Raw genomic sequence first — 115,319 nt, 5'->3', positions numbered from 1 at the left:
AGATTGTTATCGCATCGTTCTGCTATCATTAATAATAATTGATGCAGAAGTCGAGTTTTTAAATCGGTTAATCAGTCTTGAGTAAACCGAGTATCGTAATCGTTCAAGCGAGAGAGTGAACATTGAGGTTGCTGCTTTTGAGATAATACAAGGGACGTTGTGATTTCTGTCGTTTCATATGGTCTTGAAGAGGCCCTTAAACTAAATCGCGAGAGGATTGTGCAAACACTCGAGTCACAGTTGGCAGAATATTCAGTAGGATAACACGCACAAGTAGCTGAAGGGCATTAGAGGAGAAGCTAGACGCAACTAACTTTGAAACTACGGGACAAACGTTTCAAACTTAGCAGAGTCTTCGATTACGTCGTTTGATGTTCTCGTAATTGTATTTGCGAGCTGCCGAGATACATTAAATAGTATTTCATTATATTTTGCAGTCTCTTTTTAATTTTATATAAATGCGCGCTAGGAAAATGGTAACATTGCTACCATCTGACGGTGAATGAAGAAAGTAATGAAACAAGTACAGTAATTTAAAATTAAGGTAAATGTCTACAATTATGGCCCCAACGAGAAATCAATTGGAAAGAGGTAAATTCTATGTATTTTTGCCCCTTGAATCCAAAACTGTCGATAAAATTTGGGGGTCGCTTGTATTTTATAAGATACATAGGTTAGGTTAGTGACGCGCTTTAAAAGTATTGTCTACCACACAAAGTCATTAACTTTTGAGAATAATGATTTTATTTCAATATTTCCCACAATATCTTAGTAAATACAAGCGACCATACAAGACAAAAATACATAGAATTTACTTCTTTTCAATTGATTACTCATTGGCGCCCTAATTGTAGACATTTACCAAAATTAAGGAGAATACACAATATTTATAGCTTTACTATAATATAATATTTTTTCTTACCGCTGTTGACACAGCACCGTCTCTAGTATACAGTCGTCAACTGAATCGTTGAAAGAACTGGAAACAATTGTGCTTCAGCCCTGCGTCGAGCACGTGGATTTGTAAACATTTACTAGTTTGTTTCGTTGGACGGATTATAGAGGCATCTAGAACCGGTTACCGACGACTTATCCCTAGACGCGAGGGCAACACAACAGGTGGCGCATTAGTTGCTTCCCATACCGCGTCGAGGAAGGAACGTCCGAAGTTTCGGTCGAAATTTTGTGCTTTTAACTTCAATTTTTCGTGATATTGATTGCTATAAACATTTATATTGTTTCATTAGACTGTTCTCTTATAAACAATCGCGTATCCGGCTCGTTCTAACGCAATTAAACTTAATAAATCGAAACCTAATTTGAAACGTACTGCGTCGCGAGTGTGCTCGTCCTATCCAACATGGCGGAAGGTGTGTTGAAAACGTGGAATTCTGTGTTATTCGCTCGCGATACACGTTCCATTGATTTAACAAAATGGTGTGACATCGTTTGCTGGAGAACCATTTCCAGTTATCGCCTGCAGGAACCTGGATATTCCACAGTAAGTAACTTTCCATTCTAAAAACTTTATCTTCGACCGATGTTTCAAACAGCGAGCGGCACCGGTAATAAAATAGAAATATACCCGTTTATTTCCGACGTTTATTTCCACACGATATGAGTACGGTGATAAAGGATCGAGAAATATGTATTCTCGAAAAAAGGAAACGAATGGTTACGGTTACACAACGGTTATCGAACATTCTAGGATAGTCTTTCTCGTAAATAAATTGTTTTCGTCGTTGCGTAGTTGCGTCGTAAAATACGAAAGAGTAGTTGCAGCCATTTCGGCAGCAAAGAAGTGAAGTAAGGAAAGCGAGTAATAGAGAGGATAGGTTTGTTTTGCTAGGATAACGATGCCCGGAGGATTTCACGACTACTTGCTAAGTTGTTATCGGTGGATCTCGTAATACCCGGGTAGAGAGTAACGAGAGAAGGATGCGCTTTTCTACCATTAGCATCTGAGAAAAGCGCGCGATAATCAGCATATTCATGAATAACAGACTCGGGGCTGGGTTAGTCAGTTGGACAGGAAATATTTCAAAGTAAAATGAGTCGAGGCACGGCGCTGCTACCGGGAAGCCTCCATAAATATCAGATCCGCAGATTTCATTAAAGTTCGGCTGGCAACACGTTTTCGAGCGGCGTGCTGCTGGTTTTTCAGACGAACCGACTTTTACGCCCGTGGAGAGTACTCTTTCTCCTTAATCCGGCAATCCTTAGGCGCGCGGTTGAAGGGAAAGTTGAAAAGAGCCAGCGGTGTCACGCTTTTGGCGACGGTGTCGGCTGCAAGTGCTGCCCCGCGTATCCGCGGATTCAATTTCAGATTAAAGAAGCCGTAGCCGAGCGTATCCAGGCATTCATCGACGGTTCGCAGTCGCGCTGATTACTTTACACGCGTATCGCGATCGTAGCTTCCCCGCTGACGCGAAGTACGCTCGCGCGACGCGGATAATTATTCCCGGATTATTGCGTTTAACGCTTTCGTTACCGTGTCATCCGTGTACCCGATGACGCGTTAATTTACACGGGAACTGCTGTTAATTACTAGTCCAGCTTTGCGAGAATAATCTGCGTCCACAGGAACAAGTATGCCAACGTTTCGTTATGCTAATGTCAGAGGAAACTTTGATGCTGACTCGTCTCTACAGTTTGCTGATCGTTTAAATAGAGAAAAGAAAAATTAATAAAATGGTACTTGAATTTCCTTCATGTTTCGTTTGCCAGATAATAGCTTACCGAGCGCCAAAGGATACACAGAAATAAAGTAATAATAAAACAATTGCCACGCGAAAGTTTTTGGATTATACATGACAATCAAAGTGCTAAACGAGTGACGTTATACCGCTAGCGAAAACAACGCCTCAGGCTGTACCGGATTCATTCGATTTTATTTTCAACGCAAATTTTTGCCCTCCGATATATCCACTCCTGTTTTATCTATAAAATTCACCCCCTTCCACCCCGGGCAACTGCTTCTTTTATGAAACGCATCCCGTTAAATTAAAACCGTTTTATCCAGGAATAGATGATTGACTGTAATCCACATTTTCTATGTTCGGCGAAAGGGACACGTTTCAACCGGGGAATATTCCGAGCAAGCAAATCCCGTTGCTCGTAACGAGGATTATTTATTTTTCGTGACGCGTGCGTTCTAAAATTCCGGGCGCAACGTCATGGAAATAATAACGAGTTCGTTTTGAACACGATTCGATTGGAATGGTAACGTTTCGATCACCGAAATCACCGGGACCGGACGTCTCGATTATATACGCATCGATCATGCGTTTCATTACCCCGCCTGTCGTTGTTATCACTGACACGTGATCGTATGCCCATTCACGAACGTCTGTTTGTCTTTTCCTGTAACGATCGCTCGTTGATCGACGTTATCGATGTTTGCCCTACGCGAATCGGTAATTTTCTCGTTAAGATACCGCCCCGTCGGATTTATCGAGTTTAATTAAAATCGGCGAAGAATTTTTAGCGTTAAAGGAAAAATCATCGATTTCACGCGTGTTGTACAGGAAGAAGTTGATGAGGAAGTTTATACTGGCTTTCGAGAGGAATCTGCTGACAAGAGGTCGTTGTCAAAAATTTACAGGGGGATTTCTCGCGAGGCCAGCAAATCCTGTACGTCTCCAAGATTTTGATGAATGGATTTTCGGGCTGACTAACACGTTTTTACGCCGGGCAAGCCCGCAAAAATCCTCGAAGCTCCGATCAATTTCACGGTCATGAAGGATGCCGTGCACTATTACCCGTTTTATAAGGGTATCCCTCTTATCCTCGCGTTCCAGGGAGCTACTTGGGAAAGAATTATTGGAAATCCGCTGATTTCCAACGCGAAATTCAAACGAATGCAATTAATATTCTAAAAGGCGTTATCGAAGTTTTACTCCATTTCACCTGAAATTTTTTGCAAAAGAATGAAAATTATTCGAAGGATACGCGATGAAAGGTTTCAAGTATCGTGTCAGAATATTAATCGATTCGATTCATCCAGCGATACTTGTTTCTCTGCTCGCGACAGTGGAGTAAGATGCCGCTCAGTAGTATAGGTCGGCGAATAGTCAGACGCGGCTGAAGAACAGTATGGCTCTGTTACTCGTAACAAGTTAAGCTACTCGTAAATATTCTCTGCAACAAGGAGTATTTTGGAATAGCGAGGATGCCGATGGCGTTCGTGCCGCTTTATAGCTGGAAATTCGAGAGGAATGTGGAGCAATCGCGTGCCGAGTAGCTAGTAAGTAGGTATTCGGTATCTTGGATACAGGAAATAGCAAAGCGATGAAAAGTACTAAAGTAGTCGACAACCTTCAAAGAATAATAGGCTCGATAAACAAAGCCTCGTAGACTTTCATTATTGTATTACACGGGTAAAGGAATATCATAACATTTGGTATCCACAAATTTTCTGAAATTATACAAGGTGTTGCCAAAAAAGTCGACAGTTTGATAGAAAGAGTTGCCAGAAGTACAAGAGGGATTAATACAACAGAGTGCAATGATTATTGATCGAAAAGAGGGGTGTGAAAATTAATTAGAGAAACTAATTCGCAGCAGTTGATAATAAGATTGAAAATTTTCCAATTTGATTAAATTCAGTTTTGTCGATATTGACTGGCAATTATGAATTCTAATATTAGTATTCTAATATTAAGCGTAATTGATCGGGTAGGAAGAGAAGTAAAGTAGAAAACCCTTTGGTATTCGATTTATTCGCGGCGATCAGCTTGAATTTATCGGTTCGTTCTTGCCGAGCAATTCATAACTTTAAGCCGGTCACTTTGTCTAAGCTGTTGAGGTTTGATCGAAAGCGTCCAGCCATTTATCAGAGATCAATGTATAATCGATATCGATATCGAACCTGGTTTCTCTGCTGCGATGCAAACATTTGCATTGCTAGATATTTCAAAACGACAACAGTTAATGGTGTAGTTGTTGGAGCCGCGAGCTCTAACCCCTTTGACGTACCTGTAAATTTCACTGCACTTCGTAGCCCCGGCTCTCTTCGCTGAATTGTCGCTACGTAAACGTTTCTCCAGGCTCGAATCCATGAATATGCAACCAACTCGAAACAACGAAGCTGTTCATTCTTGAATGCGAGACCAGTTTACCCAACAACGTGTCTGCTACAGGTGTCTTCGTATACCTACCCCACTCTACCTCCGTTTCTGGTTGCGTGCCGGATCCACGATCACCGCAAATGATCCGGTAGTCATTCGCGTATAGAAAATTATTATAGATAATGCAGAAAATGTTGGGACTCCCCTGGTGCAATAGTCGTTCTACCTTGTAACGTCTACCGAAAGCTTGGCGTGTAAGTAGAGCAGGGTTGTAAACTGTGGTTAAGGATTTCTGCGTCGTTTCGCTTTAATCTATTACAGGCTTGTTTATACTCAAAATTTTCCGAGTAATCCGTGTATTATAATCGCAATTTATCGCGCACGGATACATTCATTTGGTATTACGCGTTAAGTCGCTTCGTGTCGTTATAATTCAATCTGTAACTGGCAAATAATTTATCCGAAAATCATTGATGAACGTGTTTTATTAGATTTCGATGTTACGCTATTTAATAGAGGAGATTAAAGTTCGTTGCATCGCCTCTTTAACGACGGCGCCTGTTCTTAATTATTTTTCCGATACTCGTGGAAAATGAACGTCCGCGGCTTTCCTAATTAACATTGAGAAATGTATGACGTTATTCCGCGTTTCCTGTAACATCGCCGGATATTGTACGATAGTAAAGACCGATCCATCTCGCAGATAGAAAACGTAAAAGCACCGACTGTTTCTGATGTTTATTAAAACACACGAACGTATCGGTCTCAGGGCGAAGGACAAAGGATCCTTTGAAAATTTCATTCGACGATGAATTTAATAATGCAAATGATACTCGGTTGACTTGTAACTTCATTTTTCATGTACGCGTCACTTAACCCCTAATCTACGTAACCCACTGGGCATCAATTTCAATTACACTCCGATCTTGCGTTTTTTTAGACGAAGCGTGTAATTAGGAAACTGCCAGTGGCCTAATTTCCTTCGCAGCTCGACTCTCTTTAAAAGTACAGATTTTCGCGGTATCATTTTTAGAAGAATCGACGAACAAATTGTTAAATAGACTATCGTCATTTATTTTCAAAAAAAAAAATACCTAGCGAAAAAGATATCGTTTCAAAGAAGACGAAGCAACAAAGAAATGAATTACCTTTCGCCATTACGCTGACTTCGATAAGCTCGTTAAACGTCTTCCTGCTTTGTCCCCGCGAAATATAATCCGTATTCTTTTGTCCGGAAGAATAAAACGAGCGACAAGATGCGGAGTATCGTCGCGATGAGAAACTCTACAAAAGTCTAAAACAATTCACGAGGACTTTGGTTAATCTGGAAACGTCGAAACGAGCAGTATTATCGCGGCACAGTTATTCATATCGCAAATGAAATGATTTTAACGATACAATGCGACACTGGCCTCGGGCGAGATATTTGAAAGATTAATCGCAGAGCATTTTCATTATTGCCGGACCGATAATATTGAAACTTTAATACCACTCCTATCGAACCGAAAGCTCGTGTCAGATCGAACGACGAATTCCCCCAGGTCAGGTGCCTGTTTCTGTCGTGCAGTCCCCGGATATCCGCCCCTGCCACCTGTAAGCTTCGCCATGCTAAATTTAATCGCGATACTAGAAAAGTAACGATCGTAATATTACTCTCTCTAATCGTAGCTCACCTTTATTAAACTCGCCGCGTTAATTAACGCGTTCCTGATAGTTGCATAAGACGCAGATTTTCCTGCCAAAAATGTGCAACCGGATGTCTGGTTCGGCTCACAGCCAGGCGGGACCAATAAACCATCCCCTTCCGTGAAATAAAATCCTCCTCGCTCAGAACTTGTTATCCTCGCGTATTCTTCGTTTTACCTCGTTATTTCGGAACGTATGTAGCGCACGACACGCGTTGATCGACTCGGCTGGCAGCAACATTTTCGTAGCGTATCCACCGGTGGAAAGAAGCGAAAAAAATATATTGTTTCTCATTATACTCGAAGTCGCAGAGATTCCCGCGAGTTTGGTGGTTCGTGGCCAACGGAAAATTGAAAACTATAAATTTCCCTCCCCTCCTCTCGAGCACAGATTCCACTATTCCGCGAAGAGTATGCTTTGAAACGCGCCGCTGATGAACAATGCGAGCGGTAACAAGGTTGAAGAGCGTCGTTATCATCGAGCACGAGCGAATCGTCAACAGCGTCGATAACAGTGGTAATTAAAAGAGATAGCGAGTTTCAATTAAAAACGGTATTCAGGCCAGACCGAAACTTAATAACATTATCAAACTGACTGATCCGGCGAATTTCAAAGTTCCGTGTCATAAAAGAGTAGAATGGGACGGAGGGTTGAAAAATGAGGCCGAAAAGGAAGCGGAAGGTAAAGAAGAAGAAACGGTCGTTCGGCGATGAGGAGCGGAACGAAGGGAACGGGACGGTACGAAACGGAACGGAAGGGAATAAGGAAAAAGGATAAAGGATAAAGTAGAAAGCGAGCAGAAGAGGAGGGTCGGGTATTAAGGGTTGGTGGCGAGAGCAGCGTATGCGCATGGGGATGAACGGAGAGGGCAGGCCGTCGGTGTCCCCCTCCAACGGTGGTTCCCCCGATCTCTCTCGAACGCGCGAGCTTCGGGATTCGAGGTAGTGTGGAAACTCGAGCAGACAGCCAGTCGTTCGCCGTTCGTTCAACAACGTGGCTCGATAAGTGTTGTCTCGGCGATCCAGATAAACCGCGAGCACCAGGACGAAGGACGATGAGGAGCAGCAAGGCGACGGCGATGCCGCCCCTGCTCGTTCGATCTTCGGGAAAGTGGTCGAACGTGGTCGGTCAGGAAGTCCGATAGAATACCCGATTCGCCTCCGGTACGAATGTTATTCATCGCCGTGGAATCCACAGGTATCCTAGCGGCGTCCTCCTTCAATCGTGTTCCGTCGACCAGCTCTTCTACACCCGTTCGTTCGTCCAGTGAATTCTACCCATAGAACTGTCGATTTATTCCGTAACGCGTGTGAATTGTTTCAAGTGCGTTCGTTTGATTTCACGATTCATCGAGAGCGAAGATCGATAGGAGGAATCGAGAAAGGCACGGCGATGGATTAAGGGAGGCGTAAATTGCGCCTGGCTGGTAATACCAGAGAAGGACTAGACGCGAATCGGGAAAAGAATGTCCGGTGTAATTGCTTTCGATTGTGCGCGATCGAATGGAAAGCACGCTGGGCTTTCACGAATTCTGCCCGACCAAAGAATTCCCGGCGTTCGACGTTAGAATAGTTAAATTTCTTGCTGGGACGAATTCAGCATCGATTGGCCGGATCGAGGATCGACCGGTCTAGTTTCAAACAACGCCAGCTGATGCCCAATTAAAACGATCATCCTGGCGTGGTTTAAAGCAATCGACGTGATCGTTTAACGTAGTAAAGCAGGAAGGATAAAGTCTGTTCGGGAAAGTCGGATGAAAGGAACTTTGCGTGGAACGAGGTTCGCGGGAAACGTAATAAATCGAGACGGCACAATGTCAACGCTTTCGAACCCATCCACTGGTATGATGCGAGGTTTTTGATCTGGTTGCTGAAAAATATTGAATCGATGTTCCGTTGGTGGGTGAATGGCGGGGCTTAGGACGACTTCCGTGTATCCTATGGTCGGGTTGCGCTGCTCCGGATCATCCCTCTGATACACACGCGGAACAGACAGAGAGAAAACGGTCGGGGAGGGGTGAGGATAGGCACTCGATAGACTCCGGCACTCGACACGTCTTGCGCAGAATATGAGGAAGACACGAGGAGAACTTGACGACGAACGCGTGACACCATGAGGAAATTCTCTCGTGAATCGAGTTACAGTTGGATCCCTTCTTGTTAAACTCGACGATACGCGTCGTTATATAGTCTTGTGCGAGGACTAGAGGAGTGTTTGTGTAACCGGTCGGATCGAAGTAACACCAACGCGACGAATAATCATGGATAAAGTTTATTCTACAGGCAAAGGTGTCACGAGCTTGCTCGATGGTGAGTAACGATCGAACGATTCATTCAAAGCATTCCGCTTTGCCGCGATTTTGCATGGAACGTTCTCTTGACCGAGAAATGCTCCGGCGTGTCAAGGGTCTAGCCATATGCGATTTGAATTGCTAAGTGGACCTTATCCACCATTAATTAAAAAGTGATTTGACAGAAAAGCGAGGGGAGAAAATTTACTTCGGCCTAATAAAGGCTGGTTAAAGGGGATATAAACAGGGGAAGATATCGAAGGTGCATATGGAATACGAAATTTCTTTTTATTCGATTCGATGTATCAGCAGGAAAATTTTATGAATAATTATTATTATCGAATAATATGTTACAGATTTTCGGATTATCGATGGTACCGTTTCGATAGTAAGCTTTCAAAAATCTATGAGAACAAGTGAAATTTATTTAACGAGAGGCTTTAGCAGACTTCCCGCTATCATAATTTTCAACCCGTCAACGCCGTTCGGTTTCGATTAGAGAGATAAAGTCGGATAGCGTGTGTAAAGTAGCAGATATTCGTAATCTCGCGAGTCAGGAACGTTTTGAATTAACGCTTGTTCCGGAATCTCGGCAAGAACAGGATAAGCCGCAAGAGTAATGACCGTCGAATCTCGTGCTGTCGACCTTATTACGGCTCGTTCTACTGTCGGACGTAAATGCGTGCGCTTACTACTTAAAGCGATAAAGGTATAGTTGCATCCTAATAATCGCTTCGAAATATTTCAAGAACCGTAATACCCGAGAGATGAAAGCTTTAATCGCGTTGTTATCTTCGAATTAAATTACAAACATTGAAAGAGAACTTTGACCAGCAAAGGGTAGTTTTCATTACAAAAATTTAACAAGCAAGATTTTACTTAAATAGCAAAATTTCTTATCTTGTAAAGGGAAATTTTCTTTCGCTAAATTCGAGATGGTATCCGTTACCTGTTGCACCCCTTGTCATTGCACCTTCTCCACCGATACTCTAAAGAATAAATCCACGGGAAGCTTTTTAAAGAATCCACCTCCTCCAGATAAATGCTTTCCAACTGCACCACCCGTTCTGTTTCTCGCCTAAATAATTGCGACACTCTAAATTCATTGAAAAACAGAAGGAACGTCTTCGTTCGAGCGGAATTCCTTGCCAATTGCGCACAATTAATTAAAAGCATTACGAGCCTAATTAATCTAAGTCGAGCTTGCCACGACACAGGGCCATCTTTTTCCCCTCCTTGATGCATCGTACTTTGCTTTTCTCCGTGTTGCAAGTAAGCTGAAAGAACGATCAATCTTAGTGACTGCGATTCCATTTCTTGCTCGCCAGAAACCACCGCCGCACAGAATGAATTGCATATTGTGTTTCCATCGGGAGACGCGAAAACCCTGTCTGCTTTCCGTCACCGGTTGCATTATCCATCTACGATTCTATGTGCGTTGGCAATTTCGCGAAAGGTACGTCGAAAAGGGTGTCCCAGACGCCTAGATCTTTGCTGCAGACCCGAAGAATGGATCTCGATGCATTCACCGCTCGTGCCAAGGAACGACTGAATTCTTTGGAATCCATCGGTGTTAAACATTCGCCGTTTTCTCCTCGAAACGAGGAAGAAATTCCAGCGGCACGTAATCCTCCATATTCGCGCAAATCTCTCCTCTCGAATTATTTATCTCGGTAAATTTTTCGGGTGGAAGCAATTTGATTTTCCTGCTTAAACACTTGTAAAAATCCCGATCAAACGGCACCGTGTAAATTTTCGTTCCGCGTGAAAGTTTAACGCAGCACGCGTGTAAAATAAATTGGATGCTTCGCAGAGGCGGACGTGATCGATGGAAAATTTACACTGCATTAACCGAGGTATTCATGTCGAAAAAAAAATCGTAGGCCAGGTTCGTGTCCTTCTGATTAGCATACAGGCGAAGGACACCGTAAAGAAAGACGGAAAAAGACGAAATGGAAGGAGAGTAGGGAGAGTAGGTGAAATGCCAGAGCTTTCATCGGGAACGAAATTTCAACACTGCACACTTCACTCAGAATTATATCGTTACTTTGCATATTTACATATTCAGCAACGACACCAGAAGGAAATGCATCTCATTTCGTTGCGATTAATCGCGTTCCTCGTTTGAAAATTGCTACTCTCTAAGCCTGTACGTTTTTATCAAACAATGTAGAACCATTTTTCGTAAATCGTGAATTTTTACCGCGGAGCTTGTTGATTGGAAAGTCGCGTGATATGGAGATAGAAAAGTGACGTTTTGAAATATCTCGTCGAAGGCCGATATAAAATTTCGCATGGCAGAGTTTGGTTTAACCGATGTCCATTCTTTCGCTGACGTTTAGCACCGACGCTTTTTCCGCAATAAAAACTGTCATTGAAAAAGTAGAAGCGGATGGTAAACGATACGTATCGTATTAAAGGCGGAGGAGCTATTTAAGCGCAAAGGAAACAGAAAAAGACAAGGGGTAGAATCGCGAAACAAGCTGTTTCATTTCCTGCATCAGGCTTTTATGCTTCTGTTCTGTCGTTGTTCGCAGATATTGCACTAGCTATATTTCATCCCTGAAAGTTCGCCGATTATTTTGTATCAACTTTTAGTTTTTCCTCCTTGAAACAATTCGACGAAATTGAACGCTGACGCGACAGTTTGAAAGACGCGAGACTGACGGATAGGCTGTCGATACGATTGAATCGGTTCGGAGAGAGTATGTAGAACAGGAAAATGGAGGGTCCCAGGAGATAAGTAGATGATTTCTGTCCTTAAGAGGGTCCTAAAGTCCCTCGGTATACTCGGTTCAAGCGTTTCGAGATTTTTCTTCCCTCTTTCTCACCGTGTGTACGCCGGAAGGGCCGGGAGAAACACTATAATGTCTGTTCATCTGTCAATTCACCCCTGCTGCGTGCGTGGCTGGCTGGCTGGCTGGCTGTCTCCCTTCGATTCTTTTTATTTCGCGCGAGGAAAAGCGCTTGCTACTTTAGCGATAAGTAAAGGAAAACCAGCCGGTTCGAGAAGCGGGCGTGAGTTTTCTTTTAATTCCGAGATTGCGCGACGACATTCGTTTCGAACGGATGAACGCGGTCCGTGATTCATGGATATTCCGTTCTCGCTTTAAGAAGCTCGAACGATAGGCTTCCTCCGGCTGGGTCGTATAATTCAATTCGAACAATAGAAACGAGGCAATACAATCTTCTCTTTGTTGCTGCGCGATAACGGGCCGCTTACAGGGTAAGCGTGTGCGCGCGGCTTCAGCAGTTTCCGCGATTATAGACTTTTGGTTTCGCTAAGCTCGCCTTCCAACTTTCAACGACCGGAAATCCTGGAAACGGGAAAAACTCGTACCGACCGTTGTCGCGCGAACGAAGCTCCTTTAATATTTAATTTCAAAAATCTCAACTATTTAGGTTGCGTTTTAATTAAACTTTTTTTAAAGATCCCGTCGCGTCGGGAAAATTAAGATACAAGCCGATGGCTCGTTGGCAAGCGGATCGAATCACGCGACACGCGAACGTTTCCATTCCAACAGAGGGTAGCGATAACACTGACTAACGCCTTTTTTCCCCCTTTTCGTTGCAGAGATTCACGACGAGGGATTTCAATGATACGCGTCTGAGACTGGGGTGGTCGCGGTGATCGGCGTGAGGGAAAGCGGTCGGTCGGTCGCGTGGAGGATCTTATCGGTTGTCGCGCGCGATACGGTGCGTCGCGCAGAAGGAACAGCCGGAACGAAAGGCTCGGACCCGCGGGCTTAGATAACGGCCACGAGGATGCCAGACAAAGTCGAGGGAACGGGAGCACAGCCAAGACGTTTCAAGATCTCGTGATCGGTATCAGAACAGCGGGGACCACGAAATGGCCAGCAAGACGAACGAGTCTTTCGTTAGGTCCATCCTGAGGAACCTGTCGTTGGACCAGACGCAACGTCCAACCGATATGTTCACGGTGAACGGGACGAAAGACGCCGGGATCGTGCGCGACGAGGAGATCGCGCTGAACGATGTCCTCTCGAAAAGCGACAAAGACGATTCGAGCAGCGGCATCGAGTTAGGTTGGTACAATGACTCGACGACGATCGCTTCGACGCTATCCGGTTTCCTATTCGGTGTCCCATCGTCGTCGTCGTCGTCCTCGTCCCTGTTTTCCTCGTCGGTCAGTTCGGAAAATTACACCGGCATATCGGACCTGTTCGTCTTCGAAGACCTGAACGATTACATCAATCGGCTGAATTACAGCGCTTTCGCTAATTTGACGGCCTATTACGACGGAGGGGCTAATTCGAGCGTGAACGGGAGCGTGAATTGCACGTCGTCGATAGTCGCGGGCGGGGGAGTAGCGCGAGTCAACGATTGCGCAGCGGCCGACGTGGACGAGAAGACAAACGCGAACAGCTGGTGGGCACTGATCCTGGTGATCGTGCCCTGCTTGACGCTCTTCGGTAACGTGCTCGTCATCCTCGCCGTGGTTCGAGAGAGGGCTCTGCAGACCGTCACAAACTACTTCATCGTCAGCTTAGCTGTCGCCGATCTGCTGGTCGCTGTGCTCGTCATGCCGTTTGCCGTCTACGTTTTGGTGAGTGCCATTTTCATTTTTGTGTTTTATGCATGAGTAACAGATTTTTTTGGAATTGTATATTTTATAAAAGAGAATACCATGTTCGCTTCTTAAACGGGTGCGAACGAAGTATGTCTGTTTTTATTTTCTGCCCGTAAACAACGAGCTCGTCGCTCGGACTTTGAGAGGCGAAGTTCGCGACAGTTTTTGCAATTTTCGGAGGTTTCGCTATGTTAACCACGAAACCGCGAGGCTCTGTTAAACGATACGTTTCGTCGTTAATTACGAGCTCTTTGTCTCGACGGAACGTATAGCCGAGTCGGTTATTATCTCGGTGCGGTTAATGAAATCTGGTTCGAGGTTAAAACTTCTTCGGTATTCGCAAACGAACTTTTCCTGGTAATTAAAGGCTAGTATTACTTCCAGACTAGCGCAGTTCGAGCTCTGCTTTTGTTACGGTTCATTCGGCGCTCGAGTACGTCATATTTACGATCTCGCGAATTCGCGTTCAACTTTCGTTAGATTCCTTATAGTTCAACCAGTAGAGATAATCATTCCCTTTCTGTCGAAAAATAACTAAACAATCCCTAATTTAGCGCTCGAGGAACTATCAATTGTTCGGAGAACTAGTTATCGAACAAACGACTGTTTTGTACGGATCCGGGCGTTTCCGTAGTTCGGATACGTAAGCGAATCAAACGAAAATAGGATTAGTTAATTAAAGCAATTTGAGTAATTCTTGGGGCGACGGGGCCGAATCTCGCCGATAACGGATGACCTACTTCCGCTCGGAATGCTCTTGCTGGCTTAATGCACGGATGTCAAACCGATACGTGTAACGGAAGTATTCTTTGACGCGTGTTACGTTTATTTAACAATCGTTCTATTTGCGTTCGAAGGCAAACTTCAAACTGGCTGCAATATTTCCTAGCGGATTTATTTTATTTCGTCGCGCAATCATTTCGTCGCCGGTATATATTTCACACGTTGGATTCTCAGGGCATCTGGTAATCGTAATTTTTCACCCGAAACGCGTACCAATGTTATTCGATGAAACTTTACGTTTCCGTTGAAATATTTTTTGTCGGCTTCGAACGATAGGTAAAAATTTTAATAACGACGGTATCGATGATAAAATAAAACACTTTTGGAGCATATCCGTCAAAGAGTTAGTCTTGCGGGATAAAAGAAGATAATAATTCTATGATTGCGACACGATGAAGGTGGATCGTGAGAGAAGAGCAGGAGGAAATTTCGGATTGAAGGATCGTAAAAATGTCGTAAACGTTGAGTCTCAGGTTGCCGAGTTATTCGTATTCCATGCGTCTAGCACATTTTTCTCGAAACTTTTATTTAGCTCGCTCGAAACGACGCGACGGCTTGACGAAAATTTCGCCGACCGTTCGATTTATTCGCACGACCGATTTATCCTCGGAACGGCTCGCATATCTAACCCGACTCTTGGCGTTGACAACTTGCCCGAACTCTCTGCTTCGTTATTAGTAATCGAATCGGTGCGAGAGTCTGCGCGTTCCTCGATTATGCAGCCGCATACGCGGATTACCTTAATTATTGATTCACTTGAATCCTTTAATTATCGAGCCATTCGGGTAATCCGAAGGGCCGATACTCGAGGCAGGAAAATCTTCTGGATCTTTGTTTCGCTTTCTTTCGTGATCCACGATCGTCACGCGATCATCGCGTGAAAGGGATGTTCAACGTCACGAGCTTACGTCGCCGTGGTCATTATTTCCGCGCACGTGTTGTTTCCCTTCGTCTCTGTTCTAATACTAATTATCCTTTCGTTTGAACAACGGCCGGGTGTAATTTATAAGCAGGGAATACAGTTTATTCCATGCGACTGATACGGAGGGTAATAACCGTTAAAGATACCTACACACCGCTTAGAACGTGCACGAAGGTCTCTAAAATTGGTTACGTTATATTAAAAGCGAATTACCCGGTGAAAATTATTTCCACGAGTTCCTAAAGCGCGCCCATGCTATTCGTAAATAAATGCTTTCGTTAGAAGGGAAATTTTCCAGCGATTCGATAAAACGCGTTGGCTACGTTATTTAAGCAGGTATGCATGCAGCTCGCTCGAACGGATTTCGATTTTCTACACAAAAATTTCCGATCGTTTATCGATGCCGGCGGCGTACCTTTAATTACAACACGGATAATTCCCTCTTGGTTCCCGCGTTTTTACCGTTTCTTTCGCGGTTCTTTTCAGCCGATACAATGGCTACCGTCAGCCTCCAGCCGGCCTCCATCGAGATAATAAAACCGAGACGTCCTAGGCTGGATATTAACGCGATGCAGCGTACTAAAATCCCTCGTTGACCGCTTAAACGATCGTTCGCGAGTTTCGCATTAAACGGTTTAGCGACGCGCGTGTGTGCCTGTAATGCGTCGGAACGATAATGTCGCGATGCGAGTGTCACAGCACGGTCGAAGCACTTTACCCCCTTGCCAACCCGCTTTCTCCGCTTTCACCGCTTCTTCCCTTCCACCAGAATTTAACGTTCTCGAAATTCTTCATTCAGAAAATAGCTCAATTTCGAACGGGTTAACCGGCGCGCCACAATCTTCCTTTTAAAGGTTAATAATATTTAGTTAAGCTTTCTTTTTACGGAAAGTTCGTGGAAAGTGCACCCATGGGTGCAGCTCGTCAAGGTTTTCTACTGGCGAGCTAACGCTGATTGGTAATTCGTTTTTATCGGCCCTCTGCTAGTTCTAAGCTTCTACTGTTACATGCTTCGTGAGTTTGTTAAAACATTTAAAATTCTTATTTCAATGTTATACGGGCTATTTTTGGACTCTTTAATGGTCACCTGTTCCGATAAGATTTAAATTTCTCGTGAAACGTTCTCTTCTCTCTGGGAGGATCTTTTGAACAGAAACGAACGAAATTAATTAAGTAAAGAATGTTGAGAATGAAATATACTTTTTCTCGCTATTCTCTCCATTGTCGACTATTTTCCGTATTGTCACCGTTCAATCGATGTCCTTTCCTGTTAGTTGTAGTTTATGCTCCAGTAATTTCTCGTCCAATTTTCTCGATTATTACGTGTTCCATCTTGATTTCTTTATCAAAGAGCGACGGACGTTTCTTTTTAACGCGATGCAAAAAAACGATCTAGGTGTCTTTGCATTTATTTTACTTTGTTAGACGGTATCGACACGCCTTGATCGGTGCATTCTTCAAGCTGCACCCTCCAAGTCTTCCTTACTTCCGCTAGTATATCTACCCCGGGGCCGGTGTCGTCGTAAATCTTCCCTCGAATTTATGCACGCCGCTGTTCGTTTGTCATTAGCGATACATTCGTGACAATGCGGCTAGTCGCGGAAACGACACGTCCGTTTGAAGCGCGACCCTGATTTTAATTGAAATCTAAATCAAGCGATTCGATTTACGAGGGGTATTTCGGTATTTTATCGAGTGATAAAATAGAAAAAGAGTTTCGTGATCGCGTTTGTTGGTTCGTGAACGAGGTAGACACTTCGGGAAATCGGTTCCCCAGCAATTCCCTCTTGCTATGCCTGTAATTTCCTTTCTTCGACCACCTCTTCGTCTTTCTTCGACCCTTGGCCATCGTTTACCTTAACTGCGGGACCGATCGAAACGTCGCGTGCCCCATCGAACACGTCCAAAACAAAATTCGCCAGGGTATTATTGGAATTTTCGTATAGCCGCGCCCGCGATCCGAGGTAGCGGAGAGAAAATTGCGAAAGGATTGCTGTTGTGCCAGAGGCTAGGTGGAGAAGGGGTGAAAAGGCCGTAGGAGGGTTCCGTCGAGAGGGTGCTGGCGTGACCGCGGGCAATTTCAACCCGTTTTCCTCCGGTTGCCTTCGTAATACCTCGAATCGAAGGTAGCCTCACCACTCAGCCGTTTTACGAAGTGGAATAACACGGTAGATCGCCAGCCGGGACAAGGTCTATGTTAATAACACAGATCACTTCATCGCATGCATGCTTATTACTTGGCCAGCTAGATTCGATTCGTGTTGTGCACATAGGTTAAAGCGTCGCTCGTGCCGATAGCATGAATATTAATGCCGGCCACCGAAGGAACCGGCTTCACTTTTCTTCTGGGAATAGAACGTAGTCGCACGTGAAAACAACGAAACACCCTGACCTTGTCAGCCTGCATAAGCACGAGAATTATCTGTTCTTCATAGGCTTTCGCGAGCTTCCCTCCGCGTTATTTCAACGTTTGAATTTTAAAATATTCCAACTTTGCCTTAATTATTACTCTACACGTAGCTGGTAAATGTTCGAGGAACACGCAGTCTTCCGTTTCGAATCAAAGCTGAATCTAAATTCAGAAAAAGGAACGGGTAGTTTATTCAATTTCGATACTCGACCGAAGATCCAGACGTTAAAACGACCAGATATCCTCGGATTCTTTGCGTTTTCTCGACGAGACCCGAGCGAATTTAAAGTCGAACGTGTCGGCGATAAATCACGGGGTCGTATATAAACGGCCGGTTGAACTAAACCCTCTACGTCGAGCGCAATGTGCGCGCGTCGCGACGCGAGGCGTCGAGCCTTTCACAGGCACCAGCTCGCCACTCCTTTCACAGCGGCATTTTCGAGCCGCGAAATACGCCGACGTCTTTGTTACCCCTTTGCCTTCGCGATATTCTACCTTACCGCCATAATTTCGAACCACTCCTGGCCCATTCATAATTTCCACCTACCTTTATTCCAACCCTTCGTTCCGGTTTTCACTGCTAGCGCCGTTCGTGCGAAAATAAGAAACGCGGCCCGAGTAACAATGATATAACGTGTTCCATCTTCGGTTAGATACACACACATAGTTTGTTCGAGCGTCAAGCGGTCGATCCCTCGGGCAGCGGGAAACAAAAGGAGGTTAAATACTGATTTATAAGGCCGACGCGGAAAGGATGCGAAATCCTAAGTGGAGAATCGAGAATTATGGAATACGGGGTTAATTTGTCCTTTTTGTAATTGAAGACGCTTTGACCGTGGCTCTTCAGCTTGAAACCCTCGAGTTCTTATATCGGAGAAGTGGAAATAAACTTTCATTAGCAGTGATTCGTTCACGAGATTGTCCGAGATTTCAAGTTTAAGTCCTTCGAACTCTAGTAAGCGACAAAAGTTCGCGTTCGAAAGGATACAAACATATTTCGAGTAACTGTTCATTTTTTAATAGGAGGAATAAAAATACAGGGAATACTTATCTTGGAAGATTGGTAAAGTATTGCATACAAATGTAATAGGAGCCGATGGAATTATCATCAAAATAGCCCGCTGCGCCCCGGGCAAAGTGAATTCGCATATAAATATTCCAGTGGTTCTCTTACATTTGCATTCTTATGGATCACTCCAGATTCAAATGAGTTTATCGTCCACGTCGCGACGTACACATTAGCTTTTCTGCCTTTTCTTGATCGCCAAGCTCTCTCTGGTTAATCGTAAATTTTCCGTCGAACGGAACGTCGAAGCGATAAGGCAGGATTTCGATGGGAATTCGGGTGCCGGATGAAACATGGACAAGTTTTTCGACGGAAAGCGTGGTAGGTGATTAGCGAAAAAGTTTCCTAGCGAGAGGGGGTTTGTAAATTTAGCATATTGGAATTCACTTTTCACTCTAGGAAACCGCTGAAAGCTATATATAAAGTTAACGGATCGAGCTCGGCTAGCTTTTCGATGGGTCATTTTTCATCTGCACTTTAGGTGCCAGACGATAGCTTCTCCGATCGTTCTTTTGAACGACGCGACGGAAGGAAGAAGTGGTACGACGCGAAGGAAATCCAGCGGAGTCGAGCGCATCCGTCAACGCTGCGAATACCCCGCGAATATTCGTACAATCGGGAAGCGAAAATTGCTGGTCGAAAAACAAGCGCGTTCTAATTTCCGAGCCACCTTTGAACGATCGCTTTATTATTCGTGGGAAAATATTTCGCAGAGAGATACAATTATCCCGTAAATCTTTATTGAAAATTCTGTCACGATTGATACGTTTCCGGGAACGTTTAAATTAACTCGTCAAACGTATTGAGAGGTTGAGCCATTATTCAAAGATATCTGATACAATCGAAAGTTCTTCGTTACACGGAGTGGGAGCATGATAAATTTCCGTCCGGCCAATCGGAATTTCAACGAACATTCGCAAGTATCTGTCTTCCTGATTGACCACATTTCCAGAGGCTTTCAAAGCAAACGGGACTGTTCGAGAATGTTAAATAAATGATGTCGTATTTTTCTTGAATCAAAGTATAAAGCATGAATCCACCATTATTTCACGTCACCATAATTCGCCCCGATTGTGCCATGAAAATCGTACCCGTTTTAACGTGACCCAGAAAGTTTTGATCGAGCCGAAAGTGTCATAAATTATCGGTGCAATGTGTGTGCGCATGGCTTTTTAATTAATCGCTTTATTATCTTCCTGCCAGTCGTCGATTAATGTCGCGAAACTGGTCCGGTGTTATCGACGGATAAATATTGTTAAAATTTTCTCCGATTATTCCTGTCAGGGGTGAAAAAACACGGGACAACGGCGTCGGTGTGCAACGTGAACGTTTGAATCGTACAAAATAATTTCATGTATTATCGTTCTTTGCGCGAAACAAAGTATAAATCACGGTATAAATCAGGAATTCCTATAAATCACGGGACACGATCTACACGCACGGAGTTATAACGTTACACGCGAAGAAACGTAATCTCGAAAAGCGTTAATTTACCGGGGAAAGAATCGGCGCAAAAAAATTTGTGGGAGAGAAAGAAATATAAAACGAGCAGCATGCAGAGTGTGCTCATTTTTCAGTAGATTGCAGGGTAATTAATGCTGCAGGGAAGGAATTCTGACAAAGGGACAAGCGTAAAACCAAGAAATGAAAATTTCACACACGTTACGACTGAACGTTAACGTTTGCGATAAAACCATCGATGATAAAATATATATCGTCGGAAAACCGGGTCCATTAGTTGTTCCGTGGGTAAAGGTGTCATCGCAAATTTAGATAGATTATCGCTATATATTTGTCGACGTCACTGCATTGAATTTTTTAACAATATTCGAGCAAAGTGCCATTCTGCGCTGAAACGTGTTCATAACGCATGCAAAATGGCCGCGTTTTCTTCGCGATTGACAGTTTCGTTAGTCGACCTGGTCAAAGTGCAACAAATAGAAAGGAAATAGAAGGAAGAAGCTTTGGAACGGATCGAGGCTTTTCTATCTCAAGTATTTCTGCTGCACAATTACGGCACGTCCATTCGTCAATCTCCCCATGAACGATCTTACCCTCAATCGACGAGGCGCCTCCGCGGAGCGAGTAATTTCCCAGAAAATTTCCTCGTCGCTTTAGGATCGCATTTGCTCCCCTCGACGAATGGAAGAGGCGTGCCTTATGCAAAAACGAACCTCTACACGATGCAACCTTATTTCTGTGATTACTCCCGACGCGAAGAGCCCTTTAGAAAACCTACTTTCTTGATTAATTCCTTTCTACTCCTTTCTATTTCGTCGTTTCAAGGAAAAAATTGTCCGATCACCGGAGATTTCGAGATTTTCAAAAGCACGCGAAAGATTAAAGCACTCGGGGAGATAGATTAGAAAAAAACGACCGATTATGATGTCCGCTGGAATCGTCGGTGGTAATTTAAACCTCGACTCAACTTTCAACCGCATTAGCACTAATAAACAGCTCACGGCTGTGCGCAAATTTCATCCATTTTCTAACTGGGATCTCAATTTGCACGTCGTTGCGCCGAGCGGAGAGAAAATTCTTGTATTCGCGATGTTTACGAAAGCGAAGCGGAAATCATTTTCCGCGAATCGTCCTTACGATCGATCGTAAATTATTTAGATCGATGTTCGGAAGGTCCGTTGCTGTCGGAGATAATACATTTTCCACGAAATCGATCTCCATTGTCCACGCTTCCCATTCTACAGTTGCCAATGTTCCTCGAACTGGAGCACGATCCGAGCGGTTGCTTCCTTGGCTGATAACTGGAGAAATGCTATCCATCCGACGAACGGATTGCTTCGTACACGAAAACGGTGTTTTGTAAACGGAAATCACGTTTAAAAAACAATGTAGCTGTCTGCAGTGACATAGTCATCGGGGTGGAAAGATTAATTACTCGGGATACCCTCTGGAATCCTTTTAATTAGTTCTCGAACGGAAAAAGGAGGAAGGTTTCGAAATAATTCGTCAGATTGTCGGGATGAAGTTTAAACGGTGCGAAGTGGAGGACGTTAAAATCGCTGGTCAGAGGAGGAGAGGTTGAACGTGAAATGGCCGAGTAGGTAATAGGGTGGCAGTAGCAATCAAAGCTGCTGCCGGGAATCTATTACCAACGTTATAGGTCTCTTGGCAAATGCGAGATTGTTTGCTCGTGATTACGAGCACACCTGTGAGCTCTTGTAATTTCGATCCTCTGACTTAGCAATCGTTTACGGTTAAGCAGTTCAGACAGTGTGCCAATGTAATCTTTGTACTTAGGTATAACGACATCGATAAATCCGTCGGAATTTAAAGGGAAACTATCGTTGTTTAACTACAACGGGTCCGGTAGGGAATATTGATCGAATGGAAGTCGAAGGGTTAAGAGGAATAAATTTGTGAACTGTAGACGAAAAGTTGATCGAATTGCGATATAAAAAGAATCCCGTAGCTCGTACTATTCGAGATTGCAGATGGTTCTACGAAATCTGAACGCGATTCGTTGATGGAAGATATCCAAGTTAGGTAAGAGAAATCTTTTACGACTTCTTTATTTCCGTCAGGGAAACCGTATTTTTATTGTTTTCGAAAGCTTCGTATCGCGTCTACTATTTTTTACCGTTGGCTACTATGGAAATGAACCGCTTTCCCAAACTTTTCCACCAACTTGACGCGAATAACTCTCAGATTTATCGCCGGTTACCGAGTTGTACGCTCGTTTCGCGCGTTATATTTCAGAGGGCTAACGCTACCGAATTTTGCGCTATTTACCACGCAGTTGTACTGTCCTTTAAAAAACAAAAACAGCGAAATATATATTTTTTTTCCCCTCTTTTCATTGACGTCAGTTTCGTCGACGATGCGAACAATGAATTTGTTTGCTTTAACCATCGAGGCTGGTGTTATTTATCTTTTGTCGTTTCGGGAAAAACATGTCACCCAATAATAACGAAAGTTTCACGAATCGTTCTTGTTTTCACGGGCAGGGATATCGTTTTCTCTTTTCTTCGTCGCGAACGCGAACGCGTATGCATGCACGGTAACAAGATCGATACGAGTATGATCAAAGGAAACGAACGCTTTCGAGTTTCGGTTACACCTGTACAAACGCCACTTTTTTCTATTCTGCCGTTTCTTTTGCCGTCACACGTGTTAATCGTCTGAGAAAAACTTTTCCATCTCGCCCTCGACCGCTGCTTTACCGTGCAGGTTCGTTTCTTTGGAAAGTTGGACTTGACGTGGCTTCTCAGTTCTTTTAACTTGAAATCGCTTCTGCCCGAAGGAGTTTCGTTGACACGGCACGTCTTTTGCCCCGGCTTCTTTGCCGCCGCGATTTCTTCCATTTTCCTGTTTACGCGAGTGCTCGCGGAACGCATACTCGCGAGTGAAATTTGAAAATACACTACCCGTTTCAACTTGTTTCTCTCAATGGCCGGAGAGTAGAGTTTTCCTCCGGCGACAAGTTTTTCCGATCCACCGCGGTGTATACGTGTCCTCGAGACTTTGTATCGCCGGTTAAACGCGTGTCACCGGGATATTTTCTTTGGAAAAGTGGAAAGTAGGAAAAACTGTGGGTCCCCCTCCGATGGCCTCGAGTGTTCGAGGTTATCGATTCGCGTGAAATACACGTTTATCGTTCGCGTTGTTGCTCGTTGTTCGAATGAAAGGAACGATAACGATGCACACCGGCAATCGAACACAGTACGGTCGCCGAAGTGGGTCAGACCGGACTGTGAACAGTCGCATTGTCAAAGTGTATCTTTTCCACCTTACCTATTCGCCGTTGTTACCGTAACTTTTAATTACGATCGCCATCGGTGATAACGTCGGAATTTACCGACGCCTCGCTCCCATGAAACGTTGTCGACCATGTTAATCTGCATTCTCATCGTAGCCTCGTATTTCTCGGCCCGGTTACGAGCCAGAGACGCGCGAATAGCTGCTTCGCCGCTCGATTTATGAAATCGTATAATCGGAAGGGAAAGCCGATTACTCGATACCGCACTCGGAGACGCTTTCTATTACGTATACTTAGAAAGGCGAAAGCAAAGGGCACGCGATATTGGAAATGAAATCTGGACGGGATATTTTTCTCCACTGCCGCTGTATTCGGTATATGAATTCGCGAAATCAGGGACGTTTATCGAGAAAGGTATCTGAATTTTTTGGTAACGAACCGGTGGAAAGAGAGGCAGACATTAGGGCGCCCTGTTGGAACGCGTTCGAAAAACATATATTTCCTCCACTACCCTCTGTTTGCCTTTTTATCGCTTGTATTTATGTTGGATATGGCTCGGCTAAAAACATTCTAGCATCCTTTCAACTGATTTTTAAACATTAGAAATGTTATGCTTTCAATTGGCAACTGTACACAGATTCCCTGTGCAAATATTAATTTATTAAAGCTAATGTTTCAAGAACGAGCGTACCTTCTTTCCTATTGTTTTTTAAACACGGTTTCTTTGAAATCCTTCAAACGAAGCATTCGTTGCCGCAAAAACTGGCGTCCTACTTTAGAACTATTTCTCATATTGTTTTCCCTGGTATTCCTCATATTTTTCTCTCTTGATCGGCTTTTTAAATGCTCGACAGTGTACTTGAACACGTATCTCGAGCAACTTATCGCGTACACGAGTTTGGAATTTGCAGAGATTCAATCGCGGCCTTCCCGAAACACCTAGTCGAAGCTAAATCTTTTTCTACCCCTGTACATCGTGCTCGTGGCAACTAATACTTTCCGATAAACCGCTGGAAACGGTCAGAAGTAGGAAGCGGGATATCGGTTGTATTTTGTTACGTCTTGGAAGGCGTAACAAATGGAAATTGGTTATCGCACGCGTGCGACCGCTATTTTTCATAACAAATCGAAGCGTCGGATTCGGGCGATAGCGTTAAATGTCAGCGGCGATACACAATACCTTATCGAAGAGTGAAAATTGCTCTCTCTATCTCTCTTGACACCTGATTCGAAGAAGAAACAAATTTTAATCGCGTCGCGCGGCCACGTTTTCAAACGGTTTATCGTAGATTTGATAAAACCTGAGCTGTCTGAATGGAAGCATATTTCAAGCAACGACTGGTAGAATCGATACTGAGCTGTGTAATCTTGGCGAGAATAAGCTGGCAGAATGAAAGAATGAAATATGAAGGATAGCATTCGCGTATCACGAATGACACGGTATTCTTGCGCTCCGCCGCAATGTTTTACATAAATCAATAGGAATCTTAACCGTTTCACGCGTATTTACTACGAAATTCGTAGCTGACGTATCTCGACTATGGTGAACCGAATATTTTCCCCGGTAGAATCGGCAGTTAAAGCGACGATGAACGGTGGAAAACTGTTTAAGCATTGATTTCATCAGGAACATTTTCGAATTCTCTGCTACAAACCGAATAGTTTCTTCCATTCTTTGGTGAGAAAATATTTGCTATGGAAATATACGATTCTCGTATGGTTCAAAGTACCAGGGTAAAATGTGTATTCATCCTCGTTTCGGGATCCCTTTCATTGTACTCGGTTGGCACGATGGAAAATTTAAATTTCTCCTGCAACGTTTGAAAACCTGGAAATGGATTCAATTTCAAATTCCAAACTCGCGAACGCAATTATATTCGTTAACAGAATACCATTTCTCTTTCTCTCTCTTTCTTCTTTTTTTGGAATACGTGTTGGTTCGTATAGATCGATGAAACATAGGGTCCGACCGAAATCCATTTCTCACGTTTTGCCCTCAATGGATCGACGGAGGAAAGGACGATTAAGTTTCCCATTCGACGCGAAATCCGGTAATCATTCGAAAGACATTAGAGTCATTAGCGAGCGAAGGGCATCTCGAGAAAGAGCCTAGGGAGGTGGAGGCGAAGGAGTGCAAAGTGGCAAAGTGTCGGCAAAGCGGTCGAGGGAAAATCGAGAGACGATAGATGAAAGGTGGAGGTCAGAAGTGGGTGTTTGAAGGGTGTTCCAAAAGCACGTATGTCGCTCACGTTTCAAAACGTTTTAGAGGGAATCGCTTGTATTTCATAAATCCCGGGTAGCCGGGTAGTGCTTGGTTCGCGGGCTTAGCCACACGAGGGTTCTAGCCGGGGAAGTTGAAGATCTCGAGGGATCGTGAAATTCGAGTGACTTTCATCCGGTGGCTCGTTACGCGTTATGAAAGGCCAGCTCCATAACTGTTTTAGCGAGAGAGAAAATTTTTTTCTCCCCGGCATCTGGTAGAAGGATGGGGTGAAAATCGTTTGGAGGAAGCATGAAAGCAGAAAATAGACGCCATGAAAGAATTAATAACACCTGAAAGGATTGCTTGGAATTGTTTATAAGCCAGTGTTGCTCGTGGGAATACTCGGCTGAGTCGAACAACTTTTTAATAAAGGAACAAACTACGAAACAGCTTAATTTATTTATGACTTTTATGATTCGTTGCATGATCTTACATGGTAATAGATTCTGCCAACATTTTTTTCGACGAATAGATGAATAATTAAAAAGAAGAAACAACAAGGTTTATAATTGACACGTGTCAATTTTCTTCTCGAAACAGAACCCGGAGATAATCGATACGCGTTCGCAATAGGGTGCAACACGTCGTGGCGAAAGGCGTCGCGTTTCGAAAGCAAATTGGAGATTGTTGTAATTAGACACGATAGAGGCAATTGGAAAATTACCAAGGCAGTTAAGAACAGTTCCTATTATACTTACTATTTCTTTCTCTAATTTCGCACCCTCTTTTTAACGAATTTATCTATTCAACGGGAACGAATATATCGTTCACCTGTTGATGAACGTTCCGCTCAGGGGATCAAAGGATTTCGTGAGGTTGCCGGGAGGGATGTTCGGGACTTTCGCCAGGTATCTACTTTAGCAACGAGTAGCTGGCCTTTCCAAAGGATGTCTTTCTTATTCAGAAATTTCAGAAACCTGCGGAATTTCGTTAGCCCTCGAGAGTGCAGGTGCTTTGCACCAAAGGTAGAGACGTTAGAGACGAGGAAGAAAGAGAAAAGCTGGTAGTCGCATGAAATACGTAACTAGCGATGGTTTCGTGTCTAACGGAATCATCGACATTTTATCCATGTGATTTTTCTTGTACGAAATCGTTCGTGGTAGCAGGAAATCACGAGGAAAGTCGAAGGGGATGTTTTCCGGTTTCGAATGGAATCTGCGCGTGGCGTGTTGGCGATCTCGATGAAATGGGGAAAAAAATAATCGAAAGAATGGAAAACGAAATCAGGCGATTTGTATGCCGTTGTTTTTCCTTCTTTTCTGCGGATATCGCGCGACCTCGAAGGCACGGTGTCACCAGACTGTGGAAGGTTTCATTCGATCGCCAGGCTTGCCGGTGGGGAAAATTAATCGAGCACGGTTCGCCGGTAAGGTTAGCGAAAGCTGACAGCCCGACGGTGCTTTCCGGTTAAAACGGTCGGGAAAAAGGGAGAAGGGCGAAGAGGGATCTCGCAAAGTTTCCGACAGAAACAAACATGATGAGCGAGTTTGTCGGCGATCGCACGACTCCTTCGTGATCCACTCCTATTAAAAGCCTTCCTCCTCTTAACTTCCCGTTTGATTTTCCAACGAGAAACTTATCGCGTGGATGTACTATTCCGCGTAATCAGCGTTAATTAATAGCCAAGCGAAATCTGTTTCCCCGTGCTGGAAACTATCGATTCCGTCTCTAGAATCGAGTGTCATGCACAACGCGAACGTGTTTCGTACAGTATCAGGTTCGTGCTAACGATAGCTGTGATCAACGAAACTCGATGTCCCGCGATTAACAACTTTTCGAAAGTATGTTATACAAAACTTTGGCGAATACCGAAATCATTTGAACTAGTTTAAGAAGGAAACACGACCGGGATTTCCAATAAAATCCTGTATAAAATAAAAGTAAAAATTTCCATTCGGATTGGATCGATAAGTTCCTCGGTGTACGATCGCATTCCTTTAAAGTTATACAGCCTCGTTTGCAAACTATTTGGCGTACGACGAAACTATTCGCTCGAAATGCAATCAATGTGAAGTTTGAATTTCACGGATTTCCGTGATAAATAGGCAACTTAATAACACGGAATGGGATATCGCCAGAATGCGATGGAACACAACGTCACGTGATAGAGATGATATCGGACAAAGTGAAACTAAACCGTGTCCACGGAAGAAAGTTCAGGAATTTCCGTTGAAATTCAATTAACGCGTGCACAGTGAAATTTAACGTTGCTTTCCCGTGGTAACTTTCCCGTTCGATGCTCGGATACTGTTTACTCGTCTGCCGGTTTCGCTAAAGATTACTCTTAAAATCCTGGATTTTCCTCGCTTTTCCTCGCCCGTGAAAACCGCGTAAAACCTTAGGATAAATTCTACGGAATTATCGCGACAAGTAACCGGACACTGTCGAGAAGGGAAGAGAATGCATTTCGAGAGAGAGGATAGAATTCCATAGAGAAGATTTTATCACATCGAAGAATTAATTACCTTTCCAAATGAAACCGTAACGGCAGGTAATTATCGAATGTTGAACGTATTAATCAAACGAATGGTATTTAACGGGAATTTCAATATTACTGGGAACCGTGATGGCTGAATATTTCGATGTTGACAGAAATATAAAAGTGGAACGCGTGTAAAATGCTAGAATTGGGGCAAAAATTTCTTACGTAACAACGTTGAGCAATTCGTGTTCTATTTTTCGATACCGTAGTATCTTTTTAAGGTCACTGACTGACTACTAACCCTTCCGGTAATTCGATCGGATTAATTACTCATAATGCTATGCCTCCCGGTGTCTCTTGGGGCGTCACTTCAGGAATGTCCCTTGATGAGCTTATTTAACATCCCTTCAGGGTTCTACTGAATCTTCTAGCAGCCTACAAAAATGACTAAACGGTCTTAACTTATTATTTTTATCAGCAATAATGCGATAGAATTTTAACACAGGATTTTAAAATTTTTAATTGAAAATCATCTAAATTAATTCCTGCGAAATAAAAATCACTCGGCATAATTTTTCTAACAGTTCCGCTTTACTCAAAGCCTCCTGCATAGTTGAAAAGCTTTCAGAAAGCGACGAGCTCAAAAAGAAGAATCTTTAGTAATAACAAAGCTGTTTGTTCAAGTGGATCTAGAATCTCGTTCTTGTCCCCGGATCATCCCTGCAACGTGATCATTGACTTCATTAAGAGCTGTGCGCTTCTCTGTTCTTTGATTCATTTACCGGGAATTCATAAATCCGTATTATTCGAGCCGGTTGCAAGCGGCGCGACGCGACGTTGCTGCTCAAAGTAGAATAAGTCGATGTATAATCAGCCAGTGCGGCGCTTCGAAGCGGAGTCATTACTTGCACACCGACCATCTTTGATTTAATGCTAAAAGTCTCTCCATGGTTATTCATTTCTCAAGTAATGGCTACTGGAAAGTTAGTATTCGAGTATACTCGTTACATACTAATGCCATTGCTTCCACGGAATTAATTAAACTCTTCTACTTGCGATTTATTCATTGAAAAGCGAAGAATTCTATTAAATTAAATAATGCCATTTCGAACTTTTAAATGAGTTGCATCGACCAGCGGAGAAACAACGGCAAGTACAAAGGATATTTCAGTCGAAGTCAAAGATGTGCCAGATACTAACGAGAACACGTTTCGTACTTTGTTTACTCGATAGTTTGCAAGTTGCCATGTTTCGTTTGTATTTTCAACGTCTTCCGGGTAAATCGGTGGAATTGAAAGGCACAGTTTCACGTTTTCTATCGGTTTATTCGCGAAAGTAAAATAATGAGCAAACGCGGATCGTTTGAATATCGCGAGAAATTTGCATTAGCTCTCGAAACGATTGCTTCGAGAGGGATGAACATGGTAGGATTAGGGAGAGGATTTACGGTGCTGTTTTCACAAGATCCGGGTACACGCAGCCACGGAACAAAGGGTTCGGTAATTACGGTCATGTTTTTAAGCACCCTCTCGCTTTCTCGAAGCTAGGACTCCCTTGACCGTCTTTCCTCTTTAGCCAGCTCGTGCTTTCCATTCTCCAGCCTTCTTTACGGCATCCCTTTTTTCAATGTAATGTCGCTCGCTAGGTCGGGGGCGGGCTCGCGTAATTTGCAATCTGCTATCCCTCGCGCTTTCACTCCATAAAACAAATTTTCACGACTTCAACCCCTTCGTCGGAAGGAATGAAAACTGCCGAAGGGAGCCAGGGAACCGTACCGCGTTTAACAAGCATTCGGAGAACAAAGGCGAGGTATTTCCTTATTCGTCTCATTGTCAGCTTATTTAAGTGGATGTTATCTTATAGAGTTAATTTGAAAATTCGATAATTAATTGACGTTCATCGAAAGTCACGAGGAAAGGATTGGTAGACACAGGATACAACGTCGATTATGCTCGCCATGGCGTAATTATGTCAAATCGCGGCTGCTATTACCCGATAGGCTTTTGTTATTGGACTACGGGCGTAATAAGAGATCGTTTGGCCGAGAAACGAGTAGCACCTGGCCATAATTCGATGCCATGCTGCTCTATCGAGTGTCGTTTATCGATCGCGAGTGCAAACGATTGAACGTCCCGAACGTTTCATGAACGGATCGATGGAAAATCGGAATTGTACCGTGGCTCGTTGTTTCATTGCCTGTGAAGGCACTGGTAAAAGCACGGAAAGGGTCTTTCATGCGCAGAAACGTCTCGAAAAATGGCGCTGTCGAAGCTCGAAGGAGATTGGAAAACAGAGAGAAACGTTTCGAAGGAAACTCGATGGCTGTGTTCGTTCGTCAGAAATGGAAAAGGGTGCAGTAACTGCGAGCTCCCGGGCTAACTGTATCGAATAAACCGTGGCAACCCAACAATTTTCATTGCATTCGAACGGGAAAAGAACGTTTACCGTAACCTATCGTTTTGAGAAACTTTGCAAGCTTTTCTTTCCACCTGGTGGTTACCGGCTACGTGTTTAATCTCTAAGTACCTTTTAAAATCTTTCCAGTGTTTATCGGATAAATAGAGCCACTTGAATATTATACACAGAGCGTAGAAAATACTCGGAATTTTATTTCTTTAGATTTTATTCCGCGTGGATACCTATACGCGGACACTTTATGGGTTAAGACGTAAACAGCGAGAATATCGCTCGGTCACGAATCGAGAAATACAACGACACGGTTGTTTCTACGTTCGCGTAACCAACAGACGACCACATCGTGTTTCAGATCACTTATTCCTCTTATCGCTTTCATAAAGCTCGCCAAGGCGTACGCTTTTTACAGGAGTTTGAATTACAAAGTCAGATTATGAGCGACCTGGTTCGCCAACACGTGTGAAACACTCCTTTTTTAATCTTTAAAACGCCGGAAAATTTGTCATTCTCTTTAGTGTGAGTTATGTTATCATTTTATCCAGTAAACTATCTTTTCGCTTTAAAATGATTTTGATAGCGTTTCATGTTTCGGTGTCCCGTAGGTTTAGAAATGATCTGGATTAGCGTCGCGGAACAGGTGTGAGCGAATAATCGATCGCACGGCGAATAATCAATGCGTTGCTTCGTTTCTCGGTGTCGAATGTTCATCAAACTTTGACGTTTCTCTCGTGATTAATGACACCGACTAGTCATCCGACGCGGCGAGCTATGGACTAATAATTAACGCGACACTCGTCGAGCAACAGTCCGGCAATTTCGAAAGTTTACAAGCCGCGAACGGGCGTTCCTAATTTACGATTTGTTTAAATAATTAACACTCTCGATAGATTAATTATCACGCGTCAATGAAGGAAGTAAACGTCAGTATACAAATAACAATCGATTCGTGTAGAACTTGGCAATCGTATTTCTCGTCGAGCTTGCCGTTTTCAATGTCGACGTTGGATTTCAAAGGACGCGATTTTACGGCGGGCTGTAAACTGTGGCAATTATCGCTCCAGCTTACTACCGAAAATGCTATAAACATGATGTTAAAACGCAGCAACGTTTGCTTAACGGCTTTTATAATTGCAGATGCCGAAAAAGTTAGGGGTTGTTCATCCTTCGACGTTATTCGAAGTTGAATTTTACATCCAACACGAACGGTATGATAAACTACCTCTGTTTAAAGTCAACGCGTGTAGAATCGCGTATAAATTTCCTGCTGTGACATTTGTCTGGCGAAATTCTCGACGCCGAATTGTCGCGATTGCGTATAAAAATTAAACCCCTGGCTATATCTGCGAATGATCATTAAAGCGTAAGCGAGCTTTTTCGGTAAACACCCGCAGCCGCGGGATATACGAGCAGGTATTTAAAGATCGTTCGTAAAAATATTCACTGAAAATCTCACGAGTCTTGTATGCAATTGACGGAAAGGTCAGCGGTGCATTTGTTCGAAATGGAAAATTGTTATATTTCGTCCGTAAATGATTAAAAAGGTTGCTTTTTAATAAACTCTAAGGGACATTAAAGAGAAAACGACTAAAAGGGGCAACAAAAGGTTTACGCGGTTCTATCGTTTACGACAAGGTTCAAATGATTCACAGTTTATAATTCCAGGTTATGCTTCGTTTATTACCTTTGATGAAATGTTCTTTATAGAATTGTTGGAGCTGCCGTGAATATTAAGCCGTTTAAAACGATTCATTTCAGTTGCACGGGGGAAAAGGGTCGCGTTACATTCCAACTAAATGAACAGTTAATTTCTTCGATTTTAATTACATCCATGAGAATCTTTTACATTCTACGCGTATCAAAGACGCGGAAAGCTCGATGAAAGATAAGTACTCTTATTTCTGTTCGATAGAAAAGGGGAGAAGGAAAGGCTGCTTCAGGCTGAGCACAGCCTACTCTCGTAAACGCTTTACGCTGTAAACCGTTGCACTTGTTGCGCTTAAACTCAACCACCTGAGTTTCATTTCATTTCTAATTCACCGATCGCTTCATATTTCATCGTTGACGTTAACTACCTTAACGTTTCCGACGTAGGCTGTAATCACAGAATTGATAAAATTTCCAAATGTTCGACGATATAAAATCAAACACGTACAGTCGTGAAGGGGTTCCACGATCACCAGTCAAGCTATGCGTGTGGAAATTGGGCTGGTATTGAAAGGGCAATCAGTCGCGATCGATTTCTCGGTAGATTGAGTAAACAGGGAAACCGATGCCACGGATTCCTCAATTTACACACTACGACGCGACATCGACGCCTGTACACGTCTTAGAAAGTCGATACAAGCAGATTCTCGTTAAATATAGAATCGAATTTTCATCAGGGTAATCGGTACACGTTCCGTATTCGTGTCAGGCTCGTGTCAAACTGACACGTGACACGTAACTTGTTGACTAGCTCTCATTATTATGCGCAACACGTGCGGTCTAAAACAACGGTTACGCCAGAACGTAGATAACAAAGGGATCGTACGGTTGAACATTTCGGGTAGAAAGTAGGAAGGAAAATACGTGCATCGGCTTAACGGTGGTGCGATTTTAAAAGCGCTCGAAGGATTAACATTTCGCGTCTGGATGAGTTCAATCCTTCGTTCGCGTCGGTGGGAAAAAGTTTTCCCAGCTGTCGACGCGTGTTTGAACGTTTTCATCGGGACAGCTTCGAGCGAATACGCGAGATATTACTGTATGCCGTTTTGCAATTGACGAGAAATCGTTAGTCCTCGGCTTTTCAATCTGTACGCAATGAAATTTCGGGGAAATCTGAATATAGTGGAATTAATTAAGCCGGTTAACGAGTGCAGCTAGGGGTAATAATTTTCTATGGAGGGGGATAAAATTGAACCCGATTGGCATGAACAATGCAAGCTGCAATTATAGGTATCGCTAGCAATCGCAACTAGTTACAGAGTTTCCAATTTACAATAGTTCCAACTTGGATTAACGTCATCGATAACTGTTGTTCAGCCGAAACTAATCCAGATTCGACGGTTAATCCGGCAAGTTTGACAGCTCCGTTCGCGTATTCAGGTATTTTCAGAGGTTAAATATTTGACGAGACGTGTATCTCAGCAGGCATCTTTCCGATCATAATATTTATGTGGGAAAACTAACAGGAGCTTGGATATAGTGGGTGCTTCGTTTGAGCTGCTTTTTACGTCCGTCTCGCTGGTGATTCGCCTATAGAAGAGGAGGAGGGAAGGGTAGGTTCAATCTTCGATCGTCCGCTTCGCTCGAATCTTTTTCGTTTCCCTCTTTGGCCCGTCGAAAAGAATTTCGAAGTAATTTACCTCGAGGAGTAGTATACGGGGAGTCGCTTTAGTTTCCGATCAAGCTCGCAATAGCCTTGCCCAGAGATAAGCTATTTCTTCGGCAGCACTTTTCTGCGTTTCGTTCGATATAAATTTATCTGGTAAAATACTGTTTACCGTCTGGAAATTGAGGAACGAACCTTAAAATGCTTCCCTCCCAGGAAAATAAACGACCTCCCTTTTTGCATCAACTTTTCCACCACGGCTACCTTTTCTCCTTTCTCCTCCTTTATTCATCGCCGCTTTCTTCTCTTCGATTCACCCTGTTTTTCCACGTCTTTGCATCACCTTTCTTGCTATCCTGCATTTTTACCCTGCTCGTCAAGTTAATACGCTTTACTTCTTAACAATGCGATACCGTAGCCGTTCTTTATTTTCACTTCATTTCGCGGGATCCACGTCGCAACCATTCATCCCTAAAGTTCAAAGGTTTTATCCATCGGATATTTAAACTTTCCCTGCTTTAAGCCCCGTGCGGTCGCTTTCGCGTTTGCTTTTTTTTTCAACGTTTTCGACCGCTCTTTTACTTCTATCCGCTCCACCGCAAATATACACGCAAGCCGATCGTCAATGTTTGCGCAAAGTATTAAGCCGGACGAGTCATCGAAACTGTTCAAACTTCTCAAACGGTGCGAAACAAACCGAACCGGAGAGGGAAACTCGAATGAAAACAATTATCAAAGTTTCGATCGACAGGGTAAAAATACTTTGCCGTTAAATGAAACACGCCGGCGAAAGGGGATGCCAATTGTCGCGCGATGCGCTGCAGGGGGATGAAATATGGGGCAGTAAGGGAGAAGGCAGCGAATGAAAGAGGGTTGCTTCGTGATTTGTAACGTTAAGAGTGACTAACGGTGTTGCGGATCTTAATAAATCGCCTTTCATCGAATGCATTTAGAGGCGGAAAAGTTATCGAGCTTCGATTCGCGCGCCGGAAAAACGACTCCCGTTGATGGCTCGAGGCGGGAAAAAGTACGTAGGAAAATTGGTAAAAAACAGGCGAGCTTGAAGCACAGCTGGAAATTGAGATCGGCCGGCTTTGCATACGAGATCGGCGGTCTTCGTTTACACCGCGCCTCGCATTATTTCCCACGATGTCGATAGTTGTTTTCCCTTTTCCGAACAATTTCCACGCACCAGAAACTCGACGAATATTCGGTAAACGAATTTCGCAGACCTCGAACGCGCGGCCGCGCGAAAGGAGTTTTTCGTTCAGCAAGTTTCCTCTATCGGAATTAATAACAGCCCTCGAAGCGGGATTATTATGTTCCTTTTTCAGAGAAAGTTACATTTAACCAGAAACAGAGTTCTCTTTCGTTTGTTCGAATAAAAATTCACGCTCGATTTTGATACGATTCCTTGACAAAGAGAAGTCATCGGAGGCTTTGGTCCCTTTGTAATCGCGAGTCAAGGTGTTTCCCGACGGTAGACCTTTGCAAAGGGAACATCGTTTCACCAGCAAGCGTTCGTTCAATGATTAATGATCGAAAGTAGCGGTTTGTCCGATCAGTCGCGCAAACGAGGACGGTGGACGCGCTATCGGCGATCAATTTATTCGATATCCAGCATTGTGTCCTTCCCTCATCGATATTCCAATCGAAGTATAATCAGGTGGGAGGGAATGCTTTGAAGTTGGCGAGGAGTGTTTGACGTTGGTGTCGGGAGAAAGTGAGATAATGGAATCGATCGCGTTTCGATCGCGCCAAGGCGAAACGGCGGACAATTTTCCTCGCAATTAGGATAAATCGCGATGCATTGTTAACCACGTATCATTGTATCTATTTGCATGGCTAATTTGTTATCATCCGCTGATTCGATGATGAATTTGATACGCACGAGCAATTACACATAACTAAAATGAATTTCCATTGTTTTGCGAAAGCAATGATCGCGGGATTAGACGAAAAAGCAGAATAATTACAGTTAGCAAAGTCAGAACGAAAGGGGAATTCTCTTTTTTTCTCTCGTCACAGTTTGCAACTTTTCAAGTGCTAGGAAACGACGGAAACTTTTCCCGAACGACAAGTTTCGAGCGATATCCAAACAAGAAGAGAGGAATCGGTACCCGGCGGCGTTTGAAGAGGCAAAAGCCGCGCGATTTCACGTGCTCGCTTTATTTACTCTGCCATCCTGGCAAGAGTTAGGAGATCTCGTATCTAGCAGCGTTTGCATCGATCGATCTTCTCTGATTTCGTAGTCGAGTCGTTGTCTGAACTCTGACTGATATTAACGAAGTACCTGTTGACCTCAAGATTAATATCCTCGCAGATCCCGCGGCGAGATACTCTCGATACTATTGGCGAACAGAGAAAAAGAAGCACGCGGTAGTTGAATTCCTGTTATCGCGCGTATTCAACCCTTTGCGAAGTGTCGTTTACAAAAAGATTTATACGCGTCAAATGGCGCGCCAGGTGTACCGTTTTCGATTTCAAAACGTTCATTTCCAGCCCGAAGCTGGCAATGTTACTCGCTCGAGGAAGAAAGGGACTCGAGCATGGGGTGAAAAGTTGCGCGTTCTCCCTTGCCGAGTGGCCCTTTATAATTCCAATTACGCTGACGCTGGGGGAACGGAAGGCGATAAAGATCGAGGCTTGAACGCGGGAACGTTACAAAGCGTGTAAAATTTTCACGCATTCGGAACAGCCGAACGTTGTTCCACTCGAACGGTCGAAAAATAAATTAGAAAGGGCGAGCGATAAACGGAATTACTCGTGCAATTTTCTGCGGGCAATGTTAAGAGGTGCAGTTGCTTGCGATAAATTCAACCGTGTCACTCGAATGCACCAGAGAACATTTTAAATAGAAATTTTAATTATTGTTGGTTTTATTTAATTTTTAAATAGTAATTTTAAATAAAGAATTACTGTCCTGGAATTGATCGAAATGTCTTATAACAGCTCTGGAGTTTGACGTACACGATGAACTTTTAACGGGTTCTATTATTTAGTTGTTGAATATAAGAAAGCGAGGAGAACTTTATTGGATAACCCATTTGTGGTCTGCTAGACCTCTCTGCCTGCCTTGATTAAGTTCCACTCAAATTTGGTTAAGAGGTTCGATGAATGTTTCATCCTGCAACCGCTTTTCCCTAATTCCCCAGTGAAATATTGACACGGTATGCGGGATACGTGCGGTCAGAAGGATCTCGTGAAACCTTATACCTTAGCCTGGAAAACTGACAAAAGTCGGCCGTTAACGTTAGAAGCTTGTAAGCTAGGCCCGTTTAAAAAATCATGCAGGATTTATACGCGTGGTCCTCGAAGGAACCGGTGTTCCATTTTTAACAGGATTCAGGTTCCGCGTTCCTAATCCTGGCTCGCTCGATTAAACATTAAACGTTTACTCTATATGATATTTAGACGGTAAACTTTAACCCGAACGTAATAAACCGGGGCTTAATTAAGCTCCGTTAATGAAACGTTCCACGGACGTCGAGCGGAGGGATTGCATTAAACTCGCAACGCGATTTAAGGAAATGAAAACTCAATTTCTATGGAGACAAGCGTACGGAAGGGGATGCGTTTAAACAGAACGCGATTTTCAACAGGAAACATCGCTACGTCTTCGCGGCGGATGTTGGCTGAAGTTCGCTTTGTATGGGGGCGCCGAGCCGGGGAAGAAATCAAACGGACTTTATCCCGAAGGCTCGAAATCCGATTACACAGACCTCGTCGATCTCTCCGACTGTACGCGTTCCTTCTGTATCCTCCGTCAGATACGTGGCTCGGCTTCATTTTCCCAAGAAAATCGTATTCTTGGGATGTACCTCGCACGTGAAATCGATACGATGTTTGTGGCAGTCGTGGAATCGACGTCGTCGCCTTGCATCGGTACGTACACGTGTCTTAAAAAAGAAATTTCCCTGGGTGTGTCTTTTATGTTCCGATAACAAAGTCGTTTGAAGCATTTATTCTTCGAAACAACGCGTGTATTTTGAAACGGGAACACTGAACAATACCAAGGGCTCGTGTTTAATTAGAGATAATTAGATATGTACGATTAGGTATACGTGGAATTCTGAATATTTCTCAAACAATGACCACTGCTCGGTATTCAATTTTATTCGAGTATCGGTTCGACGTCAACTGGTAGCAGACTGGGTTTGCTTGAAATTTGTGGTGATGTTTCAAGTGGGACGCGAGCATTGTTTTACGTATGCAAACTAGTTGTACAGTTCGCATAAAGGTATGCGTTCAGTTGTGTACAGAGAAGTCTCTAAATGAGCGTTTGGGGAGCTATATTCAGATATACGTCGTTGGAACATTTCCTAACAAAAAGATAAAATACACCTGTCCTCCGACGCGAGGTATTCGAAAATCATTTATTCGCGCAATATCAATTTTCAAGTTAAAAGCAGCCGGTTTCGGGAAAGAAATTTGCATTTGCTTGCTGGAAACGTAAAGCAGATTGGTAAATTTTCCGAAATAGAATTTAGCAAGCTACGAGAGGACGTAGTACCTCTTCGAAAGTATCGAAGCAATCACAGTGTAAGTGCTATTGAAATTTCAGCAAAAGACACTTTGTACCTCTTTGATTCGTTGGAAACGTTTACAAAATATCGCCTTTTATACAATATCAATTGTAGCAGCTGTAAATTGCGTGGACATCAAATACGTTAGAGGAAAAGTGTTTCGATTACAAATTAAAAAAACGTTATTTTGACAAAAGCCGGGGAACGAGAACAATAAAATCCAGGAATAATTTCGACGATCAAGGATCGCATTATCGTATACACGAGCAAATCTAATTAATTCCATGCGTCGGTACTCCAGCACGAAATGTTTTCGCCCCAATTCGATGAATTAAATAATTTCATTGAAATTACGAAGGGAATTGCATTTCTGGATGCGAACCGATAGATTCGACTAGATATCTATATAGGTGTGAGCACTCGAGCTCGAGATCGAGTTATAAGATTTACGATGTATCAGTTGTTATCCAGGACAATAGGATAAGGTACTGGAAGAAGCGAACCTATTTCTAAGCTGCAGAAATAAAGTGTTAGAATCCAGCAGCTCCTAGGCACGGATAACGTGCAGCACTTGAACCCGTTCTCGTTATTAATTCGATCGTTATCCGTAATTATTAGGTACTTTAGCATGAAAATTAAAGAGTACCTCTGACGATGCGCGAGGCACATTGAATATTTTCCGTAGAAAACAGGCTGAGTAAGCTGGAGGCGGAGCGGGATAAAGGCTCTTAATTGCCTTCTAATCACTGCCTCCGGGTAACAGGTACGGTCATTAATCTTAAGGGGGGTTGCTGGTACCGCCCCCGCGGCACCGCTTCTCTTCCACTTCGCGCGTCGATTCTGACAAGATGGACCGCGTTGGCCAGGTCCTAGGAATCGGAAAGTTAATCTTCGTCGAGGAACAGGTGAACGGAGGCGGGATCTTGCCAGGATCGCGTACAAGGCTATTCAATTTTCCCGCGGTAATTACTCGAACCATGGCCGAGCTGTCTCACCTAGGCGCGCTTTAATTATATCGCAGCTTTTTAAAGATTTAAATTAACCGTACCGAGAGGACACTGCGACGGTTCTATAAACTTCGTGCTCGATGAAAAACAGGTTGCTGACAGATGATCCCGGAGGGCTGATTAATGATCGCCCTGCTGCTTTCATTGTCTTCCCTTTCGAGATAAATGGCTGAACGCGGATATTTCACTGAAACTGGATTCAACCGTTCTTACGTCTTCAGCTAGTAGACATATACCTTCGGATCTGATAACAGTTGGTTTGAATCTTTTTAAATTATTTACGAATAAAAGGGGTGCTAACGTACAATCCTTATTACGTGTCATTGTGTAAAACGGTAACGAGAAAGCCGAGGCGAAGCTCGGAGCTTGCAAACGACGCGGGATAAGAGCGCAGCTTGTTAAATAGGAAATTTAGTCGGCATTTACTTTCATCGACAATTACATTTCGAGTTATCCTGCAGATTGGGCGGCGTAATTGCACCCTCGAGATGTAATTAAACCGATAGCCATTTTCGTGGGTCACCAGTGGAGCCACAGTTAATTTCGTTCCAACGTTCTATCGGCAGACTTTAAACTAGCCTTCCTGTCGAATCTACGCTGAAGATCAAACCCGAATTACCCGAAGATCGTGGTTTAAACGATCACACCTGGCGACGGTGGAATGAAATTAAAACGGTGCCCGGTGAATAACAGTGCGCCTTTGTGTCGCGTCGATTTCGTGGAAAACTAATTGCGGGATCGCGTCGAGTATCCTTTATAAAAATGCCACTTTCCCGCGATATTCTTGCATAAAATTTGTTGCGAACGACGAGAACGTCCAAGCGAGAGAGAAGTATTATATTCCTTTCAACGCCCCGAGCCATCGGATCATTGGTAATTTGATCGCGTCGCGAAGCTAGGAGCTTTTAAGTGACCCACTTGAAACGGATAAAGTGTATGCTTCGCTTTGCGACGTCGGGAAACGGGGAGAAACGTGGCGGTTGATGGCCGCGGCGGGAACGACGACGATAGGATGGAAAATCTAGAAAGCTTCGCACGATCCCCGTGGTCCTTGGCGCGATGCGAAGGAACGCGGAACAAAAAGGCCGTGGCAGAGAATCGACGGGAGATAAGAGGATAGCGGAATAAGGTTTCCAACGAAGGAGGACTAAGATGACAAGTAAAGATCAAGAGCCGAGGTGAAATATGAGAAGGGCCGAAGTAGACTGAGAAAGGAGAGACGAAAGCAAAGTATCCGCGAACCGAAGAGAAAAAAGATGATATAAAGAGAAGAAAGAATTCTACTTCTAGCCGATGAAAAAGTAGGTCGAAAAAGCATTTCGTGGGCGGGTTAGCAATTAAGACGAGTGATTAAAATGGAACGCTGGAAGCGAGAATCATTTTGAAAATGTAAACGACGAGATTGATTTCGGTGAAACATCGTTTCGTAAATGTCGCGTTGACGCACGAACGGGATCGAAATTGATACAGCGTTCAGGACCTTCGCTTGTTTATCAAAAATTCGTCTACCCAGCGGCACGATCTATTTCCATTTAATTCCATCCACGAATTTTTCTTCTTTTCGTTTCTCGTCGAAAAACGTCCAACTAAATGGAACTGAAATCTAACAAGATGTAGCAAGTTGGAATTGATCCGATGTTATGCAAGTTATGTTTCGGTACAGATTGCTCAGCATGCTACTGTATCATCGAAAACCGTGCTTAACCTGCTCCTTGAGCCATGTTCACCAATCTTGCATGCCATCGGTGCTCTTCGGACCACACCGATACACATCTCGTCAGTGTTCGAACGAACTTATCTCGAATACCTGCCCGTAGAAGGGCGTGCGTGTATCTTTGTGCAGACTGCTGCTTTGCTGATTTCACTGCAAGGAATTTCAGCGAGACGGGCGTAAAAGGTAGCCGGCAGCAAGTGGTAAAGGATCGTCTTTGGTCAGACACGGGCGGATGCTCTGTGAACGTCTTGCCTTTTAGCAACTTGTAGCTTCGCTCTTGGGTTGTACATTTCAACCTTCACCACCATGCGTAATTTATTATATAATAATTTACAGTAGAAATAATTATTATAATACGACGAACAATTATCTGTATTTTTAAGAGGATTAATTCTTTTTTTTTTAATTTTTCGATTATTAATTGTGTAATTATATTTTTTGTAACGAAGATGTTAGGACACCCAGTATACGCGTCGATCGAACGTCTATACATAGACATTGCCGTGTCTACGTTACGTGCAGCCAATCGAACTATCGGAAATACGTTCAGTTGGAGTAGCGTCGATCGTTGCGGCACAATAAACACGAGTCATTAAGTAATTTCCAGTCAAAGCAGCGTTATCCGTGCATCGTAAAAAGCCGGCACGTTTGCGATAAGGAAACGACACAAAGCTCCATATACGCAAGGTGATTCGATTAGTCCTAGAACAGAGAAGTTACACAAATAGCGTGAAATTAAAGGAGCGAGTTAACCGAAGAGCGGAGCGACGAAAAGTGAATGACACCGGTTGATCCCCCGATTAATTTCAATATCAAATCCCTGTCCATCGATAGATTCAAGTTCGACGTTCGTTCTCTTTGGGACATTACGCGCTGTTTCGTTTGTTTTAACCGCGGCAGATTCGGAATGAGAAAAGTTATTCGACTGAAAGTAACTTACGGGGGTGGAAAAATTAGTTTGCGTACCGGCGCGAAGTTAATTAACGCGAGTCGGCCAATCTAGAAATTAGGCAAAACAAATTTCGGCTGGAAAAGGTGACGTACGATCTCCGAAAGTGAGATGTTCCGAGCTTTGAAGCGATGGCGATCGAAAGCCATCGTGCTAACTCAATGGCAGGGAGCTGCATCAAAGAGGGTTCGTTGCGCATAGACGTGTTTACGTGCATACAGTCGCGTGTACGCGCTGATCCACTTCGTGCTCGGCCAAGCGGATTTGAATCGATACGTGTCTCGTACGAGAGATAGGCTTATTGCCATCGTTCGCTTTTATCTCTCTTCGTTTTCTCTGTTACACGAATTCCACAGAACCCTCTGCATTCTATCGTCGCGTCGACTCGGTGTTTGCATTTTTCCTCATTACGCTTGTAAATCGTTTAGCTTTGTACACCGCGGGCACGAGCGTTTAATACCCGTACTGAAGCTGGATTTTTCAAGTTTACCCTCGGTCATTTCGTAATCTCGTTTCCCTGTTTGCCGTTGCGTTTTGTTTCGAAACGCAATCACGCGACGAGGAAATGCTTTCGCGACGATACGCGTACCGAAATGAATTATTCTTCCTAATTCGGTACCGTTTATCTTGCATCTCATCAGCTCGGTTTGTTTCCTCTTGCTACGTTTTAAAATAAATTCCTGCGGAAATAAGCTGCTTCACTGGAATTGTCCTAACTGTTTCTATGGACACGTTTTTCGTGGCAAGTGGAGCAGCAAGTTTGAAGAAATACCGAGCACGCATACGAGATCGTGTTTGGCGTAAACGGATGCTGATTGCCAGTTTTCAGTTGCACCTCGAGCTCCGTACGTTTCACGTTTAATCGGTTTTAATTAGAGTATTAGGGAAGGAGAGAGAAAACGGAACCGTCTCTAGTTAGACCCCTATTCATGGTAAACCATGACTAAATTTCCTCGTCGATTCAATTTATCATTCGTTTTTGACGATTTCAAAAACAAAACAAATCGAAATATCATTTTTAATGGTAAAATAATCGCTACCATCGATTCATTGAATGGAATTCGTGATTCAATTGTACGCTGGTAACGCTTGTATCGGATCAAAGCTTGATGAATGGTAGGAATTCTGTCGCTTTATTAATTCCAGTGCGTTTTATTTTATCTCTGTTTCATTTTCCATTTACGCAAGACGAATGTCGATGGTATAAATCGCAATTTTTATTCTTCTTTTCTTTTGTTTTTCGTTCCTTGCCACCGGGGTAAAATATTATTCAACTGTCGCACACCTTTTTAGCGAAATACACGGGGATGCGTCCATTATTCCGCTGAAAGAATTGCGGAACCTGTTTCAATCGTGTAACGAAATAGTGTAGTGATTGGCCATTTATCATCTTTTTTGATTTTTATTACTCCCTGCAGGACAGAATGGAATCGAACGGTATGGTCGCGAATCAGATTGTTTCAACACAGAGACGAAAGCTTCGCGTTTTGATTCCACAACGGGGATCTTTTTTTTCTTCTCTTTATTCGCGACGTGTTTATTTCATTTATCGGATCGAAGGAAACAAGACGAGTACGCGTTCTCTAAAGTCGCTTCTGCTGCGATTATTTATCAAAGGTAAAAATATTTATGCATAAATATCGGATCGTGCTCGATTCGTGGTACTTAAAGTTTCCGCAAAGTTTTTCCTCTCTCCAGTTGTCGACCGAAGAATAGGATTTTCAGAATTTACGGCCAGGTAAAAATACCTTTTGCGGAGACTTTTCAACGACGCGAAAGAAGTCCATTAAACTACGCGGTGATTTCTGTTGAACTTCTAGAGCATAGTATTCAACGAAGCATAGTTGAGCCAGTTCGAGAGATAGTTATTAAAGTAGATGTCATCGTTTCTCCTTTTATTTGCTTATCCTTGCTTTTGTTCGCGTGCACGTCTAATGGGATTAATTTAAATTCGACGTTGGCTATCTCGCTCGGTCCAGGCTTTATCGTTGATCACCTTTGAAGTGGATGTATTAACTTACTGGATGTCGTTGGTGACAATCACGAAAGAGGGAAATATTTCTTCTCGTACGTACGCGAGTTTCATCTTGATTTGCCCCGCGACTCAATTGACTTTCAATATACTTTATCGAAGAAAATTTCATAAAAGTCACCGCCTAGTCTCCGAGCCGACGCGGATCATCAGGGGTCGAAAGTTTGATAAGGATTTTCCCACGAACCTCGAGGGAGAGGGGCAAGTTGGAAAGGCATCGAATAATCATAAAAGCTGAGACGATTTTTCGCGTCGATAGGATATCGCGGGAAATTTATCCGCGTCGATTAAAGGGGTGGGATGAGCAGCAACTCGAGCGATTCTAGACACTTTTTCCTGCCGTTGATTTAGCGCAAACTTATCCAACAAATCCCTTCGTAACAATCCCTGAATCCGTGAGATACGGTTTTCTCAAAAAGACATGAAATTAAAGGGACAAGAGACAGAGGAGCGTTGTAATAAAACGTCACTTCTCGGCACGGGTGCAATGTATTTTCCGTACAATCAAGATCCGTTGCTGCCACGGGTTGAAGAAGAGCGCAATAACTCTTTGTTGTCTCAAACATTTCTAAGATATATTAGCAAACGGAAAAGAGTATCGGGGAATGAGTTTTTACGATCGGCATTTATATTATCGCAAAGGGGCGGGAGGGATAAGGGGAGGAAACGAGAAGAAGATGGGAGAAGTTTTCTTCCCTGTCACCGAACTCATCAATTATGTGACCTTACGAGTTTCCCGCCCTTTTTTCCTCTCCCTTATTTTCTCTTACTCGTGGAACTTCTTTAAATATCAGTCGCAGAGATATTTTGCAATCTCTTTCATAATATCTATGCTAATTTCTAATCATTGAATTTTTCAAATTTACGAAAAGTATATACATTTTCAGCACGGTAGAGTATAAATTGTTTCGTATTGGATTTCGTTTCGAACTACGATAAGACGATGGAATCGAATAGAAGTATAGGGTTGGGAAATGGTTACACGGTCCAACACGATTCATCCGAAAGGTGGAAAAATTGGCCGATAACGTGTCGTCGTCGTTACGAGCTCGTAACATTATGCTTCGTCTCTCTCACGGTGCAGCCTGGCTCGCTTTCCCGACCTCTCTTTCCGTGTCGTTTCGTTGCTGTTCCTGCATAAAACAAGAATCGGTTCGATAACGAAGCCGTCGTTTAAGTTCACGACCTTGCCTCCCAGTTAAACTTGCAAGCAACCTGCAATTACGCTTAATTACTAAATTAGCTCATAACGATAACTACCAGGCAATCGAGGTAATTGCAGTCTTACGTCGTACATTTATGTCTGATCTTTAACTAGTTGTAACCTAATTTTTATTATATCAGCCATGCGGAAAACAGTGTAGAGTAATGTTTTCCTGTAAATTACAGCGGAATAGATGCTAGTACTGCGGATAATTCTAGCGTAGGGAAAGGGAAGATGCAGCGGAACTCTAATGGAAGATTTTTATTGCGACGAGCTACGTTGAGCTTGAATCGTTCTAAAAAATTACCGACACGCTGCACCGTGACGGATTATTTTCCTGATCCTGGCTAAGTGCTTTCACGTCATTCGCTGTCGCTTCGATGACTGATCGTAACTCGCGCCGACGTACAACGGAAAGCTGCACGTGTATTTTCTCGTCTCGCGTTTGATTTTCTTTCACGGTGTTTCGCTTTTTGAGAGGCAGCGAGATACCGTAACCATCAGGGTGTCAGTATCATTTTCAGCATTTGTAGCAATTCCAGGATTGATGATACGACGAGAAAAGAGGTGATTCTAAATAAATTTCTTAAAAACATTTTTGTTTTAAGAAAGATATAATGAAACGATGAAAATATCGCGACAAATTAAGGAGATTTAGCCCGTTCGAGCGTGCTCGGACTTCGCGTTATCGTATTAAGTCATTCTGCCGGATATTTGAATGAGGTATCCGGGCAAACGATATGGATTTCGGTTCTGTTAGAACCAATGGAAACTATAAATCGTTGCGGATCGTCTCGAATTGGGTTAAGTAGATTTTCCCGGTGAATATGGACAGGCGCAATAAGTTTCCCAGATAAATCGAGCCCCGCTTTTGCATGCGTTCCGCGTGAACATTACACTCTCCGATCAAAACGCGTATCAATTTTTCCATTCAATACGGAATTCATTCTTCAGTTCTTAACGAAGCCCCGGCGGAATATTGGTCTGCAAATCGGCTTGCTGAATCGTTCGAACCCGAAGTAGACGGTATACTGTTTTTCAGACTCGATGGCGGTTATTTGGATCCGTTCCAAAAAAATATTCGTTACCATTCCAGGTAAACGGTAATCTCGCAAACGCTTCTACCCTCTCATTGCAACTTTGTTATTAAACCGAAGAATAAATGTTTCGATAAAAATGAAAATATTCTAATAAAAAAATGATTTCTAACCCGTCGATGACACTCGCATATTCAGGAAGCGTGAACGCGAAATCAATGATTAGCAATACTCGATTTTAATCTGCAGTAATTAAAGCAACAGCGGAGAGTATCGAGAGGGCGGAAATGGTAGTCGGAATGGAATCGAGCTGTGGCTACCTGTGGAGCGGTAAACCGAGGTAACTTGGGCTATCCAATTCGAGCAGGTACAGAAAGTCGATTTAAAAAACGTGAAACCGTAGCGCGAGCCACGGCAGGGGTTGAAAATGGTTCCGCTATCGAGAGGAAGAGGAAGAGGAAGGGTTGAAATTCAAGAAAATCGTAACAAACGAGACGGAGACTTTTGAACGTAGACAAAAAGCGATTTGGCTAAAGTCCAGAAGGCCGTAAAAACGGGAATTACGATAAAGTCGAACGCGATAGAGCTTGTTACGGTGAAATTCGGTAATTTCCAGATGATGGGGTATTAAGGCAGAGTTTAAGTGACTGAGATAACGGCGCGACCACGCTTCCGTGTAACGAACAACGATCGCGAGGGTCGATGGGGGTGGAACGGAATTACGTAACAGGAATATATGTATGAAAGGGTCGGGCTGAATAAAACGGGGAACACAGTTCCGATGCAACGGAGAGAAGAAGAAGAAATAAAAAGAATACATTTTCTCGTGACTGAGGTGTCCCTTGAGAATCACCGCGAAGAAGCATGACGTAGATCGACGATAAATTCAATTTGCAAAGAGACTCGAAGTCGACGACATCGAGAGAAATGAGATGGAACGAGTTCCTTCACCGTTGTTCATGATATTGTGTGCATCTTCTGGCGCGACTTGTAATTTAAAACAAGATTAATCATCGTTGATTAATGCTTCTGTTAATCGAACGGTTCGAATTGCAACGATAATCACTTTATGGAAGATGTTTGCACGGAATATCGAACACATACCCTATCTCTGGCATGAATTAGAATCCCCTGGCAAATCATCGATGGGTTTTAATTTCGACTTGAGCCTTGATTACACAGTCTGCTCGTGCGCGTTTTATCGTACGTGTTTGCCCGCAAATGCTCGTTCTTAGAAGCTTTCAATCGTAGAACGAGGAGATTTCACCTCGCCGCGTGTTCATCAATTTTAATACGGTCGTAAGTTTCGGGAGAAGATTGTTAGGTCGATCGATTCGGGGGAAAGTAGTTTAGGATCGTCGGTTCGGAAGCAGGAATCTAGAAATACGAGGTTAACAGGATCGAACGAGGTCCCAAAGACCCTATTATCGTGGTAAAAATAATACACGACCTTACGTACGATACCGAGCAAAGGGAATAAGAGCCGTCGATAAAGGAAGACGTTAGAAGGTGAAACGGAAGGATGAAAGTAAGGAAGGAAGAAGAGGGACAAGTTGCAATTACATTCTGAAGCTTCTAGGTAGCTAGCAGCAGAGCCGAGCTAATCGATCGCTCCGTCCATTTCTCTTCCCTTTCCGTCGCAATCTCAACCCTTTCTTCTTATTCCCTTTTTCCTTTTACCTATACCGGTCAATAGCATTTATCCGTTTAAACTTTTTCCATCCTTTAGAAATGTACGTTCGATTCTTTCAATTTCATCGAATTTTGAAACCTCGAATTTCTGTCCGATATTACACGTTTCGAATTTCGAGTATCTCGTCCTTCAAGATGTCCTCGTCGTCACGCTTTGCAGCCCGTTTCGCAGTTACCATGTAAGCCACATTAAACTGATTACGATTTACGAGTGGCCGTATACGACCCTGTTGCGCCCGCGTTCAGGCGACGAAATTTATTGTCCCAGCGAAACCAGCCTCGAAGCTTTTCGCTGGCGGATCATTCGCTCACGTGATATCCCGAGACGTTATCGCGGTAGAAACGCGCAGACGGATCGTATCGCGGCTCTATATTTTTCGAAATCAAAGCTAAATCTCGTGTCGTGTCGCGGAGAATATCGTAAGCGTCGTTGATACGTTACAAGTAACCAGCGAGTTTATTTCGACGCTGTTGAAACACGTGGTAATGCGATTTATCACGCGATTGCCGCGCCTTTGTTGCGGCATGGCATTCGTGTCCGAGGGGATCGGTAGGAAAACGCTCTTTAATTGGAACGTCGAGGACGATTGCACGGCCGAGTTGGTGGCAATTGAAATTAGTATCTTTGTTCTTTAGATCGTGATTGACGAACCGGCGAGTACAGAGAGCCTGTTGCGCCGAGTTCGAGGGTTTTCCAACCCCTTTACTAGTTGGTAACAGGCGGGCAAAGGGACGGATTCGAAGCTCGACTGGTAAGTTCAAGCGAGCGGAACACGTATGACGTTCGAACGATTCAATTTTCACGGCGATGGAATCGAAGGAGTACTCGTCGAGATACGAAGCGTTCGTTAATGCCGCGTGAAATGCAACAATGTCGCGTGAAATGGGAAAGGCAATGTGACGTAGAAACGCGGTCGCTGAACAGTAATTATTTATTCGAGATGGAACGTTTCACGAGCCGTCGATGTGATCGGATTACCTGGCAAGTTTCGTTTAACTCGGCCTGCAAGGTTATCGATAAACGTCGCGTCGCTTTGCGACAACGACGGTGTGTAACGAGTGTCGCAAATCATCGGTAAACGTGGTTCGTAATGTTTCCTTCCTCTCGTGCCAGAGAATAATCTAGAAGTTTTCGGTCACGCCGTTCCTCCAGGGAAATTAACGATAAGCTGTGAAACTTTCTACCGTTGCAGTCTAAGTTCTGCGGTTTCGCGAGTACACCTTTGCCTCTCGTCTTCTCGCCTCCTTTAATTATTAATTACCGTCGCGCGCGAAACGTCTGGAATAATTAAAGAAAGTCACTCTGCTCGGCACTTGGTTAATCGCTTTGATAAACCTTCAACTTTCTCGATTACGTTCCGGTTGTTATTCTTCCTTGGAAGTAGCTGTGTTTCCTCGATAAGATTCGCGTTTGCGGAATTTCAAATGTTTAGCTTACGCTAAAGCGTCGAAGAAACGAAATTAAATGGTAACGTTAAAAAGCACCATTCAAGAAACTTGAATTACCAAATGTAACCGCAAATGGTAAAAACAAGTAAAAACAAGTAAGCACTCCGCTATACGCGACACTGAATTAAGGCCGTGAAGCGACTCGTTATTAATTAACGACGCAAACAATGGCAAGTAACTGCGCAAGGGGTTGGTAATCAAGAGACACATAGGGCGAGGTGTGAAAAGAGCAAAGAGAAAAGTGCTTTCTCGCAGCATGTTCAGAAATGACAAGCTTACCTGGCAACGTACTGGAACCGCCTCGTGATAACGAGACCTTTACTAAAAGCGAGGCGGATGGTCGGTTTTTCTGTCAGCGAAATTTGAATATTGCTAATTGAACGTCGTTTCTACCTGTAGCCAAGCTATACGTTTATTAATCCTTTGACCGTGGAAAAGGTTCACGCGTGGTCTGAAAAGTTAACGCCTTATTTAGAAACATGAACACCACCGAAAAGTAATTTTCCCTGCGCATTGTCGACGAAACTTTCCGCGCGAATGCAAATTTTGCGGCTGCGTTTAAACGTGACATTATTTAGTAGAAAACACAAACACGGCTGTTTTAACTGGGCCATAAAGGGACTTTTCACAACGTTGCAACAATATTAGGAATATCCCGTGTTTTATCGCCATTGTTCCCATCGCTGGGATTTTTGATAGAACCGCGGGTGCATTGAAACGGGTTGAAAGCAATTTCCCCGGGAAACATTATATTCGATTCGAGGGAAAAACGTTAAAAAGACACGAATGAATTGTCGCGATGTGTACGGTAATTGCTCGGGGCAATTTTCCAGGAAAACCGCACACAGGACAATTGAATGCCATTGAAGATTGGTGCGCAACGATCTCGAAATCATTCGGCGAACAACGGAAAGCGAATGAAACCGTGATTCAAAATTCTATTCGATGTTGCATGGGAAAGTGCACCGGTTAATTGGTAGCGTGCACGAGTCGTTAAGTACCACAGACTGCATTATCGTTAGGAAGCCGAGCCCATCGGGCCACGTTCGCTGACACCCAGTCACAATTGCGGTAAATTTAACCGAGCGAGGCGAGACAGCCAGGTAACAACGCGTCCAGGTACGACCGCAGTCGAAACTCGGTGCAATTTGCAAGAACCGCTGTTCATCCGCTCGTATGCGTGTTAAACTGTGTGATAAATGACCAGCGGATCGCGCGACTGTTTCTCCTGGCAATATTTTGATCGGTTGAAAACAGAGAACCGATCTTTCTAAGGACATCTTCGTTGTTTCGACGACTATCGGCTTCCGACAGCTAGCTACGCTAATGGGCCGGTTCACTCGCGATTAATTAATTGCGTGACTCGAACGTGGACGTGTTAGTACACGAGACCGGTGAATCGATAAGCGACGTCAGTTTAATGGAACTTATTAACTCTTTAACGGAGGCGATCGGAAGAGATTGGTATGTTTCAATCACTAATTAGTGACATAAGGTAATCGAAGAAAAACTAAATCGTCCAAATGAGATTTAATAATTCCAGTTGTTGAAGTACTGAAACTATCTCTGTAACAGTGGTTCATCACTGATTAACGCGTACAGTTTCTCTCAAAGCGCATGTAGATAACGTTACACGTCGAAATGGCCGGTGCAAAGAGAACGTGCTCAAAGGGTTACGTGGCTCTGTGTTTTACAGGAAGAGGAGGTTACGAATTTTGTCACAGCTCCATCAATTTCTGGAATTGGAATACCGTCACGCCCCTACCATGGCCAGGTTTGAAAATTTCTAGCCACTCAAACGTTGCACAGCTGGTTCTAGCCCAAAAAATAAGATGATAATTTCTTCAGCCTAATTGGTAGCGTTTTATCAGCGCGGTTGGTTCCGTGTTTTTTTTTTCGACAATAATTCTATTACTCGGAATTCGCATAGGGCCGAGGCATTGATGCGTCGTACTGTAACGTGAAGTTGACACATTCTCGATCAATCAAGCGTCATACGCAGCTGCTTTTAGATCGGTCGTGTGTGTATGCCGTTAATTCTGCGCCGTCGCCGAACCACCCATCCCCTCGCACCTTCATCCCTCTACGTAGGTGTTAAGTGGTGGCCGATCAAAAATAGCCCCGGTACGTTGGCACGGTACGTTCGCGGCTCGACTTTCGACGAGCCTTGTAATTGAAAAGGTCCACGGGAAAAAGCGCTCCTTCCTTCTGCTTCTAATAAAATATCCGCCGGAAGGTCGATCGTGCTAGACGAAATTAATACCCTTCGAATTTATACTCGCAGATGAAACTTTTTCCATTGAAATTCCGAAACGTTGGAAACGTCGGGAAACCTGCACAGCTTATATCCGTTTCATTTCACTCGTGCATGTATCCGAAAAGAATATATCTTATTCTCACCTGCAGCTCGTATTTCTCCGAAATATCTCTACCATTAACTGTTTGTACCTTTCGCGTAATTTTAATTACCCGTCCGTCAAGCGTACCGTTTTCCGGCTCCAGTTCGTTTTCAAAAAGTGCAAGGCGAGAAGAAAGAACGCGGGAGACAAAGGTGTGAGAGAGAGTCGGTCTCGCAGACGCAGAGATTTCTTTTATGACATAAGTTCGCCTATGAATAAAATATCAAGCGACTTTTCCGCCGTCGACTATCTTCTCGAGTGACTTACCTCGAAAGACGCGGACTATCGGGCTGACTTGCCGCGACAGCTACCGCTTCAACTTCCCAAAGAACCGCCGGCGCAGTCAATGCCACGGTATTCTGGTCGATTTTAAAGTATATTTCTCTATTTGCATAATTGAACGCCGCTCGATTTGAAACTTCCAGCGATTCGCTGCCGATACGACTGAATAAAAACGATCAGCTTAAAACAGGAGTTTGAAAACCTTCTTCTATCGTTCATTCTGTCAACGGCCGAGATGAATTTTATATTCTTCAAGCTAGAAACTAACGCGATTTCTAATTAAAAATCACCATCTTCCTCATAAATAATTTTGTAAATTTATAATAATTTCCATTAGAAGAATTTGTTAGATTTCTAAGATGATGCTTGAAGATTCGATACGGTTTTAAAGAAGATTAAAAAATATCTTGAATCCGTAAGACGCGAGGTATTAGCACCTTCGTTTTCGACGTTCCCGTGCGCTCATCCGTTCACCCTTTAAACGGGAGCTCACGTCTTGTACGCTTTACACTCGAGAAGTTTCAAGCAAGTTATGAAACTTGCTGTCGTCTCTTCAGCAAAGAAAAAGAAGGAAATTTTTCACGTGAACAGCTGTTCACTGGGTTACCGCATAGACGTTCTTTTTTCCAACGGAAGATTTAACGTCGTTCAGAGGATCGCTTATAGGTCTGTTACCTTCAAGTACCCTTTTTGTCTTGGCAGTGCTATCGAGTTAATTAGAGCAGCCGATATTCTTAAAGACTCGAACGGTGCTACAGAAACGCACCGCGTGGTAGCTCGTTCGATAAACGTTGAATAATATTCGTTTAAAAAGTTCCGATACTCGAATATTACGTCAAAGCGAGCGAAACGTTATTAGAACACGGGTACAAGGGGAATTTATTAACGTTATGCAAATGAAAGTATTAAAAATGTCGGGGGAATGATCAAACATTGGTTAAAGCACGATGTATCGTGTTTTTATAATGAAATCAGAAGCTTTGAAGCTATAAACTTCTGTGAAATGCACCCTCTACGATAACAGTATCGCCATACGGTACGAACCTTTCAAAATATTTTTGCGATACTTCCGAACCCGTCCAAGTTTTTCACGATGCAATATCGTACCCTTTATGTTTGCTGAATCGCCCGTACATTCGCTTCAAGTACGACACATTTACGGGACATTTGAACGATATTAAACATCTGCGAAACGCGAAATATGCGACAGCTGGTCGAAAAATGCATCAATTTAACTGCCGTTCCGATTAATCTAATTACTGGAACGCCCGTAGCCTGGCGAATGAATTATAATTAAACAGCACCCACTTCCAGGACGCTGACAAAAGGGTTAACGTGTAACGAATTTCGTTAAACGTCCTGAATTTCCGCGTCTCAGAAGGTGAAACCGGGGATGAAATAAAAATGGAATCTGGCCGACGTTATTTAATTAATATTTTATCTTTCGGCAAGGTGGGAAAGATATTAGGTAATTGGTAGGAAATTCGTGAAACACGACAAAGTAGTGGTTCGCCTTCTTTTCAATCGAATTAACAAAAGCGAAGTATGTCACCATTTGGCTAGTATTTTCAACGGGTTCAACTCGCTCTATGTTTTCACGATTTTCAGACAGCGTTGCGAAACTTTCTTCACGGTGACCGTCGTAAAAGACTTATAATGCTTCAAGTTTTTTACTGTTTCAAGACAGAGTTAACGAATGCGTCGTCTGCAGCATCGTCTCTTCTTATTTTCTTTACTTCGCTGTTTGCACTTAATTTCGCGTTTTCTTCGAAACGGAAAAGAAAAACGCCATCAAGAATGGAACGAATTTTAATTCGACGATTTTTAACAGCGCTGTCAGCAAAGTGTAATAAGGAAAATTTAGTGTAATTTAAGGCTAATATCATCCAGCCTCCTGCTGCTCTTTTACTATTATCAAGATGCTGACCTAGAAACAGCGAACGTCGACAGGCAGCAGTCAACAAGGGGTGATACGATCCCTTGGCCATTCGCTGGCTGAAACTGATTGTGCTTCTAGTCTAAGCAATAATTTCTCGGGTAGAACGAATAGGTCGCAAGCACGCTCGAACTGGAATTGATATGGTAATCTGCATCTTCGAAAAGTTATCTTCCCTTTTTTACATAAAAATTGTATCAAAGACTGTTGTGATCCGATGTCGTTCAATTTTGATAAATTCACCTCGTTCGTCGTCGGGAATGAATTGTAAAAACGGAATTTGCATGCAAAACATCGAAGACCCCCCGAGAGGAGAACGAAATTGGGTCGAACTCTTGACGAGAAAAATACAAAAAATATATATATATAATTCCTATTCAATTTCGTTGTTTTCCTGAAAATACGTGATTGCGCGTTGCAGCAGCTTCTAACTCGCAATGCCAGAAATGCAATATTTTTGCGGAACAGTTACGTGATACTGTTTGCGATTTTTGGGTGTATCACAGGTTGCTTCATCAGAGATTTGATAGACATTAATACCGCTGCGTTGGATGTACATTTTCTGTACACAATACCCGTGTTCGTGTTACGGATCGTTGATCGACCTATCAGTTTTTAATTGGCCAGCTGAACAATTGAACGAGAAAAAAAAAAGGTTCCGCGAGGCGGTCAAATCCTGGCGCGATCGAAACGTTGGCCAGCAGCCAGTGCACGGGATAAAGCGAACCATTTCCGAGATACAGCGTCGAATGTTCTCCTTCGCGAGATTTTTCGTGTAAACGAGCGATGTGGAGGGCCAGGTTGCTAATTTATTTCGGTCGTCGAAACGGCCAGGAGCCTCGAGAACTAAGGGAGAGAATTTACAGGAAATGGCATGGCGAGTTCTCGACGAGAGGAGGGAAAAGAAGAGGGAAAAAAGAATCCCTTGCATCGCGGTTTCTCGGATTTCGCTCGATGCCCATGGGCTGCAAGAATCCTGACTGAAAGCAGGTGAACCGGAAATTCGCGTGTACAGGTGAAAACTGAAAGAAGAGAAAGGAAAGGAGAAAAAGGCGAATACGGTGATCAGACGAAGAAGGAGGATGCTCCTTTTTCCACGACCCTGTCATCCTTGTGTTCCGCGAACGGTTTCCTCGAGCCGCGTTCGATTCCGCGTTTCCAAATCGTGGAAACCAGAAAGGAAATCCAATTTTGCGATAGACTGGCACGTGCATGTGAATCCAAAGGGGATTATGCGAGGGTAGAGAAAGGGACACAGCCAGAGGGAAGATTCTTTGGAAAATACAGATTCAGCTGCATACGTGGGGCAACTGATTGAGATCCAAACCGGTCGTCTTTCAGATTTCTATTCAGGCTGGTGTATGCATAAGCGAACGCAGTCCCTTTTGTAAGTTCGATCCCTTTCGTACGTTCTCCTTCTCCCAGAAATATGGAACATCTTCGGTATCTTCGATTCGTTTTAATAAACAACGCTCCCCTCGCGCGTACACGCAACAGCGAGGATTTGTCAAAGATTTAATGAAAGGGGGAATGAGATCGCGCTAATTAACAGGGATTCAAAACGTACAATTTAGGGTTTAAACCAAAGTAGTGTCAGCTAACTCGAACCATTTAATTTGCTTCTTTTATTCCTCAAAGAATAAAAACACTTTGTTTTGTTAATTGGCTGATTCAAAGTTTCAACCTTTATTCTTAGCAATTAATCTCTCCGATACCTCCTCCAATTAGAAGTAAAATTCTGGAGGCTTTCTTTCGTTTCGCATCGATCGGTTTAATGGTGAAAAAGTGTACGCGGTTGAACGCGACGGGAACGAGGTCGAATTCAGCTTGGTGAATGCTTGTCACGTCATAAATTCTCTATGAAATATTAAAGCTTGTACAAACTTTTACGAATTCCCCGAAAGAGGTAACGCAAAGTATATTTCGTATAATATCGATTGATTTTTATCTGATCAAATCAGAAGAACACGAAACGACGAGGTCAATGAAAAATCTACTCGAACAATAAATAATTGACGATCGTGAAATTTCGCCGCAGAAAGAATGAAAAATTTATTAGGTGCTAAAAATGTTCCAAGTGGCGAGTTAAAACGCTTTGATCTTTTTTTCCTCGCCACAGGTCTCATGGATTAACGTCTGCCTCCTTATTCCTCCGTACATTAGTTCCCCCCGATATCGGGAAGAGAATGGTTACTGATAAAAGTACTCAGCCAGTCGGAGCATTACAAGAACGACTGTACCTGATGAAAAGTTCTTCTGAAAGGAACTGGTGGCAGTAAAACGCGAACGAAGCAGCGGTTAATGCGCTAAGAACGGAAAGTCGGTGGTAGCCTCTTCAGTCTTCCAGTCAGAAGAATTTCGTCGAAGCCATCGTTATCTTTCTTACACGAGGCTCGTTCCTTTCGACCAGCGGAAGATCACGAAGGCGAATTTCTCGCCTGTCCCTTTCTGTCCTCTGTCTTTGCCAGCGAACCGTTTCGTCGTTCGTTTTGGCCGACTGCCGAAAAGGGAACCTTAGCAACAGCTGTTACGTGAAAAGGGTTCGCCCGGTGACTAGTGAGCCCGGAAACTACGCTCTGGTCACGTAATATTTCGTCTTTCGCCCCCCGGTATGATCGAAAGTTTCGGAAAGCCGGATGTAATAAAATCCTGCTACGGTTGCAGTCGAAAGGAATCGATCTAACCGATCAAATGCGCGTCGTTTGATGGGCTAGATTCGAGGTTTTCGTACCGGAGATTGTTAACCCCTTTCTCGAAATCGCGGTCAGAGGGACGAATACCCTGACGTTTTGCTGTTTGCAGTAAGCTGATGAATAGCTTAATGGATCAATGATTAGCGATTAAATGGAGAATCGTTCGCCGATAACAAATACGAGAATTTAATTCGACTAAAAACGTAATAAAAGGAGAATCACTAGGTCACCGACGACTCGAACGATGAAATGCTTTTACTGTATTAATCGCGAGGCGTTTGGCAAGGGTTTAAGACAGCTGACCATAGTGCGAGTCATTGAGAATTTTATTGCGTCCCAGTTCCAACGGTTACTTCCGTCCTCCCGTAAGTTTTCCACCACGACGGAACACGGAAATCGAATTAAAGCTATAGCGCAGTGACCTTTCTCAAACACATTTTTGTAACCACGTACAATCGGACATCTGAACTGACGACTGAATTGTTATTAGTTTTTAAAGGAAAGCCTTTGACCGAAGGATATAAATGCAGAGACGTCGAAAAACGAGGCTGATGGAAGACGGTGGTGAAATTTGTCAAAAGAATCTAATGGAAAAGGGGTGAGAGAGAGAGCGTGTGTCGAGGAAAGACCCAGGAAAAGCGAGAGGAACTTTCTTTCGATAAGCTGCGCTATAAGCAGAGAATTATAGTTTGAAATCTTGGAAAATCTGTGGCAGAAAGACACAGGTATCGGTAAGAATGTTGCTAACAATCATATGGCGCATTTTGTTAACAAGGATACTTATCAAAACTACCGGGACAGTTCTGTTTTCCATAAAATGCAAATAGAGAGAAGGAAGGGCGGAAGGTGAAACGAGAAATTATCCTGGAATTTAAAGCCGGTTGCATTTCAATTTAAGCTCCACGGTGTGCTGCCACTTAGGGTATTCAAAAAGTACCAAGTGCCGGCTTAAAATAGTAAAACAGGGATTCGAAAATAAATTTTTAGCAGATAAATAACGGCAAATCCCTCGGTGAGCGAGTTTCAACAAGAGTTCGGTCTTGTCTTGTTGAGCTTTAAAACTTTAACACGTTCGAACCACTTATTCCTCCCTCAGCACCGTTCGGGGGAATTTCGAATCTTGAAAAATCCTCCCCGGCAACTGCATAACGCGTGTTTTTCGACTGAGAACTAGCAGGAAGTGAGACTAAATTGCATGGGAAATTATGTTTGAAATCGTTCGGACTTTCGGTGTTAAAGTCTGCGTTAAAACCTCTGAGCTGGTCGCCTTCGCTTTAGAGGTTGGTAAACACTCGAAGCATTTCTCCATTGACTGTCTTTTAAGTTTCGTGAGAATCTCGCGACGATTTCGCAGCCAGCTTGGGATAAGTGTTGTGTGTTCAATGAAAGAGATGTATAAAAGATAGTGAAATCAGTGGCGCGTAGTTGTTCGCTTTTGACGATGTAAGCTGAAAGAAACTAGGATAAACAAGTGTCGCAATAAGCTTTCAAGAAACTCGTCGAGTAGTCGAGGATCCGTTAAAGCACAGCTTTAGCGAACAAAGTTAATTAAAGGAACAGCTCGTTGAATATCAATTGATTTCGTTGTCTTGAAATTTTCTACTCCGGCAACGTTCTTATCAAAATAAATAGCAACAACGCGACAGTTGTCTAGAAACGTTTCGTTTGCCGAAGCCAGAGGGAATAAGCATTTTACGATTTTATCTGGCCAATAAATTCCAAGAGATAGGACGGTCCAGCGAACATACAAAAGTTAAGTTTAACCGCGTAACCCGGTTCCATTGATTTTCCTTTTTTTTTTCTCTCTCTCTGTGACTCGGCATTCGTGCGCCCATTTTATCCGGCTGCAAAGCTTCTTTATGAAATTGCAGCCTTACGATAAACCATTGAATCGAGCGTCGAGATAACCGTAACACCGCGGCTGAATTAGAAACCAGCGAATAACTCGCCGAGGATGCTGGTATTTATCGCTTGTGCGCGATCGTAAATTCCGTTCATAAGGATTTTAAAAGAATTAAGCACAGCTTTAACGGCTTCTTCTATGGTACCATAGAAAACCAAAAGCGTACCTCCTAGGCTTTATGGTTAATTGATTTTCACAAAGAACATTCATCGTTTGCAACGCAACGCAAGCTTGGATGGGCATTAAAGGGAACACAAGTTGGCCTTTGAGAGCCGTTGATGTTTCTTCTAATTTCAATCTAACGCACGTGTCACACTCTATATTTTCCACTCATTTTCCCCTCTTAGAATCAGCAATTTTCCGCTTCCGTCAACAGCTTTAGCGCGCTAGGACAGATCAAAGATGTAATTAGAACACTTGAAATTAGTTTACACCGAGGATAATAAGTTTGGCTGGCAGGGTGCGTAAAATTGGCTACGAGCTCGTTCATATTTACCGTCTCGACGATGGTTAATCTCCTAAAAGTATCCCTGATCGAACTTATTCCGGGATACACGATTTTCTTTGCGTTCGGGGCAACAGTCCTCTTAATTTCACGCACCGTTCGCACGGATTCCGTGGTAGAATTAATCGCGGTTCGGGAATTTAAAAAGTCGACTCGGGGTCAGCTACGATCACGAATGATTCGACGATCGAATTTTCTTCAGCGTAATCCCCGCTGAACGCGTTTCACTTTGACTTCGCGCCAGCAATGCGTTTACCGATCTGATTTTGAAACGGCGCGGCGCGGCGCTTTCGAGTCGACCGGCCGCGTTTGCTCGGCGCGCCAATTAACCTGCGTTCAATTAATTTGTGGGTCTTCGGCAAACCTTGTCGCGCCGAAGGTCGAATGTTTGACCAGTTCACCGCACCGTGTACCACCATGTGCCAAAGTTCAGGGCTTCGAACACCTTTCTTTTTCTATCAGTAGATCGGGAAAAGTCGGGCGAGAAAAGAGAAGGAAATGAAGTGTAAAGTTGAAATTGAAATTGTATCGATAGCGTTTACAGACGGGCAAATTAAAAGTTGCTGAAAGACAACATCGAAAGTTCCAGCCGTTTCCGGCGATCGACTGCAACTTTGACGCTAAATTATTTTATCACTTCTTACGGCCAACTTAAAATTACGAAAGTTTTATCCCGCGTTTCGTTGCATTTCAAGCTCCCGCGTTAGATATTATTTTGTTTAGCAAGGAAAATACGAATATTTTTACGCGACTGTTCCTTACCAGCCTGATTCGCGCGCTTATAGATTCAGCGGCATAATTTCGGTAGTCAACAACGACTAGGTTGATATTGCATCGGGGAAAATTGAATAGAGCCGAAGAGACAATAAGCATAAAAGGGATTACGGGTACAGGACGAAAATGTGAGGGAAACAACAGAGTCGTATCACCGAAACGAATTTCGGGGATGAGTAGATCGAATGAATTACATTATTTTAATTGGTTTCTCTCGGTCCGGGCGACGCGCATCACTCTGCTAATGACACCGGCTACAATTCCCACGTTTAAATAAACGCGCGAGGTGTACGCGTACTCGCGACCCTAAAATTAATTGGAAATTTCGATTACGAAGCCCAGCGTGCATGTAAACAATTTATTAATCTTCCAGCTCAATTATACGTCCGTTTAGCAGAGCCGATTTTTTCAAAATAATCGCAATTCCACTCGGTGACGAGACTTCGCATTTTCGATTCGTTCGAATTTCAACTTTACAATTTTTACGGCGATAATGTTCGAACGTTCGTGCATGCATATATAGTTGAAATCGGGTCCGTTTCCGTCCCCGGAAATTACTGCCTGCGGCCACCTCCGGAAAATCTCCAGCGAAACCACCTCTATTAATGGTAGCAACGAAGACACCCGTTTGCTCATTTACCCCATCGAAATTGTATGTTGAATCAATTTGAATTTACGAATTCGATTACCTTTCTTAGTTCAAATGGAAATTCTTTCATTTAGAACGGTCTGATAATTGTCCACCTTTGTTCTCTTATAACTGTTAATGTTCCCTGTTATTTTTCATCTTTTTACTATTGGTTCATTTCGTATTAATACTCTTTTCTTAAGTTTTCCTAGAAACGGGAGTTTGCTTTGGAATTCTTGCACCGAAGGCAATTTCTCACGTGTCGCGACTTCTTTCAACATGCTGCCACGATTTTTCCAGCTTCGATCGTTGGCAAAGTTTCACGCGTCGTTAACCCGCAACGTATCCCATGTATTACGGGTCAACGATAATATAATTCTGTTCAGATGCTGTCAATCCGTGTTTCAATCGAGTCAACGCGATTAATAAAAGCTGTCGAGTATTTGCAGCACGTGACATATTCTAAGCTGACATCGGCTATCATCGTAAATCTTGCAAAATCTTTGATTAATTGACTATTTTATAAGCGTACATTTTTCCTATCGTGTTTCGATAAAATATAATCGTGTAAAATCTAATGAGATAAGGAAGATTGCGAGTAGGAAGAGGTTTTTATTTAACAGAGTTTTTTATATTGTTTATTCACAAATAAATGAGAAGAGCTTTGCAAGAATGAAACAGAAATAAAGGAAAAAGGAGAAAGCATCTTACCACTGAATGCAGCTTTTATTTTCGGTCGAAGGAGTTTTTACGAGCAGAGAAGGGCGTGAAGGATTGGGCGGGAAAGGTCCACGTGATCGATGGTAATCTAGCAACACATAAATTTCAGTGTGCTCCGTGGTGTTTTAAACGGCGAAGAGAAATATCCTAAAAGTCTTTAGCCAAAAAATAGCACGAAAACTTTCACCCTGATGAATTCTAATTTTTATAAAATGTATAAAGTGAAAGTACAACATCATTAACGAAGAAAGTCCCGCGCTCTTCAGTGTAGAAATAGAGGGAAGAATTTCTGTGTACCGTGCGTCGTCGACTTTCCGGACGGATTCTTGGTATCTAAAGGGGTACAGTTCCTCAAGACAGAAGAACTTCTAAATCTCAAATTTCTTGTTCTGAAAATAAAGAAAATAATTTCTAAATCTCAGACTCCTATAAGCAAGGAAATATTTTCTAAATCACATAGAAAAACAGTTATTTTCAAGAGTGTGATTTAGTTGGAAATCTCTTCTGCAAATCACTCGCAATTTGTTGGATCGTAAACTGCATCTTCGTCGTAACGATGTCGCGTTCGTTAAAATTAATTTACCTAGCAAGGGTGGAATGAAACTGGATGATCCCAAGATTTTCGAATTCGTTAAAAAAACCTTCCACTCGTAACGATATTTATTCTCGATCCGTCGTTAAGGAAACATCGTGGCTGTGAATACAGTCTTTCGGACGATATCGCTAAGTTCTATTTAACAATATCCATAATCGGTGTCCCCTGTTTGTCTCTAAACGTTATATCAGGGAACGGTCTCGCGTGCACGTGAATGCTGGCTGGACCGTCAGTATTTCCCGAAATTCCGAGAACGTTGGTATGCTCCGGTGATCCGTCACGGTGTTTGCACAGAGTCATCAACTACGTTAATGTATATTAATAGTTAATATCAGTGGTACGCGGAGCGGGACTGAATTTACCCGAATTCAATATTAACTTGTTCCCTGTCTTAGCAATATATTCTGATACCAAGGGGGGGAAGGATGTCAACCCTTTCTGACCGAGCTATCCTAGGAAACCGTTAAAGGTCAGCTAGTTCTACATTTGCCAAGTGGAGCAATGGTTTACCGCATCCTAACAACGCTTCCCACGGAAGTGGATATAATAAGCGATCGCATGCTGAAGTGCACCAAATGCACCGTGGATGTTCTTGAATTACGTTGCTTAAAGCATCATCGAAGTTGACTCGTTCGATGAAACGTATCGTTTACGATCTATGCTCGCTTCTGGATGTTGATCGAACAAGTCGATGGTGCGATTACTCCAAAGTTAATTAGAAACTTGCTGGACGTTTGTTCGTTTCATCTGAACGCGATCAGAGGAATCGCTAGAACCGCTGATTGCAAGATGCACCGATTCGATATGATTTTTCTAAACAACATTGCAATTACCTTTCGATGCTTCTCAAAATCTATTTCGCTATAATTCCCAAGGTTGCATAACGATTCGTGTGTTGGATGCTGCATGAAACGCATCAAGGATAACCTGCGTGGCGTGACGTTGCTGCGGTTTATCGCAACCGCAAGTCGCAAGGCATCGCAAATAGACAGATGACCCCTATTTGAGAAAGGTTGACAAAATACGGTCGCTTTCAGGCACAGATTCGTACGTCGAAGTCGAAGGAAAGAGGATAATGTACCGTGTAACGAACCGTTCCATCTCGATGGTAGAATTTCGAAATCTTTTCGTAGTATTGTACGTTTCCGTGGATCCGACCGCATCATCGAGCTGGAGGATGTCTCGTTCGACTATCTGGAATAGTTTCGCTTCCCCTCCTCGCTTCCTGCATGTTCCATATACTGCGTGTCTACCACACGAACACGTACTTGTGTGGACGGAACTGCTGTTAGACGGTTATCAGGATTTCACTGTGTCATGCATATATGCACGTGCGCTTCAATCTGCACTGTCACCCAGGGATCTGGTAATACGTCTTTGGAATAGCTTCTTGGTGAAAGCTTGATATTAGTTTTGCGGTCCAATCGTCGAATCCGTTTGCAGTCCATGCGAATTATCTTCAATGGACAGTTGGGAAAATAACATAAAGGATAAATTGAAGGATTTTCTACTAATTAATTCATGAAATTTGTAATTTGAAAGCAAAACGAATTCCAAGCTGTTCTGTACAATGGTTTTCGAGATAGTATTTCTTTAATGAAATATTGCGAATTGTAGATGGCGGTCTTTGGAACATATTTCAAGCCACTTCTACCGCGTTTCTACGACCAGTTTCGTATTCAAGCATCTGCATCTAGGATTAACGTATATGCACATTAACCATCCGGCATGTACACATGGAATTTAACCCTCTGGTGAACTTGCTCCTGTTCCCGTCCGTTGTCCAGTAAGCGTACAATTCATACGCGTACGAATTCGTTACCTTGCGCGAACCGTAAAACGTAATCCGCGACATCGTATGGAACGTGGAGAATTTGGAAACAGCGTATCGTCGGAGACCCGTGAACAATTCTCGATGGAATTCTCTGTAGAAAAAACGATACGAGACAATATTTCTTTCAATTCGTAAAATGATTTACAGCCATATTTCATGTATGATTGAAATATAAATTACTTCATGCCATTCGTTGGATTAATTTATTATTAAATTGGCCAGGTTGCATTAACACCATATAAATTTGCAATTAGCTTTATTAAATTTCCTCGTTAGAATATTATAGGAATACTCAATAATTATGTACCGTTTCTATGAAAGAGTAATGCATTCATGTTCGAATCAGATAATTTTATAATAATGTTAATGTAATGTTAGCGTTATTATTTGGTAATAATAATCATGGCCCCTTCGTTCCGTTCAAAACAGAGCCGATCAATACCTCTCACCTCTGATTTGTTGATGGACTAATCATTTCCGATTTTATTATATTTGTATAATAATTTGAATAAGTAAAGGGAAAAATGGCAGGGTGATCTGCGACAAATTTCTTCTAGACACATTTCTCCGTGTCCATTTTCTTTACTATGGTACAATCTGCGTCCTGCACGTGTACGTTCGTCTCTCAACAGTCGAAATCGAATCTTCCTCGGCTGCCTTTGTCTAGCTGCCTTTAATTTCCTGCGATTCTCGGCTTTTTCAATTCAACGATCTTCGAAGGAACAATACCCGTCGATCGGTTCCCTTTTTTTCCTCCGGAACGGTTTGTGAAAAAGGGACGGTGGAAAACGAAGGAAGCTCCGTCCTCGAACGAGGGCTCGAACTTCCCTAAGATCGTGTGCTAGCAAGCGTGGAAGGTGTTTGCGTTCGCCACTTTCGCACGAGGTTTCTGTGCGCTCCGAACCAGGGATATAGGATGAAACCACTCGAAACTCATCGAGCAATCAAGAACGACGAGGACATTTTCCCTCCGTTGGCGAAATATCCTCGTGTAAGTTACTTCGGGCAACTTTCATCGCACGCTTTACTAATATCGACGTTTACCAACGAACACCATCAACACACCTGCGCGCTTTGATCCGTGACTGGTCGTGTTTTCCGACTACGTAACTAAGAACTTTCTGCTTTTACTTGGAAAACTTCGAAGGACTTTTTCTTTCCATATTCTCTGTTCGGTGGATTACATACAGAAACGAAGAGGTTGAAGAATTTCGTGAAAGTTCTTAACTACAGTTAAGTATTTCAAAGGATTATTCGAAGGAACGAGCATGTGGTTAATGAGTAAAGCGCGTTCTGACGGTCTTATTGTTGTCGCTGAGTTAATTATGGGTCACGAACTGCTTAAAACGGGTGAAATTAGATCTGAATTCCGAGCAAAGTACTCGGTGCCGGAGGTTCCAACGGTATCCTGGAATCTCAGGTTCGCCGTAAGATAATTGATGAATGGTAATTACCGTTTAAGCTCCCGGGCACACTCGTTCCTATCTACCGTCGAACCTGGTACTCTTAGTTATCACGCAAAATGTACAGATAATTAATTAATTGTACGTTAATTTTTCGTGAAACTAATTTATCTGTCCAACACTGAAATATCATCTGAAAGTACGATCGGGACAAGTGGGACTGGAAATGAACGTTGCTGACACGAACGAAGCAATTTCCATGTGTTTTTCACGGAAAAATTCGAAGAAAAAGCAGCTGAGATAGAAGAGCCCCTGGTCTGACAGACTCCTACAGAAACCTTCAACTGACGGGAACAGCATTCAACCTTAATTAACTTTTGCTAATGAGCGAGACAACGTTCTATGCATCGATGATGAAACGTGAATGGAATAACGATGAAGTAACGACACTGAAAGCGTTATTAATTAAGATACAGGAATGTTCGTGAACCATCGATACGCACGCGTGTTACGTGATCGATGCAACCTAATTTTCTGCGCTATCGTAAATCAGAGAATTGGAAATGTTCTCTTTCGAACAACTAATTAATCCACCATCTTCTCGGTACAATTGAAATTAACGAAATCGAACTACGATAAATAATGAACGAATATTTGGATAATAAAGAATAAGCGATGGGTTTGAAAGAAAAGGAGTGAAACCGGTTAAACGATAGAAACAGGATAAATGAATTATTTAACCGGCGATGGTGTTCTATTTAGTCGAATAAAATAGAAGAAACCGGGCGGATAGGTTGAACAGGAACGGGTAGCTGTAAAATAAGCCTCGGTTCGGTGTCGCTGGCTCAAACGCGCGTTAATTAAACGGGGAGATAGCTCTCGTCGTTGCACGTACTTTCCCTGCCGTGGCTTTCACAATAATGGTACAGATGCTTCTGCGACGAACTTCCACCTTACTAATCGAGTTTTGTCTAAAATATTCTGCGGCAATTTCGCGACTCGGCCCACAACTTCTCGAGACTCTCGTTCGTATTTAATTGTACCGGCCTCTGACACTTTTTATTAACTTTCGGATTCCGATCCTGTACGCTTAATTACCTCGAAGAATCGTTCCTACGTGGGTAAAAAGCTTGTTTCCGAAAGCTGCGGTAGCATTCCGAAGGTTATCGTTAAATCGTATGCACCGTCTCGTAGAAACCGCATATCGAAGTATAATATCAGCTGCAATTACAACGAGAGAGGGCAAGTTTCTGAATCGAGCCAGTTACGTGTGCGCTGAAACGCGAGACTGGATGTTATTAAATTTCATGGAAATGCTTTTGGGGAAATCTGTTGTAGCTCGAACTGAACGTTTCACGCGTATTGTTTGCCCGACTTTACTGCTTCATTAGCTTAGTCAAACGTCAACGTTGTAACGTGGAAGAGATTGATTTATTTAAGAGAAAAGAAAAGAAAGGAAAATACGAACGAACCTAGAATCACGTTCATCGATCACGTATTAGAGAAATTTATTAATTAGTTCGGAAACAACAATGCCGTCGTTAACATTCAAGCGAATAACGCACAATTTAAAAGGTTTAATGATCTATGGCCCGTGGAATGATATGAATACGAGATTCGATCGATGCGGTTAGAATCATCCTATTATATCCCCCTGCCATTTCCATCTGCCGAGTTTGTAATATTCCATGATGCCTTTTTACCCGTCTTGCATCACCTTTGACTAATTAAATTGGTAATATGATTAATTTGCATATTATAGAGTGAACGTGGCGAGAATTATGTGCATAATATGGAAATTAAATCAGTTTCGTCGGTAAAAATGGTTAGCTCCTCTTAAACGGATGCTAACTATAGGTGTGAAACGCATACATTTTCGAAACGAATCAATTTTAGTAATATAAAAGATTTTCAAAAGTTTTCTCTTGAAATTACAATACAACGTTACGAAATACGGTTTAAGGAGTAAGGCTTTAAGAATTCTTTCCCGTCCATTCGCAGACTGGACAAACAAAGAAGAGAGCACTTTCTCAGATCCAACCTGTTGTACAAAGAAGAATAACGCTTTTCTTTATTCCGCGGAGCGAGAAGTTGCTGCGAAGGAATAGAGTCACGTTCAAGCTGCAGGATTTTTTAATTAAATACTCGCGTGTCCTGGCCGGGGTAAGAATTTCTTTCTCTCAGGGAAACAGCGTTTAAAGTTATATTAGGTACCGACTCATGCTCGTTTAGCAAACGGAATCATTTGTATCGTTTTAGTAAACGTAGATTCCCGTCAGCTTAAAGAACCCTTCAAGTTGATTCCTCGACTCGCGTTTCCTTACGCGAACAAGGTGATCCAGTTTCCTGCATAAAATATCATTGCCCGTGGCTTTCGAGGCCGCTGAATTCGTACATCGTATCCACGTACATCCAATGAAAAATACTTCACGGTTTCGCGTGAGATACTACGCGAAATAAATATAAAACGTTTCCCTGGAAGGGTGAACTGCCATCTGAAAAGAGCGGCTGAATATTTTAGAGATAGTTGCGCGTGGCTGACGAGAGGGAAACAGTTCGTAACACGTTTCTGGTTTTTAAAAGGAAAGATTCCGAGGTAAAGATTCGCTGCACGAAAGTCAGCTTCGGCTAAGAATATCCTAACTGAATAATTCTCTTTATAGAGAGAATATAAAATAGATTCTTTCCTATGCGAACTGCAAGGAAACGTATCAAATTCTGGCTGACTAGATAAATAGCCTCGGGTCAAGCTTCACAGAGGCAAGTAAATTTATGCTGCAACGTCTTGCCTCTACTTTTATTACTTTCTTCCTCGTTTGAGCAGTCCTTTCTTCCTTTCCTCCTGGAAAAGTCCTCTCGAAGAGCTCGGCTATACATATGCCGTTAGTTGGTCATTGAAAACCAATTTTGCCCGAGTCGTCTTCTCGATCGCTCCAGTGTCTTCTTCGTTTTGCTAAGAGATCCCTCTTTCGATTTCATGTCGTATATTTATATCTGAAGGATGTTGAAAACTTTTAGAATGATCTATTACATAGCGCTGTAGCTTTACGTGAAAATCGAGGAGAGGGAGATCAGTCGATCGACAAATTTCTAAGCTTCTACTGTTTTATTTTCCATCGTGGAACGTGGATTGACGCACGTTTCACGGAAACGTCAGCTTAGCTGTCGTCGTGGAGGAAGCGGCCCGGCCGAAAAATTGGGAAGCTCGAACGGTGATTGACAGGATATCCTATAAACCGGCATAATCGATTCCGGCATTGAGCTTCGCTCGATCGAGGCCTGCCGATCGAATCGAAATCCCATGGTACCGCGTGCGAGCGGAAAAGCCGCGTTAGGCGCGACAGGGTGCCAGGTAAATGGCACGTAATTGCCAGCACGCCGAGAACCTTCGCGAATAAAGGAAAAAAGTAGAACATATTTCATGGTCGTAAAAGGCTCGTCGTTTTCATTCGCTACTTTGTCTTGCGGATACAAGTTGCATTCGAGCAAAGTACACCCTTCCTTTGGAGAAATGGAGTTACCGAGATTCGTTTTTGTAAAAAAATTCTCTCAACGGAAGGTGTACAGTTTCAATCTCAAAAATTGGGAAAAAGAAAACGCTTTGGTCAAAGTTGCGAATAATTTTGTATGAAATTGAAAACGGCCGAAAAAAGTGTACCAGAGCAAAGACGCAGGCTCTTTGAAAAACGAACGAGGACCTTTAATTAAAACTTAGTCCTTTCGTCTCTGACGAGCCGGTCTGTTTTCAAAGTAAAGAACTGTGTTTTTGCGCTTTGGAGAAGCGCTTTTGCGTTTCGTACGTCAAATTCGAGAGTTTACTAGGACGAAAAGTTTCGTCCTCTCGCGTGTATGCAATAGCTCTTAAATTACCGTCCGCCCTATGGGAACTTTGAGAATGATTCTTTCAATGGGACAAGTTTATACATCGAATTGTTTCCTTTCTCTGTCTACTGCAGTTGAAACGTTCTACCATTTTCTATACTAATTCGGCTGCAGTTCGCGTTGCGGATGCAAAGTTCCGCAGCAGTCGGAAACTTTTCTACGTCAGTCGTTTCTACGTTCTTTTCGTTTAACATATGCAAAGAGCCAGATATATTTAATTCATTTTTATTATTTTCATCTTCGTTCCCCACGAGGAAAATGAAATTTTAAACGATCGTAGAAATTCATGCCTCGGTGTAGAAGCAAAGGGATTCGGTACAGTTTATCACTTCGTTACAAGGGAAAAAGGACACGGTCGAAATGAAAGAAATATTTAACGGAAAATAAGCAAAAGCAATAAAAATTCTCTTGATAACATAGGGATGATTTATAACGCTCCTTGCACGTTGAAGATTATTGCTTGGGGTGCGATAAATCAGTTCAACGCGATCTTTCGCCAACCTGCTCATCCGCTATTCTCGGTATTTTTTCATTTTTTTCTCCCACCGTGAAATTCTTCGAGGACAAGATCGCGTGCCGCGATCGGTAAACGGACGAAGATTTCGACTGTTGCTCGTTTACAAACGTTTCTGTAATTAAACGTAAGAGGAAACGCCTGAGGCGATAGCGTCAAAGGGTTGGAAGAGGAGCACCGCGCTATTTCCACGCGGTGTTCTCATTAGCCTCGCTGTTTTGCGTGTCCTGCGCCTAATCTGTTAGAAATACTTGCCCGCACGAGTATATTTGCGGAGGGAAAGTTTGTTGTCGTACTTTGCCGCCGACGCCGGGTAACGACATTGTTTCCTAACTAGCGCACAGACGACATAAAACGAGCTCAGCTCTTCTACCTAAATTATCCTGCTTCTTACGTCGCATCGAGGATCCGACAATTAATCTCGTTACGCGTTTATTTGCTAAATTGTGCCACCAATTCTAGTAACCACAGGGGGATCGTTTCGAACGGACGAATACACTTGGTCACCGCAAGGGAGGAACGTTTGAACGAAACGAATTAATCTTTTAGCGATTAAGAATAGAAAAGGGTATAAATTGAATAAATTAGAATTTCTAATGCAGCGAAAGGGTTAAGCTATTATGCGATAACGAGACGTTGTTAACTCGCTAGCGATAGACCGAGCGTGTTACAGTTTGTTCCAGCAATTTAACGCGATGCATAATATTAGAGATTTTCCGCGATATTACATTTCCCTCGACGGAGGGAAACAAAGGAGAGAGGGAAGTCACAGGTGAGAGTAATTTTCCACGGTCGCAAAGGGAATTCGATTTATCGTCCTTAAGCGATTTTCTTGGCCGTCCCATTGAACTGGCAATAAAGCAGTCACGGTATCAATGAAATATTACGAGAGATACATGTAACGGAGTACGTCATATTGACAAATGGTCTGTCGCGGTGTTTGGCCGACGGCCAAAACAACACATGCCCGCGAAAGAATCGGAATGATATCGTTCCTCGCGTTTCTTGCACGCTGAAAGAAAGATTAATCGTCGACCGGTTTCGGTGTTCGCATAATTACACGATAGATAACGAGAATTTCGTTCGGTACACTAGCGGCATTAATTATCGTACCGTTTTAATTACTTTCTCTGTTCTCGCTTGTCGCAAATTCGAACGTTTAAACGATGCATCTTCTATTCGACCGATGTCCAGGCGTAGATCGAAAATTTCGACTTTCTCGCTCGACTCGTATGAAAAATTGAGAAACGTAGAAACTGGAGCAGCCAGAAAGCCGTCATCTTTCGAACGACAAATGACGCTTCTTCCGCGTTTCCGCTCGATTATTCACGATACTGGCTTAAACTTTTCCTATCTTTTTCGCTGCATGGTACCAGCCCCTGGAATTGTGAACTCTTACCGTTTGTTATTTGCTCTTCTGGGATCCATCGATGTCTGGGGAACTGTATATTTCGGGGAAACAGCCTCTGCCTTTAGAGACTCGCGATATGCATACAGCTTGATCATGCGCTGTCGTTTTAAGGGGAACGACGCGCGGAGCGTGCGATGCGAGACAACTGAGAGTAATTAGTTTGATTTATCATTTTGCAAATGATTATCCCTTTCGTTTCATCCTCGAATCGTTTCCATTTGCTCGTATAATTGAAAAATGACGTCAGATACATTAATCCGGAGTTAAGGGTAGCAGTTTGCGGAACACGAATTCAATCTACGAAAGATTATAGGGAGAATAAGGGAAATGCACGAAATGGACCGAGTTCGTAGCGTAAACGGGACCCTTTTCCAGGTGTATCCAATCAATTTGTTCAAAGGCAACGCGATTCGATCATCGATTCTTTCCGTTAACTTCGGAGAAGGTTCGCGAAATTACTTTCGTCGAGGGAACTCGAAAGAACGATCTACGTATTTCCCACAGGGCTACCGTACCTTTTGTCCCGAGCCTACTGCATCACGGTGCAACAATGTCCCTTCAATATGATTCCTTATACCTGCATTTAAGACCCTGATAATAGAGTCTCATCGTCATTGTCCTATTCACCAGAGATTTAACATAATATTTGCCATTGAAGACCTACTTGGACCATTCAACGTCCCGTTGAAAATCCATCCAGAGAAACTGTTGCATCTTTTCTTCCTTTAATGCTCGAGATTTCCCAACCCCTCGGACCGCCAGACTTTTCTTCCGCAACTATCTAATCTAGCGATGGTCCAAGGAAATTCATGGAATCACTGGTAGAAAATTCTTTTACGAGTGTACTCGATCGTAATCATCTCTGGCCCGAGGCGCGAGAAAGGAAAGGAAGAAACTGCAGTTGCAGAATTTTCCGGGGAAGCTACTTCCGCTTTGCTGGGTTTGAATCACTGATTAATGGACAACGATGCGCAAGGAGATTAGTGAACTGGGGGACGGTAATTATAGAAAGTACCGCGACTTTATTCGTTAATTTCAGCGTTTTCCAAGAAAATTCACGTACATTATAGTATTATCCCGCCGTCGTTAAAGAGGACGGAACGTTTATGGAGAATTAAATGGAGAAGGTGTTTCGACTTTCGAAAGTGTTGTTGGGTGGACGGTTGTTCATCAAAATTCCGTTTTCGTACTGTTGTTCGTTTCATCAAGGTGCGTAGGTTGGTCGAGCCGAAGGGACACGCATGCGAAGAAAGTAGAAAGAAAACGATCCGAGTTTCGTGGAAAGAACATTCTCATCGTTCCTTGCCTTCCTTTCTTTCATATCCAAGATATTGGATAAGTTTTGGAACAGTCCTTACCGCTTTGGAATCGGTTTTTCTAAGCGCCGTTGGTGTTCGCATTTTCATGGTTTTCCTCCTACGATTTCTATTCCACCACGTGGAAAAACAATGGATCGATTCAGCTCGATTCGCTAAAATTCTTCTAAAGAAAATATAGAGACGAACTTGGTGTCGATCGTGACGTCAGTGTTGGAAATAAGAATATATACGGGCTATTGAAAGGGTAAACGAAGCTTTTCTTTCTCGTGGCGGCTGAAACTTTAACCGATCGGATCCTCTTTTATTTTTCATTCGCGCAACGAAAGAAAGGTTACAGCTTTCTTTAGCGGTACCAAAATAGAAATCGTATCGTGTCCAGTCGAGAAAGGTTGTTATTTTATGATATTAGTTGAAATACAATGAAAATTGCGCGGATTTCAGCCAGTTTGAAATTCATTTGATACGGGATCCACGTTTAAGTATCCTTTAAGCTTTAATTCCTTTTCCTTGAAGGTCCTTTTCCCACGAGGTACACGGAGGAACGGAGGAAACTTTCGTGACTGAGAACGGAAACTGCTGCTTATAATTAATTAATGAAGATGGATAGTTCGAAAGCCTCTTGTACAACTTGTAGAAATTCAATTGTCCCTTGAAATTATTCCGCGACAAAGTCGTACATCACCGAGTAACGATCTTTTGACCGTGGCATTAAAATTTGCATGAAATATTATCAGGGAAATGTCTGAGCCAGCGTGCACGGGAAGATTTCGTTTCCAGGGTATCTGTTAAATTTTCACCAAGCAAACATGTCTGCTAAATCGTTAATTCAGCGAAGTAACGGGGTCTGTTCTTTAAACTGCCGTTGTATTATCGGATGAAGAGTTTCAGGGGATAAAGAAAAAAAAAATTTAATAATTTAATGAAAATCCAATTAAATCGTCAGGAGGGTGTTACAATATTAAAGAATGCACTTCAGTTGCATTAACGCATTCCCGGGGCACGTTCGCTGGCGACAGTGGAAACAACCCTGCCTGGTACGGCTCGCGATAATATGGCTAATTAAGTGTATTAAGGATTAATTTACCATTTAGTTTGCCATTCCGAATTAATAGTGTAATTTTAATGGTATTCAGAAATTTTCTCCCTTCGGTTTCTCGTTATTCGATCGAATTGAATTCATAACACTGCTTATGGGTAACCAACGTTTTAAAATGTTGCTGCAATAATTGCGATAATTACGGTATGATTTTTCTCTGGAATTTTAAACGTTGCCCATAATTCGCACGTTTTCACGGGTAAATTAAGAAGAAGCAAAGTTACGCGAGCATGAAGTGGAGAACCCAATATTTTACAGCCCAGCAAGTTTGTCCGGTGTGTGTGTGTGTGAGCGTGCAAGAAAACAGTCGAGGGAAAAGGCCAGCAAAGCAGCTATGTAACAAGCTGTTAAGATTACAATTAAAACTTTGCATTCTAACCGAGTAAGTGTGCCGCCGGTTTGCTCCGCAGAATAGTCAAGTTTCGTCGGACGAACGAGCTCGGAGAGTTTGAGCGCGACTTTTTAGCAGGCTTACTTGACTGGAAAATTCCACCTTCTGCAGTTTCCTAAAACTTATAATTCATGCCTCGAAGTGAGACGCGAGTTAATGGATTTCTCTAGTTCGGCTCAGAATTTGCGAGGCCGCGACGATCCGTACGCGTCGCGAGTTAGCTACAAACTGAAGTCGAGGACGAAGAACTAGACACTCGATAAATTTTCGCTTCGTTCGTCGACTCAACTATCTTACTGCTTGCCCCTGTTTCTCGTTGCCATTCCGCTTCTCCGAGCTGGATAGTTTGTTAGAGAATTAAGCGATAGCGGAGCGGGGCAGACTGCTTGACCCTTAATGAAAGTTTCAAGATAGATGAAACTTCGGTTAAGATGATCCTATTTAAATAGAGCGAGGAAAACGTTATTATTCTCCCCGGTTGCGTTATTCTTGAAAATTACACCGTTTTTGACGAATCGCTAAATTATACCTGGAAAGATTACCGAAACGCTTTAAGCGCATCAAATATTTCTCATAGATTCCAGTGAATAGCCAAATTGCATCGCGTCATTTTAGCCGGAACGCGGCAGCTGCATCCGTTAAACAAATTGCTCCACTCTCGTTCGCGTAACTCGTGCCACACGTTCAATCGTTTGTTACGGTCGTTTCGAGCCGGTGACAAACATCTTTGGCGACGTTGCCTCGCTACATTTTCATTGAGCCCTATTATTCATTCGGCCACGCGGCGGTGTGTGCGAGTTTCAAGGAAACAAAAACGTTGCAATGAATTCGAGCTTCCAGAAGGAAAACACGGAATCGCCATCCATTTGCTATTCGTTTACTCTCTCCTCCCTTCTTTCCCCCTTTTTTCTTTCTTCTTTTTTTTATAACTGTACTCGATAACGCAACTGCAACGAATCTGAAATCGATCGATTTTCCTGAGGCACTCTATCAACATCGAACGGCACCGATAAAATTCAATCCATTCGTAGGAAGCAATTTTTTCTTCCAGCTCGAGCAATAAATTATTACGAAGGCCTTTATACGTAGGAATTTTGCGATCCCACGTTCGGTTGCCCCATTTCTAAGGGCTTTTTATTCCTTGCACACGAGCGGTTCATGATCGCGGCCACTTTGTCGGCCGACTCTAATGAGGACGATTAATCGAAGAGGTGTAATGAAGAATGGTTCGTAAAAGAAAAAGGTAAGCCCATAATGAACTGGAAGATAGGTGTCTGAACACGAAATTCTAGAAAATCAGCAAAATGTAGAATCGAAGAATTTTTCCAATAATTGTTTAACAAAATATTTAATCGAAGAATTTCAGCTGCAATTGTTTTACAAATGATTTGATGTTCAGCAAAATTATTTTAGGAATTGTATTGAACGATGTCAATGTTGTTAACAATTGATCGCTTAAGTGACTTCACGCTGGATAATTATCGGACCGGACGCGTACGCGTCGTCATTATTCTCCCATTTTGTCTCCATTGGCATCGTAAATTTATGCAGAAATATTTCAGGCTCAGCTGTCATATTGCACAATAGAGCCGCGGAGTAGGATATCAAATGAACCGTAATCAGCGTTAATTCGATTGGCAACGGTGACGCCAGCAAAGCACATTCTCAGTGTACCGACCAATCAACTGGACACACAAGCGTCCCTAACTTCGTGAACCGCGTCGATTGCAGCTTGAAACGGTGCAATTTAATGTCACCTGGTTAATTCGAGCCCCGTTCTTCGTCTGAATTAACGTACGACACCCTTGCGCGTCGTGCGAACTGTAACACGAGTCTTTATCTTACGAATACGACAGAATTTTAATATTTTTAAGAAAATAAGTTCCTCCAGTTTATATTTACAATTTATTCTACTGTGTTATTTACTTCCCTTGAATTCTACCCCTTTCGTTTAAACAATTTCCTTGGGAAAGAATGATGAAGGATGGGATGTTTAAATTTAATTCATCTCGGCTGCTGCAAAGCGATCGAGTTCCCAAGGATGCAGTAGATAAGAATTTCAAAAGTAGGTTCCTTTTCCATTCCCACTCGATTCGAAGGCAGTGGTTAATGTTTATCGGTATTCCACACCTGGGTACAGGACATGTCTCCTCGGGATGGAGGAGGAAGTAGAATCAATCAAGTCGGTGCACGTGTATCCCTGGAGAGATGAAACCGATATCCGAGAGACATAGATTGGGACTTTTCAGCGAATTGACCACTCGGGTTGTTCTGGGACTAGGTGGGAGAAGGTCCAAGTAACTTTGTGTCGTAAGTTTCGATAGAGTTACCCTTCCAGCTGTTTGAACAACGATATCGACCTGTTACGACACTGATTGCGTGTCCTCTGAAACAATCGTACAGGTTTCGAAAAGTCTTGAAATAAAAATGAAGATAAATTCTTTCCTTTCGTCCTGCTGTTATCAATCTTGGATAATCCGTTATAATCTGTCGTAATTAATTGACTCGGGGGATTTAGCAAGGATTTTAATATGAAAAGAATGCTTCGAAGGTAAATTACGGTCGGTAATGGGAGGAGCGGTAATTGAAGAATTTTCTTGGAAACAGAAAGCACTCAAGCCCTAAAAAGATCTCGTTCAAGGGCGGCGCGAAATTTGTGGTTTGCTCGAAAGGTACAAGCGTCCCGTATATCTTCCTTCCCAATAGGTCGTATGTTTCTTCTTGGGTTAAACTCGAAGGAAACCCGATCACCCTTCACGCGAGAATCATGGAAAAACCTTGGGGCGGTGGAAAGGAAGACAAACGGATAAAGTTCGCTTTGGCTAATGTACTTCTTTAATGACACTTTGAAACAGCAACGAAATTTGATAACGTTCCATCCTTTAACCGGTATGAAAAACGAGTTCAATTAGACGGTTAATAAGGGACGGGCAAACAAATATCGCGGATAAAGTTTATTCGAAACAAATGATCGTAGAAGGAAGGAAAGATCAGTTGCTGGTGTACGGGCACAGAAATTTTCTTCACACCCTTACGAAGAATTTATTCGTAAGTAAATAACCTCTTGGGCAAAGAATCTACGAGGACCGTTAGACAGCGGTGGGCAATAAGATATTTCAGATTCTTCTAAAATGTATAGCGATACATTTCAGCGGACAGGAAAATATTGCAAAAACGCGTACTCAAGCGAGTACAATGCGAAAGATCGTAGTTTTGATGAAACCTCTCCGTTCATTCCATTAATGTCAGCGCCGTATCATTGTATTTGCCCGGAGAAAGAGAATAAAGGTCTACAAAGGAGTACGCGTAATTTTTTCGACCAAGAAAGAAAACCGTGGCGATGAATGATCGAACACCCACACACGTACGAGTAATATAAATTTGCTTCTCTTCTACGTGTGCAATTTTTTTTACGCTATTCATTTCTGCTTCCTATATTTCCGGCGAGAAACACAGGGAGTTTCCTTTACTCGAGATGGATGAATAAAGTACGAGAAGGACACGAATTCTCTTATTTTCTTTATTCAACATCCAACGAAGAAGCTGGAAGAATCTTGAACGATGCTTTGTTCTATTTGTCGCTGACGGTAGCTAACGAAGTAAAATTTCCGAGCATAAACCTTGTCTTGTTCGTTGCAGACTCCAGGTTCATTTTATTGTTCCATTTAGGCTAGGGAAATTGTTCGTCCATGGCGATCGTGCGACGTAAACTAACAATCTTGTATTGTCGTAAATCTGACGTTAAAGTTGAAAGGGTAAGGTAAGCGTTTAGAAGAGGGTTTTCCTTGGCTGTCGATAAAAGTGTTGCGACGCGACGCGACGGTTTTGCGATGCAACCGATTTAATGAAACAGTCGTAGTATAATAGAAAGTAAGTACCAAAAGAAACTTTCATGATTAAAGTGTTCTAACAAAGTTGCGAATCCCATTTCGGAGCGTCTCCTGAATGCGATTGGTAAAGTTAGAATCTCCATGACTGTGGGTCATTTGTACTTTGGCCGAGCAAAAACTCTTTCCGAAGTTTCCTGATTTGCCGGCTCGTTTTCCTTTTTCCTTGCGACGTCCGAGTGTGTCGAACGCAAGAAATCAACGCATCTTTTTACGATTTCCTTGTCCACCACTTTTCCCCCCTTGCGAATAACATTAATCAGATTATTTGCCTGTTCGAATCGGATAATTCTTCTCGTTCGGTGAACTTATACGCGGAAATATTTCGGGTATCCTGCTTGCAGTAAGAGATCATGCATAATTCACGTAATGCCCGTCGTGACAATCGGAGATTATGGGATCTGGGACTCTGCAGGCTGCACCGCCGCGTTTCATATCGCATCGCTGCGGTGCAGTACGCTGCATCATCAGTTTGATAATTCATATTTGCAACGTAAAATAAATTTTTCAAAATTATACGGAAGACAGATCGGTTTGGAAATTTTTAGGAGTTTAAAGAGCACCTTGCACTTCGTTTGCAGGTGAAGGAAACGAAGGGTTGAAAGAATTAATTAGGAACGGGGACAAGTTCCGCGGACCATAAAGGATCAACTTATAGCCGTAAATGAAACTCGATAAAGGGAATTGGGGGTTCGATGGTCCGGAGTTAAGACTCTCGCGAATTGCTTGCAACTTTTACAACACCCTTTCGTTCGTCTCGTCGCCTTTCGACAAACTTTTTCCTCGCCGGTCCTCTCTTAACGACTCGATTCTATGAGCTGTTTTCCCCTTGGTCCTTTCGAAACTTCTCGGCAAAGAAGTCATTAGGACCTTGTCCCGCGGATCGTTAAGGGCCTGTCTTACTAAAAACCCACGCCCGTTACAATTTGTCGAGCCTGAATACACGTGTTCTTTACGCGTTAGCAGGATTGCAAAGTTTCGGAGCATCGAGCGGTATCAAAGCAAGTAAACGAGCAACCTGGTATCAATTTGGAAGCGTTTGGAAAGCTCCGCTTGCATTCCGAGCGAAACTTGGAATCGGTGCTCCTCGAAAATCTCGTTTCCATAATCGGGCTATTGTTGCTGGCATTAACACAGGGACTAGCGATCTATACCGCGTTTCCTCTATCGTGGATGGAGCGATGGAACATCGAGATTTGAACGCGATACGAGGTGTATAGTTTCGCCAAGAGCGTGGAATTGTTACGGAGCGACGTCGACGACGAGGACAACGAGGTTACCAACTATTAGCTAACTTCATCTTAAACTTTCCCTGTACGCGTTTCACCTTCTTCGCGAGCTCTCGTTTCCAAAACCACAAAAACCTACTTTCCTGGAGTTTATCTAGCAGCCGACGAAACAGTAGAACGCCCGGTGATTTAAATTAAGCCAGCGTGCGTGTAACAAAGTTGTACTCGTGTCTCCTCTTTCGGCAGAGTCCTAACGACCACCGGTGGTTGCTAACAGGATGTCTGCGAGCAATGTTCGGGAATCCAGCGTTCACATTCGTTCTCTGTTATTACGCCATGCGATCGTTCAAAGTTGAATCTCCCAGCTGAGCAACACGTTATTGGGACAAACCCGAAAGTTGTAAAGCTTTCTGCTTTCAATTCCTCTGTTTCTAACCACCGCACCGTCCCATCCGTCATTTGATTCTCATTTGATTTCATGGTATCATTCTTCTTGGAAGAGGCAGGTGTCGACGAAGAGAACAGTGTCACGTAATGCAACCCCACACTTAAAGATTATAGATGAATACCGTCTAGGTTCGGGGAACGAAACGACGAGCCATTTGATCCCTCTTAAAAGCCCCAACGGTTCGAGCACCTTCGTTTGAATAATTAGCACCGAGAAGTGTCAAAGTTTCCTCGGCTACGAACTTATGATCGCCAACTTGCTTCCTACGGCGTATTAGCTTTTTGCTCGTCCTAACGCGAACAACCCTTCCACTTTTCGAAAGGTTTCGCATTCCCGAACTTATTGAAGGAACGTTTCGATTCGAAGGTGGTAAGAAACAGGCTAACAAATTATTCATTAGGACACCCTAAAGAGGGTGTCGCGTCGAGCTGTCTGTCGAACTGACGAAGGTTTACGTTATCGCGCGACGCGTATGCTTCGCGTAATAATCTGCTCGCGTGGAAACGCCTAAGGCATTTTATCATTACACCACTCGATCTTTCGTAATGAACGTCGATTCGTTGAACGCGCGAAATGATCGAGCTGAAAATCAGTAATTAACGCGATAAACTAATAAAGCACCGAATTTGATATTATTATATGATACATGGTGGTGATATTGAAAAACATTAATCAACGATATGAATAGATTGAATGTGACTCTGGATATTGGCAAACAATCGAACCAATCAGTATCGATAACAGGAATCATAACGTTCGATTGAAAGACAGCAACAACGTTTCGTATGTATACTAGCCTATTTGTATGTATGTACATGGATATTGCTATTAATATTCGATTATCGTCGTTAATACGCAAATTAGCTTTGGCGTTAGAGGAAACCGTTTATAATTATTATCGTTAACCGGTAACGATTTATACACGTTTCGCTTTCGAATTCGTTATTGAACGCATTAAATGTCCGTAAAGCGCATTCTCGTTTACTGCATGGTAAAATTTCATCTCGTACGCTTTATCGTCGTTTTATAAACAAGCGGTGTATACTTAATTAGTCTCTCTCTTCGAGCTGCCGGATCATTTTAATTGAAATTCCTTGCCACCGATGAATTTATATCCCGTTATTGTTATTTGATCGAACCCGCGCGATTTATTGCGTTCATTATGAATCTCGTTCGATTAATTTTCAGTTTTAAGAAATCGTATCTACCGGTAGGAATTTTCGTGGCGCACAATAACGGGGGAAGTTTGATGGGAACCGTTACAATGGACTTGGTGACCGTCTAAATTTATGGCAAGTTAACCCGGATGTTTCCGGCAAGTTCCTTCACGTTGTCTCCCGGTTTCTCCGCTCGCGGACACCGCGCTGCCACGTTAGATGGCTAGGTAAATTTAATCTGATCCCCGACTAAGTCGTAACTACGTGTCCGAAACCCGGAACACCGACGGAACCGACCAGCACGCTCGCTTCAACGTTCACGGAAGCTTCTGTCGAGCGAATTACTTCGCTTACTCACCCTTACTCGCGGCAAACAGGGATTAACCGATCATTCCTCGTCGACGAAACCGTCGTTGCTTTGAAAATCTTGAAACGCCTGTGCGATCGGCGGATAGCGTTAACATCTAACTTCTCCGCAATCACTGAAATTACAGTGGAAAACTTTGAAGAAGTCGAAAAGTTGCGATCGTTACAACTCGGAAGGTAAGAAGAAACGAATCGCGAGAGAAGAAAGAAGCGTTACAAATGGATAAGTTTAAGGTTGTTGGAAGAAGGAAAATCGTTACGACCGATCTATCGCGGTGAAAAAACAGGCGGAAACTTTTGACCTGGATTATAGCCCGATATTTCCGCTAAGCTTCGCAAGGATAGTAAGAAAGAACCGCGGTGTCTCGATTTTCCACCGTTTGATATACAGCTCGAGATTCGTTCCTTCGAGTTTCGCTCGCGAATTCGTCCTCGATTCGCTGATTTCCTGATGGTTCAGCCGCTTTTCTTCCCGTCGATGGTTACGTGGATACATTTCCAGCGATTTACTTCTTTCGACGTCGTAATGCGAGTCATTCGACGCGATTGGAGCAAGAGCTTCCCGGAAAGAAGGTCCACTGGCTAGAGGGAACGCGTCGAGTCGGAGTGATAATGCCCCGTATCTGGACAGTCGTAACGTTGAAAGCAATATCGCCCTCGATCCCATCCGCAATAAAATCTCAGGAACAGATATTGGGATCGACTGGCCGCTGTCATCCATTTTCAAAATACCGTTTTTCCTTCGTTGGTTAGAAACCACGTTATTGGGAGCCTTTCATTGATTACACTGGACTTGAAAATTAATTATGAATCGGTTGAATCAATGTTATCAATCATTTTTACATCCGTGCAACGATACGTAGATTAATCGAATGAATTTAGTTTGCAAAAATCTTCCAAAGGAACCTTTTACATAAATGTAAACAGTAGCGAAATGGAAACAATTTGAATAAAAGATGACTTTCATAAAGTAATCGTCTGGAAATATTGGATCGTGTTTACAGCGTATATAACTATCAATTTCCGAACAGCTCTTCTTTCAATACTCGAGGCATTCGCGTCAATTTTGCGCACACGCCCGTGTAATAGCTCGGGAATAGAATCAATATCTCTCCGGTGCAAGGAACGCGGTGTCGCGCCACGTTCTTTCCTCCGTTCGAAAATTTTCATCGAAACACCTGTGCTGCTCGCGACCCGTGTCAAAATTGACAGCGTGTACTCGATGGCTTCCACAGCTCGGAATATTTAACCGACACGAATTTCTCCCCTCGCCGCAATTTTGAACACCCGCTCGCCTCGTTTCCGTACCGACGCGACGGCCGAAACGTTCCTCGGAACATGTGCTTTCACCACGACAGACTGCATACAGGAAAAATGAAATAAACGAAACGAACGCGTTTATGCAATTTCACTGGTTACACGAATCCGATGTCGTGTATGATTCGGGAAAAGATCCCACGAGCTGACAAGAAGTTAACTGACTGCGACGAGTGGTCGGTCAAAAAGTGGCCGAGCACGGGATCTTCCATTAGTCTGCTTAATGGCTTTTTAATGTCGCCTTGGAATTTCATGGGGCAAATTCAAAGGTGATCGTCCAACGGTCGATTACTTCCGTAATATCTGCGAAAAGCTTCAAAGAATTTTCATTCCCCAAGTGTACGCCGATCCTCTGCTCTTTCTTAGGTGACAAGACCGCTAAGCGATCGCGTTGGTCAAACTTTTTACACCGCAGAAACAGTCATTTCGAAAGTTTCTTCGTAACCGATCTAACATCTTTCTTATTCTTCTACTTATTGCCGGTCGTGAAAGGATTTATCCCAGAACCGTTTTATCCACTTTTCGCTGACATGAACGGGTATCAGTTTCCGAAAACGGCAATTGAATCGACAGTGCGAATGGATCGGGAACGGAGCGAGGGGAAGCTCTGGAAAGCAATTAACTTAACAAGTAAGACGATCAGCAAGCCGAAACGTTACGTTCGACTCACTTTGATTGATCATCTCTACCATCACAGGAACGTTTGAGATTAGATACTGAACCGAGACTGCACGTAAATTCCTCTAAACTTCCAACTTTGGCTTACGAAATTGTATTAGAATTTCCCCCCGGAAAACGCGAACGTTAACGCTCGATGCACATTTATTCTTAAATTGAAAATAATGTAGAAAATTAAATAGACGAAGGATGAAATGCATTTCAACAAAGATACCTCGATAAAATTTGAAATTCAAAATAAGAAACTTGAAATCGGTCATTTTGACGATTTCCCGAAAACAGTTGACGCCTGTTTGGTACACGGATGTATACCGGCATTTTGGTAACCGCAAATTGAACGGTATCGAATTGATTACACTTTGCAAATAATTCTGCACTCCACTCCGGTCTGTGTAATACCAGGATTTCTAGCTGCACCCAGCAGCCAACCTAGCTTCCGCAATATCTATCCGCTATTGAGTCTTCAAGTGTATCCTTCGAGCTTCCCAGAGATTCTCGCACCTCCGTATCTCTTCGTCGTTCCATCCCCGACCATCCATCTTCGTTTCGCGGCCAACCCCCAGTTTTACACCCTTGATCCGACGTCTGTCAATATATTTACCTACCTCGCTTTCTCTGTCGGCTTAACTTCGGTGATTATATCAATTGCAAATCAATTTTAGCAACGACCTTCGTATCGGTCGCGCGCCCTCGTCTCCGCAACCCTCTGCCGCGTGTCATTGAATTACGATGGGTGAATCGCTTGGAGTACTGCAGCCGCTCGATACGAGAATTAATAGGGACGCCGTTACCCGTTTAAACGGCCGACATGATACCAACGTGGCCGACACGTCGATGGAAAATACAGTAGCCGGGCCGGGGCTCTTCCGGTTCCTCTCGCGCTCGCTCGATGACTCTCCTCGACGAAATTACAAGCCATCGTTTTGGCGCGAGAGTCGTTTAGAAAGCCGAGTACCATTGATTGCGATTTCGAATCTCGGGAGAAATGAAAAAAAAAAAAGAAGAAAAATAATATTCTAGGTACTGTGAGGGATGAAAAATGGAAACGGCACGTTCCAACGTGTAAATAAAAACAGTATGTACAAATGAAATTGGCAACGAGTTAATATTCCACGGTTAAACGCGAAAACGAGCGGGGGAACGGTTTGCATGCGTAATTCCTGAACTCGTTCGTCGACGTCGACGTTCGAGAACGGAGGAATCAATTTTCGAACGAGTTTCCGCAAACGAAACGAACCCGTTCCTTGTGGGACCATTGAAATATTTTTCAGACATCACTTTAACAACACCTTTCTGGCTTCTTTCGCTGTTGAAAGCTCGACGAACAAATTAATTGCATTTTGAATTAGAGATAAGCCGGAGCAACGTCCGTCGTTGCGAATAGAATCAATACAAACTAGTTGGTCCATTCGAAAGCAATTGCATGCATTTATGCACATTGTGTACCATTCGATGTATCAGTGGTGTATTTGTTCGGGTAGTCCATTCGAGAGAAAATTTTCACTGGAAAATTAACAGAGACGAGTAAGTTGTACTCTGCGTAAATCAATTGATTAAGAAGACGGAGGCGAATTAATAAAGGATTGATTAAACTTTTCGCAACTGCAACGAAGTGTCTGAATAGATATAACTACCGATTCAGCGTTGCGGTAGTACCTAATTAAAATTTCCGCTCGAATGTTAGTTTGTTATTTTTTTCCTAAAACTTTCACGCCTTCATTTTCCAAACGACCGTCACGCTGTGGCTGCGGACTGGTAGATGATATAGAACGGATCATTAAAATTTCATTAAAATAAATCAAATTAATATTCAGAGACGGTATAAAATTGCGTTTTTCGCTGTTTCGTGTTTCATCCGCGACCAGCGTGGAACAGCAGCTGGAAAAAAAAAATTAATTCTGTTCGAGCCTTTTGTCTAAAATCATTTGCTAACCCTTTGAAGGTTTATTCGGGTCGATGGGGGAAAATTAACAGCGGCATAGTCGGTGAACTCACAATATCGATGCTCGACAATGTCCAGCATGTTGCTGTGTCCTTCATATTCTCTATGCCAGGACAAGCGCAATGTATCGTCGATAGATTCACCCTATATAGAACAATGAAGTGCATTATAATGCGAAATTTACAGCTTCCATTCGCGAACTTTAGAATTCTTTCAAAGAATCCTCGGATTCTCCGTTTCGATGCACCTTAGATATCGATTTGGCATTAATGGAATCGTCGAGATACCCAGGACGATTGCTAATTAATCTCCGAACATTGATATTCGAATGAAACAACGTTGCACGTACCGACGTCTTGGGTGTCGCTCCATTGTCCACCTGTCAATTGTTATCCGTTATTCTCTTCTTGGTGCACGATCAATGGAGAACTCGTGACACTTATAAACACGTACAGCTGTGGACTCTCGAAGTCTAAGGACGTGATTAATTCGAGATTCGAATTAATTGAGACGAGGAAATATAGAGGAATAGTTCGATTCATCATACGCGTTTTCGTTGATCATGCATGCCAGGGAATACCTGTAATGGTTGCAATTAGTGACCTAGATAATGCTCGCTACAGGAGATTATTCCTAAACTGCCTATATAGACGCATACGAATGTAATCCATGATTTAGTGCAAAGGTAAGCAGCCTAGAGAACACGATCTTATAGGTGAAATGCAGAACAGAGGAGACGATAACGACGCCGAGGCGTGTTCCTTGACAGCGCCTCTCGACGTCTGTGCACGTAAGGTCGTCGAAATAATATAAGGTCGACTGATCGCCTTCCCTTCGGCTTCTAATTATAGCCGTTGCACAGGTCGGCTATAAACGACGCGATTACCTGCGTATCGCGAACAGCCTTACAATCGACCGGAAGTGTCGCTTTACCTTGGCCTTTGCTCCTTCCCTTTCGGTTATCGGTATCCCGCGGGAGGTTCATTTAATTCGAACAAAAGCAGCAGGCTTCTACAGCGACCGAGAATTTCGCATTTTCGCAATAACGGATTTGAGAGGCGAGATAACAAGGGAGAGAATAGAACCGTCGCCACACCCTGCGCGTATAATTTCTCGAATATTTGCACATGACTTTTCTACCCCCTTTTTCACCCGACAAAATCAACGTACGTAATCAAGAATTTCGGAAAATATTTAACTACCATGTGGTCGTTAAGAGATTAGACTTGATAATTCTTGAAAGCATCAACCGTCCTTTTTACTCGACGGAAATGTAAGTGTAATTACGAAAAGGTCCGCTGATACGCCATGTTTGCGGAGCTTGAAAATTCCAACGTCCACTGACCATCCATAGGTTGGAGGTAACGCGGTCGTTCAGCTCCTCTTGGATCCGCCTCCGTAGCCCGCATACTCTCGTTATAACCGGTATTAATAATTCCGCAACGAACAAAGTAGAAGAAGCGACGAAAAATAGTGCATGCCCGTTACTCGGCATGAAGAAAGCGTGTTTTACGTCTTCCAGCCGGTGCTTTATTTTAACCATACCGTTGTATCCGAAGCCCTTCATCCAGCTCCCCAGCACCAGGTTAAATGAGCCATAACTCTGTTGCGTGTTGCTCGGTAACGCGTCTCCCTTGTCAAGAGGGGAATTCACGTCGACGCGCTTTCTACAATAAATAGACGCGCGCCAATTTGCTCGAGATGCCACTTTCCACCGCGCGGGTTAATTAATCGTGGTAAGCGCATCGGGTAAATAACGAGCAGCTGACCGGCTCGCGAAAATTCTCATCCTTTAGGATATCTTCTTTAGACAAACGAACGTTAATTCGGCGTTAATTTAAAAAATTTTTTTTTAATTAGAACTTGCACCGATAGAAACGTAGGAATAATTGTCAAAAGGGGCCGACGTGCGTTTCATGAACAGCTGAAACGTGCTGGAAGAAATTCTGCATATTTCAGGTTATAACCGAGGAGGATAACAATGGTGGCACGGCGTGTCGCATACCGGATAACAAGATTCTGACTAGCGCCGAACGCGCACGTACCTCTTAAATTACTTCGTCCTGAATACTTCATTGACATTTTGGCTGCGACTCAAGTTCGTGCGGAAGCGTGTTACAGCCTAGTATTTAGACCGTGACAGGATTTGGACTGTGGCTGTCTTGTAATTAACGTTCCGTCCTTGTAAATCTGCACAATCGACTCGTTCCGCTTCGAGTCACCCTTTCGAGGGTAATTCGGACGTGAATCGTAAAAAGGTCTTAGGAAATCATCGATAAAAGGGAAGAATATTAAAAGAATATTTCTCCATGAAATGAAGGAAACTTATTGTAGCTTTTTCATTCAGGAAACTGAATGAATTTCATTCAGGCACTGTGTGAATTTGAGCGAATTGTCTTTGAATGTAGACATCTGTATGAGCGATCCTGGTCTTTGATCGGAGTGCAACGAAGGGACATTTTTAAATTCCATGTATATTTCGAAAACGAAACGGCAGATTGCCAGATGGTAGAAGACTGTTTGATTCCGTTTGGTATATTCACAAGGTATAATCTTTTTTCAAGGAAACTTGTGTTTTGATATTTTTACTTTATTCTTTCAGTGGTGTTCCCTCAGTGGTTGCCGTTTCCTTTGAGGATTCGAGGCGATCGCGTTTCCAATCTTTAATAGCATCCCAAAGGAAACGGGGGAAAGGGATATATTGGAGGCAATCCATGGAATAAAAGTAAAACACACGTCGATTGAGTGCAATGCTGACAAATGCGAATCGTCTCGTGGGTTTTTTTACAAAACGATACTCCTTTGCCAATGGATATTTACTTTACTTTGAAACGTGTATACAGCTTGATTATATTACTCGTTTATGATTGAAATCCCAATAAACGAGCGGTTTACGGCGAGCACAATACCGGTTGTTTGAAACTTGCTTTCTTCTTTCTGTTCGTTCATCCTTGCAATTACTCTGTAACACGATGAGCTTTACGCCAGGATGCGTGCGCGCTTTTCCGAATAAAATTTCTTTCTTCTTTTTTTTTCCTTTTACATCGCGTGTGTTTCTCCTCTTTCATATATAACATTCCGTCCGTCGCGTCGCTAAAGAAAGGTAAAAAGAGCAGACCACATTTGTATTAAATCTTCACACTTAAGGGTGTTAGAAACCGCGCATAGGTCATAATAGATATTAGAATGGTGCAAGTTTGAATAATTCCAATTCTATAAGGGTTGCTTGAGAAAACTTCTCTCCTCGTAGAAATAAGAAAACTATTATTACATCGATTTTCATTCATGTGGCAACGGTGTTTGAATTTTTCCACGATACTCCTTTTCAGTCAGCAGTACTCGGATATACCTGACGGTTGTAAAACGAATTCGCAACGATAGAAACGCGAGTAGGAACACCCCATGAATTCTAAATTAAAAACTGAAAGGAACAACGCGGTGCACATGTTGCGCATTTCCGCGAGATTACAGGTTCATAAAATATCGATAGCTTCGGTCTCAGGTTGCTCTCGAGCAAAATAACCATGCACCGGCTCGATCGATACGGCGTTAAACTACGAGCAACGCAACTTAATACTATCCCGTAATACGCTTTACCAGTGATCACGGTGCATACTGTGGAATATGATCGATAATGGCAAGACTGCGATTTATACCGGAATAGAGAGGCTCGTATGGCCAGCAGCGCGCAATTGAAACCTTCGTCTTTCACCGTTTGATCTATGCACGGACGTGCACACGAAACCCCGGCCATTGCGCATTCAAGGGGGATGACCGTTTTATACGGAATAATCTAGTCAATTCGGGAGGAGAGGCGTTCTACAAACTTGACCGTTATCCCAAGTATTATCGGCCATTGATCGAGCATTTGGAGAAAATCAGAAATTCGAGGTGAAATAATCTACAACAATCTTCGTCGTATTACGGTTCGACCGACGAAATGGCTCGATCGAAAGGAGAATGCTTGGAGTTTCAGCGAACGGTACGAAGGAAATAGAGCTCTTTGAAAGCCATTGTCTTAACGGAAAATGGAGACAATCGTGACCGCGTAGTAGACAGGCGTTTCGCTCCCGTCTGATTCCGTAGCCGCGGCACGAATGTTCCGAATAAATCAGGGCAACCGGTTGCGAACACTGCGCATCCTGGAATAAAAAGGCGAATAGAAACTGGTTCAAAGCAGTAGAAGAGACGAAAACTAGATGGGTAACGGGATGAGATATAAAGCTCATCTCTTGATACGACCAAAGCATCTTTTGATTCGGCAAGCTCTTACCTTGGATGCCTTTTTCTCCAGCGACAATGATTCTCCAGCACACTTCCACGACCATCTCAGTTTTGTAGGTTTTCCTGAATACAAGAAAATCAGAAAATCGCGAGAAACAAAGGAATTGAAAGCGCGAGCTTGAAAGGCTAAGGTACACGGATTACTTAATTATCCTTTGTACTTGTGACAGTAGAGAAAACATTTTCATAGAAAGAACGCATTTTCTTGATTTGCAAAATAATCGAGTCCTCGTGTAATAAGCTTTGTTTTAAAATTGCATAACGAAACATTTACAATATTGTTGCAAGATTCTGTATATCCCGTATTACGATTTTCCTGTTCACAAAGGGTTGACGTGTCATCAATTACCGCGATATTCGCGCGCAATTTGCTCGTGTTTTTGGTCGTTTAAGCGAAACGTTCGGAGAATCAGCGATCGCTAATTTGCATCGAAACAATAGCCGGGCTGTAGCAATGAAAGTTAATTCGACCAACACGATTCGCGCTGGATTTAATCTTCATGGTTTGTGCGTTCGTTTTCCAGGTAAACGGATCGTGGAGCTTGCCCGGCTTCGTCTGTGACTTTTACATCGCGATGGATGTGACGTGCAGCACCAGTTCCATCTTCAACCTGGTCGCGATTTCGATAGACAGGTGAGAATTCCTTGTCGTTGTGAAAAATTTCAATTTTCTGTTCTATAATCAGGGAGGAAAATTTTGAGATTCGAAAGTACCATTAATTTGTAACTCTACCCTAAAAATCAAATATTTCTCGTCCACGTTGCATTCGTTTTATTTGCTAGAAGATTTCGCAACAGCTATCGTCTGGAGAGGGAAAAAGAAAAGTTCGGAAAATCGTGGAGATGGGAGAAGCTGATTTAACCGGCTTACGTGACAGGAATAACGTTTGCGGAAGGGTGAAAAAGGAAAAAGGGAGTCTGAGGTTGCCTTTGCGAAGGTAGAAACGAGTCAAAGTCGAAAGGGGGCCGAACAGAATTTCTGTAAATCAAATCTCACCAACGCCTCGAACTAAATAACTGTTTACTGGGGCTCAGTTTAAAGGAAGAATTCTTGTGTTTCAATTCGTTCACAAAAATTCACGAGCGTCGCGTAACGGTTTCCAAGAGACCTGGGAAAGAACAAACTCGATCGGTTTCTCAATGTTAGGAGAAACTTTTAGAATTCATTTCGCATCGTGGAACCACCGGTACACCGATACCGAACCACGTTTCCCGCGTTTCAATTCCGTTTCCCTTTCTCGGCTAACGTTAAACGCGTGCCGAAAATACACTATTGGTCAAAACTTTGAAACCACCTAATTTGTCGTTGAATTACGCGACGTATCCTCCGAGCAAAACAAATTCTAAAGCTATATTAAATTTCTGTCCACGCTCGGAATGATTTCTTACGAACACGTTAATTGAGTTCTCTAAAATTTATACGTTAAATTATGCGAACGAAGATTAAACGAAATGACCATACTCTATTAACTATATCTCAACCGCACTTAAATTCATTAAATCAGAATTTCCTTAATGAGTCCCACTGGAAATCCTCCGTTTTATTCATCAGCCCAATTAATCAGCGGTTCTTTCAACCGCGTTCGACCCTACTTTGCCGGTTACAATGAGCGTAAATACTTTCTAAAACGCTTCCGATTCGGCGTGTCTCGCGGTATCGCAGGAAATAGAAATAAATTGGAAAAAGCAGATGGGAGTTGAGGGAGGATAGCGGGTGGAAGGTGTTGGCTAGATCGCGTTGATTTGCGGCAACGTAATGCCCGTCAAGGTAGGGGGACAGTGCACGATACGATAGTGAAACGAATTTGAATTGCAGATACATAGCGGTGACCCAGCCGATAAAATACGCCAAGCACAAGAACAATAGAAGAGTGTGGTTAACGATACTGTTGGTCTGGGCGATATCGGCCGCGATCGGCAGCCCGATTGTTCTCGGCTTGAATAACACCCCCGACCGAATACCGGACCAATGCCTGTTCTACAATGCCGACTTTATCATCTACTCGAGCCTATCCAGCTTCTACATACCTTGTATCATCATGGTGTTTCTCTATTACAACATATTCAAGGTAAGATTGTCCTCTGTGTTTAATCCGAACGGTTTAACAGAATTTTTATGCCTCCAATTAGTATCCGAGGGATGTTTAAACCGCGGTTCAGGATTTCTAAGATAAATAATATTTATATGAAGTTGTTGCATAAGGTTTTTCTAATTTTTGGATGGAGGTTGGAAGGAAAGTTGTAAATTTTTGAAACGTCACTGTTGGATTTGATACACTTTCCTGCGTTTGCGAATAAGTTTTTCGATTTCTTCCCTTTGTAGTTTTGTTTGAACTGGAATGTTATATAAATATAATGCCCTTACCTCGTGATTTCTTTATTTATATCAACATAACAATAATAGTTTTGAATTAAGACTCGTGTTAGAATAGGATTAAATTTGGACAATTTCTGGGTGTGTTAATTAAAGAGGAATGCAACTTTACACAACAGAACGGCTGTAAATTTATTTCTTTTCGCGGTTAGTCCTATAATAACACAGAATCATACGGGCGAAGTAAAATTGGCCAAATTATACGCAGATATAATTTTCACGGCAGCTGGGACAAAGTGTTCTGCGGTTCCTCCGGCGTTCGCGATTACATTGCGGTTAATCATAAATATACACACGCTTGCTTCGACGTTTTACGCCGGCTGGAAAGCGCGGACCATTTTGTTTGCACCGGTGCTTCCATTGTCGCGGTATTAATTGCCGATCGCGCGATACCAGCTCGACGAAACACGCCTCAAATTGAGCGTGATGTAATTGTACGCGAGTAAACGTGGCGGGGAAATAATGATCTTCCTCGGTTTTGTGCTGGTTCGATGAAAGTAAGAGACGATGTCGATCGATTCAAGGAGATCGTTCCTACATTTTCACAGTTTTTACAAGCAGTCTCGTAAAAGCATAACGCGATGGTTTAACGTTCGTGGTAAGAAAACGATATCCCTCGAAGTATCGATATAAAACGTGAAATATCTTCCTTTTATATTCAGTCGTATCGCATCGGTGTAAGAAAGATAGTGTTTCTCATAATGCACCAGCGACAACGAAATTTTCTAATATATCTCGACCGGTTAGGGGAAATATTTTCCCGCAAAATGTCGTAATAAATCCTTCTGTTTCGATATGTGTAGTCGATAATGGATGCCACGGGGTTATCTGCCACGCACGCCGTAGAAAGATTTATTTCGTGCTTTTTGCCGTCGCGTCGGGCCCCCTGATTTATCTTGAAACGACGATTTCAATTTACCATTTACAGGCGCTACGGAACAGGGCGAAGAAAGCGAGGGCCAACAGGAAACCAAATTTGGGCGACATCAAACCGGGGAGTATAATCGAGAATATCGCGCACACGCGCAGGTGAGCCGAAACCTTTCCTCCTCCTCCAAATCGTTCGCGTTCAAAATGAAAAAATACATAAATAATTTCGATGAAAAGTAACGCGAGGAATATCAGTTTCGATCGCGGCTAGGGAAATAATATCTATTGACATTTTGCCAACGTTACGGTTGCACTCGTCCCAATATACAGACGACGAATCAATTTTCCATTTCCCTATTTCCTCCGACGAGATCAAAAGAACGCCTTGTTTAAACGCGTTGAATTTATTCCTGATCCTGTAGCCGATCTCGCTTCGTGCCAGTCAAAGACGAACGAGCTTCATCTCGAACGTGTCCCACGCCCGAGGATCGAGCGATTTTTTTCAATTCTCCCAAGGTGTAACTCTTGCATCCCAACGAGACGATTTCTCACGAAGATTGTCGTGTCAACGAGCGAGAATACGCTATCAATTTCAAGTATTTGCTTGTTAACAGTAGAACAACCCGTGATTAGTCCGACCATTTAGGATACTTCGAATCGCTGGCTTTTTCTATTTTCTCTGATTGCTCATTATTTTTTTTGCCAGGGAAAGACGGAGAAAGGAGGTCGAAAGGGAGGGATGTTTTCAGGAAGGGGAAAGTTAAGGCGAAATAAGCCTCCGCCATCCCCGAATAATACGCTTTTCTCGCGCTCTCCATGCTTCATTTCCGTTGTCTCGGGGTCGGTGTACTTGCCTTGAATAGCCAACTACTTCGTCTCGATTTAATTGCTGGCTTTTGTGCCCGTCTGTTCCTAAGTGTCGTACGTTTGTTCATCGATAAGGACCGTGAAGAAGTCTTCGACGACGGTCGACCAGGCGCACGTAGCCTTGTTTGCTACTCAAGATGCTTTAATACCTACTTTGCCGTTTTTCCTCTCCAATGGAAGAGAGTACTCTCGGGCCACTCGCCTCTAACGAGTACGCTTCTCTTTCAACTTCAATTTATAACTACATACTGCATTTCTTTGCCAGCTCGCGTATACTTCATCTTTGATCAAATTCAAAAGTTCTCGGTACACGCAGAAGGGATGAATCACTGCGTTACGGGGGTAGCTTCAGCGATATTTTAACAATGACGCACCGCTTTCCTAATTATCATTTATAGCTTCCTTTCAGGCTTCCGCAGTTGCCTACGGGATGTATAAACACCGTCGATAAATTAGACTTAGGTGTTCCTCGCGACGGTCACATTTTGGCCATACGAGCGTATCTTCTCCCTTGGGTCCTATCTATTTACCATAACTTCTAGTCTACCTCTCTTTCCCCGAATTTGCCCTTCTCTTAATATCCTCATCTCTCAATGTTTCACGGGCGTTTGTAATTTTAACGTGTCTTTAATTTTTTATTTTTCAATTCTGCAAAAACTGTGCGGGTCTTCCACATTTCCACATTTATCAGCGTTCACAAAAAGAATTACAATATCCCGAGTTATCAATTAATCTTCTCTATAGACTCGGATATGAGACTTCTTTCGAATAAGCATAATAGTTTTAGAAATTGACCCGACTTGTAGAGGGAAGTTGACCGCGGCACCCGAAACTTTTTCCTTTGTTTTCGTCGCCGCTCCTAGGAATTTCGGGAATCGGAGAATTATTAATTGTTCTCCGCGATTCGAGTCGGGCGTATCGGATGGACCGGAGAAACTTTGCACGAGCAAACGTCGACTCGTTGGAGGAGTTATCGTTTAAATTGGAAGTACGAGTGCCGCTGGATGTATTCGTCTATCCAATCTGTAATATTACTGGTTACCAATAATCCGATTATAGGGAATACACGTCCGTTTGCGAACGTCCATATTATACCGATAATACGCCAATCAAATTTCCTGTGTAATTTATATACGTGTCCGCGAACGAAAATTGTTCGCCACACGTATCGGTAAAAGGTTGGCCATGTTTGAGATTCGTTTCAAACCTCGTGGCTCGTGAAATTATTACGAGAACATGGCGGATGTATTTCAAAGGCTTCTTCTCTCCTATTAATCCCTCTGCTACGATATTTTCGATAGTTGTCAATTTTATCGCTTGGATTTTAAAACAAATATCATTAGAATTCAACCGTACCAAAAGTACCAGCCAAATTTTACACATTTCAACTGTAAGTTGCATCACGAATGTGACTCGGTATTAAAGGGCAAAGGGTTAATAACTATAGATATCCATTTTTAACGTGGCAGTTTACGTGTCGAAAACATGGGGGAAAAAAGGTGAGAATCACTGGAATACAATAGAAAGGATTATAAAAAACACAGAGTCATTACGTTGAGTTTCGTTTGAATGAAAACGCAGGCCGGTAAGGCACCGTGAAAATCGTCCATGAAGGGACGTTTGAACGAAGTAAAAAGGTCGGCTCTTTGTTCGCCGGATGGCAAAGTTTCGAACGAAGTCGCGAGCGAGAGCACCGCGTCCGGGGCACAGTCGCTTTGTGCATGATAGATTAACTTTTTCCCCTTTTGTCGGATTAACGCGCTGAGAAATACTAAAAGCATGCTAAGTGTAGAAGCTTTTTTTAGAGAGCTTTTGACTAAGATCACGTAGTGGGTATTCTGTGGCAAGGTTTGCGGAGACCGCGCTGGGAGCGGCCGCACTCGTGGCTCCTGGTATGGAAGAGCCGACGAACACGGCGTCCGGAAGCAACGAGGACGAGGACGAGACGCCCCTTGATCCTGTCGTGGTCATCTCGAACGACAAGAGCACCGAGTTCTTTTTAGCCACGGTCGTCGAGGAGGCAGCGTAAGAATCCAATAAAGTTTTTTTCTCACGATCGTCACACACCGGACGAACATTCGCGTGTCCACGTTTTGTTATACTTTTTACTGTTCGCCTAATAGGCATTCGGTTTTTCCGAAATCTTAACGTTTCTCGAGACAGTTATCCTTCGAGGATATAACGAAGAAAGGCACTGATGCAAGAGACAAAGAGTGTCGCATCATTTCTTCGCCCTGCCTTTTAAACAGTAAAGCCCCGTGCCCCTTGCAAAAATGAAGGTTTATTAAGTATACGCAGTATCCTCTACGACGTAACAATTTTGTTTGTCCATTTCCTTGTTTAATAGCTTCGTATCCATAAACCGTTATTATTATACTCTGGCTCTTCCAGCTTTTCTCGGCTATGTTTTACGAGTAGAAACATAGGGCAAAAAGTGTTTTGTAAACATGGACTCGTAAATACTTTATTAAAGAGTTATAGCAGTAACATGAAAGGACCTGCTCGTTTACCGTCGTTGTTTCGTTTCGGGACATCGATCATTTCGGTCAATATTAAAGTTGAGTCATACTGCGAAGAGAGAAGAACAATATTTAAAGTTGAAGGGAAGAAAAAAACTTTTGCCTCGTTCCTGATAAAATAAAAACAAGTTCATTATTATTTCATACTTTTATGAAGACTTCTTCGTAAAATATTTAGCTACCATTTCCAGCTTATTTTTACTCATTAAATTTAGCTCGAAAGCCAGGGACAACTCTTCGCGAACATTCGTAGAGGGAAAACGAAGTCGAAAAGTCAGATATTCTTTTCCCCTCAGCTAAAAAACTTTCTTGAACAAGTTAGCGAGACGAGAAAAAAGATGAACCGAGGAGAAGAAACAGAAGTGAGGTAAAATCAATTAACACTTAGAACCACGATACACTGAGTAAAATAGCAGCGTCGCTTTTGAAATGAATTTTCACTTTCGAATCTTGTAGTTCCATCTTAATTGATTAGATCCTCGAGTTAGGATAACGTTGCTTCTTATTTGCCCCCTTATCTTTAACTATCTTCTTCCGTATCCTCCATGCCACGAACTGATCACAGTTTATCTTTCATTAAAAGACGCGTTAAACGGAACATTTTTCGTCGCTTCGTTAAGCAACGGGTAATGAATAATCATTACAGTTCAATGAAAGATACGTCGAATCCACCCGTTACGAACCGTTAATTCATTGGCGCAAAGAACACGTTCTATAAAAATAGAAACGAACCACCGATAAACTCGTTTCACCGTGAAATCGATTCGTTTGTTTGTCGACTGTCCACTGGTCCAGCAACTTGGATTGGTAACGCGGTATCGATTAATCGCGAAAGACGCGGCTTCGATCGACCTCTTCGATTCACGATAACAAGAGAAAACAAGGGGAATGGAGATCGTCGCGATAAAGTAAATAACGAGTAGAGACAGGAACGTACGATTCGTTTCGTTGATGAACGAACAATAGCGGCACGCATTGTGCGTATTCGCGTTGAATTTTCCGAAAACTCGTGAAAACGAAAGACTTGAGATTAATCACAGGGGATTCGTTGTTAGAGGAAACTGCAGGACATCGAATGATTTCGATCGGCGATAAAAAAAAAATGTCAACGATCATTGGCACTCTGAAATTGTCCACACGCGTCGATAGAAACGAAAGGCTTAAACTGTCATCGGTAGTTTCGTCCTGGTGGCGCGAGTCGTGCGTGAAGTGGCAAACGAAGCTGACCGTTCAAAGGATTCAAACGGGAATGCGGTTACAGGGAATAAAACATGGCTGAAGCGGAAAACTCGAATGTTCGTCCCTGTGATGGCCGGTCGAACGCGAAATGCCTCCGCTCTGTCAGCGTCAGGAGCCATTGCCGGAAACGGTAAAACAGCTGGCTGGAATGTTACTGATACTCGAATTGCAGTTGTCGTTTCAGCGCAGTGGCTCAAGCTCAGCTGGGCGGAACGCAGCACGCGAGAAAGGACTCAGGATACGAGGGTGCGGCGAGTACCACCCTCGCTCAGGAACAGCTCGAAACGAATTCCAGTCCGAGTCCCAATCCGCGAATCGCCTCGGCTCCTTCGTCCTCCACTTCCTCGTCGCCGCCGCCGAAAAGCGCGATCGTCAGTCAGACCTCGCAGTCGAAGAAGAACGGCGCCGAGACGAACAAACAGGAGCTGAAGAGGTTAAAGAGCGCCAGTGCTCTTCTTCCTCTTCAGCTCGGACGAACTCCCAGCGTGTTATCAGCCTCGTCAACCTGTAAAAAGGATAAGAAGAACGCCGCAGCAGGGTCCCGGTTCACGATATACAAGGCCAACAAGGCGAGCAAGAAGAAACGGGAGAAAAGCTCGGCGAAAAAAGAAAGAAAAGCTACCAAGACTCTGGCCATTGTTCTAGGTAAGTATAATTTATAATTGTTTTTCTGAAATTCAGAAATTTTCTGAAGACATTTTTTAATTAAGGATTTATATTAGAATGGTCGCATTAATAGTGAAGTCATTAGCGACTCATCACATAGTGGTTAATACATAACAGTTTATAATTGGCAATATAATGCTTTATTATCAAATTACAATTTCAATATTTTTTTATTTATTTAGATTCGACTTTAGATCTTTTATTAGGTCATATTCAGGACAGTTTTCTTTTGCGACGAGCGAAACGAAGGCTGTCGAATTAATTTTTTCTTCCGGTGTAATCGTAAAATTTCAGGTGTCTTTTTAATCTGTTGGCTACCGTTCTTCACCTGCAACATCATGGACGCACTCTGCACGAAGCTTCAAGCGAACTGTCAACCGGGCGTCACAGCCTTCATCGTGACCTCTTGGCTAGGATACATGAACAGCTTCGTTAATCCTGTAATTTACACTGTGTTCAATCCGGAATTTCGCAAAGCCTTCCACAAGCTGGTTAGCTTTTAGACGAATCTCCCCGCTCGACGTGCCGTTTATCTCGAAAGGAAGAACACAACGAGGCATTGGACAATCGAACAGCTCAACGTTTAATTCGACAGAAGGTATTTACTGTGAATCCAAAGCTTTTTCCTAGTTTTATCGTTCCTCCTTAAACGTAAGCTTGAACGAAATCACTTGTCGCGATTGTTTCTACAGAGAATTCCTTTAGCAAATTTTCTATAAATTTTCTTAGCGAAACAAAAGGAATTTCTTAAAAAAAAAATAAAATTAAGCTGCACATTGTCCGCGAATTGTTTGATAGAAATCTTCAGACCACCGTTTATATTCTTTTCTCGTTATTCGTCGTTATTCGAGTTCCTGGCGATGCGGATATCGAAGGCAGCGTGCGTCGATGTTTGAGCCGAATTACCAAATAAATATTTAGGCAAATTAGTCGAGTAAGAGGTACGCGAATTAACCGGAGTACTCACGGTGTCGGGCGATCGTTCGGGGATGAAAAGGAGAGTATAAAGATGAAAAGGGGTGGACCGGAGAAAAACAGCAGATTGCACACAAGGTTGATGGAACGCGTATTTTTCACGAGCTAGTGAACGTTGTACCGTCTATGTATACTTCGTTGGATATTAAATATGCCGTGACAGTATTACCGTAGCTCGTAAGGTATAGCAATATTTTTTGGCTCATGAACCGAAGCGCCAGCTGTTATCACGATAAACTTGCACGTTCTTGCGCGATGCAGCGTGACTCGATGCATTTCCCTTGACTGCAACGTGATTCATGAATGCAACATTTTATCCTTGTTCCATTGTCATTCCATTTATGAACGATGTCCCGTGGTACTTCGAAGAACAAGCCTCCAAGTTTCTTGCACCTGAACGCGAAAAACCCACGGAAATTGACATTTGGAAGATTGTTCTTCGATCTTCCTTAAAATCCGTTCTCTCGCGAGGGGGGAAAAAAATAACAGAAGATTCTTTGTCGAACGTGATCGAACCGAAGCATTTCTGATCGAGATTTACCGTATCGTCTATGCGTTAACTGCACCGAAAGCTTCTCGACCGACTCGGGAGGAAAGGAAAATCGATAGGAGAAAGGCGTCTGCTCAGTTTTCTGCTTCTCCTTCGGCTCCGACAGCCTCGAGGAATTTCTCGGTAAAGACAAACATTGCGAGCTCGAAACTCGTTCGACAGGGTAAATGCAGGACAACACGGTCGGTGCATCGGGAACACCTGCATGTCCGCCGTATCGATAGCTCCGCTTCGTGTTGCACCCTCGCGAACACGACCATGAAGTTTCCCGCGACCGAATTTTCAGACATATCAATATAAATACGAGACACGATACCTGACTGTACATTGGCATCCAGAGAGACCGTATACGCTTGCAGGCGTACAGGCTGTTTCAAAGTTAAATAATCAAAAACTTGAAGTATACAAATTCTATTTCAAAAAAGGTATACACGTTGAACAATGCATTCCAGAAAAATTGCCTCGCTGAAAGTGAGCAAACTTCATAATTATATCATTCTTACGTCCTTCTATGTCATTTTTCCACTCACAATTCGGGTCTGTGACTCGTAGAAATTTGACAGTTTAACTTTGGAACGTCCTATATAGATATGTGTGTGTATGCGTGCGCGCGATTGTTAAAGAAAGAAAACACGAAACAAAGGGAAATAACACTCGCGTTTTAAACGTGGAAGGTTGACGAGGAAGAAAAGGTTCGCGTGAGCCGCGCCGTTGCAATAACGTCTACAATCAAAGCTTTTTACTCTATATGGGTTCTATGAACGCGCTGTATCACTTAGTCTTAAGCTTCCGATGTATATTTGTAAATAACGTAGAAAATAACGAATTGTTCGAGCTGTGCGACGGATCGCAAGAGGCGATACTGGTCGATTGCCGCTAAACAGATAGATATACCACCGCAATTATTACGTATTAGGATAAACGATAAATGGTGTCGCTAAATGGCTAGAAGTGAAGAAATAGGGAAAACTTTTTCCTCGATAAATTGTGATAAAAGTTAGGTTCTCTATCCTCGGTTGTACCTGATTTCGAGATTAAATATTCCGATGATTTATGACCGTTTTAAATAGTTGGTAGCTGGACTCGTTTAACTTTCAAGCTTCCCTTCGTCGATGAAATCTCGCAAACGTGAACGGACGGAAATTAAATCTGGATTCAGGATGGCGGGCATCGCGCAGGATCAAAGAACGACGTAGCTTTCCGTTTACATGAATTTTCTTAATTCACGTGGCGAGTTTCTGAAAGGGGTAGCCAGCCAGGCGAATTCATTTCGTTAGAGAAAATCTTTGTCGACGCGCTGAACAACTTTCCGCCCTTTTCGGTAACGACTCAAGGAACATTTCGCCCCGTTATTCGAACCGGCGACATTTTCAAGCGCGACACGATTCACGATAGATCCCACCGCGTGCCATTTCACGGCGTCGCGACGCCTCGCTTCGCTGAGATAAAGGAACCTTACCGTGGAGCCTGTGGATTATTAATCGGCCAACTTCCTATGCTTCGCTCTCCCGATCGTTAACAGCGAGTTAATAGCGAAACTTCCGAGGATTTATCACGGGAAACTTGAAAAAGATCCGCTAAGAGTTTACTTCCACTTCTACGGGAACAGTTTAATCGAAACGCGAATCAACAAAAATTTGTCCTCTTTACAGGGTGCTTAAAAGGAAGCGTTCGGGACTTAGGAGATTGATTGCTAAAACTTGAAAAAATTCACTTTCCATCGAGTAGTATCAACCTTTTTCGATGCTACGTTTCCTTTCGACCGACGAGTTTGCGACGAAGCAGACGTACGATTTTTGAAAAATAAATTACATTCATTTGCTAAGTGTTTCCGCTTCGAGCGAAACCAACACGCTTACCTGTCATATCGCAGCTGGAAAAATGTTGAAAAAGATTTCTACGATCCTGCGTGGAATATCGCTGTATTTTTCTAACCCGCTACGTTCCCTTCATTGTATATATTAATGTGTACGTACCACGGCGAGTGTGTCTGAATTATGCAAGGAAACTTACGCGACTAGGCGTTGTACATCTGTGTAAATATATTATATATCTAGTCGAGAAAGAGCGCGAGAGTGTATACGAGTGTCTGCGAACGAGTTTCCAAGGATTCAAACGTGAACTCTAGTTAAGGAAACTTTCAGGAACGAGTCATTTCGGAAGGGGTTGTTCCCTGCCTCCCTCGAGGCGCGAGAATACCAACCGTACGCGTGAAGAAATTAAATGAAACGATTAAGTGTCCATTGAGAAGGAGTGCGTGTGTACGTGTGCTAAGTGAGCGAAAGAACTACGTTTTTCCTATGAATTTCTTAATTATTACTACGAATGGTCTATACAGGGCATAGATGTAAGAGACGAGTCTTTAATTTGCCGAAATTATGGTTAAGCGAAAGAAAAATGAATATATAAAACGCTGTATGTACCGATGGCAATACCTATACATATTCACACGGACACGATCATTCAGAAACACGAGAAATCGAACACACGGACACTTGTTAAAATTAATAAAACATAGTATAAATTACGTGATCCACCCTCTTTCGATTACTTCTGATGACGGAGAAAGAAGATTAAGGTAAGCGTTTCTGTTTATTCTTTATATTTCATATTTAATATCGAGGGACAAATATTATTATAGCAAATACTGTAATGTTTCTAAGGTAGGAAGTTTGATGAATAAGGCGAAAAGAAGAAGAATGTGTGACGTCGGTAGAAGTTATTTAAACACGACGTGTTAATGTTATTATGCAAAGATCAATATTGGATAGTGAAATTGAGAGGAACTCTGGAATCGGTAAATAAAAGAGGGAAATGGATTGGAAGAGAAAGTTAAAGTGATATTTCTGATGAAGGAGTGGTGTCTGGAGGTTTTTTTCAAGTAACAAGTCATCTCTGGTAACAAACTTTTATTTCTATTACCAATATAACAAATTAAATTACATACACGCGTACTATTATTTATCGTTAACACTAAACTAAATTTTCTTAAACTTTGGCAGTCTTATAATTAAATACAATACGATGCTATAAGAAAAACGTATCCTCTTGTGAATCGTCAGAACAGTTTCTACGACTACCAAAACTGATGACCGAATGGAACCTGTAATAAAAAGGTAAAATTTTTATTAATTTAACATTTTTTGCCTCATTTTAAAGTTAACATTTAATCAACCCCTTTGGGTAATCTATACACATCCGAAGTTCTTGCGTTACAATTAATTTAAATAAGAAACTTTGGTAACACTGAATATTCTACCCTTCTCCATTTACTTTTCGCGTTACTCGAGGATGCAGTAAATATTTTCCTTGCAAACTTATAACAATGTTGATGTTAATTAATATCGATACAAGTTATCAAACTTGAGAAATTTTAATGGCGTCATTTTAGGGACACGTGATTTGAAATTTTAAGGGTAGAAAAATTTGATATCGAGTAATTTGCCTTCGAGTAATTCAACCCTTAGTTGCTCCGCTTTCTTCTCAACTTTCTTAGCGTATAAAAACAATGCAGGGTGGGTAATCGGTGAGCAAAGAAAACATCTGATATTCTGAAAACTCGAACCCGTTACTAGAGACTCAACCGTGAGTAATACAAAGAATTAGAGCTAACCGAGCAGTAGAATTAATAGAATCGTTGAATGTAACAGGACGGTTGAAGCGTCCGTGAGAATAACTGTGAACGTCCGTCTCGCGGGCATCCAGCTTCCAGGTGGATGCTCGCAATTACTTCTGGAAAATTTACCTTGGAAAGCGTGGAAAGCTGGTGTCGCGGTAATTCCGGCAAACTTAAGCCCACTTTTGCGATCCCAAGCTCCAAGGGCCGTGGGACTGGATTAGGTGAGCGTAAGGTGTAATCTATGCCACCGAAGCCGCCCAGCTGCAGCTGCAATCCTGCACAGAACCGCACGCGTTTCGCTGGTTAGACAGGATCCAAGGTGAATGGAAAAGGATCACAGAAGGGTTCTTCTAACCGCGATCGATTAATCAGACCGACCAACATTTTTGGCATTTGAAAACTTTGGAAAAATCTTTCCTTGCCTCTATTGATTCATCCATCATACCTGTGGAGAACGGATTGTTCCTTGCCGGTTCAAATTGTCGCGTCTGGTCTACGTGTTGGAAATTCTGAGCAAAGTTCAAAGTTGGTATGCTGGCGGGAACGGTTGTCGCTATGTTGCCAGGTATGCCCGAAGCTATGCCACCGCTTAGCCCGCCGGATAAACTGTTGAACACGCCAGTGGCTTGGCTATCCGCTAAGTTCGACGAAAAAGTAGACAAACTGTTAGATCCTGTGGAAAAATCGAAGTACAAAGAATTAATTTAATGAAAAGCCATTTCGTTCCTTATCCTCGAAATCATTGTAGAAAATGAGAAGCAATGAAGTAGTCGTGTTGCAATTGAAAAGTAAACGAAACCTTATCGATTACCTAAGGGAAGAATAGGAAGAGAAGAAACGGAAGAGTCCTGAGTGACGAAGCTCGGTGTCCTCGGCATTGTCACTGGGACATAGTTGAGAGTCTGCAGAGGTCGTGAAACCGCTGACAAAGTTGCAATCGGTACAGTTGGCAAAGTGAGCTTCGGCTTCTCGGCGAGGGTGGCCAGCGACAGGTAATTCACAGTTTCTGTCGACGGAGTAGATGGTTGGAAAGATAGGCCACGGTTCGATTCCTGCTGCAGCAGATAGTTCAACAGAGAGGTCTGCCAGTTGTTCTTCAGACTGTTCTTCGACTCCGCCGGAAGTACGTAGTTCAATACCGGGCCGGGTATCTTGTTATCCAGACTGTTGCTCAATACGTCGGGCGACACGTAGTTCGATAGCAAAGTCGACTGCTCGTTGATTTTCAACGGGTTTTTCTCTTGCTGCGACAGCAAATAGCTGAGCAGAGACTGTTGCAATTTGTTCTTCACGGCCGGAGAGAAATAGTAAGACGACGGCGTCGTGAATTTGGACGATTGGAATTCAATCGGCAGAAGAGATCTGAAACAAAAGTGATCGAACGATACTTTAATACGTTCTCTGTCTGCGTTTGTAAAATTCACCGAAAATCATAGACTCGATTGCGAGCGAGAGAACCATTTCCCACGTTCGAAGATCCTCTCGAAGCCCGAGTAACGTAAGTTCTCGAAACGCGCGTCGATAGTGGACAGATGAAGATGGCAGAAAAGGTCACAATCAGTGGAGCAGATAATAAATGGTGACAGTGCTATTACGTACTGTCGTCCGAAGGATAAGACGGGAGATTCGGTGGCCATGACAGGTGGTAAGCTAGCCTCGGTGGTCAAAGCCGGCATCTGTGGATGAGCCAAGTTCGAAGATTGCTCCGTACTGACCGACATCACTGTGACATCACTGGACATCGGCGAACTGGTCGTGCTAACTTCGGCCAACTGAAAGCAATTATTAATCACGCTGAAATATTTCATAAAATCGTGCTACTATTTTCGCACGCCGTCGTGGAAAGAGAATCCTCTCCAATAAACTCGCGAACGAATCGCAGAGACAGAGGGAAAAGAAAGGTAGGAAAACGTTGCGGAGAGATATCGTTAAGCGTGCGGAATTGAATACGACAGTGTGATATACGAAGAGTATATTTCGCTCACCGTATCGGATTTCACGGTTGGCATTGTCACCGTATGCGATCCCTTCAGCGAAGCCATTTTCGGCTCGGAAGTTGCAGACGTGTGAACTTGGCTGATAGCTGGAGCGACCGAGGAGACGTTAGACTGTAGCAATGGTACGTGGGTGGTCGTAGGAACCATCGACGGTGTCGTTGTCGTGGATGTTCCCTCGTTCAATGGCGAAGCGTTCTGGTACGGTGAAACCGGCGGCATAGGAATATAACCGAGACCATGGTTTCCTGTGGAAACGAAGGAATCTTTCCTTTACACGCCAACCTTTGGATCCTTCTATTCCAAGACACGGTTGCACTCAAAAATGGTGATCATAAATTTTTATTATCTTACCGTGCTTCAGATAGTCGGACTCTTTCGAAAATTCTTCAGGTTGCTGTTCCCTGTAAGAACTAATTGGTTTGTCGTACAAATCGGCGAACCGAAAGTCGTCACGAAAAGACGGTTGCTGATAAGAATATTGATCGTTTAGGGTTTGATCCTTGAGGATCTCGTTCTTAAGCCTCGTCTGATCCTTGAACGATGCTCCATCGGAGAAGAACGATGACTGTCCCTTGTAATTCGAAGTATCCCTGAAGAACGAGCCGTCGGTGTAGAAAGGACGATTTTTCGGTGACGAATAATCTCTCGGCAACGATTGATCTCTATAGGACAGTTGTTGGGCAAACGAGGACAGGTCTTGTCGATAGGGTCGATGCCGGTACGATTGATATTGTTGAGGATGGAACGATGCTTCCCGAAAAGGTTGATGTTGCTCGTGAAAAGATAGACCTTGCCTAGCATCTGGGTAAGGTGGGAAATTTTCCAAGGCACTGTTTCTTCTTTCTTTGTGGCCAACGGTGACAGACACCGCTATCGCGACCATGATAACCTGAAGAAACGAATCAATTATCTCTGTCGTTGTCACCGACCGACGAGCGCATTAAAAACCAACGACTCACCAGCTTCTTCATTTTCACTGTCCGGATTGAAAATCTCACTCGTGTCGATGTAACGAGGGAACCATAGGGTACGAAAGTTACTAAATCACTAATGACGATCGTCTGCGATCGATCACTATCGACGATTTTCTTTTATAGCTTCGAAACGAGAGGGAAAACTGCATCCCTCGTCTTTTTCTGATTTCTCCGTCTTCTGGTTTGCTTCTTCTTTCCAGTTCGGGTACGAAACTGGTAATTCTCGTATGTCGAGCGCCTTTCTCCATCTACGGCAGGTTCATTGCCAGGTACACAATAGGTCAGACATATTCCTCTATGTGGAGGTAGCCAAGATAATTTCAAAGTTTCAAAATGAAACGTTTCATTCTTATAAGTTTTCAGTAGATGAATGATACAGATTTGTTTTCATTTTCAATGGAAAGAAAGAAATGAGATAATCAGTTTTGCAGCTGTGCATATTCGCACGTTGTGTAATTAGCTGTACTATAATTAGAATAATTGTACTGATGCAATTTATTTCAGTTATTTCGCCGTTGACCATCGCGCAATGAGGTATATTTCACTTTCGTATTTTAGAACTTAGTATACGTGAAATTTGTTTCTTTTTTTTAATATTTACCGTTACGTAATAGCAATGTATTTCAAGGATACCAGGCACGAAGCAGATAACAAGAAATAGTAAATATTTCAAAGAAGATTACATATAAGTGGCAAGTAATTTACGGAAATTCATTTTCCAAAATTCAGCGTCACGTTGCCACGTCGCTGTTTATACTGCAAATATTTGTTGCAAGAATCCCATAATTCCCGGAGGGAATTCATTACAGGGTTATTACAAACCATGGAGAACGAGCTAAGCGTGATATAGATTAAGAAATATTATTGATAAATATTTAAACTACGAAATGGTGTAAATAAAAACAAACGGTTTGCGAATTAAGTCGAAAAAACTTTCGCATCGCATTACCGTCAGAGTTGTAAAATGTAAATTTATCAGGACCTTAGCGAGTGTATACGAGAATCTTTTTACAAAGAGCAATTTTTCTTATCTCGGACAAGCACGCTTCTAGCGTAATTAGCAAATATCGCTTTGCACAGTTCGATCGATCCATCTAAAACCTTTTGCTCATTTTTCTTCTCGAGCAGTGTCAGACTTTCGTTTAAGACTTAAAGATAGGGTAATAAATTCTCTGGATACTCGGAGTAAATACCTATCAGCAGATTCTGTACCAACTGATCAGTAAACATAAGATGCTTAAAAAACAGCAAATTTAAAAGGAATAGATAAAATATAATAGTATACAGTATCGAGTATAGTGATTGCAATACTTGAGGATTTTACGCATGAACAGCGAGAAGGATGGAAGATGCCAATCTGGTTACTTAAACTTTCACCCCAAATAAGTGTCGCGGAGGCGACGGCTGGCGAAAGAGAAATTGCAAATTTTATTAGCAGATCAATAGGATCGTTTCGTGTAAATCTCGATTTACGTGCCGCGTAATTGGACGTTTTGATCGTGAACAAAATTGGCCGACGCCTCCATTGTCTTGCAAGCTGAAAGGCCTTTTATTGTTACAGACGCGCATTGTGCCTTATAATTAACGGGGTATACTGTTACGGTATGGAAATAAATCTAATTAACCGTGAGGGAAAAAAATACTGTATCGAGTAACAGTGGCAAATTGTGTTATAAGTCGAAAATCGATATTTTTAGGCGACGTTCTGAAAAACATCCCTCGAAGGAGCAAGAGGAAGCGTTCCGTCGAGAGGATAATATTTCAGCTGGATTTGTAGGACCCAGGTATGTTTACGACACGGGGGTTAAGATAGAAAACGTGTGTTTGTTCAGTGCGGTTACTTTAAATCATTCTTTGGCTGGTACTGGTAACAAAATAGGGTCGAACGAGTGGTTGACGTTGCCTCGCCGCAAATCCACTCTGCTGCAATTCATTATCCTGGCGTTCTGGTACAGTGCTACCAGCGCCCAGTTAATTTTCTACAAGATCAATACCTTTTTTTTCAATTCCATTCCATCTTGTAGAGCAAAGCAACGATCCTTCGATTCGTAACGATCAATTTCTCGAGTCTCTCCATTCGCCTTGGCGAATCAGGATGCAAAGGTACAGACGCGTTTCAACTTCTTATCTTCTACGATTCATCAACATTTCCTCTCTATTGGCATCTCGAACGATCGATTTTAATATAGATTCATTTTTATAAGAAGATCCTGAGTGAATAATGTTCATGAATTACAACGGTAAAAGGATTATAGAAGCTTATGCAAATAACGTAAAATAAAAATTGATTTACGTTGAAAGTAATGAACATATATGGACGTTGAGTTCGTGCCAAGTTGTGAATTTAGTGAAATATTCCTGGGAAATTGAAAATCTCTCAAACGATGCGTTCGTTCAGATGGGATTAATTAATTTTCGGATCTGTTGATCGTAGCCGTAATTATGTGTTTTCGTTGTTAATATCCTTGGTATTATTAATTCCCTTTTTTCATTAACCAATATTCAAAAATATTAATTATTATCTTCCTTCTGCTTACTGCCTCTGCTCTATTCAACTTCTCGATATTATCAAACCAAGCCCATATTAATTTTTATATATAAATTACTTTTAGTAATTAATTCGAGAGCGCTACAAAGTTAAATCCCCCGCGTCAAACTAAAAATATTTTTATTTGATGTGCGATATTTTTTCCCCCTCCTCTAATTCAGAAAAGTTGTACAAAATGAAAAACGCTAAAATGACTGCAGTTTTCGTTTACACATCCCATAGAAGCTTTATGTATTTTTCATGCGTATCCAGTCCATTTTTATGCTCATATTTGTCTTCTAAAATATCGGTTACGTTCTCGCTTGACGCAGACAAGTAACGCGTCATAGATATCCATAGATATTTGATTTTTCCATACAACGGAAAAGGAGATAAAAGCGTCGAGTCGAGGTTTCTTCGAGTGTCTCGAATTCAACATTTTCGATCTTGAAGGCGTGAGAAGGCCGTTCTTCCCACAACGCCATTAAAAGTCATAAAGCAGGAGTATCGAGCGCATTCTTCAAGTGCATTTTCTCCTCGTTCAAGTGCATGGACGTGTAACAAAGTAACACGTCAGACAGGAAGTAAAGAATTAATTTGCTCGCCAGAGTGAGATATTTGTCGTTGTTTTTCTTCACGGAACGGTATGCCAGTTTTTCATCGGGCAACTTCCAGGGGATCGTTCAAGTTCACTCGACTCGGCGAACCGGGCGAACAAGCTGGTTCCGTGATGCTCGAACTCATTGCTTACTCGTTTAACCAACCGTCGCCTGCTCGATTATTGAAGAAGCAATAATGGCCATTGTCGCTCGGCGAAAACGCTTTCTTGCTACGGACAGACTGCGGTCAATTAGTTAATTACTCAATAAAAGAGCGACGCCGCGCCGGTGGCACAGGTATTGCGTTTCTCGCGAAATTGCCAACACGGCTGGCTTCAACTTGTTGCGGATAAGATCGTTCCCAGAATCCTGGATCGATCTTGCGGCGGGAATCAGTTTCATCGCGGTTACACGCTGTCGAAAATATCGGCCATTCGTTAAATTGCCTGACCCGTGGAACGAGGAGAAATCGGGCTACCGTGAAATTCGTTCACGCTAAAAATTCGACCCGACGAAAAATTTCAGGAATTTTTCTTCTTATTCGAAATATTAATTTCTCATCTGCTGCACCTAACAATTAGTTTCCCTAATCGATCATCGATCCTCGTTTAAAAAATCATTTTCATACATTTTTTACCGCACGTAACGATTCATCTTCGTTCGAAATATGTTTCTTTCAAAAAGTATGTTGAAAATTTTAACGACTCGTTCGCCCGTGAATCGATTAAACATGCAGAAGAAGATCGATCGTGTTGGAAGAGAATGCGGTATGTGTAATGCGTCAAAATGAGACGAAGGGGTGAAAATTTAGATGAGACGAAGAACAATGTATTCGGGAAGGTAGTGGAATAGGTATGCTGAAGAGGTTACAGACTTGGAGCGAGGATAGTGCACCGTTTGCGGTTTGCACTACTTTACGAAAGTTGAAGCAATAGAAGCTAAAGAGATGAATGAAGAAGCTTTTGTAGAAGAAAGTTTTTCCACTTATACGTTCCTTCAGCCTTTGTCGTTATGGTTGTACTATCGCTGCAATATTTAGTTCGAAACGTAATGTTTCTTAGTTAACTTCGCTGTAAGCCACGGGAATTTATAAGGGTTGGTTCCCTTCGGTCGCGCCATACATAAATTTCTTCTACTTTGAAAATTCCATCGGATATATCCAGGAAGAATTGAAATTTTCAGAATGTTGTCAAATTATGCAACAATATTTAGACAATGCTAGTGTTTGTCAAACGGACGGTCGTCAGAGACACGAGAGGGATGCTGTTCGACCAGCAAATTTTCAGTGGGACCATGTTGCTTCACCGCTGTTAAACTTCACCCCTAGGGGAACGAATTTCTGCGCGCTCTGCCAGGTATACGTCCAATTTAAACAGCTACAGCATCCGGTTGCATGTACGTCCTGGTTGTAGTCTCTTCGATGCGTGTAGCGCAACAACAACCCTCCTATTATTCCTAATATTCGGTCGCTAACGAAACATACGCGAAATAACGATACGTTACTGAAATTCCACCGACTTTCGAGTCGCGGAGGCGATTGTCGACATCCATGTATAATTAAACAAATTTTTCAAGTATGACAAAAGGAAGCGTGCAGCGAAAAAGGGTTGTATCTCTTTTCGTCGTGATTGGTGACAGTTTCGAGGCTTTGATAACACCGCAGGGAAAATAATTGAACCGTGGCGAGATTTCTATGGTAATCGTACATTCGGCAGATTTGTTCTGAAACGTGGTCGCACGTAATATAATATTCGGTACAATGGAACCGAACGGTCGTGAACTTCCATTTGTTCGTTCGTATTCGATATCGAACAATACGCCTTTATTCAAGATCGAATTTGCGACTAACCGTATGCATATAACGGCAGGAAAATGATGGAGCAACGAAGCGAGGACTGGTCGCGATTGGTCAATTTGCGTTTGAAATAGATCGACTGAAGTTAGATGAAAGAAATCGCTTTGGTTCGTCGAAGAATGTCCGAATTATGCGCGCCCGTTACTAGGAAAAATGGTAACGCTGATGAAAATTATTCCTAACGTCAGCAATTTGGCCAACGATTCTGACGTACCAAAGCTATCGGTATGTTAAAAATGGAAACGTTCAATTCACTGAATTTATTTGATTGCGTTAAAATTATCATCGCAACTCGAAGAAATTTCCTTCTAGAGCAAACTACTATATCTTCGATCCTCGCTATTTAACGTCGAGCACGAAGCAAGTGGAGCGTGTTCAAGCCGATTCCACCGTATTTCACTTTTTAGCCCTCGGGTCGCTGGTAAACGGTAATTTGGAATCGACTAGCTCGGAATCGAGAGATTGACTCGAGCGTTAAGCGTTACCGACAAAGTATTTGAGGAAATAATCGAGCCGGAATTTCCAAGATTCTACGGTCGCGTAGATAACGTAAATCACCGAGTGGCATTAGGGAAGCGTGTACGTTACTCAGTTTCCCTGGCAGCAAGGAACGCAATTACGAAATTGCTTCGTTTCTTTCCAAAGCACGTTCCAGCAGGAAACGTAGCCGTGCGAGTGGCATCGCATCCCGTGCAACATGTGCACGCCATCGTACGACACATGTCACAGCTTAATGCGTACCTATGAATCGTAATCCCGAAATGAATATATTGCAGGAACGGGCTATTGTTCTCAAAATGAAATAGGAAACCAGTTCGATCACTGACACGGTTTTCAATTTTCTGCCATTACCAAAAGAGCCACCTCCTTTACCTGCAGTCAACTTGAAATAAAGAATATCAAGGTAGCGATTATTTTGCCGAAATACCCGATCGAATAACCATCAACAACCCGGACCTGGATGCCCCGGATGACACCCAATCTCGAGTCACGCACGGAAAACATAAATCATCCGTGAACTCCGCACGCATTCTTGCCGCTCGGTTATTAATCCAAGCCATTCGTGCGTTCCACGATAGACGTTGTTCGTATGGAGAGAAAAATATGTGGCAGTTGAGATTGTTGAACCAGGATTTATGACAAGAGCTGTCTACTCTTCCAATTAAACGCATCTAGATCCTCGATAAATATTCTCTGCCAAAACTCTTGAGATCGAAAGGGGTTGCTCTACTTACGTTTCGAATAGAAGCGTCTTACCTTTTACCGAAATTCAGCGAGCGAAGCTGAGTGACGAGTCGAGTTCAGAAAATGTATCGTCAGTTCGTTAAGCGAGAGGATTCGACGCTTGTAACGTGGAACTGGAAGCGGCCAACGATGGTCAGTGACACTCTGGGCGACATCAAAGGAACCTCGGGAATTCGAGTTAATTTCGTAGCGAGGGTGGCCGGAATAAGGGTTAAGAGTAAAATAGAAGGGAGAAGGATACGGGTAGATCCCCAGACTCTAGAGCATCGGGGAAAGAGAACCGCCATGCATATTCAAAACGACGGGTTAACACCCCTGCGGTCTGTCCAGTTAGTTCGCCCGTGTAAAAAAGAGTAGCTCGTTTATTTCTCAGCGACAGCCCGGTCGCTTTCGTGACTTCCTTTTCGTGTCTCGCGCGATACGTCGCTTCTTTCAACGCGTCGGACGGTAATTAACAAGGCTCATAGAGAGGAAATTTTATTAGCAGACTAATCAAACTGTGTATGTTATATGAAGCGTGAAACAGAAAGATACGAGTGCCAGAAAGGATTTTTATGGTAATTCCTTCTAGCGAGTTGGTTACGAAATCTGGAAATTACTTTTACAATTAACTATTTTCCTTTTTTGTGAGAACGTCCAAGTCACAGCACGTTGCTTACTCGGACCACGTGTAAAAAGATCATTGAGTTGTTCCGTCGTGTAAATTCCATTGGGACGAAGAATACTAGCTGAACGTACTTTCTACAAAAACGAGAAATCTACCAAACAACGCTGGCTTATTTTTCAAGCAGACAAGCTGCTTGTCCTATCTGCGATAGCTCAGCCTCCTGGGATTTCCATCTAACTGGACCGTTTGTCAAAAGAAAATTGCATTTCAAACAGCTATGCGTTTAAAGGGAAAATTTCAAAGCTTCCGTTGTCATTTTCTCTCAGTGAAAACTCTGGGTAATTGAACTAGTCTCGGTGCTCCGTTTGATATCAAAATTTGAAACAAAATCAATTTATCATTCGTAGAAACAAGGAAGAATAATGAATCAAGAGAAATTACACGGAACCTCTATCGACCTCTAAAGTGTACAGAAGTAAGCATTATATTGTCAGCATCGTTGACAAAAGCGATAGGAGGTTTTATCAGAGCCAACAAAGGAAATGAAATCGGAAACCTCTTGTCCGTCTATCCCGCGATCGATTTGAAATTCGAGCGCTTCTTATCGATACGATATCGATATCTCGATTAAACCAAAGGGAAATTCGTTGTTATCGACCAGGAACTGTATACCGACGCTTGTTCGATCAGAGTTTTACAGATAGCGCAGCGTTGTGTTGCTCCTCTGACAAAACTGTTCTTCCTCGATTGCGCTATCGATGCTTCGAGCTCGGTCCGAAAGACGTCAAAAAGGTAAAACAGACCACAAATTTAGTTCCTCGTTTTTTCTGTAGGGCGCAGTCCATTCTTTCAGTATACGCGCAATCATTTGCAGGGGTAGACATGGGTAATGCAGCGAGGTGACATTACCGGCAAAAATGGCCCTGTTAAGGGGTTCACGGGAATCGGTTATTCGTTCTTATATGAGAAGATCTTGAGCTGAATAAGGGCTCATTCAAAAGGGGAAGGTTCAATGCAGGGCAGTTAACTCACTGTTTGAGTCACAAAATTCTTTTAGTGGTCTAAAAATGCTTCGATTCCGCAACTGCATTTTGTCGATTTTTTCTTCTATTTTGGACACTGATATTATTAAATATGGATACAATCTCGTTAAACCATCAGTTGACCGCCCTGCATTGGACCTTCCTCTTTCGAATGAGCCCTCACCCAGCCCCAAATCTTTTCATATAAGGACGAAAAGTGTATTCCCGTAAACCCCTTTTTAGGACCATTTTTGCCGGTAACGTCACCTCGCTGCATTACCCGTGTCTACCCTCTTAAATGTAACGAGATTTTCTTGGAAATTTAGCGAACTTCCAGCTATGGTTAAAGCGCTGTCTGTCGCAGTAGAAATAGTCGTGTTTAGCACGGCACTCTATAATATTGCGAAGAATTAACTCTTTAATCAGACGATTCGAATGCTAATGTAATTCTGTTGATAAGCAGTTAATTTTTGATTGGTGTTATTGATTGGCGCAAGAAAATCTCACATGCGAGTTTACAAGGCTTAACGATTGATTTACCGTTACGCAACCTTCTGGACTTTGTTACTTAGACAACACCGTTTTTTGTTTAATTAAACACGCATATGGAATCAGGTGACAATTATAAAAGAGGCTTCAAGCATAGACGCTATTTTATTTTGATAATGCTTGTTTTGATAATCGATACTATTTTGTTATTACAGTGTAACCACGAGGAAACATTTGATCTGTTGCTTCTAATATATTTAGTTTGTTATTTTTCAGAAAATTCACGGATCAGAAGCAGATGTTTACGTAGACGTGACCTGTCTACGAGTATAGATAACTGAATTTCCTCTGTTCACGATGAAAGATATTTATATCTTCTGATTCAAACTTTCATTTGCCACTGAAACATAGCATAGGAAACAACATTTCGAGTCTACATAATTTATTCCTGTTTGTATGTCAATATTAACGTTTGCGCAAGTGTATATGCAATCGCCGGTTGCGTTAATTAAAAGCCTGCTCATTGAAACGGATATTTTCTTCAACACTCCACGGATTCTTATAATATGTTCCTTGATGCGAGAAGAATACTTGACTCGTTTAAATTCGCGTGTACGAAAGTTCCAATTCTGATTAATGATAGCCTGAATTCGAATCTACAGGGCCGTGAGAAGCGAAAGATAAGATATTTTACAAAATCGAGGGAAAAGTAGTCGGTGAGTCAGATACGTTGAAATTTTTCCTGTCCATGTTAAGGCATCAAAATTATTTATCCACTATTCACTCGAAGATTCTAAATATATATCGAAACGTGTTTCCATTCAAGAGGTAGTAATTTTGGCACTCTGCTTCGGAGTAGAATCATCACTCTGTAAGTATTCAGGGACACGGAAGTACTAGGCCGATGGATGAGATAATAGAAAAGAAAAACACAACAAAACAAATTGCTTTCTAAGATATAACGCATTTGGTTCGAGAGAAAAGCTTCTCCTTTTCGTTACACTCAGTTTCCACCAATTAATTTATTCTAAATTACTACTGTAATTTTATTCGTGTTCGTAATTTTCTTTTTTTCATTTTCTAATCATCTAAGTTAATTACTTTCGCAACGTTCGTCACCGATCTCCCTCCTTAATTTTAATCTCTTCACGGAGCTTAATTCCTCGAATTAACGAACG

At 42.8% G+C, this 115,319-nt stretch overlaps 2 protein-coding genes across 2 annotated transcripts; one reads left to right on the top strand and one right to left on the bottom strand.

Moving 5' to 3' along the window:
* Positions 1 to 7,740: 7,740 nt before the first annotated feature.
* Positions 7,741 to 102,321, top strand: Dop2R (dopamine D2-like receptor). Its single transcript, XM_034315865.2, has 9 exons — positions 7,741 to 9,064; positions 12,620 to 13,612; positions 89,672 to 89,781; positions 90,964 to 91,216; positions 92,450 to 92,550; positions 95,107 to 95,283; positions 97,189 to 97,661; positions 97,977 to 102,105; positions 102,210 to 102,321. The coding sequence occupies exons 2-8, from the start codon at positions 12,896 to 12,898 to the stop codon at positions 98,183 to 98,185; spliced, it is 2,040 nt and encodes a 679-aa protein (XP_034171756.2). The 5' UTR covers positions 7,741 to 9,064; positions 12,620 to 12,895; the 3' UTR covers positions 98,186 to 102,105; positions 102,210 to 102,321.
* LOC117604378 (uncharacterized) lies at positions 102,284 to 105,794 on the bottom strand. Its single transcript, XM_034324349.2, has 8 exons — positions 105,783 to 105,794; positions 105,175 to 105,712; positions 104,812 to 105,068; positions 104,426 to 104,598; positions 103,638 to 104,188; positions 103,272 to 103,499; positions 102,953 to 103,101; positions 102,284 to 102,310 (listed from the first exon to the last, which is right to left on the bottom strand). Exons 1-8 carry the CDS (start codon positions 105,792 to 105,794, stop codon positions 102,284 to 102,286), a joined length of 1,935 nt encoding a protein of 644 aa, XP_034180240.2.
* Between the last annotated feature and the right edge of the window lie 9,525 nt (positions 105,795 to 115,319).

This window comes from Osmia lignaria, chromosome 9 (genome assembly GCF_051020975.1).
Source record: "Osmia lignaria lignaria isolate PbOS001 chromosome 9, iyOsmLign1, whole genome shotgun sequence".
Taxonomy (NCBI): domain Eukaryota; kingdom Metazoa; phylum Arthropoda; class Insecta; order Hymenoptera; family Megachilidae; genus Osmia; species Osmia lignaria.
Note: the sequence above shows the minus strand (reverse complement) of the source record. Positions and strands in the feature narration are given on the sequence as shown.

Coding starts and splice junctions, on each gene's coding strand:
- Dop2R (XM_034315865.2), top strand. CDS start 12,896: ATGGCCAGCAAGACGAACGAGTCTTTCGTTAGGTCCATCCTGAGGAAC. Junction 95,284..97,188: donor ACGGTCGTCGAGGAGGCAGC/GTAAGAATCCAA, acceptor CTCGAATTGCAG/TTGTCGTTTCAGCGCAGTGG. Junction 97,662..97,976: donor GACTCTGGCCATTGTTCTAG/GTAAGTATAATT, acceptor GTAAAATTTCAG/GTGTCTTTTTAATCTGTTGG.
- LOC117604378 (XM_034324349.2), bottom strand. Junction 103,500..103,637: donor TCTTCCTATTCTTCCCTTAG/GTAATCGATAAG, acceptor ATTTTTCCACAG/GATCTAACAGTTTGTCTACT. Junction 102,311..102,952: donor AGCTTTCCACGCTTTCCAAG/GTAAATTTTCCA, acceptor TTTTTATTACAG/GTTCCATTCGGTCATCAGTT.